The sequence below is a fragment of the Rattus rattus genome, chromosome 3, assembly GCF_011064425.1.
Source record: "Rattus rattus isolate New Zealand chromosome 3, Rrattus_CSIRO_v1, whole genome shotgun sequence".
Taxonomy (NCBI): domain Eukaryota; kingdom Metazoa; phylum Chordata; class Mammalia; order Rodentia; family Muridae; genus Rattus; species Rattus rattus.
Window position 1 is genome coordinate 133,808,803 of NC_046156.1, and position 144,179 is coordinate 133,952,981.

Consider the following 144,179-nt stretch of genomic DNA (forward strand, 5'->3'; position numbering starts at 1 on the left):
TAATTAAACCATGATTAGACATGAAGATATTTTTTAAAGATGTATTTATTTATTTTATGTATATACACTGCTGCTGTCTTCAGACACACCAGAAGAGGGCTGTGAGACACCATGTGGTTGCTGAGAATTGAACTTAGGGGTCTCTGGAAGAATAATCAGTGCTCTTAACCACCGAGCCTTCTCTCTAGCCCTACATGAAGATATTTTTAAGCTTGGTTTAACTATAACTTAATATGGGTAGTTATATCTTTTTACATTTATTTATTGTGGGGACACACACCATGGCACACATGGGATATCAGAGGAGAACTTGTGGGAGTCGGTTCTCTGTTCCCAAGACCCAGTGTAAGTCATCAATCAGACTTAAGGCAAGCACCTTTATGTATGGAAACATTTCAGTGAATGCTATGCATTTCTAAATCTTTCTTTTGAAACGATCTAGAAGAAAATACTTCATTTTAATGTACAACATGGAATAAACACATCCTTTTGCAATTTTCAAAGTTATTCTATATCACAGCAAAAACAGTCATTCTTATAACACAAAATAATACATTATTTTACCTAAAATTTTAATATTGGAATTTATTTAATTATGTACATGACCACTGTAAAAATATTTGAAGATATTTTTAAAATGATAAAGTAATTTAAAAGTCTTATTCAGTGTCCCAGTGGGAAAAAAAGATCACATTAACATTTCAACCCATTTGCTTCTGAATATGTTGTGCTCAATACACAAATCATTATGCTGAGTCATAACATGCATAGAATTTTATTTTTTCATTCAGTATCATAATCTCAGTGGCTTCTTACTCTAATAATTTTTCTCCAAGATTGTAAGATTTGATTTTATTAACAAAAGCATACCTTTATGTATGGCTAATCACCATTTTGGAGCCCTTTATTTTGTTTTGTTTTCAGAATTGTAATTTCACTGAAATGAATGTTCAAATACATGGCAGATTTCTCATTCTCTAGCAAGTATAAATTATATAAAGAATATAGAGTTTAAGTATTACTCAGTGTTCTCTAAAATGCATAAAACAATTTATAATATTGTCAACATGAGAAGTTTATAAAATTCCATTAGAGAGGACTTTGCTGTGTGCATGCAGATCCAAGGGAGAGGATTTGGTTGAAGGACCTGCTGCAACATAATGTTCCTACCTGGTAACTATGTCATTCTTTAACCTAGATGTTTAAACTGTTCATGAGGTCTACTCACTCTAAATCCTTTAGAGAGGTTATGGCAGAATCTTCATCAATAGCCTCTTGTGTTCCTTCTCATTGCATAAAGAGTTACTTTCTGAATAGGTAGTTACATATGCCTCACACAATTTCTCTTGGATTATTTGAAATTTTGCTAATAAAATGCCTACAACTTACTAATTTCTTTTATCTTCACAAAGAATCACCTTCAGGTCATTAAAGAAAGAAATTGAAGACAATATCAGAAAATAGAAGGATCTCTTATGCTCATGGATCAGTTGAACTAATATAGTAAAAAAAAAAAAAATGTCTAACACGATTCTTCAGAGATCTTGAAAGAACAAATTCTTTTGATAAAGAAACCAGAAAAATACACCAGATAAAAGGCAAAATCGTCGTAATAGTCGTGGTCAAACTGAATAACTTAGTGTAGAGGAATTCAAACAGATTAATACTTATCACCCTGTACAAAACTCAACTACAAATGGATCCTCTTCTTAAACCCAGATACATTGAACCTGACTGAAGAAAAAGTGGGGAATAGCCTTGAACTCATTCGCACAGGAAAATTCTTTCTGATTACAACACTGTTAGCAGACGTACTAAAATCGACAACTAAAAATAGGACCTCAGGAAACTGAGAAACATAAACAGCAAAGGACAGGACCTTGCAGCATAGCACTGGAACTCTGAATGAGGTTACAGCATTTGGACAAAGTGGCAGCCTACCGATGGAAAAGATTTTTACCACCCTCACATGCAACAGGGTACTAATATCCAAAATATGTAAAAAATACTCAAAATAAAACTAGATGTCAAAAAAACCAAATACTCCATTTAAAAATGGAGTACAGATCTAAACAGAATCCTCAAAAGAGAAAATTCAGATGGCTGAGAAACTCTTAAAGAAATGTTCAAGAGAAACAACCATTAAAGTTATAACTAGAAATTATGTAAATATGAAACAGATATAGAGAAATATGCTAATTCTGAATGATAACAGTATTTTAGAGAATTATTCCCAGGTGCAGAATTTGTAACGAATGCCACTTTCCAGGGGAGGGGGCAAGTACGTGAAAAGTAGCACAAGGTCAGCTCCTAGAGTCAGATATCCAGGTCCAAATTCTAAATCCAACCTCTACAATTGAGTTAACACTGGACTAATTAATATGCAAACCTCCTTGTTGCACTTCTATTGGATAAGAACAGAACTGAGTGACTGGTTATTGTGAAGACTAGGTAATACAGTTCTGATAAACAGAGAATTCTTGCCTGTGCTCTGGAAGAATCTGACTCATGACAACCATGATTTTTTTCACACAATATTGGCTTGTAGCAGAAATTTGAGAGAAAATCCATCCACAGGTGGCTTTTGGGGGAACCTTGGCTCAAGAAAAACAAAACACACAGAAATCTGGATAGCACTGGTTCCTGGAATACACAGTCAATTCTTGAAGAATGTTTCCAGTCTTCTTCACTGTATTACTGCATTCTTATTCTTGATTGGAAAGTTCTTGGAAATTCCCAGATCTCCATTGGAATTTTAATGGTTGTCTCCTCTGAAATTTGAACTCAATAAAATAAAAAATGTTCACGGACCTTGCAGCATAGCGCTACAACTCTGAGTGAGGTTTCAGAGGGTCTACCAAACAAACAGATTGCAACTGCCTTCTGTCAGTAATTAATAAAATGTAATAGTGCCTTTTGTAGCCCAGAATTATATAGTATTTGCTAAATGGGATGAGGGAAGGAGTTCCTAAATTAATTTTCATGACATTTTGCTATCACACAGCTTAATAAATTCTACTCTTTGGGGGGGAAATTATAAGAAGAGATTGTATTATTTTCTGAGAAAGGTTTTTTTAAATAAAAAACATTACAGTACAGATTTGCCAATAGATTTAGTGAAAACTAGACCAGGAGTGGTAAAAAGCAACGGCTTATTATTTCAACTGAACTCTGACAGTCCAAAGATAACAGTGGGACAAGTCTCAGGCTTAAACCCTAGAGATAGTCCTAACAGTGTGATCAAAAGCCACGTTAAATTTGATGTTCTTCAAAAACTGAGAGGTAGGAAGGATCATACAATAAAACAGGGACCACCTGCTCATGTTTACTCTTTTGCATAAGCAGAAGAGGCAGTTGTGTAGGAAACAAAATTCACCCTCAAGCTGAGAGAATGGCCATCAGGTAAAGAAATGCCAGCAGCCCTATTGTATCAGAAGGGAGTCACAATCTGGCAGAAAAGCCAGGTGTGCTGATAGGTCTAAGATGCTCAACCAACTGCTGTCTCAGGTAATATTCGGCTGTATCTAGAAGCAAGTTTGTGACAACTTAAAGGTGAATATTACATGCAGGATATAGAAGCCAGGGGTACTGCTAGATATACAGCACACAGTTTTATCCTACACAACAGAAAAACATCTAGCTCATATCTTGGTAGTGCCAATGTTAATAGTCCTGGGGAAGAAAAGAAGAGGGAAGTTATTAAGAAGCCATGGGACTTACCTGCAATGCATGTGGGAGATAATGCACCAGTCTATTTTTATAACCTACAATGTGTCTTTTCTGCCTTTTTCCCATGTTTCCACTTACCATCTGCTTACATTGCATGTAAACTTCATCCAAATCACCTGTTCTATGGAAGAATTGTGTTACAAAGGGCAGTGTCACTTCTTGAGTAAATAAAAAGTTAATAAATCTATTATGCCCCTGCAAAAAGGTTATACATTGTGAAGTCAATGGTGAATGCTGGGAACAAAGACAGCTGGTAGCATGATCCCAGGCTAAATGATTTAAACCTCTGCTTCCCTGAAAGACAAACGGTGTGTGTGGTTCCCCCTGCGCACTAATTCTCAGAGAAGACACTAAGCCCAGAAATGAAATAGAAATCTGGGGGGCTGATAGCAGCTTCTCCGGGACATTTTATATCATTGTAACATTCCTCAGGATTCTGAGGAACAAAGTCAAAGGCATAGCTAAATATTTCCATAGAGGACTTGAGTAATTTCCAATGAAAAGGGCATTTAAAACAGGGTAATTTAAAAAACAATTCAGGGCTGATGAACTGGCCTGACAACCTAAACTGAATCCCTGGACCCCACATTCCACATTCTACAAAAAAGAAGCCCCAAGGTTGGGAACCCCCCCATGCAGGGGAATGTTGGGGGGGGTAAGGGAAGTGGATGGGGGGAACACCCATATGGGGGAGGAGGAAGGAATGGGGGATTATGGACAGGAAACTGGGAAAGGGAATAACATTTGAAATGTAAATAAAGAAATATATCTAATAAAATTTTTTTCAAAAAAAAGAAAAAAGGAAGCCAACTCCCACAGATTGTCCTTTGACCTCCATACAAAAAAAGAAACACACACACTTACATACTTACATATTTACAAACACATAGAGACAGAGTAAATTAAATAAATAAGTAAATGCAAAAGAATACAAAACCACACAAAGACAGAATTAAAACTATTGATCATAGGCAAAACCCTCAAAAGCCCCAGATAAAATGGGACAGGAGGCAGTGATACGAGAGGTAGGTTGAACTAATAAAATCCAGTAAGAATATCCACCATCCCCAAGATCCACGAGCTGGGAAAGACCATTCCCACACCACTCCGGTCGCAGAAGACGTGCAAACAGAACAGACCGTGTGCTAAACCTATCGATTAGAGACCTGCGGGCCATGAGAAGGTTGCTTACCCTCTCTGACTTTCAGTTCCCTTTCACCGATCTTCAGGAATGCCTCCATATCTTCCTACTTTGTGGTTTCAGCCTAGGCAGCATACAGTAAACAACAGTCAGAGCTCTGACCTTTTATCATCAGGCCTAAGCCACGATGGTTGAAGTGCAATATGCTTCGCAAACACACAACTTTGTGTGACAAACTGAAGCCTATATGGTGGCCTAACCCAGCACTCAGTACACAGTGACACTCCCTCGCCCTGCTCAACTCACACACACACCTTTAACCGTTTGTCCTACCTGTTTTTGTTTGTTTGTTTGTTTGTTTGTTTTTTCCTCCATCTTCATTAACTTGGGTATTTCTTATTTACATTTTGATTGTTATTCCCTTTCCCGGTTTCCCGGCCAACATCCACCTAACCCCACCCCCTCCCCTTCTCTATCGGTGTTCCCCTCCCCATCCTCCCCCCATTACCGCCCTCCCCCCAACAATCCCGTTCACTGGGGGTTCAGTCTTGGCAGGACCAAGGGCTTCCCCTTCCACTGGTGCTCTTACTAGGCTACTCATTGTTACCTATGCAGTTGGAGCCCAGAGTCAGTTCATGTATAGTCTTTGGGTAGTGGCTTAATCCCTGGAAGCTCTGGTTGGTTGGCATGGTTGTTCATATGGGGTAGTGAGCGTCTGTGATTTTGGGGGGCCAAGAATAGAAATTGATCATAGAGGCTTTGTTAAACATATTGAAAAGTGGCAGGGTACTACCTGGACTGTATATACTCAGAAATGTAATTCAGCATTTTCTAACTAAATTTTAAGGCTAATCAATTTATATATTTTAAAAATAAGTTGACATTTGCCAAATCCACCCTAATGACAAATGAACCAGGACTTTCTACACTGTGAGAAACAATAAAGCGTCGAATGATTATCCAATGAAATGAATGAGTCAGGTGTGTTAGAGATGCTTTCTGTTCCATTAAAGCTAAGACAGTCTGCACAGTCTACAGTCCCTTTTATAGCCCACAACCCTGGTGCTTCAAGTCTCTGAAGGACTAAGTGCATCCTCTTCCACTGGGGTCAGACAAGACTGCCCTCCTACATATGTGCTGGTGGTGGGGAGTGTCGCTTGGACCAGCCCATGTGTGCTCTTTGGTTAGTGTCTCAGTCTCTAGGTGCTTCCAGGTGTCCATGTTTGTTGACACTATTGGTCTTCCTGAAAGGTTGCCATCTCCTTGAGAATCTTCAATTCCCCCCCTAACTCTTCCATAGGGGTCCCCAACCTCTGTTCAAAGTTTGTCTGTAGGTATCTGCATCTGTCTCAGTCAGCTGCTGGGTAGAGCCTCTCAGAGGACTGCTATGCTAGGCTCCTGCCTGCAAGCACAGCATAACAGCATTAACCATGTGAGGGATTGGTGGATGCCCATAGAATGGGTGTCAAAATGAGGTGGTCACTGGTCAGCCATTCTTTCAGTCTCTTCCATCTGTGTCCTTGCATTTCTTTTAGACAGGACCAATTCTGTAGGTAGTTGGTGTCTCCATCCCTCTACTGGTTCATCAGAATTTAAAACATACACACACACACACACACACACACACACACACACACACACACACACACAGAGAGAGAGAGAGAGAGAGAGATTGCCCCCCTGGTATACATTTACTGTGGCTCCCCAAAACGTTTTTTGACTGGAAGGTAGTGAAACAAGGTTTCTCTAGCCCAAGCTAGACTCGAACTCATAATATTCTCTTGCTTTAGATTCTCAAGTCCTAGGATAAGTGTCAGGAGCCACCTTGGCCCACTCCAATGATTTCTTAAAGATTAGTTGATTGGCTAGCTTAAATGAGAAAAGTAGAAGTTATAAGTGATATGATTGTTAATCATATGTAAATATTATAATTTATTAAGTTAGCCAGAATTTATGACAGCTTTAGGCATTTCTTTAGACAAACACTGACACATTTATTAAATGTTCCTGGCCCAACTGACCAGAAAAGAACTTCTGTAATTCTATCAAAAGAAAAAGTATTCTATGTCTCAGCTTAGTAACTTAAGAATAAGGCCTATGCATCCAAAGTCAGGAAGTCCAGGCTATTAACCAACTAAAGGGTAAGTTGCTGATTTATTATCTAACCATCAATGTTGCCACTTCATTTTCAAGGAAATGTAGTAATTATCCTTTCTATTGTATCTTAAGACATATTTTGTTTGAGGGGTCAGTCTTCCCTTTTCTATTAATAATGCACTCACAAATTGTCTCATGTCAGAAAAATGATGTTTTGTGGAGCAATGGTTTTTTAATGTATTCTCAAAGGCAAATCATGTAACATTTTCTTTTTTCTTTTCATTTATTCTTTTCTGACTGCATTCTGACTACAATTACCTTTACCTTTACCTGCCCCAAGTTTCTCACCACCACTCCCCTTTCCCCTGGATTTACTACCCCTTTACCTCCCAGCAGAAAAGAGCAGTCCTTCCAGGATCATAACCAAATATGGCATAACAAACTACAATAAGATGAGGTACATATTCTTACATCAAGGCTGGACTAGGTAACCCAGTTTGAAAAAAAGGATTCCTGAAGGCAAGCAAAAGAGTCAGATACTGCCCCACTTTCACTGTTAGAAAGCCAATAAGAACACCAAGCCACTCAATCACAACATATAAGCAGAGGATAGAAGTCAAACCCATACAGATTCTCTGATTTCTGTGAGCACACTTGAGTATTTGTTGGTTGATTCTGTGGACCAAGCTCTTGTGTCCTTGATCCCTCTGGTTTTAATCTTTCCTCCTTCTCCTCTGTAGTATTCCCAGATCTCTGCCTAATATTTGGCTGTGGGACTCTGCACCTGCTTCCATTAGTTGCTGGATGAAGTCTTTCTGGTCTTGATTATGCTAGGCTCGGTCCCATCACATCCTGTAGGCATAATGAACTGTAGATTGATTTTATGACCAAGTTGGTGTGCTGGCTGGTTTTGTGTGTCAACTTGACACAAGTTGGAGTTATCACAGAGAAAGTATCCTCCCTTGAGGAAATGCCTCCATGAGATTCAGCTCTAAGGCATTTTCTCAATTAGTAATCAAGGGTGGGAGAGCCTGTTGTGGGTGGTATCATCCCTGAGCTGTTGGTTCTGGGTTCTACAGTTCTGGCGCCCTGCCCTCCATTACTAGGAGTCTTCACTAGTGTCACCCTCATAGATTCCGTGGGTTAGAGTTACTATTTCAAGACCCAGCCATAAGATTGGGATCACCATAAGCAAAGATTGGGATCACCACACAGAACTATTTCTAAACAGGTCCACATCCCCTTTGCTCTATTAACCGTTACTTTTGACTTCTGGTAGATGGTGAACTAGAAGGGAGGTTAAAGTGTTAAAGAACCCTTATTAAAGTAGGCTTTAAAAATCTAAGCCTACAGGTATCCTACGTGCAAATAGACTATTAGGGCAAAGATGGCATAGAGTTTGTGGGAGTAACCAACCAATATGTGACTTGACTTAAGGCCAACTCCATGAGATGGAACCCATACCTCATACTGTGTGGGTGACCAAGAGCCAGAGACTAGATAACTCAGGAACTTTAGAGTAAAACCAAATACTATTGGTCTTTAAATCAAACAAAACATAGTAATAAAAATGACTCCTAATGACATGCTACTACGCTGAAAGATCAGTGCCTTGCATGTCATCATCAGAGAAGCTTCTTCTACGGGATATGAGAGCAAATACGGTGAACCACAGCTGGACATTATGCACAGGATGAGGGAAACTGGAACACTCAGTCCTACATGGGATGTCTCCTTCAAAACCCTCTCCTAAGAACCCTGTGGAGGAGGAGGAAGAAAGAATGTAAGAATCCAAAGAGATGGAGGACACCATGAAAACAAGAACCTGTAAAGCAACATGAATAAAGCTCATAGGAACTCACGGAGACTGAGGCAGCATAAACAGACCCTGCAAAGGTCTACATCAGGTCCTCTGTGTATACATCATGGTCTTCAGTTTAGTGTTTTTATGGAATTCCTGAGGGCAGGAATTGGTGGGGCTCTGATTCCTGGGACTTTTCTGGGACTCTTTTCCTTCTGCTAGTTTGTCTTATCCAACTCTGATGTGATTCGTTTTGTTCTGTCTTATATTTTAATTTGTTATTTTTTGTTATTATCCCTTAGAAGCATATTTGTTTAATAATGAAAGACATAAAGGGAATGGAACTGTGATGCAAGACAGATGAGATAAATTAGGAAACATTGAAGGAAAAGAAACTGGAATGAAAATATATTACATGAGGAAAAATATCTATTTTCAATAAGGTGGGGAAAATGTGATAGGAAATATATCACATTGTAACATACAAACTGAAGAGATTATTAGTTAGAGAGGAGTTATTTTTTATTAAATTGCTATTGAACTACTATATAATATATTTCGAAATATGGGTAAATAATGGCTTTATGACTATTTTTCATGTATAGACATTCTATGCACTAAGATGTATTTACAGTTTTAGTTTATGATTGGATAGAAATTTCCATTTGGCTATAATAATACATTTTTATCCATGTTATAATCATTTTAAACACTGTTCCCTGAAAAATAAATTTCTCTGTCCTTGATCCTAATGAAGCTTGTTTGTGTTTTCCAGAATAGAATCTACCTCCTCTCTCAGAGAGTAAATTGTGAACTGTATCCATATGGACCCATTGCATTGCATACGTAAACTTGGCAGCTCTGATAAGTTCATGTCTAAACTTCAGTAGAATGGATGCCAAGGCAGAATCCAGGGGTTTTGAGCAGATTTGCACCTTCAGTGCATTAAGGTTCATCGCACTGTTCTCTAAGAATAAGCCAAAAATTATCTTTTAACTGCTGTCTAGTACAAACCAAATATTTTTTCACTGTGGGTTTGGGGTTTGTTGTTTTGTGACCATGACTTTAAAAATATTTAATGGAAATCATTGTATTTCTACTCAGCTTCCTACTTGGTTTTTCCAAGAAAGACTTGGCACCCACAGCAACAGAGGCAAATCATAGAAGTTCCACAATGAGAAAATGTTGAAAAGAGCTATTTTAATAATAAATCCTCCAGCTGGACATTCTTCCTGATAGTGGGAGCAAAAGTCTGATGTGGACCTTAAAACTGAGTAGCAACAGCAGATAAATATTATCTCAGAAATTATGCCAACTCTTAGGAAAGACGCAAAAACTAATAAGAAAAATATATTTGGGGTATTTGTAGTTTGCATTAACATTTATACTCTCCCATAAAGGTCACTGTTGTGAAGTTATGCATCCTTTTTATGTGACCAGTGTTCTTTGCGTCTCTGTCTCCAGTCACATAAGGGTCAAATAACCCACTGAGAGCTTAGGGAGAGAAGCCAAAAAGTTTCGGAACTAATACAAATGATGTCGCACACAGATGGCTAGATAATGATATAGTATATGTATCTAGGAGGCAGCAGTTGAACCACATTAATCAAGACACTTTCTAAGAAGAGAGACACTGTTGGTGTGGATAGAATTTTAAAAATTAAACTTATGATTGATAGTTGAAGAAGATGATTATATGCATGTATTAATTGAGGGTTTTCCAATGTGAAACCCTATGTGGAGGGTCAGAAGAATAATCTGTTTTCCAGGGAGGTATGGGGCTCATTGTAAGGTCAGCCTTAAGAGTATTTTCCTCATATGTTGAATGTGTTGTGTTGCTATAAATGTGTGTTTCAAAATGAAATAACAAGCCGGAGTTTGGAGCAAGGTACTAACCTTCCATTTTTCAAAGAAGATGTAATGCTTTTATCCATTTATTGATCACTTAGATGTATAGCGATCTACATGATGGGAAACTTCTGGACTTTCTAACTATGGCATAATTCAAGATGTTTCCAGAAAATGAGCCAAAATTTCTCTCTTTGGGCTTGCATGCACAGTACCTAATTCTAATTGTGTTTCTCTAAACCTCTGAATGACAAGATCAATTAATTTTGATACATCAGATGTTTTGGTAAATATTTTTAAAAGGGTAACCTTTTTCCCTCCAACGCTGGTGCTGGCACCTTTGGGCCACATGGCACTGTGGGGTACTTTTATCTCAGCAGCTCCATGCTGCCCCAAGTACTCTCAGACCCAGGCAGTCCACAAGCCATTCCAGCGTGGCACCTTGCCATGCTAGTCCCTAGAGTTAGTTCTGGCACTGAACAGCCATATGGAACTAATCATAATTTATCTCTGGTTAGAATCTCTCCCAGTGGCTCTCTACTAGCTGTCAACTCTCTGGTTCCAGCTACCCAATAAAATTCCAGGTCTAGAAGTCCAGCATGTGTTGGTCTATTGTGGCTCCCTGCCATGGACTCTGCCCATATCCCAGCAACCGCCCCATGGTAGTTAAGATTAAAAACTCCCAACTATCGGGTGAAATCATGCCTCAATAAACTGTAACGTAACAATCAGATTTATATGTTAAATTCTCAATCTATAATACATCCACACAATAAACTCATAACCAAATGATAAATATATAAACCACTCACCTAGATAAGATAAATTGACCTATATAAATCCATCCCTTAAGAAATATTCATAACAACCTGTATCTATGTAGAGATGGATGGTGATGGATCATTTATGTCTGCCTCCATGTTGCCTCTCCCTTTTGTCTGCTTCCCCTTCTCCTTCTCCAAAACTTTGTTCCCTGCTACGACAGGCCTCATTTTATCTTGTGTCTGACGTCACCTGCATAATGACATTAAACTACAATCAGCTACTTCTAATGGTTACCTACACAAAACTTCAGCTACTATATTTTCCCATACAAAATAATGAAGTAAACATGTCTCAATTATTGCTGAGTTAGGAATTATTCAAGTGACTTAATGAACTGCAAAGCCTGTTATGAGAAACCTGGCTCCCTTACTATGGGCAAATTACTTAAAAGGAAATGTGTCATGATTATGCCTATGTTATTGCCTGTCCTGATTAATAAATTACTTGGGAGAATGGAGGAATTGTGAGGACATTCAAGAACTTTGATGTTTAATTTTTTTTCTTACTTTAACCAACTTGGTTCACAAGAGGAAAAAGATTTTTTATTCCCTTTACAAAATATTTCCTTAAAGTATGAGAAAGGCAAGTATATGACCATGTAGCAATATTTTTGATAACACCCATCTCAATCAAACTGAAAAAAATCTATTTCAGTGTCACCACCATATTATTTCAGTTCCTCTGTTACATGTATGTTGCCAACAAGAACTTTTACCAGATCAAAATGATCGAAGAATTGGGCTCTAAAGGACTTTATCTTAAATAAGGAAAATGAAATGACTTTCAGGCTAAGATTTTATTAATGTTGGCTACACAACAGGAGCCTGAAATTGTCTCACGGTTAGTTAATATGTGGCTTATACTATGTGACCAGAAGTCGGAGGCACGTGACTTAGATTGTTTGGCAGGATTTACTGTTTATCTGGGTTAGAGAGTAGGGTGTGGTCAGTGTGTGAGCCATGCAACAGGACAACAATAAAACTGCTTGGGCAGAGAGAAAGAAAGATGAAGAAAGGGGACATTGTTGCTCTGTTTGATACTCACTCTTTATAGGGACTGGTAACCTAGAAGGTTTGAAGTCTCCTATTGACTCCATTTTCTATTTCTGTCCAAAAGATCATTAAGTCTATTATTATAATAAAGCTCTCTGACCACAGGTAACTTAAGAAAGGACACATCAATCTGCAGATAGATAGATAGATAGATAGATAGATAGATAGATAGATAGATAGATAGATAGAGATAGAGATAGAGATATGCAGAAAGGAGAGAGCAAACTGAGAGATAAGTGAGATAAGGCTACAAATTCAAACCCACTCACTGTGGTTTATGTCCCCCGTCAAGGCTCCACATCCTAAACTAATGCCATCAACTAGTGAGTAGGTATTCAAATACATGAGCCTATGGATGACATTTCTTATTTAAGTTATTACATGTATAAAATTATTCCTCAATATTACTAACAATTAGCATTTCCAGTAAATTAATTATGTCAAATAGTAGTACTCTTCAAATACATTTTTGAATGATTATGTAACATGTAATGGCTCATTCCAGGTCTGCTTAGACCTTGGCCACCAAGTGCTGCAACTGGAGAAGACCTGACACATAAATGGAAAGACTTGTCAATCCAATAAGCAATGACATATTTTCTAATTGTTGTCCTACCTGGACACTGGGAAAGAAATTGGCATAAGTATTAAAATTTGTTCTTGCATACTGTACAAAAGAATGGGACAGCAACATTAAGAGAAAAGTGATAGCATCTCACAGAAGATTTGAACACCGGTAAGAAATTGACCCTGGATAGCTACCCACAAGAATTTAAACACAATGTTTTGTTCTGTGAGATGAAATCAAAATTTAAGAGTCATTGGGTCAGATTAGTGCTGGGATGGTCAAAGTCATTTGCACTTTATTGCCAAATAAAAGAGATTCTCTAGATAGTATGTATTCAAAGAAACCCATGAAGTATTTTCTTCCTTCCCCCATGGAAGCTAAGGGGATTCCATTTTCTTGGCTACTTGAGCTCTAGTTCCCTCCTTAGCACTCAAAAATCTCTAAGAGTATTCTCTAAGTTATTATTCCTTTCTGTAATGAAACTTCTCTCTCCCTAAAATAAAGACAGCCAATACCATTTATGAAGAAGTGTGATGTCACTGGAACACCAATACCAAGAATCAGAGTCATTAGTTTAGTTAGTCAACAGTTTAGAGTTTGGAACAGTATTCTGAACCTATTTAATCTCAGAGAAAATAGGAGGCTCGGGTTTGCATAGATAAAAATAAGGCTATTTGAGTTCACAGCCTGAGGCCTTTGTCCCTGGTGACCAAGAGCATAATTACTGATAATATTCGTGTCACAGACCTCTTTGCTATCTGTAAATACTGAGAACTCAAAATATTTTTAAGAAAAAACTATTTTAACATGATCCTTATCTTGAAGGGAAAACTATTTAGACATCATTTTTAGAGACATTACTTCAGCTTCATGATACATTACCCTATGCAAAACTGCTACATGCAAAATAAAATGAAATAAAATCATGTTTGGTTTAACAATCATAAACAAAAAAACCAAAAATTTTCTAATCAAAGTATGCAAGAATGTTTGTGTTGTTGATAGTTCTTTCCTGCTAAAAATATTGAGAGGAAAATAACTCACTAGATAAGATAAGAGTGTAATGAACATGTCACTAATAAAGGATCTGTTTTGTTTTGGTTTTTTTTTTTACTTTTTTATTGGATTTTTTTATTTATATTGCAAATGATATTCCCTATCCCAGTTTCCCGTCCATAAGCCCCATATCCCCTCCCCAGCCCCTTCTTCTATAAGGGTATTCCCCTCCCCATCCACGCCACTTCTACTCCCCCGCAACATTCATTTACTCTGGGGGGATCCATCCTTGGCAGGACCAAGGGCTTCTCCTTCCATGAGTGCCCAACAAGGCCATCCTCTGCTACATATCCAGCTGGAGCCATGGGTCAGTCCATGTATAGTCTTTGTTTAGTGGTGTAGTCTCTGGAATCTCTGGTTGGTTTGCATTTTTCTTATGTGGTTGCAAGACCCTTCATCTCTTTCAACCCTTTCTCTAATTCCTACAATGGGGGTCTCCTTCTCAGTTCAATGGTTTGTTGCTAGCATTCGCCTCTGTATTTGTCACTCTCTGGCTGAGCCTCTCAGGAGACAGCTATATCAGGCTCCTGTCAGCATGTACTTCTTAGCTTCATCAATATTATCTAGTTTTGGTCACTGTATATATATGGGCTGTATACCCATATGGGGCAGGCTCTGAATGGCCATTACTGCAGTCTCTGCTCCTAATTATGTCTCCATATCTCCTCCTATGAATATTTTTGTTCCCCCTTTTAAGAAAGACTGAAAAATCCACAGTTTGCTCATCTTTCTTCTGTGATGGGTTACCTTACTCAGGATGATATTGCTATGAAAATAGTGCCTATGATATTCATGAAGTCATTGTTTTCCATAGCTGAGTAGTACTCCATTATGTAGATGTGCCACATATTCTGTATCCATTCCTCTATTGGATCTGGGTACTTTCCAGCTTCTGGATGTTGTAAGTAATTCTATGAAGAGAGTGGAACATGTGTCTTTGTCCTATGTTGGAGCTTCTTTTGGGTATATGCCGAGGAGGGGTATAGCTGGGTTCTCAGATAGTGGAATGTTCAATTTTCTGAGGAACCTCCAGACTGGTTTCCAGAGTGGTTTTATCAGTTTGCAACCCCACCAAAAATGAAGGAGTCTTCCTCTTTCTCCACATCCTAACCATCTGTTGTCACCTAAGTTTTTAATTTAGCCATGCTGACTGGTATGAGGTGGAATCTCAGGATTGTTTTGATTTGCATTTCCCTGATGACTAAGGATGCTGAGCATTTCTTTAGGTGCTTCTCAGCCATTCAATATTCCTCAGCTGAGAATTCTTTGTTTAGCTCTGTACCCCATTTTAATAGGGTTATTTGTCTCCCTGCTGTCTAACTTCTTGAGTTCTTTGTATATTTTGGATATTAGCTCTCTATCAGATGTAGGATTGGTAAAAATCTTTTCCCAATCTGTTGTTGCATTTTGTCCTAATGACAGTCTCCTTTGCCTTACAGAAGCTTTGCAATTTTATGAGATCCCATTTGCCAATTCTTGATCTTAAAGCATAAGCCACTGGTGTTTTGTTCAGGAAATTTTCCCCAGTACCCATGTGTTTGAGACCCTTCCCCACTTTTTCTTCTATTAGTTTGAGTGTATCTGGTTTAATGTGGAGGTCCTTGATCCATTTGGACTTAGGCTTTGCACAGGGTGATAAAAATGGGCCCATTTGCATTCTTCTACATGCTGACCTCCAGTTGAAGCAGCACCATTTGTTGAAAATGCTATCTTTTTTCCATTGGATGGTTTCAGCTCCTTTGTCAAAGATAAAGTTCATTTCTGGGTCTTCAATTCTATTTCACTGATCTAATTGCCTGTCTCTGTACCAATAACATACAGTTTTTATCACTATTGCTCTGTAATATTACTTGAGATCAGGGATGGTAATTCCCCCAGAAGTTTTTATTTTTTTGTTGAGGATGGTTTTTGCTATCTCAGGTTTTTTTTATATTCCAATTGAATTTGCAAATTGCTCTTTCTATCTCTATGAAGAATTGTGTTGGAATTTTAATGGGGATTGCATTGAATCTGTAGATTGCTTTTGCCAAAATGGCCATTTTTACTATATTAATCCTGCCAATCCATGAGCATGGGAGGTCTTTCCATCTTCTGAGATCTTCTTCAATTCTTTCTTCAGAGACTTGAAGTTCTTGTCATACAGATCTTTCATTTGCTTGGTTAGTCACATTTGGGACTATTGCCAATGTTATCATTTCCCTAATTTCTTTCTCAGCCTATTTATCCTTTGAGTAGAATAAAGCTACTGATTTGTTTGAGTTAATTTTATACCCAGCCACTTTGCTAAAGTTGTTTATCAGGCTTAGTAGTTCTTTGGTGGAACTTTTGTGGTGACATAAGTCATATCATTTGCAAATAGTGATGTTTTGACTTCTTCCTTTCCAATCTGTATCCCTTTGACCTCCTTTTGTTGTCTGATTGCTCTGGCTAGGACTTCGAGTACTATACTGAATAAATAGGGAGAGAGTGGGCAGCCTTGTCTAGTCCCTGATTTTAATGGGGTTGCTTCAAGTTTCTTTCCATTTAGTTTAATATTAGCTACTGGTTTGCTGTGTGTTGCTTTTACTATGTTGAGGTATGAGCCTTGAACTCCTGATCTTTCCAGGACTTTTATCATGAAGGTATATGGAATTTTGTCAAATGTTTCTCAGCATCTAATGAAATGATCATGTTTTTTTTCTTTAGAGTTTATTTATATAGTGGATTACATTGACGTATTTCCATATATTGAATCATCCCTGCATCCTTCAGATAAAGCCTACTTGATCATGATGCATGATCATTTTGATGTCTTCTTGGATTCTGTTTTCAAGAATTTTAGTGAATATTTTCACATCAATATTCATAAGGGAAATTGGTCTGAAGTACTCTTTCTTTGTTGGGCCTTCATGTGGTTTAGATATAAGTGTATTTGTGGCTTCATGGAAGAAATTGGGTAGTGCTCCTTCTGTTTCTGTTTTGTGGAATAGTTTGAACAGAATTGGTATGAGGTCTTCTATAAAGGGCTGGCAGAATTCTGTAGTAAACCCACCTTTTCTTTGAATCTTTTTGGTTGGGAGACTTTTAATAACGTCTTCTATTTCTTTAGGAGTTATGGGGTTGTTTAGATAGTTTATCTGTTCTTGATTTAATTTTGGTACCTGGTATTTGTCTAGAAAATTGTCCATTTCCTCCAGATTTTCCAGTTTTGTTGAATATAGGCTTTTGTAGTAGGATCTGATGATTTTTTTAATTTTCTCAGATTCTGTTGTTAGGTCTCCCTCTTCATTTCTGATTTTGTTAATTTGAATACATTCTTTGTGTCTTCTGGTTAGTCTGGCTAAGGGTTTATCTATCTTGTTGATTTTCTCAAAGAACCAGATCCTGGTTTTGTTGATTTTTATATAGTCCTTTTTGTTTCTACTTGGTAGATTTCAGCTCTGAGTTTGATTATTTCCTGCCTTCTATTCCTCTTAGGTGTAGTTTCTTCTTTTTGTTCTAGAGGTTTTGGTTGTGCTGTCAAGGTGCTGGTGTATGCTCTCTCCCGTTTCTTTCTGCAGACACTAAGAGCTGAGAGTTTTCCTCTTAGCAGAGCTTTCATTCTGTTCTATAAGTTTGGGTATGTTGTATCTTCATTTTCATTAAATTCTAAAAAGTCTTTAATTTCTTTCTTTATTTCTTCCTTGACCAAGTTGTCATTGAGTAGAGCGTTCTTCAACTTCCATGTATATGTGGGCTTTCTGTCTTTTTTGTTGTTATTGAAGTCCAGCCTTAGTCCACGGTGATCTGATGGGATTCATGGAATTATTTCTATCTTCTTTCATCTGTTGAGGCCTGTTCTGTGGCTGATTTTATGGTCAGTTTTGGAAAAGGTATAATGAGGTGCTGAGAAAAAGGTATATTCTTCTCTTTAAGAATGAAATGTTCTATAAATATCTAAGTTCATTTGGTTCAAAACTTCTGTTAGTTTCTCTATGTCTGTGTTTAATTTATGTTTCCATGATCTGTCCATTGATGAGCGTGGAGTGTTGAAATCTCCTACTATTATTGTGTGAGGTACAATATGTGCTTTGAGATATAGTAAGGTGTCTTTTATGAATGTAGGTGCCCTTGCATTTGGAGCATAGATATTTAGGATTGAGAGTTTATCTTGTGAATTTTTCCTTTGATGAATATGATGTGTCCTTCCTTTTCTCTTCTGATAACTTTTGGTTGAAAGTCAATTTTATTCTATATTAGAATGGTTACTCCAGCTTGCTTCTTGAGACCATTTGCTTGGAAAGGTTTTTTCCAGCCTTTTACTCTGAGGTAGTGTCTGTCCTTGTCACTGAGGTGTGTTTCCTGTATGCAGTAAAATGCTGAGTCCTCTTTATGTATCCAGTATATTAGTTTATATCTTTTTATTGGGGGAATTGAGTCTATTGGTGTTAAGAGATATTAAGGAATAGTGATTGCTGCTTACTGATATTTTTGTTGTTAGATGTGGAAACATGTTTGCATGCCTCTCTTCTTTTGGTTTCATTACAAGGCTACTTTCTTACTTTTTCTCCCTCCTTATGTTGGAGTTTTCCATGTATTATCCTGTGAAAGGCTGGATTTGTAGAAAGATGTTGTGTAAATTTGGTTTTGTCAATGGAATATCTTGCTTTCTCCATCTATGTTAATTGAGAGTTTTGCTGGATATAGTAGCCTGGGTTGGCATTTGTGTTTGTTTAGGGTCTGTATGACATCTGCCCAAGTCTTGGGCTTTCATAGTGTCTTGTGAGAATTGTGTAATTCTGATAGGTCTGCCTTTATACGTTACTTGATTTTTTTTTCCCTTATTGGTTTTAATATTCTTTCTTCGATTTGTGCATTTGGTGTTTTGACTATTATGTGACTGGAAATTCACATAAGAAATTCTTTTCTTTTCTGGTCCAATCTATTTGGAGTTCTTTAGACTTCTTGTATTTTTATGGGCATCTCTTTCTTCGGGTTATAGAAGTTTTCTTCTATAATTTTGTTGAAGATATTTACTGGTCCTTTGAGTTGAGAGTCCTCACTCTCTTCTATACCTATTAATTAGCCTTAGGTTTGATCTTCTCATTGTGTCCTAGAATTCCTGGATGTTTTGGGCTAGGAGCTTTTTATGTTTTACATTCTCTTTGATGGTTGTGTCAATGTTTTCTATGGTATCTTCTGACCCCGAGGTTCTCTCTTCTATCTTTCGTATTGTTGGTGATGCTTACATCTATGACTCCTGATCTCTTCCCTAGGCTTTCTATCTCCAGAGTTGTCTCCCTTTGTGTTTTCTTTATTGTTTCTATCTCTATTTTTATATCCTGGATAGTATTGTTCAATTACTTCACCAGTTTGGTTATGTTTTCCTGTAATTATTTAAGGGACTTTTGTGTTTCCTCTTTAAGGGCTTCTAGTTTTTTACTTGTGTTTTCTTGCATTTCCTTAAGGGAGTTATTTATGCCTTTCTTAAAATACTCCATCATCATCATAAAATGTAATTTTAAATCCAAATCTTGGTTTTCGGGTTTGTTTAGGTGTCCAGTATTTGCTTTGGTGGGAGAACTGGGAGCTGATGTTGCCAAGCAGTCTTGGTTTCTGTTGCTTAAGTGCCTGTGCTTGCCTCTCACCCTCAAGTTGTCTCTGGTGGTAGCTTGTCTTGCTGTCTCTGACAGTGGCTTGACCCTCCTGTAGGCCTGTGTGTCAACACTCCTGTAGACCCATTTTCTTTCAGCCGGATCTGGGAATGGAGAGCTGCTCCTAGGTTTGTGTGACCTGAAGCCTTCAGTCAGGTTTCTTGGTGCAGAAGAGTTGGTCTTACCTATGCTTTCTGGTATAGAGGCACTCCTGGCAACTGACTTTCAGCTCTCAGTGCATGCAGAAACCCAAACTGTCCTGCCCCTGACTGCTCCTAGGTCCCCATGCCCAGTGGGCACAGATGGCATTAGGCGATTTTTCATTGGGTGAGGAATGTGGGCAGAAAGTAGTTGTCTCCTCCACGTTCTCAGGATTGTCCATACTTCTGGGAATTCAGCTCTCTCTCTCCCAAGGGATTTTTGTTCAGGAAGCTGTTTGACAGGTTCAGTTCAGTTCCAGGTGCAGGCAGAAACCAGTAGGTTTCTGCTGCTGACTGCTCCTATATTCTGGTATCCAGAGGCCACTACATAGGTTCCTCTTTTGCCAGGAATGTGAGCAGAAGTGGGCAAAAGTGGTGGTCTTCCCTGAGGTCTCAGGATTGTCCACACTTTCTGGGAGTTCCTGAAGGATCTATTTTTAAGAATCAGTATTTTTCTCTATATTGTTGCCATTTGATTTAAATTAAGACATAACATTTGGCATTCAATCTTTTCCCCAAAGCAATATGCATTTATCTGTGCACCAGCTACTTTGTATGCAGTAAAGAACTGAGGAAAAGAAAATGAATGTCAGAGAAAAGTATAGCACTCAGCATGTGGTTGAATTAATCTCTCTCTCTCTCTATCCCTCTCTCTCGTTTTCTCTCTCTCTCTCTCTCTCTCACTCTCTCTCTCTCTCTCTCTCAGCATGCCCATTCTCTCTTTCTCCCCCCAACTCATAGTGACTTCTCTGACCTTGGTCCTTGGGGCCACTGAACTTGCCTAAAAGCAGCTTACCCTAAACCTGCATTTAATATAATATAATCTGGCTTGAATTGGCTCATTTCCCCAGCAGAGAAATAATTTATTAATACTCTCCAAGATAGATTTTGTAAGGCTCTGAAAATTGCTCAGATAGTATGCAAAGAAAAAGTGTGTTTATTCTGTAAGGACAACATAAACCCCATTTGTCTCCATTCAAAACCTGTTTTGGAAAGGCGGTGTAAGGCACCAGCTCCAGGAACAGACCCTAAATCCCAAAAACTGGGTCATAAGACACCAGTTCCATGGACAGACCATAAAATCCAGAACAAGATCATAAAATCTCCTCCCAAAGAACAGTCTAGGGATAACCACAAAAATGGGGAAACATCTCATCTCAGAATGGAACATGTGCTCTGGCAGCCCAATCTCATCCTATGGTTAAACGTTCATGGCATAGGAATGCAGACCACTGACTGCCTGTGACCCCTAGCATCCACCAATGAAATTTTCGATTACCTAATCCTTCTAGAGAGCTCCCCCAATTCCAAGCTCCCTATAAGAAGGCCTGTGTGCCTTTGTCTGGGGTTACTTTTTTACAGAATGGTTCATTCCCACCCCCAACCCCATCCCCATCCTCACATGCTGGATGTTTCTGCAGAATAAGCAATGCTCTTTGCTTTTGCATACTATCCAAGTCTGGAGTCTTCTTTCAGTGATTTTCCAGCCCTCACAATTCTGCAGAAGCATCTAGCAAGCAGGGATCAACCATTCTTCAGAATGCTCCACTCAGGCTGAAATCCTAAACTATGTATAAAAGGAAGAGAGCTGGGAGAACAACCAGTCCTTCATTGCTCTCTTAATCCTGACTCCAAACACAGTGTGCTCAACTACTTCAAGCTTCTGCTGCTTTGACGTTGCATCCTGAGACACTGGACTTTTAGCTGTGAGTCAGAATAAACCCTTTCTTACTTAGTCTGTTTCATCAGGTAATTTTGTCACCTCTACAGAATAATAATACAATAGTTTAAAAAGAATTCTAAAGAAATAGAAAATCAAGAGTTTCTCAAATTAATGAATTTGAGACAGAACAGGGAAAATTATGAGTCTTACTGAAATAACTCATTAGTTGAGAAGCCAAAATTCCAGTGTTATAAATATTTGCCATATAGTGACATACAGTTAATATTTTATTATATATAGATATTTTCTTGAGAGAAACAATGAAGCAGGCTCAAAGCCTGAGTGTGTTTGACCTAGGATAGGGTCTCATTCTTTCCCTATGCAGTGCCTGCCAATCTCAAACAAGACTGGTAACTGTGCATACATGAAAGCTCCTGCCTCCTTGTATCTCCGTATTCTTTACCTTACCAACTATAGTCCTGTAAGTACCCAATGATCTCATTTCAAATCTCTAGCTGCCTGTTGTAATTGGAATATAGTAACATGAAAATCCAGTAAAACATTATATAGAAGTCATATCCACACTTGTAGATGTCTTTTAACATTCTTTTTTTTTCCATTTTTATTAAATTGGGTATTTCTTCTTTACATTTCAAATGTTATTCCCTTTCCCAGTTTCTATGCAAAGATCCCCCTAACCCTTCCCCTTCCCATTTTATATGGGTGTTTCCCTCTCAATCCTCCCCCCATTACCACCCTCCCCACAAGAATTCCGTTCACTGGGGGTCCAGCCTTGGCAGGACCAAGGGCTTCCCCTTCCACTGGTGCCCTTACTAGGCTATTTATTGCTATCTATGCAGTTGGTACCCAGGGTCAGTCCATGTATAGTCTTTGGGTAGTGGCTCAGTCCCTGGAAGCTCTGGTTGGTTGGTATTGTTGTTCATATGGGGGTCTCAAGCCCCTTCAAGCTCTTTCAGTCCTTTCTCTGAATCCTTCAATGGGAGTCCCATTCTCACTTCTGTGGTTTGCTGCTGGCATTCGCCTATGTATTTGCCATATTCTGGCTGTGTCTCTCAGGAGAGATTTACATCTGGTTCCTGTCAGCCTGCACTTCTTTGCTTCATCCATCTTATCTAGTTTGGTGGCTGTATATGTATGGGCCACATGTGGGGGCAGGCTCTGAATGGGCGTTCCTTCAGCCTCTGTGCTAAACTTTGCCTCCCTATTCCCTCCCAAGGGTATTCTTGTTCCCCTTTTAAAGAAGGAGTGAAGCATTCGCATTTTGGTCATCCTTCTTGAGTTTCACGTGTTCTGTGCATCTAGGGTAATTCAAGCATTTGGGCTAATAGCCACTTATCAGTGAGTGCATACCATGTGTGTTTTTCTGTCATTGGGTTACCTCACTCAGGATGATATTTTCCAGTTCCAACCATTTGCCGACGAATTTCATAAAGTCATTGTTTTTGATAGTGGAGTAGTAGTCCATTGTGTAGATGTACCACATTTTCTGTATCCATTCCTCTGTTGAAGGGCATCTGGGTTCTTTCCAGCTTCTGGCTATTATAAATAAGGCTACTATGAACATAGTGGAGCATGTGCCTTTGTTATATGTTGGGGCATCTTTTGGGTATATGCCCAAGAGAGGTACAGCTGGGTCCTCAGGTAGAACAATGTCCAATTTTCTGAGGAACCTCCAGACTGATTTCCAGAATGGTTGTACCAGTCTGCAATCCCACCAAAAATAAAGGAGTGTTCCTCTTTCTCCACATCCTCGCCAGCATCTGCTGTTGCTGGGGTTTTTGATCTTAGCCATTCTGACTGGTGTGATGTGGAAACTCAGGGTTGTTTTGATTTGCATTTCCCTTATGACTAATGATGTTGAACATTTCTTTAGGTGCTTCTCAGCCATTCAGAATTCCTCAACTGTGAATTCTTTGTTTAGCTCTGAACCTCATTTTTAATAGGGTTATTTGTCTCCCTGCACGCTAACTTTGTGAGTTGTATATTTTGGATATATGCCCTCTATTAGTTGTAGGATTGGTAAAGATCTTTTCCCAATCTGTTGGTTGCCGTTTTGTCCTAACGACAGTGTCCTTTGCCTTACAGAAGCTTTGTAGTTTTATGAGATCCCATTTGTCTTTTAACATTCTTAATCCTCATGTTTTTGTAAAAACATTTCTATTAAATCCCAACTCTGCTTCATTAACTGATTAGTCCTGAAATTTTTTCTATGCTGAGTCCATAAAAATAGATTGACCTTGTAAGTGAAGCTCACTGAAACTACTAAACCAGACTGTTCAATAGAGAAAAAGACAGTTTATTGAGGAAACAAACTGCTAAGCTCTGGCCCAGGTTGGAGAACATCACCCAGCCTTGGGGAACAAGTAAGTCTTATAGTGTTTCTGAACACTTAAGGGCCATCCCTTCCACTGGGGAGATTTCTTTTTTACTATCTTAGATAGAACAAGGTCCCCAGGTTGTGCCCATCAGAAGTGGGTGTGTACCTGCTATCTGGCTATTTGTGTTCTCTTGCCTATAGGAGAAGACCCTTTAGGAAGGAATGAGGAAACTGAAGATAAAACAATGTTTCTCAGTTATGGAGTTTCTGTTTCCTCATAGTCACCTGCCCTGTCTAAGTTCAGGAAGCCACTCTAGGGTATTAGTAAATGTTCCACCATCTCATGTACATTCTTTGTGACGTAACAGCCCTAAGTTGAGACCCCTAAAAGTCCAGGTTCCTCTAGAAACTCCTTAGGCTGCTGAGGGTGACAGTGGGGACCTAGTCTCTTATTCATGTCCCATAAAATTCTAACAGTGAGATTAAATTCCAAATGAGGAAATGGAATTCATTAAATGTTAAATATTTAATAAGTCACATGTAACAACTTCAATTAGAATTTCATGAAAAGCCATCTGAATTAATTTTATAAAAATAATAACAAACTCTGCAACCTAAGTAGGACACTATCTGGAAAACAAAAGTATAATAAGAATGTAAACTGGGAAAAAACACTTCCTCTTATACTATCTAGCCAATAAAGAAACAAGAACAATTTTAATTACTTCAGTTTGCCAAGACAGATTTTGTGTTGTTTCGATAGTCACAATTTATTATGAGAAAAGGTCAACTGAGAAATAAACACTTATAAAAGTCACACCTGAATCCTCACTCATTTTTCTTTGTTTGTTTATTTGTTTCTTTTTTATTTCTTTGTTTGTTTTGAAAATCACACATTCAAGCTTGAACGGGGCTCCCTGACAGTTTGTTTACAAGTACATAAAACTCAGTGTCTGAGTCAAGTCTTAGCCTCCTTTTCAGATACCTGACCATTAGTATTCTGAGGTTATTGTTGATGCTGGTGGTGGTGGTGATGGTTTGTTCTTTTGTAAGGCTTAGTTTCCTCAAATTTAATACAAGTAAATTCATAAATTTTGAAAACCAAGTTAATTACCACATGCTGATACTACTAAACCTGACACAGAGTGAATTCTGAAAAAATAATAAGTTGGTGGTCTGTTGCTGATCCAGCCAACTGACTGGATAATGTCTCTAACTATAAGGCTTGACATGGTGGTTCACACCTTAATCCCAGCAAGAGTCAGAGGCAGACCCATCTGGGTGTACTCTAGGCCAGCCTGGTTTATATATTGTATTCCAGGCCAATCAAAGCTACACGGTGAGAACTTGCTTCAAAATAAATAATTAATTATTAATAAAAATGAGTAAATATAAAAATAAAAAATATAAAGAAGAAAATAGAATTGAACTTTAAATGATATGGAATGTTTATTTTGAACCCTAATTTTGTTCTTCCGATATTTGGTATAGTATGTGCCAAGATTCCTTCACTCACTAGGCTGGTAAACACACGATTTTAGCACCAAGGGTAAGCAGGCTTATAAAATGTTTAGACTATGATGTGCCATAAAGAAAGAAATCACATCCATCTGGTTAACTGACCCCAACATTTCTATTACAGAGAATAAATTAAACTTATGTGATTTCTTTGTTTTGAAACCCACAGAACTTTTGTTTAGCTAAGAGGATCCAAAGATAAGTATTATAAATAAAGTCATATAAATAGTGATCTTCCAAACAAAGAAAGTGGTTAAAAAGTTTCTCCATCCCGTTCAAAAATATCTATAAAGAGTTGTGTTATAATAATCTCTTACTAGCATCTCTCTTCTTGTTTTGTTTTTTAATTTATTGCTCATCAATCATAGAATTGGACTAAAAACAAAATGAGTTTCATTTAGTTCCTTTTCAGTCTGGACCTTTGCTAATCCTTCTAAGTGCACTTCAGTGATGTTTAGTTCTTAACCAGGGTCTTACTGCACTATTTACTCCACACAGAAGCATTTAGTTGGGCAAGCCAAGTCCTCCACCTAGCCAGCATTAGCTAAGAGAAAACAGGAGGTTCCGTAGGTCCTGATTCCATACTGGTCTAGAAAAGTGGCAGAACATGTGCATGTCTGGGGTGGAGCTCTGCTCCCTGTGCTCAAGGAGCTCCCCGGTGAGGTGCCATTACCAGCCATCTAGATAAAAAGTGAGTAGTAATAGCTCTCAGTGAGGATAGCAGACCTGTCTTGGGCATTTTTTAAAATGTGGCAGTTTGTTTTGTATTTTGAAATGGGATCTCGCCACATAACAGGCTAACCTGAAGCTCTTTATATACTTGAAGAACTCACAAAAAACTTTGTCTCCCAAGAGCTGAGATTAAAGGCATGTGACAGGTTTAATAAGCTAGTTGTGTGTGCATGTGTGTAAATGAGTATCTTTCAAGAGCCAAGTGTGGTGGCGTATGCATTTGATCCCAGCACTTGGGAGGCAGAGGCAGTCAGATCTCCCAAGTTCAAGGACAGCCTGATCTACAGAGAATTACAGGACAACCAGAGTTATACAGGGAAATCAAGTCTCAAAAATAACAATAAAAACAAACATTGTTTCAAGATCGTAGTGTTCATCAGTGCAACTATTCAAGTGTACAAAGTAACAGGATTATTCCTAGCTTTTTTTGATAGAGGCCTAGCTGCCTCTGGTTGACAGACATTGACATCATGAAGGAGACACTACTTTTTATATGTGTGCTATAAAAAGTTTTGTAATACTTTTTTTGAAATTATGATTTTTTTCATTTATTGAATAATGTCATATTTGATATATTTTACAGTCTATGCATTTTAAGTTAAGCTGCCTGAAGTGTGGTTTGAGACATGTTTCTACTGTAAGCAATGGAAGATACTAGGTTTTGTCACCTGCTGCTGTATTTGGAAACAAAGACCAATGTTGCTTGAAGAAGTAATTATAATTAGAAGTAGGCTATTGATGTGATAATTGATTATTTTTAAGGTAAACTTGTTTGCTTTTGTGTGTAATACCTGAAAATTTTTTTAAGAAATGTATTTTCATGATTTAAAAAAAAGAAAAATGGCAGAAATAGATTCTTTTCTAAGGTCCATAACCTCGCTAGTCCTGGGAAGCTAGCACGTTTTCTAATACCATCGTGATTTTCCCCCTGTTAGGTGTCTCTTAAGTCCACCTAGCTGTTGGTGGTCAGCAACACGTGAGTGCCACTAATTAACCCTTTATATATGTTTTGTGATGCTGTGATTGCTGTGGTTCATCAGTGCTGCAGATAGTTTAGCTGCTTCCTTCCCTTGGAAGCAATCATTGTATTTTCTAGAACCATAGACACTAGACTTCAGAAAAGAGTGTTTTAAGTCATATCTAGCATAAATAATCTAAGTACTATATTCTAAGAATGTGCTGTCTTTCTCAAGAGAAGAGCACTCTCAGCACCTGAGAGGCAATCGCGGGCTCCACCAATAGTCTATAGTGTTCTGGGAGTCACTTGTACTACCCTAGCCAGACTTCTCCTCACACAACTTCTTTCTTGGACCAGGTACTAACAGTAAAATATCAATCAATCAATCAATCAATCAATCAATCAATAAATAAATAAATAAATAAATTTATGGACATAAGATATATTTTTATAAAGGTTAAAGGTAAAAAGAATTTTTTTAAATGCAAAACAATTTTTATGGGTTTTGATATAGGATTGTTCCAAAGTGAGAAATAGAGATTAAATCAAACCATATGTTAAAATATGTCACTGTGGTAGTTTCAATAAAAAATGAGAAATGTCCGCATAGTCTTGAGTATTTGAGTACATTACCCAATTGGTTATACTGGTTGAGGAGGTTTAGGATATAGTCTTGTGGGAGGAACGATGTCACTGGAGGTGGGTTTTGAAAGTTAAATGACTCGTGCCATTTCCAGTTTCCTTTCACTGCTTTGTACTTGATATGCGAACTCTCAAGTTTCTGCTCCAACTGCTATGCCTGTCTGATGCCTCTTCTCTGCCACTATAGACTCTAACCTTCTGGAACCATAATTCAAACCAAAATCTTTCTTTTATAAGTTTCCTTGGTCATAGTGTATTCTCACAAGAACAAAAAAGTGACTAAGATACTCTCAAAAAACGTGCTTGAAGAAAAAAAGTTTTACATTTCATCAGGACAATAAACAGTCAGGCTACTAATGAGCAAACAGAGTCTAAAGAACATGAAGTTTAATTTAAAACTGTTGTATAACAGTTATGTTTTTACTAATAAGTCATAAATATACTTCAAAATCGTTCTTAGGGCTTTACAGCTATAGAAATCGCCCAGTGGTTAAGTAGGTACTTGTTGCTCTTCCAGGGACCCTAATTCTAGATTTTAAAATCCATCCTGGAGGAGAGTCTATGCTTTCTTTTGGCCTCCATAAATACCCACACTTACATAATCAATATACACACATACACACAGTAGATACACACATATCACAAATACATACACACATGCACATACACACATACATGCACACACACACAAATAAAAATAAGTCTTGAGAAAAACAAATCTGTGATATACATACATAGAATTAAAGTATTTATTAAAATGAAAGATTTGTATACTAATGAAATGGATGTGCATATTTTTACATGACAATTTGATAATGAGGGTCATTAAACATCTTCCACATTTTTCCAAGTTGATTTGTATTTTGATTTATAATGATCAGTACTGAAAACCCTGCTTCATACACAATATAAAATTTTAGAAGAATGTTTAGGACCATATTAGAAATTTGGAAGGATTATACCTTAATCACAATCCAAAATTCATTCAATTTTTTTCATTTTTTAAATCATTTTCCACAAATTAACCTATAATTTGAGTTTTAATACTAATATAACTGATCTTCTGAGTTTTCAATAGCTGTATTCAGGGGTCAAAGTCACTGGGGATATAATGGCTAGCAAGATTGTCAGTTTGGTTCTTGCCAAGTCATGAGGAACCAAAAAACAAGATACCTCTAAAATGGTCCTATAGCTCTAGTGCATTCCTGTCCTCTTGATCAGAAAGGACACATAGAGACTCTAGAGGTTGAACTCTGACAAGTATACATTCCAAAAGGGGGGCGGGGTTCAACACTGGGAATAATGGCTTCAGCGTTTCAAATGGAAGCTGAAAGGTCAGAAAGATCTTGACCCATCACAGCAGATGGTTCAACAAGTAGAAGAAAAGTAAGGGAACCATGGAGCTCTACCTAGTTCTTAAAATCAGTCCCTTCAGAGCCTCAAGCCAACCTCAAAAGTAAGAAAAGAAAATGATTTATTTGGGCCAAATGTATAGCAGGAAGGAAAGTATATCTAAAGAATAAATGACTGGTAATAATTCAAAGCAAAACACAAACAAGACTTTTAAAAGGAACAGACCCATTTAAGGCTTATGGGTCTTACCTGGAGTAAGAGTTGCTAACAAGCTAGGTTACAATCTGGGAACAGTTTAAAGGTGAGTTCCAACTTGCTTTCGTTTGAGTCATTGTTTTTGTTTTTTTAGTTTTTGAGTTTTGTTGTTTTCTTGTTGGCTTTTTTTTTAACTATTAGTCATTGGTTATAACTTCATACTATTTTCCCTTTAGTTTACTAGACTAAACTAGACTCCTTTAAAAATTTCTTGTTTAATTTTGCTGTATTTTCAATATATAATTATCAATATAATTTTTAACAGTGAGAGTAATCCCACCTCCAAGAACAAGATATCCAAGAAGGGCTTTCCTGGTTACCATCCTTTCTGGGGTTATTGGTTGGCATCATCATGAATTTGTATTTTAAATTGATGAAATTTGTGTTTTTTTTAGGATATTTGACAATATCAAATTCAACTCCTTATAATACAGGATCTTAAGTTAGGAAATGCAATAAATAAAATAAGAAGAAAGTTTTGTGGTATGTACAAAGCTAAGCAGTGTGCCCATCATCAACATGAAAATGGTTATAAAATTTAGTTCATTAGCATGGAAAGATGGCTCAGCCAGTCAAGAAAAATGTTTATTACACAAGTTCATCTTCAAAACCCACTAAAAGGAGGAAAAGACATTCAACTCTACAGAGTTGTCTTTTATTGTCTCTGTGTTAGTTATGCCTACATATACGCCGGATATAATATTAATGATAACGATAATAATGATAAATACTTTTTGAAAAATTGATTGACCAAGGACCTATGACAGAAGAAACAAGCCAGTTGACAGAAAACACTTACATCCTTATCCATCTGAACTACGTGAAACAAATAGAGCATGCACAAGAGAAGTTCCTGATATACAGACAGGAGAAGCATGTGTCATGTTAATGAAAAAGTCTCATGGCCTATGTGTTCTTTTAAGCATGTTATTTTTCTGAGTGCACTAACCTACCCCAATTCTTAGCAGGGCTTTTCTTTCTTCATAACTGCCTTTTCTGTTAGTAATAATTTCTATTTCTATTTCTTTGTTGTATGACACTGGTACAATTCTTTGTTGTGGGATACAAGAATCTAGAAGCTTTAATGATGATTGCTGAACTCAAATTCATTCCTGTAACACTACCAATGGGCATAAGACACCAACAACAAGCCTATTTATAGATTAGTCATGATGCCCAAGGCATTTCCAATGGGTATGGAGATCAACCCCTATAATCTAAACGTCCATATGCAGAGATAGCCTAGGAAAGCAAAAACCTTTGTTACCACTAGCCATCAAGAGCTATTTATATGGATAGTCTCCCATAAACTGTGGGATGATTCCACTCACATACCTGATCTTTTGTGTCACAGGACTTGCATTGTCAGATTGATTTTTCCCAGCACCAACCAAATGCAGAAAATGCTAAAATGACAAAGCCCCTAAAGACCTGGGATCTCACCTTCGAAGTGATATGGAAGAAGAGAACTTTGTGTCTCGGCTTTCTAGTCTATTACAATCACCTGTCTGATAGAACAGTTAGTAAAAAACAGAGAAAATTTGACTGGTCACAAAGTCAGGTTCTCAGGGGAAATGGCTAGCCCTGGAACTATATAACAAGTTGGTACCCTTCAACAAGAGTCAGAGTTGAACCTAATTCTCACAGTTCAATACTAAAGTCACTAACGTCACATATTCTGGTCCCAATACAATGATCCTCCATAACCTCTTTCCTTTATATTTTACCTTGACCTCCACATTCAAGCTTTTCCTAAAATACCCTTTCTCTGTAAGAAAAAGTGAGACTTAAAGACACTCATTTTTAAAATGCTTAAGGAATAAACATACATTCTCAAGAACTCTAGGGGCTAGAGAATATGCGTCAGGCTGGTAGAATGCTTGCCTAGCAGACATAAAGTCTAGGGTTTGAGTCCCAGCACCACATAAACTAGACATAGTGGCACAGGCCTATAATTCTCACACGTGTGAAGAAGGAAGAGAATCCAAAATTAAGGGTCTTTCTAAGCTATATAGAAATCTCAGGGACAACCCTGCCTCAAAAAATGAAGAGACAGATAGACAGAGAGACAAAGAGACAGAGAGTAAAGAAGAAAAGAAGAGACGAATGGATGAAAGAAAGGGAAGGAAGGAGGGTAAAAAATTCTGTAACTCAGAAATTAGCAAAATTATGCTGATTCAAGAATTTTATTTTCCTTAAAAATATTTACATTAAAATAAAATTTAAAAAAAAGAAAAACATTACCACCAGCACACATTTCTTTTCTTTTCTTTTCTCTAAACTAATATTATTAGGCAGACAACAGAACAAAATATGCTAAGTTCACTGAACAAATATAAAGACTAGCAAAACAAGCAAAAACATTTAACTGGATCCTAGAGAGAGAAGAGCTAATAGATAGACCACTCATCTTTACTACACTCTGGGGGATAAAGTCTCGTAGGCAAAACAGGAAGGAAACTGATAGAAGTACACAGTTGGTAATTTTCTTGCCCCCACTTGTCATCCCTTGAAGAAGGGGAAATTGAGCCCTGGGGAGCTGAGGAATAATAACAAAGCACTGGCCACATTAACTGTGCTCCCAGTTCCAAGCCCAACTGTGCTGCTCAGGCAACTCCCTTATCCTGAAACACTGTCAACACTTGCCGATGTTCACAGGAACTGAGTACCAGGGGACTTAAAACAGTAAAGTTACCTACATCCAGGAAAATTCAAAGATGTCTGCCTTCTTTGTGGGCAAAACAACAAAAAACTTTCACTTTCCACATGGTGGCATGTCAGCTTGCTTCCTCTGGCCCTGTGCAGGACTTCAATGGCCCTGAGTGAAGTTTTGTTCCTCTATATGTCACTGACCATCATTCTTTCAAGGCCACAAACCTCTATGCTTGAAGGCATCATCTTCATGCTGTCTTTCAAGGAGCTCATTATCTCTAAGGTTGTATTGTCATTTAATGCTTTCAGGGGTTCTTCAGGATGGTGATGGAACCATTCAAAAATCCAAGGACAATGTCTATGGACACTGTACATAAGTGTCTGGGCATATTTAGTCCTAGGGAAATATTTTTAATGTCTGAAGATGCCATTGGATATTACAGTTTGAGGTGAGAAGATTCATTGTAAGGTAAGAGGGACTGTTTACCATTATCAGTGACAAAGTATAAACCCAGGAAGAAATAGCTAGCCCAAATTATCAGCTGTGCTAATTTTAGAAACCCTAAAACAGTTTAACAAAGTGCTGAAGTGTCTAACTTTGCTGTTATAATCTCATTTCTCTCTTTTCATATACTCTTAGTATAAGGTTACAGTTCTTGACATCAAATTTCTAACAGTAAGAAAACTTAAGTATGAGCTTCCATGGATACATTCAGGCCACATAGTTCGCCAGTATAAGATGCATGCCAAAAAATGGTCGGAACTGGAAAATATCATCCTGAGTGAGGTAACCCAATCACAGAAAAACACACATGGTATGCACTCATTGATAAGTAGATATTAGCCCCAATGCTTGAATTACCCTAGATGCCTAGAACAAATGAAACTCAAGACGGATGATCAAAATGTGAATGCTTCACTCCTTCTTTAAAAGGGGAACAAGAATGCCCTTGACAGGGAAGAGAGAGGCAAAGATTAAAACAGACACAGAAGGAACACCCATTCAGAGCCTGCCCCACATGTGGCCCATGCATATACAGCCATCCAATTAGACAAGATGGATGAAGCAAAGAAGTGCAGGCCGACAGGAGCTGGATGTAGATCTGTCCTGAGAGACACAGCCAGAATACAGCAAACACAGAGCCGAATGCCAGCAGCAAACCACTGATTTGAGAATAGGACCCCCGTTGAAGGAATCAGAGAAAGAACTGGAAGAGCTTGAAGGGGCTAGAGACCCCATATGTACAACAATGCCAAGCAACCAGAGCTTCCAGGGACTAAGCCACTACCTAAAGACTATACATGGACTGACCCTGGACTCTGACCACATAGGTAGCAATGAATATCCAGTAAGAGCACCAGTGGAAGGGGAAGCCCTGGGTCCTGCTAAGACTGAACCCCAGTGAACTAGATTGTTGGGGGAGGGCGGCAAGGGGGAAGGATGGGGAGGGGAACACCCATAAAGAAGGGGGGGGGAGGGGATGTTTGCCGGAAACCGGGAAAGGGAATAACACTCAAATGTAAATAAGAAATACTCAAGTAATAAAAAAAAAAATAAAAGATGCATGCCAAAATATTGTTGATTCATTTTACATTCATATCTCCCTGATGCATGTAAGTTATTAATATACCCATAATATTAGCAATTTAGTTTGCAAGAATAAGAAACAGAAAAGTTCTGGCAGTTTCTCATTAATTCTACTAGTGGTGTGTCTGAGCCATTTCTCACACCACTTAAAACTTTAAAGTGTTACATAGATCAGTAGATCTTTGCCATAAATTTGGTTTATATGGGTAAAACAGGCAGTGTATTTTAGATCTTGCTGGTAACATTTTTTTATGTTCCCATACTGCAGTAAACATTTTGTAGAATATTTTTATTTGTGACCATTTGTTAGACAAAGTAAAGCACTAAGAGGAAATATTTGTAAACAATTTATATTCTAAGGGATATAATATTGAAACAAAGTAATGGAAAAAAGACAGAAGACTGGAAAAAGACAGGTATACATTTTTATTAATATCTGTGCCGAAAAAGTAAATGGTTGGGCTATGCCTTTTAGCTTGCCTCTGAAGCTCTACCACTATCTAATGTTTGTGACTTAGTCTTGTATTTATTTTTAAAAAAAACTACCACTTTGTAAGTTAAATTTTCCATCAAACAAAAATTTATAAATTGTAATCTTTATGTAACTGGACCTAAAATAACTATTCTTCCCAACATGTTATACTCTGAAATATGTGAAAATTCCCTCTTACTGATTTAGTGAGAGTCTTATATAAACAATGTAGTGAAAATTTTCAACTCTCTGCTGAAAGAGTTCCCTAATTTATTCTAAATGTTTACAGAAACATAGACCACTGTCTCACAATGCCACCAAAGATTCCTGAACTCAATAACGGAAAACAAACTGCCCCCATAAGAGAGCATCAAAATGTATCCCCATGTGTGTACACTCAGTTTACATTAACTTGTTCAACAAAAATACATCTATTGCCCCTCAAAGAATAGTGACTTTATAATATAGATTGTGAGAGAAGACTGAGAAAAATTCTTTCTCTGTCTATCTTTATTTGATGTGAGAAAAAGTTTAACAACATTTTAGTTATACAGGGAAATCTAGTTTGAATGCTTTGCTGTATATCATAGAGACAATAAGTGGATAAATCCAAATCACCATATCATGCACCTGAATATTGTTAAAAGACTATGTACTAAAAGTGTTCCTATTCTAGGAATGGGGCTGAGATTGTAGGACACACACTGAGGTGCTCAAGTTCTTGTGTCCCAGGACAATCAATTGCACCATGGACACAGTGTTAGAAATAGGAATAGTTTACTCAGAGTTGTGACACCCATTCCCAATGGATACCTCTACAAAACATTCCCACATCCAATGCTCACAGAACATTGCAGAAGAGAGAGCAGGAAGACGATAAGATGAGGAAGTGTGTCCCTTAGGAATGCTAATGTCTCAGTATGATTCATAATTGTGAGCAGAAGGACACCAATAGATGTGTCAAAATGAATGTGGCAAAGTCCATGAGGATTCAGCCTTACACCCAGAATTACAAGCAAGTAAGAAAAGGTGAGAGTGGGAGAAATCATCTTCTCCATGGAAAAGCACACCAACTGGTTGTCCAGTACCAAGTGGAAAACATACATACGAATAACATTATATGACTAAGCAGGTTATATTTAGGAATATGTACATATATACATATATGCATTTAACAACTAATAAAAAAGAGGCCATGAATTTGAAAGAGAGCAAGAAGCAATATATGGGAGGTTCAAAAAGAGAAAAATTAAGAAAGAAATAATGTAATTATATTTTAAACTCAAAAATATAAGATAAACTTTTAAAAAGAAAGGGGAATAAAAGCTCTTTTGAGAACAGGAGTTGGCTAGGAAAAGGAATATCTGCTTCCAACATGCTGGCCTGTGAGGATGAACCCCTTTAGTAATCTTGGTATAGCTGTCTCTATGACCTATATCACTGCCAAAGAAAATGTTCCATAAAAATATTCAAATGTTATATGGCACTTAGCCATCCCATAATGTTCATCTATCAATAACACAATATTACATATTATATATCTATATATGTATATATATGCACATATATAAATTATTATTTATTATTACAAAATGTTACAGATGTAAATAGGGATGATGATAAAAAGATGGGATGAGGGAAAGAATGGGAAGGGGATGAATTAACTAAAATCAATGGTATATAAAATATCCATAGGAGGGGATATGGAAACAAAGTTTAGAGAAGCAACTCAAGGAATGGCCATTCAGAGCCTGACCACATGTGGCCCATATATATATATATATATATAGCCACCAAAGCTTGATAAGATTGATGAAGCTAAAAAAAAATGCATGCTGAAAGGGACCAGATATAAATCTCTCCTGAGAGACACATCCAGAGCATGTCCAATACAGAGGTCAATGCTAGCAGCAAACCACTGAACTGAGAATAGGATCCCCTTGGGGGGAATTAGAGCAAGTATTGAAAGAGATGAAGGAGCTTGCAACCCCATAAAAAACAACAGTGCCAACCAACCAGAGCTTCCAAGGACTAAACCACTACCCAAAAACTATACATGGACTGACCCAGGGCTCCAACTGCATATATAGCAGAGAATAGCCTTGTTGGGGCACCAGTGGAAGGGGAAGCACTTGGTCCTTCCAAGGTTGGACCCCCGGTGCAGAGGAATATGGGAGGGGTGCAATAAGGGGAATGTATAGGTAGAATATCCGTATGGGGGAGGGGGAGGAGAGGGAATGGGAGCTTATGGACAGGAAACTGGGAAGGGGAATAAACTTTGAAATGTAAGAAAAGAAATTTATCTAATAAAAAAAATTTTAAATGACCTTTTGGAAATCTACTGGCTTATAAGCTAATTTTAAAAGTATTTAATTTGAAAAAGAGGACTTTGAATAAAGGTAATGTGCATGAATAGACAATGCTGTTCCCAGAATATATGGATAATCAAAGAAAATATTTCTACTAAGCGTTATACTTTCCCATGAGTCAAGGAAGCCTTATGCACCCTGACAACTATGCAGGTTATTGTCATTGATTTTGATTGTCCACCTTAACAAGACAGTAATATCCTACTTTTGAAGATAGCACATAATTTGATTTCAGAAAGGAATCAACTTTGACTCATAAGGAAATGTTCAATGACTAGTTTTCATAGTGTCCTCAGGTGCTGCAAGCTGTTAAGGAAGAAGATTTATCAACAGTGTTATCCAGTGCTACACCCTGAATGCTAAAATGTACATACAGGTGCAATAGCAGCCTGACTGTTATGGCAGTTACACCTCTTTTTCTGATTGGATTTGAGGCCTGCTCTGTAGGAGGGGAATTGGTAACTGATACTGTAAATATGTTCAAAATCCCATGGCTGGGGAAACCAGGAGGAGACATAATATAGTTGTGTTGCAAAATGGCCATGTTGTCAAACTACTTCTAAATACTTGTTTATACCCATATTCCTGTGCCTCTATCAATCTGAGAATCAACTCTTTGTCCTAAGATGCAATACAATGAAGAGACTTCCAACAGATCAAAGTGCTTAGAGTAAGTAGTAGTGAGTACTTAGCCCTTATGGGACATCTATATCATCCCCCACCTCAAATATCAGATAAAAGTATGGAAGATGGACCTAGAAAGAATGGAAGTCTGTAACAAGAAAACTTCAACTGGATGACTAGTTTTCATAATGTGGCAATTATAGTTACCTATACAAAACCAGCACAATCACTAACTAGTCAGAATTCCAGCACATGTTGGGGAGGTATTCTCAAGGCCTCATACTAGTTGAAACAGGTTTTGGCAATTGATGGCTGTTTAGTAAAGTAGAATCATTTCCTTTGGCAATGTCACCATTTAAACATTTAATTGGGGCTGGTTTAGTTTCAGAGGCTCAGTCAATTATCATCATGGCGGGAAGCATGGCAGCATCCAGGCAGACATAGTGATAGGGAAGGAGCTGAGAGTTCTGCATCTTGATCTGAAGGCAGCCAAGAGAAAATTGTCTCTTCCACATGCGACACAGCTTGAGCACTAGGAGCCCTCAAAGCCCACCCACACAGTGGCACAGTTCCTTCAATAAAGACACACCTACTTCAACATTGGCATACCTTCTAATAGTGTCACTCCCTGGACCAAGCATATTTAAACCACCACAGTTCCCTTAGTAATCAAGGAAGCATGGAAACCTGACAGGACAATTGATCTTAAAAAATACTCTTGTGTGCCCTTTATAACGCCCAAACATCATTGGCAACTACAACTGTATTGATCCTGACAATTGCCACTATAGTCAGTTTCTGATAAAGGTATAGAAAAAGTCTGATTGCTATGATTAAAATTGTCACAGCCTCAATTGTGCTGTGGCCCCTCCAACAATTTAACTTGTTGTGGCCATATCACGTGACCTAGGCCCTGTAAGTAAGCATAGGCATTTACAAGCTTCTCTGATGATGGCTGAACAAGACACTGATCTATGAGGATAACAAAATATCATTAGGAGACATTTTATCACTTTTTTTCCTTTATTTAGACTAATATTGCTTGGTTTTACCATAGGTCCCTGGGCTGTTGATCACCAAAGCACTATTATGTATGGGTTCCATCTCTTGAATAGGCCTTAAGTCAAACCAGTTACTGGCTGGTTATTCCCACAAGCTTTGTGTTACCATTGTCCTAACCTATCTTATTTACAGGACACCATGTTAAATCAAAGGATTTGTGGCTGACTTGGTGTTTACATTTCTCCTTTAGTACATTCTCATATAAAAGATGCTAGAATATAGCTCGATGTAGAGCTTGACTTCTCCATGTCCAGTGAGCTGTGGAGGTGTTATCTTCAACAATAGGATCCTGCTGTCAGTTTTTTCGAAAGCACAGCCTGGATTGTTGGCAATTCCGATAGAACATTTTTTGTCCAGCAGCTCAATTAGATGTAATCCAGTTCCCATACTGGAAGCTTCATTTGGTGAAGAGATAGCCTTCTGGTAGTCTGCCTTTTGCATTATTTGATAATTTCACTTAGATCTCCTTCATATATGTATATAGTTTAGGAAGTTTCTACTGTTAGGTTTCCACATTATGCCTCAAATACCCCTTAATTTTAACTGTCTCTCCCAGGATTCCCTTCCTCAATATTCTCTCCACCCCCTCTTCATCTTTTTTTTCCTTAGGAACTGCCTATCCTGGTATCCCATAGTTATGCTGTTGTCCAAACTTCCAGTCTTTCCAACACCTTCCTTCTACTCATGGGTTCATTGAAACAGACCTCATTATTGACATTTTAAAAGTGAGAAAAGATCCTCAGAGAGATGACTTTATGAAGGTCACTCAGTCAGTGGTCCATGTCTAGATTCACTTTCCATCTGTAAAACAAAGCTATTTCACCTCTCAGAAATACATTGAAGAATCCAGATAAAATTGAATGTCATAAAAATTGCAGGAAGAAGTCCAATCTTCACTTAGCTAATTGAAGGTTAACTAGAGGCTTCTTTTTGCCTTAACCTTAAAGACTGAAACTTTTTTTTTTATTAACTTGAATATTTCTTATATACATTTTTGAGTGTTATTCCCTTTTTCGGGCAAACATCCCTTCCCCCCCTTCCTTATGGGTGTTCCCCTCCCCACCCTCCCCTTGCCGCCCTCCCCCAACAGTCTAGTTCACTGGGGGTTTCCAGGCTTCCCCTTCCACTGGTGCTCTTACTAGGATATTCATTTCTATGAGGTCAGAGTCCAGGTCAGTCCATGTATAGTCTTTTAAATCCCTGGAAGCTCTTTTGGCAACTAGGTCTCGAGCCCCTTCTCTTCCAGTTCTTTCTCTGATTCCTTCCTGGGGTCCTATTCTCAGTTCATATTCTGGCTGTGTCTCCATCTACCTTCCTTCTTTGCTTCATCCATCTTGTTAATTACCCCTCTTCATCTTGATATTCCCATTCAGTGCCCACTTTGACCCATAATTGTCTGTTCTATTATACTTTATTAGGGACATTTATCTGCCCATTTCTAGTCCCTCATTCTATATCTAACATCTGTGAGTCTACAAATTGAAGCTTTGTTATCACTGACTTAACAGTTAATATCAAAATATACTAAATACATACATATTTGTCTTCCTGAGTCTAGGATACCTCACTCAGGATTTCTTCTTAGAGTACCTTCTTATACAACAGATGCTAGAATGTAGGGGTGAAGGCTCTATGAAGAGCTCAACTTTTCCATGTACCAGCAAGTTGTGTCATGTCAATTTTGAATTGTTGAGTAATATTCCATGGGTAAACATTTTCTTTATGTCTTCTTTCATTGAGTGACATCTATGTTATTTTCAATTTCTGTCTATTATTAATAGAGCACCAATGAACATGGTTGAATGAATGTCTCAGTGGTAAAATTAAAGGTCCCTTTGGTATATTTCTGAGAGTAGTATAGCTGGATCTTGACAAGATTGATTCTAATCTTTCCAAGAAACCACCATACTGAATCTTAGACATTCTGACAGGTGTAAGATAAAATCTCAAAATAGTTTTGATTTGCATTTCCCTTATGGCTAAGGATATTGTACATTCTTTAAGTGCTTCTCGGTTATTTGAGTTTCATTTATTGAAAATTCTGTTTAGATCTATACCCAACACTTAAGAGCATTATTTGTCATCTTGATATCTAGTTTCGTTATATATTTTGAATATTAGTGTTGTATCAAACATGGAGTTGGTGAAAATTTTATCCCATTCTGTAAACTGGCACATTGCCAAATGATAGTTTCCTTTGCGATGCAGAAGTTTCTCAGTTTTATGAGGTCACATTTATTAATTGTTGATCTGCATGCCTATGCTAATACTTTTCTGTTCAAAGACTATTCTGAACCAATGAGTTCAAAGCTATTCTTCACTTTCTCTTCTATTAAATTCAGTGTTTCTGATTTTATGTGGAGTGATAAATACGAGTCTGTTAGATATTAAAATAACTACACAAGCTTTATCCTTAGGTTCATTTGCTTGGAATATGCTTTTCTAACTCTTTACCCTGAGGTGATAGCTATCCCTCATGTTAAGGTGTGTTTCTTGGATGCAGCAGAAAAACTGGATCCTATTCTCACATCCATCTTTAATTGAGGAACTGAAACCATTAATAGTTGAAAAATATCAATGACCTATGATTGTTGATTTTATTACTTTTCTTGTTGTTGATGGTGGTGGTGGTGTGTGTGTGGGTCTGCATATAAATTTCTTTTGAGGTGGTTAAGAAAACACGTCTTTCTGGCAAGGGGTTTATTTATTCTGTTTTATCTTGGTTGTAGTGAACCTATGGGTTGAAGTTTCCTTCTAGCACCTTGTGTAGGCCTGGATTTACAGAGATATTGCTTATGTTTGGTTCTATCATGGAATGTCTTTTTTTCTCCATCCAGGTTGATTGTAAGTTTTGGTCGATATAATAGTCTGGGCTGTCCTCTGTGGTCTCTTTGAGTCTCTAACACTTCTGTCCAGGCTGTTCTTGCTGTTAGAGTTTCCACTGAGAAGGTATAATCCTAACAGGTCTGTCTTTATATGTTACTTGGTCTTCTTCCCTTGTAGATTATAATATTCATTCTTTGTTATGTACATTTACTGTTTTGATTCTTGTGTGATGAGGGAACTTCGTTTTCTGGTCCAGTCAATTTAATATTCTATATGCATCTTGCACTTTGATATGTATTTTTTTCTTTGGATCACAAAATGTTCTTCTATGACACCACTAAAAATGTTTTCTGTGCCTTTGACATGTATTTCTTCTCCTTCCTTTATTCCCATTATTTTCAGGTTTCTTTTCCAAAGGTTTCCAGATTCCCTGAATATTTTGCTCCAAGAGTTTTTAGACTTAACCCTTTCTTTGACCAATGTATTCATTTTTATGGTGTCCTCAATACCTAAGGTTCTCTTTTTCATCTCTGTATTCTGTTGATGAAGGTTTCTGTTTGAGTTTGTAAATTTTTCATTTCCAGATATACCTCAGTTTGGATCTTCTTTATTGATTTATTTCCACTTTTAGGTCTTAAATGGCATTATTCATATCCTTACACTGTTTGTGTTTTCACATATTTTAAGGGGTTTATTCATGTCCTCTTTAACCTTTCTCATATCCATAAGAGCTATTTAAAGGTCCTTTTCTTGTGCCTCATCTATACTGGAATACTCAGGGCCCGCTTTGGTATGGTTGCTGGGCTCTATTGGAAATATAGTGTCCTGGATGTTATTGATTGTGTTTTCATTGCAGAGTTTAGGAATCTAGGACTGATAAGATTGTTATTCTAGATGCTAATATGTTGTCTTTGTTGGATAAGTGTTCTGTTTATTGGTTTCTGTTTCCTTTCTGGTTCTTAGGAGAGTATGATAGTTATATTGTATCCTCATAGGAAATTCTATTGGGATTCTGATAGATATGGCTCCTGAGGGTTCCAGAAAAAAAATCTGTTTCTGATTACTGGATCTGACAATTAGGAATGAGGATGGGCTAAGGGCACAGTGAGAGTTTATAGAAGAAAGAATTGCCTAGGTAGTATCTTGGAAATGAGAGTGGAGAATGGGTAGAGGCTATAGCAAAAGGTCTTCTATAGAGCTGGGGATGAGATTGGATGGTTGGAAGTGGAGAAATGGAGGAAGAGGTGAAGATCTTCAGTTATCCTAATGTTTTCCTGGTCAGCGTAGCCTGTGAGTTCCCAGAGAGTGGCTGCTGGAGTTGCAGATAAACCATGGGGAGGGGGGAAGATATTTGGAAGGAGAAATCTGTGTAATCTACTGAAGATCGGTGTAGACGGGGGAGGGAGTCTATAACAGGTGTTCTGCTACAGAGCTGGGGCTAGGAAGGAGAGCTCATATGATTTGGAGGAGCAGACGGAGAGGTGAAGATCGGCAGTTAGCCTAACTTCTTCTCTGGACAGAGTGGTCTTTGTGTTCCCAGAAAGTGCCTGCTGGAGTTGTGGGTTGGGATAAAGCCAATAGTGGAGGGACAGAGGTTAAAAGGGGACCATCTGTGTGGTCCACTGAAGATTATGGAAAGGAAGAGGGGAAGTCCCAGATGGTGTTCTGCTACAGAAACTGGAAATGAAACTGGTGCATTGGACTTAAAGGAATGAAAAAGAAAGGTCAAGATTTGCAGTTAGACTACTATCTGAGTTCCTGGATAGAGTGGCATGTGATTTCTCAGAAAGTGCCTTTTGGAGTCAGTGGCTTCGGTACAGTTATGAATAGGCGAAGGGAGGTTATGAGTGTGCACTGAAGGTGAAGGACTGGTGTGCCTGCAGCAGGTGTTCTCGTGTGATATTCCGTGAATAGTGGTGAATGCAGATTCTTGGCTGCAAGTGACAGTAAGAATGAGTGGCAGGTGAGTGCGCTCAAAGCTGAGCAATATATTTATAACATCCCCTTTAAGGCTTGGAGGAGGAAGTAGAGAGAACATAAGAGCCTGGCAATAGGAAGAAGAGATAGTAAATGCCCCCTTTTTAGAAAGACACAATTGTGACCTTAAAGCAGCTGTGGTTGCCTACTGGCTCTACACAAGAATGCACCATCAATGGTAAGAAGTGGATGGAGGAATGCTCAAGAGCCCCTGTCACTGCGGATAGGTTCAGGGAGATATTTTACTAATAGATTCAAGACAAGTGGGTTGTGTGCCTGCTGATAACCCCACAAGGTTCCAAAGAGCTAATTTTAATTTAAGGGTCACACAGATGGCCCTGGTTAAAGTAAATCTCCAGAAACCAAAACCCAAAACGAAGAATCTGAGCAAAGATCTGGAAGGGATGAATGAGGATTGATAGGAGAGGTGGTAGATAAAAAGAGAAGAGGGGTAAAGAGTAACCAAACATACAGTGTACATGTGTAAAAGTTGTTGAATAAAATTTTAATTAAAAAAAAAAACAGAAACCAATAGGGTCAAGCTTTAAGGTAGGCATGAACCCAGTTCAGATATTCCCAAATTGTGTCCAAAGCACTGCTTTTGAAGAAACTGATCCATAACCAGATGCATGCAGATGGAAGATTGGGTTTTTAACTTCTTACTTTAGACCGACTCAGCCAGCCCCAGCCCCAGCTGGGAGATGTGTTCCGGAAATGTTGCATGCCAGACCACTCTTAGTGATTTACAGCACATACTAAAAGTCCTGAGAAGTCACTTGAAAAGGAGCTTGTTTGTTTTAGATTCAAGAAAACATATTTGACCTCAGAAACTCTTTGTACTTAATATTATGGGACAAGTTTATGGAAAGATGTTTTTCCAAATATGTAAAGATCGTATAGGATGAGTTATAACATCAGAGAGCAATTTACAGATACTCCAAAATCTCACACAATTACACAAAACATGGACAGATACAAAGGTGCTTCCTGCTTTCATAATCACCCAAATGTACATACAAAAGGTTATACTCCCTGACATTGGATTACTCTGTTCACTTGAGTCATTTCTGAACTCTTCACTCCATTCTGTTGGTCTATAGGTCTAGTTTTATTTTTTTTCTCCCTCGATTAACTGACCTAGAACTAAGCAAAATGGTTTCTCTAACTTTCTCTCCCAATTTCTTCCCAGAACTATTATAGGTACTTTGAAAGTCTATATATTTTTTTAAAAATCTTGTCCATTGCTTACCAAAAATTATTTAGGGATTTGATTTGTTTAGGAGAGCTAATGGTGTCAGAGTATTGAACCCTCTAGTCCATGAACATAGTGTCTTTTCTTACTCTTTCACATCTTTTAAAAAAAATGTGTTTCTGACCTAGAGAGCTGACTCTGCCTCTTGCTGGTGGAAGCATTGGGTAGCCCAGCTAGAGTAGTGCTGAAAAGCCCACCCTGGTGATGTGATGCAGGAGAGCCAGAAGGCTGAGCAGCAATGCTAGCTACTACCCAGGACCACCCCAAAATCTACAACATTTGTGAACTGTTGGAGAACATAAAAGGACCAGCCCTCCTGATCCAAACCTACAGGATCTCCATGACACAGAGCAACAGCAGGGTAATAGGAAGGAGTCCCAGTGAGGATCCAATATTAATGGTGTGACAGAAGCCTCAAACCAGACCAGTGGCTCTACATTATCACTTGCAAGTGAAGATGTGTGGACAAAAGGATATACTGTGGGACACATTGTGACATACTACAGGCGACACAATGAGATGTTTCCTATGCTTTGGTTTTGTGTGTGTGTGTGTGTGTGTGTGTGTGTGTGTGTGTGTGTGTGTGCATGCGTGTGTTTAATTTTATTTTGAGGGGCAGGTTGCAGGAGCAAAGGACAGATATGATGGAGAGATTGAGTGGGATTTGGGTGCATGATATGAAACTCACAAAGATTCAGTAAAAAGTGATTTTTTTAAATGTAGGGAGAAAGGGGTAATTTAAAATATAAACATGAGACAGGAAACAGAAATGTCAATATCTATGAATATTATGGAACCTGATTTCCTCTATTTAAATTTATAAATCACTAATTTGAGATAAAATCTCAAGTATTTCCCCAGTTCAAAACACAAGTCAGTTGTAGAAAATCATGTTCTTACTAAAAGAATGTGTTTTATTCTCAGCCATCTGGATTTGTGATCATTATCTGAACTTAGAGAATTCTCTGGTTAAATTAACATAGGAAACATGAAATACTCTAGCAAAGTTAGAAGTAGAATTTATTTTTATTTATTTACATCCCAAATGCTGCCCCTATTCTAGGTCACCTTCTCACAGAGTCCCTCTCCCCATCCCCCATCTTCTTCTCTGAGAGGGTGTCCCCCAAAATAACCCCCCTCAGTACATCAAGTCTCTGCAGGATTAGGAGCATCATTTCCCACTGAAAGGAGTCAAAGCAGCTCTGTTAGGGAAGGATTAAAAAGTGGGGAATGGAGATAAACAGAATTCTCAACAGAGGAATCTTGAATGGCCAAGAAGCACCTAAAGAAATGTTCAACATCCTTAATCATCAGGGAAATGCAAATAGAAACAACCCTGAGATTCCCTGAGAGCCACCACGAATCAGAGTGGCTAAGACCAAAAACTCAAGCAACAGTACATGCTGGTGAAGATGTGGAGAAAGGGGAAGACTCCACAATTGCTGGTAAGATTGCAAACTTGTAAAATCACTCTGGAAATCAATATGGTGGTTTCTCAGAAAATTGGAAATAGTTCTACCTGAAGACTTAGCTATACCACTCCTGGGCAGAACCTAAAGATGTTCCACCATGCCACAAGGACATGGGTTTCCCTATGTTCATAGAAGTAAATTTTTAATGTTCCCAGTCTTCCTTGTAGTAAAATTATGAGTTTAACTTTCACATGGAAATCAGAAACAGTGGGAAACAGAAAGAACTCTCAAGATCTGAACAGAAATAGGCAAAACCAAAATCTGGAAAATACTGCAGTAGCATAAAATGCAAGTGCATGCCAGGTTAGATTAGGATAATTCGGTATAAATCCATGAATAGTGAATAAATCATACCATTTACCATTTATGTAGAAAGCAGAGTACAGGGTATGATATGAGTGTAATAATCACAAAGGTAGCTAGCATTGTGAACCTAGTGTTGGCATGAGGGGGTAAGACAGGAGGATTGCTGTGAGTGAGCCTGAGGCCAGTATGGATGCACAGTTGATCATCTCTGAAAAAGAAGAAATAGAGGGAGGGATGTGGAAAGGAAGGGGGAAGGGGGTTGGATTCTAAGAAGAATCTCTCAATGGAAACTGACAACCCTAAGAATGTAGACATCTTAGGAACAGAATTATGATTCGAGATAAGTTTCTAATTTTTCTTTCATGTAACTTTTTATATAGTCATAAAAGGGGGGAATTCTAGAAGGGATCATTGCTTTCAATTAAAGAGAAGAACATTTGCCCTTCCTGTAAAAGGACTACCTGTCTTAGTAATCTCCCTATAATAGTTTATTGAACAGTACCAACACAATTGGGATTTTTATGATATGTCAGACTGCTGTTTCTTTTTACTTCTACTCATCAAAGAGCTCTGTACTTACTACAGTATAAATTAAAATGAACAAAATCTGGAGCCTGAGACCCACATACTAGAGGAAAAGAATCAACTCCCTTAACTTGTCTTTCGACATCTACAGACAACCCATGTATCCTGGCTAGTTTCATGTCAACTTGACACAAGTTAAAGTCATCTGAAATGAGGGAACCTCATTTGAGAAAATCCCTTCATAAGATCAGACTACAGGCAAGCCCGAGGGCATTGCCTTAGTGTTGATGATGGAGAGTCCAGCCCATTGTGAGTTCTATAAGAAAGCAGGCGCAACAAGCCGTGGGAAGCAAGACAGTAAGCAGCACCCCTCCATGTTCTCTATAGCAGCTCCTGCCTCCAGGTTCCTGTCCTATGCGTGCTCCAGTCCTAGCTTCGATCAATGATAAACCCTTCCCACCCTAAGTTGCTTTCATCCTGAGGTTTTATCAGAGCAATAATAATCATAAGACACTGAGGCATGTACATGAGTGCACACGCTCACGCACGCACACACACACACACACTATATATATATATATACATAAATGTAATTTAAAATAAAGTCACCAAAAACTGAACAAGATATATTTAATAAGATGCATTTTAATCTGCCTGGGACCCTGCAATCCTAGTAAGATGAAAACATTTAGAAATATTCAACCAGGTTTGCATAGATAAAAGCAAAACATTAGAAGGTAGTGTAAAGAAGGGAATATCTCAAGAGAAAGCAGGTTTTCAAAATCAAAGCAGCCTAAAATTTAGTTTTGTCTGTAAAGTATAGATCTACATATTCAGGATGCTGTGCAGTTGAAATGTGTTTCTAGTTTTTTAATGAAATCATGACAAATATGGAGGCAAATCAAACAAAAGTAAACTGATTTGAACTCTTTTAAAATGTCGATGAAATTAAAGATAGATGGCAACATTCTAGTCTAGGTTAAAGAAGACTAAAAAGCAAAACAACACTCAAATGTTACCCTTTGTTGGACCCCAACTCATTTGTACAGAGAGTGCTTCGACTATCTTGGCCCTAGAAGACAATAAAGTCAGTTCCTACACACTGGCCAAGGATATAGAAAGTGATCTAGATTTCCTTCTGACAGAGTGTAATAGAGTTTGATGTACCCAAGATCTACTAGATCTTTTATCCAGAATGAAAGTAAAGGGAAGCAAAGTCTGAAGCTTGAGAAAACTGCCCAGTTTTAAAAGGAAAAATTTGCACCCTTTGAGTCTAATACTTTGGGGAGGCAGCCCTGAGGTCAGGGTTATAAACTAGCTTCATTACATCACTTAGAGTCATATCAACATTAGGGCTAATTTGCACCATGTTGGACAGACTGAATGGATTTAGTACCAGTTTTCATCAGGTTAATCGGTGCTTAACCAAGTGGCATATCAATGGGAAGGGGAAGGTTTGTTAAAGAAGATAAAGAATGCTTTAATGTCATTGAGAGCCAACTTGATGTGAGTCATTCTTTCCCCATTTCTAGAACAGCTTTATTCTGCTTTGTCCCTGTATTTTGAACAGCAGAAGATAGAGATGTTGTCCTCTATTTTGCCTTTCTTCTACACAAAGGAAAGGGCTATTTGATAACCAAGATAAAATAGACTATTGCATTAGCCACATGAGATGGTTTTCTAAACTCAGTATGCTTTTAATGTGATACAAGCCTGTGTACAAAGTATCTAATGAAGCAGATCCACTCAATTTCATCCCACCAGGAAGTAATACTGATACAAATGTAACTCTCGGGTTTCAGGAGCAATGAACTCCTTTGCTTCTGACTTGAGTTTCATGTCCTCTACCAACTGGTTTGGGACTAGCCAGGGTAAAGTGCTATCTTGTGGATAGAAATAAACAAAAACAAAGGTCTTGACAAAAACTGAACTACTGCCCCCCAAGCATCTCTTTTATGAGATAAATGACCCATTAAATGACTTAACTTAGCCTCAAACTTGTTTGTAAGATAGGTAAAAATCCCAGTGAAAGTAAGATTTTTCATGAAAAATGAAATTAAAATATATGTAAATGGAAAGTTCTTATCAAACTAAAACAATATTATAGAAGAAGAAAGTTGCAGGACTAGGTTGTCTGATCTTAAGGCATACTTTAAAAAAATAGTATCAAGAACCTTATGTGAATGTCTCACATTAGACTAATGGGCACATGGAACATAATAGGAAGTACAGAAATGGCCTCATACACACATAGTGAGAACATTTTAACAAAGAACCCATAGTAATTGATCAAGGAGAGAAAACTGCATCAACTGGATATCCAAATATTTTAAAATTAGATAGCCCATACAATAAAACAAAATAAACAAAACAAAAAAGCCTTAAATGGCAAAACTTCTACAAGAAAGCAGGTCTTTGAAACTCTGGGATAGACAACAATTTCTTGCAGACAAAAATGTGTACAGACTCAATTATAAAAATTGAAACAATGAAAGTGTAAAAAACAACAACATTTTAATTCATCTAAAGAAGACATTCAGGAAATGAAAATTCAAACTTTGTACTGGAAAAAAATTACATCATAAATGTATAACAGCAAACATGTAATCAGTGCCCATCAGTAGCTCAGAAGACAGAAGTTACTATAGCCTAGTACCTGGCTGTCATCCTTCGGAACCCACAGAGGAAGAAGAAGAGAGATTCCTGGAAGTTGTCTTCTGACCCCATGTGCACTGTGGCATGTGCACGCCATTGCACTCACATACATGTGCACACACATGGCTAAATTTTTCAAGAACATGTATTCAAGCTATGTAAAGAAGCAAGCCATAAAGACATGCACATGCACACAAATAGGTAAGTAGAAAATTTTGAAGTCCTACAAAAAAATGAAGAGAAGACGCAAACAATAAATTTCTTTTAAAAATAGTTCAGGAGATACTGCACAACACTAGATTTACACTAGATTGCCATTAAACATATGAAAAGGCATTGACCCTCTTCAAGTTTGGGAAGACTACAGTCATTTTGAAGTCATTTTACAGTTCCTAGAATTAGCAAAGTGAAAAAGAATGACAAACGTAGAGAATTCAGAGCAACTAGTTAAAGCTTAAAGTCATGTAAACACTGTGGGACATGCTTGGCCGGGTCATGGTAACCTGCACTTAAATTACTATTTATCAGTTCTACCCAGATAGCTATATGCTATGGAAGCATATGCCAACAAAAAGATTTGCGTAAAATGTTTATTGAAGTATTATTTATAGTAACCCAAAGTCACAAATGAAACAAGTATTCACTAACAAGGGAACAGAAAAACTGGAGAATTCTCATACAGTGAAATGGTACTCGTGAGTAGAAAGATATGAATATTATAAACAAAAAATAATCTCAAAGACATAACAGAAGTCATTATACAAAGGAATGTATATGATAAATATAATCTCATTTATATGAAGTTTGAATGGACAAAATTAGTATAAAGATTAAAAACTTCAATAGTAGTTGCTTGAAGAAAGTTTAAATATCTTTGAGGAAAGGTGCCAATGGAACTTAGCTAGGAAATGCCTTCTGCCTTTGCAGGGATGTTAATTATCTGGGGTTTACATTTGCCAACACTCATTAAGCATACTTAAATCTATCCTGCTCACTGTATGTCGATCTCAAATCAAAATGGAAATAAAAAGATTACAACATAGATTTTATTTAACACCCACGCACACTAATGATTCTAGGTTAAATGTGAACGTGAGATCATTTGTTCTTTCTACAGGTGCTCAAAAGATAACTTCTTAGACTTTAAACATCTACCAAAATAACTGTGCCAGGAAAATTATTAATCAAGATCTGATAGTGCCCATTTTTTTCAGTCTGGACAAGAACAGAAAGAACACTCTAGACTATAAAAGCAGGAAGGACCCAGGTTGCCCAGTAGTTCAGGCAGGCACCATGTTGCTGCTACTGGCCCTGGTGAGTGTGGCCTTGGCTCATGCTTCCGAGGAGCACTTTGATGGGTAGGTCCAAAATTATTTTCAAAGTCGGTTTTGACAGCTTTTTGACACATTGCTGAAATTTAAGTTTCTATTCATTCTTTCTACCATTTAGCAACAGGGTGTACCGTGTCAGTGTACATGGTGAAGATCACGTCAACTTGATTCAGGAGCTAGCCAACACCAAAGAGGTAAAGTAGCAGTTCTCTGCTTTCCACTAACTTCAAAGGCCGATTTACTCTGATTCTATCGAAAGCAATGACATGAAATATTCCCTGAAGGATTTTTAAAAGCAAGAAATAAAACTTGGAAACTACTTAATGCCACAGTACTTTCCTTTGCTGCTTAAATTAGCTGGTGTCAAGCCATATCGTGTTATAAATCCACACAACCTTTTAGAAGAGCTGATAGTGACAGCTAAATAAGTTGGCTCTGTCTTGAAGGCCGTAGATCATCTAACACGCAAGTCACTTCCTTCCAAGAAAAAGGGGAAAATGATCAATTTGGAAATGACTGAACAACTGGGCTTTTTTCCAATTTCAAATCCATGTGTCATTTTTTTCCCCTTTGATTTTTCTTTCATTCTTAATCATACAGCTTGAGTTTTCCTGGGCTTGATTCTGGTTGTTTTAATGGTATGACTTGAGAGAGAGAGAGAGAGAGAGACAGAGACAGAGACAGAGACAGAGACAGAGACAGAGACAGAGACAGAGAGACAGAGAGAGTAGAATGCAAAACCAAATTCCATATTATTCTTTTGCTTTAAAAAAAAGTGAAATTATGCTGCCCCAAAAAATATCTATAGGGTTAGAATATACAAATTTAATTATATGTATAGTGAGGCAAAAATCTACTCCTGAGTATAAATAGCGTCACTTTGGTCAATGCTGTTTATTCTTGAGTATATAAACTAAAACAATCCCTTAGCTCCTAGGGGTCAGTTTACCCATCTACCCCCTCACCCAATCCAATTCATCCATCTATCCATCCATCCATCCACCCACCCACCCATGTATCTCTCCATCCATCCATTCATCTACCTATTTATATACTTATCATCTGTGTGTCTTTCTGTTTTTGCTTTTAAGGCATAGGTAGTGAATTAAAGTAAAAGGTAGAAGGTGTCATAATCATAAATGTGAAGTGTTGAATTGAAAGAGAACATGAAGTCACCTACTCTAACCTGTCTTTCAAATCTGGAATTTCCCCCTCCAGACTAGCATTTCTGCCTGCCAGCCTTCATCGTAACTTGTTAAATTGCTGCCAGGGTCGTGGGAACACTTTACACCCTAACCATTGGTTTTCTTTAATACATCAATATGGAAGGTATCTTCCTTCTAATATTGACTCATTAGAACCAAATGAGTCAGATATCAGTTAACTCCAAACATTAACTTTTCTATGCCTTTCTATTGATTCTCCTAGTCCTTAGCTCACAAAATCTGGAGCATCCTGGTAAAAACTAGAGACAGTTTAATCTTTCTATTTCTTTTTGAAAATGCATCTTTCAGAATGTGCAGTGGGTTGGGTACATGCCATGGGTAATTACACGCTTTCATTTGTATAAAAGACATTTATTACCGGGGCTATCACATGTTTTCACACCTTCAGGATCCTAGAACACACTCTATTTTTACAAAACTAGGGTCTAATATAAACCATGTTTTATTTTCACACAAATCATCCTCAAACAAGTTATCCCCTCTTTTCTGTGTTTACCTATTTTTAATATATCCAGAATTTTAGGCTTGTTTTTGCTAAATTTTATCTTTACATCTTTTTTTTTTTCAAGACACTGAAATCCTTTGAGCAGGATCAAATTCTCCAGGATTGGAGTTACAGGTAGTTGTGAACCACCACATGGGTGTTAAGAATCAGAGCCAGTCTTCTGGATCTGCATCCAGTGCTCCTAACCTCTGAGCCACCTCAGCTCCCCATCCCATCCCACCCCACTAAGCCTTCTTAATGTATTTTTCATGGGTGAAGAGAATGTAGAGTAAGTAAGGAGTCCATACAAAGACCTTCATTACAGTTCACTTCGTCAATATGTATTTATCATCAGTCCCAATATACCATATTGGGTATTTAATAATAAAAATGATTCATCAGTTTGCTCTCGTGAGGATACGCATGCTCAGCTACCTAATGTAAGTGGGGTGTTATCCAGATACAAGACTGTGTGGTTGTCTGGCTTATGAAAAGGTGCACTAGTGCAGATATTTTTTTTCTCCATCTTTATTAAATTGGGTATTTTTCCATCTTTATTAACTTGAGTATTTCTTATTTATATTTCGATTGTTATTCCCCTTCCCGGTTTGCGGGCCAACATCCCCCTAACCCCTCCATCTCCCCTTCTGTATGGGTGTTCCCCTCCCCATCCTCCCCCGATTACCGCCTTCCCCCAACAATCACATTCACTGGGGGTTCAGTCTTAGCAGGACCCAGGGCTTTCCCTCCCACTGGTGCTCTTACTAGGATATTCATTGCTACCTATGAGGTCAGAGTCCAGGGTCAGTCCATGTATAGTCTTTGGGTAGTGGCTTAGTCCCTGGAAGCTCTGGTTGCTTGGCATTGTTGTACATATGGGGTCTCGAGCCCCTTCAAACTCTTTTCAGTTCTTTTTCTCTGATTCCTTCAACGGGGTCCTGTTCTCAGTTCAGTGGTTTGCTGCTGGCATTCGCCTCTGTATTTGCTGTATTCTGGTTGTGTCTCTCAGGAGAGATCTACATCCGGTTCCTGTCAGCCTGCACTTCTTTGCTTCATCCATCTTATCAAGTTTGGTGGCTGTATATGTATGGGCCACATGTGGGGCAGGCTCTGAATGGCCGTTCCTTCTGCCTCTGTTCTAAACTTTGCCTCCCTATCCCCTCCCAAGTGTATTCTTGTTTTACTTTTAAAGAAGGAGTGAAGTATCCGCATTTTGTCATCCTTCTTGAGTTTCATGTATTCTGTGCATTTAGGGTAATTTGAGCATTTGGGCTAATGCAGATAGTTTATTAAATGTTTTCCTGAAAACAAGATTCTACCATGATAGTAGTGGGAGCTTTTAATTCCCAGATGAAGTTAACTGAGCCTCATTTACTCTTGCTTTAACTCACACTCTCTCCAAGAGATCACCCTTCCTTTCCTGAGCTTTCATGCTCCATCTGCTTCCAGTTGGCTCTGAAGCTTTTTGAAATCAACAACAGGTCCCAGGGCTGCCACTTCTGCTTCATTAATTTCCAAAAGAAAAAGAAAAAAAATGCCTTCATTCCCCTATGAGCCTCTAGAAACTTTGTGCTCTTTTTAACACACTGAAATCCTTTGAACAAGATCAACTCCTCTTTGGACTTGAGTTGCAGGTGATTGGATCCTCTGGAATCAGTACTTTGATGCTGTCTGATACATCGTTTGTCACCTAGATTCTCCCATTTATTGTGGTCAAGCACAGACAGGGGTTATTCTCAGCTTCATGGGGCTTAGGTTCGGGCTATATCAATTGAAGATAGCCTGGTCCTCCTCTCTGCACCTCACCTTTCTCATTAGTAATGGTGGTAATACTATCTTCCTCAGAGGATTGTTGTAAGAATTTAAATTAGAATATAAGTAGGCCACTTACATTAGGTAGCTGAGCATGCGTATCCTAAAGAGAGCATGCTAATCCTAAAGAGCCATGTAACTGCTTAATGGCCGCTGTCATTGGATAGAACTTTTAGTACAGTTTCCGCGACAGTATAATCACTTCTATCCTCATCTACCTTGAACCTCAGTGTTCTCTTTGGAAGCTGGGAAACCTTAGAAAAAGTGGAAGCCAATGGAGAGCTAAACAAGCCAGCTTTCCTACAGCTGCAGCAGAGCACTCTAATTCAATGTCAGAAGGTACATGTTTCTTCTTATATTTTTCTTTCTTTCCAACATAAATTTTCAAAAGATTAAAATCATCTGTAGTGATGATGTGGGTGCAGTGTATTCTGGGACGTAGCCTTCCTGATAAGATCATCAAAGGGCATCTCATCTTTTGTTTATCCTTGGCCAGAGTGTCCTTCCTCCCAGCTTTTGAAGGTATCCTTTTAAGACCTCAGTATGTTGAAAGGATCAGAGTTAGACTGCACTTTAGTGCTTCCTCTCTTCCTTTGTAATTTCAGTGTGAGGGTTTTATTTTACTCCTTGCACTCACATTATATTGGTCCTCTCAATCAAATATTTGTAAATGTAAATAAAACATACTCTCTCTCTCCCCCTGGGTATGCTTAAATTCCCTGTTTCTATAGTTTTAAGTTTATTTTCCTCTGTCTAAAGTAGCCTTATTACTATCTTCTTTATTGTTGACATAGAAGAAAGTTTCTTCCTGCTCTGTGAATTAGGCCTACAGTAGAAATTGCTTTACTTACACACAAGAAAACAAAATTCTCAAGATACATGAGAGAACTACGAGGTGTTTGACTCCCAATTACACACAGTGTGAAACAAATTTTGTGCTTATTTCTGAAACCCCAAATGTCCCCAGCACTAATACTTTTGATTTTATCACAGAACTTACCCTCCAAAGACTTTAAAGGGGGAGATGGGGACTCATGTATCTCAGATTGGCCTTGTTCATGATATGTAACAGAAAATAGCTTTGAACTCCTCTTCCTGGTTTCACCTTCCATGTCCCAAGATTACATGAATTTGCAATCATGTATAGTTTTATGCAGTGCTGGAGAAAAGATCCAGAACTGTGTGTTCAGGCAACCCCTGTACCAAATAAGCAACATACCCAGACTGAATTTTACATTAATACCTTAGTTTAACTTGTCTTTGTGCTGGTGCAGTGCCTTATTTTAGTAAGAATTCAAGTTAACTGTCATTTGGCTGACCAGGCTGATACTCTCATAAGACTACGATTTAAGGATAGCCCTTTATTCCCCAGCCAATGTTTCATGTGAATCTCTGTCCCTTGGTGCTCTGTAATACAATTTTTAAACTTCAGTTTTCTAGCAATGGCAAGTATAGCTCAATTTCTCACATTTTGCGTCATGCATTTTGCCTCACTTCACTCTATCTCTTTCTCAAGTCACTATAATTCCTGAAATTCACACTCTCTGTTTATGTTCTTACTTGAGTTTCTCATTTGTAACCACATGGTGATTGGTAAGTGCCGTGGGGTTGTGGTGCTGCTCCTGGTTCTGTTTCTTAGGGAGCAATGAGTCTATCTCCAGGACTGCAGGTCTGTGTCCCACTTACAGTGCTCCACATGGGTGGATGCTGACAGATGTGCTGCTCTCATCAATCTTTTCTACATCAAAGGGTGTCTTTTGCTTTAGTCTTGTCTTGTCATGTCCTGTCATGTCTTGTCTTCTCTTGTCTTGATTTATTTTGCAGGGCTAGGGAAGCCCAGAGCTTCTCCTATGTGTGGTAAGCACTCTAATACTAAGTTATGTTCAGCCTTTCAAACTGAAAATGTTGAGCAGCCTCAAATTAGGGCTGCACGTTTTGTCAAACATTATAATAACCCCTCTTTAAAATCCATTATTCTTACACTAGACGTTCAAGAAAAGGTTACATAGACACTATAGTGTTCTAATATTTGACCAGGTCATCACCAAACAAATCATATAGGCATTTGTTGCTCTGAGTAGGAAGTTAACATCTTGATAAATACTCCAGGACAGGCTTGATCGAGATTTAAAAAAAAATAGCTCACTTGAAAAGTGCAGTAAGCACTGAGTAAACATGGGGAAGGGGAAATAGAGAGAAGGGGACACCATCAACACAGCATTACTGAGCCACCGTCACAGAGGATAACTGGAGCTTAACCCACAGGGAACCTTCAGGAAATGTTACAAACCACACAGTTCAAAATTATACCACCTGTGGAGTTAATGAGTTGTAAACCTAGACAGTTATCTGCCAGGGTCATGTGTTCAGTTTGTGTCCTGAGTTATTTCTGCAGCGCCTCCTGTCAGCCTGGAGATATATTTGGCTCTTCAAATTGGAGTTCTGAGCACACTAAAAGGTCCCAGTAATTATGAATGAGAAGGGCTCCATCAGCATTATCTACAGACACTTTGAGGACTCCAGTGCTAACCCCTATGTCTACAATTAAGGTGACATTGGAAGGGCAGGAACACAAATGAAAAGTCAATGTTCAAAAATGAACTTTCTAAGCCTGGTGTGGTGGTATACACCTTTAATCCCAGCACTTTGGAGGCAGAGATGGGCAGATCTGTGCAACTTTGAGTCTAACCTGGTCTACAAAGTCATCAGCTATGGCTGATGCACAAAGAAAAAGAATCCCTGTCTCGGAAAAAAAAGACTTTCTTTTCTATAACCATTACTTTTCTCTTCTATTGTCATTGCTTCTCTCCCTGTCACTTGACCTCGGCTTCCTCTGTGCTTGTTTTAGTCTACCTTTACACTGTCATCAGTCTTATTTTAGCTCCAATCCTCCCTACTTCAACTACCCTCTTTAGCCAATCCTTTGCTACCTACTGATATAGTATGCTTTCAACCATCCCTTATAGCCATACTCTTCACTCTTCTTATGGAATCCCTCTCGTTGGAATCATATGTCCCTGTCTTCTGTCTTCCCTATGTCCTGGCCTCCTGCATAGCCCCCTAGGTGGCTCATCATCCATTGGACTACTACAGTGGTTTCAAATTCAGGACGGGCTATAGTTAACTGGATTCCATTCAATCATTCAAGTGCATCAGAAACTTGGTCACCTTAAAATCTTCCTTCCCCAGCTGTACAATCTTTAAATCTTCCCAGTTTTTCTTACAAGTTTCATGGAAATGGTCCCAATCATTTGACCCAGCTCTGCCACAGTGTGAAGAACTCACATTTGCACCCTGAGCCTAGTTTATAAACATCTAAGCAAATGAGGCACAATAGGAAATCAAGACCCAAGGTCAGATTTATCTCAGACTTCCAGGCCTCTGCTCAATGCAAAGAAGAAATAGAAAACCATACATACAAAACACAGTAGAATCTAGCTGACATTTTGCCATGAAAATGGATATTTGTGGTGATGTATACATAAATAAAAGCATTAAAATAATCAAATGTGTCATTTACACAACTATTTCCTATTTTCCCAAAAGTCTTCCTTAGGAAGACAAATACTGTATGCATTTTCCCCACTCTTGTGTCATTAACCTAAAGTCCATTATGTAATAAACTCCAATAACAGTTATGAATAAGATAGAAATCTCAGTGTACTGCTGGATCCTCAAGAGTATTTTGTTTTCAGTCACAGTAGAAAACACAGCAGGGAGATGCTCTTGGGCTTATGTCACTGTGACTTTCACAGAAGTTCAAAGTTTATGAAAATAAGTCTAAAAGTAAAGGAAAGCTCAGTTTCTCTCCACTACCTTTTTGGACTGTAGTGTATTTATTACTGCTTGGCAGTTTTATCCATTACCATAGAGACTGTTGTCATAATAAGCAAGTGTTGCATAAAATCAAAAACCAGAAGAGGGTAGCCAGAGAATACTGCAATTAAGTGGAATTATGAGAAATAATCATGTTCTTCATGCTCTTGCCAGTTTTAGTTTTGCATATATGTCTGCATGCATTTGTGTGTAAGTGGGTATGTGTGTTTGTGATAATGCAATGTGTACTAGTACATATACCTATCTATGTACAAAAAGGCCAGAGGGGAATGCTGCTCTACCTTACTCCCTTGAAACAGGATCTTTCACTCAATGTGGAGTGAGCCTGGTGGCTTGTGGTCAGCAAACCCCAATAATCCTCCTGACTCTCCCCGCCATCCACTAAACATGGGTTACAGGCACATACAACCACACTCAGCTTGTCTTTGTATAATGTATTCTCAGTATTTGAATTCAGGTCCTCATGTTTATGCAATAAGCATTTTTACCCACCAAACCACATCTCAAGCATTGGAGACATTATTATTGACATCTAACTGGTTGGTCCTTATTAATTCAATGGAGATATTTATAAGAACACACCTGAATTGGTTAAGTCTTAAGATAATTATATGGAGTAGAACATTCATGTGCTCTCGAATCCTAACTTGACATTGAGCTATAGATGTTTATTACATATACTTTTTTATTCAGATTGATTTCTGGAAACCAGATTCTGCTACACAAGTGAAGCCTCTCACTACAGTTGACTTTCATGTTAAAGCAGAAGATGTTGCTGATGTGGAGAACTTTCTGGAGGAGAATGAAGTTCACTATGAGTAAGTTTATGCTTTATAGGAATTAGAATTCTCTCCTCTTCTCCATTAGCCCATGAATAACCTGGTGAAGGTAAAATGAGGATAAGACTATATTTTTTTCACACAAAAAGGTAATGGCAGAGCTGGTACCATAGATTAAGACTTAGAAACTTTTCTGTTTAGCTATTACACTAGTGAAAATGTTCTACATTCTTGATCCAGCCAAATATGTGACCTAATTTTGTTTTTAAAATGATATAGAGAGGAAAGGTCAAACTATGGACACTTTTATCATGTTGGCACCATTTTATCCTCAAATTTTCGCTCTGGGTGACCAACTACATCTCTTCTGGGCAGTTAGGGCCTCTCACATTCCTTTATTTTAAGAATAAATTTAAAGATAATATATTCCTTTTAAAGACCCTATCATTAGTATCAGGAAACATGAAAATGGCCAAAAGGCAGAAACATGAACTCTGAATAACAAGAGTAGAGTTGCCTAAACTGATTAGACTGCCTCTCCCAAAATATTACATTGTTAGGTCATCTTTCAAGTGAGAATGCCCTTCAAAGAAGAGAAAGTTGTCTATTGGCTGATATCCCAAAATAGATATTTAGTGCCCAGGTGCTTTAGATATACAAAAGCGTGGCTAGGACTTTACATATATTAGAAGAAAATAAACTTCAAGTGAAGAAGTGCAGTGGTGTATGCTAGAAAGAGCAGAGCACCATAGAATAAGCAGAATCAATAAAACTTTTGGCTCATGGAGAGAAGACCTGTAAAATGAGGCTTCAGTTGAGAACTGAAGGGTACACAGGCAGAGAGCAGAGAATGTGTGGCAGCTTGAAGTTAAAGAGACCGTGCTGATCCGGTAGCAATTGCAGGACAACACAGAATATTTCATCCAGGCATAGACCAAGAATAAAGAAAAAGAACTCCTAGAGCTCCAATCCAGGATGTTTGAATGCTTATCCAGCAATCCTTGGCCATCCATACATGCAAATTTTCATTATGTTTTGAGAAAATATCTACAGAATTTTAGCATCAGAAACACTTTGTTGGGATGTTTGCATGTTAAAAATGGAGAAAATAGTATCCATGTTCAAGGAACAGGTCGGCAGTCAACTATATAATGTGATCCACCATGAGAAGTGGCATAGAGAACAAGAAAATATTTTTCAGAGGAACTAAACAAGAGGCTATCATTGCAACTCCCTGGCATGAGACCTTGAGAACATCTTAAGCTTCCCAAGCCTTAGTTTCCTAGCCCACAGGATGAGGATATAATGAGGAAAGATGACACTGATAAAACAACAGCATACTATTATTTACAGATAATAATATTACTATTATTGTGAGTTCTACTCTGTTGACAAAGAGGAAACATCTACTTGCCTTTTTATTTACTTATTATTTGAAAATTATGTATATAGGTATCTATATGAATGTGGGTTTTTATATATGAGTACAGTACTCACAGAGGCCGGAGAGGCTGTCAAGTCCTCTGGAAATGGAGCTACTGGCTGTTTTGGACCTCTTGATGTGGGTGCAGGGAGCCAAACTCAGGTCTTCAAGAAGAGAAGTGCCTGCTCTTGACTGCTGAGACATCTCTCCAGCCCAATATGGTGATTTTAAAGATACCACAAAACTGCTGCTTCACTCGATTATCATGCTTTATCTGACTTATTCTCTGATCCTTACTGACGAAAATATCAAAATGCAACACTAAACAGACTATCTCTTTAAAGCAAAATATAACCTTGTAAATTGCAAATAGTGATTAAGAGGCATGTCTGATATTTTATTCTCATTTTCTAGTCAGGATTACTAAAATCCCAACTTAATATGCCTTAATAACCTGCTTAAAAATGAGTTTCTGTAGAATTCTTCCAAGAAAACAAAGAAAAAGCAGTGGCCATGAGCTTTATTTCGAGAGACTGAAAGGATGTCTTGATTCTGTTCATATTTTACATCAGTGAAATGATTCCGAACCCCCATCAGTCCTCATTAACAGCATCAAGTAAAAGATTCTCTTCCATTTTCTAGTTACAGACTTCATTCAGTTATGGGTGCATGCTGTCTCCTGCAGTATAGAGTGTACCTTGGGCTTAGATCTTGTGAATGTTTGCATTTTTTTCTGAGAATACTGCAGCATATAATTTTCTGAATAATGAATAAGTCCCCAGGAATCTTGGAAGATCACTCCAGCAATAACTATACTAGTCACAGTCACTATATACCCTATTATTAGTCCATATGGTAATTAGTTTGTATCAGCTAGTTTCTCACTGGCAAGAACTTGCAGTTAGACGTTCTTGTGTATACAGAGACGATGAACTTCGTAAGTCCCATGAAAATATGATTTACATCTGTTCAATGGTTCACACACTCTTCACCATAGATCGTGTCATTCAACAATTTCAGACAGACCTTGAGTTATCATGGGCCAAATTTCAAAATGTGTACAGAAAGAAAGATAAACTGTAGTTCCATGTAGCAAGATGTATTCCTTGAATACAGAAAGACTGAGAATTGGATAGTACACTGACAGAATCCTTGATAAGCAGTAAAAGACATTTTACTCTTTTGTATTCTATAAAATTGCTTCCTAAGAATTCCAAAAAGATTTTCTCTCCCCTTATTCAAATCAGAGTGAGACTGTATATTGCTAACTGCCTGTACCATCATTTTTTTCTACACATTGAAGAACTTTGTAGGACTGGAGAGATGGCTCAGCAGTTATAAAAATTGACCGCTCTTGCAGAGGACCCAGGACTCAATTCCTAGTACTCAGATGGTGTTTCACGACCATATGCAATGCTAGTTCCAAGTAATCTAATGCTTTCTTCTAGCCTTCCTGGGCACTACATGCACATGGTGCATAGACATACATGTAGACAAAATACTCGTGCACATTAATTTTTTAAAGAAATACTCTTAGTAAAAAGAATTAAGCATGTTAAGTCTCTTTGATAAATTATACCATGTTTCCATTTCCTTTCCAGCCATGATGTTCTGTGTTTTATTGAAAGTCACAATGATCTAATTTGCTCACTTGTTTTTAAAAATTAAAAAGAAATTGGATGGCACTAACATAAAAAGAATATGAAAGTATATCATGTATGTCTGTGAATTTTACAACCCCAATGATGTCCTTAAGAGGCATTGTTTTAAGCATTTACAATAGTAGCTAATTGCTATAATAATATTTTGTAATAGAGCTTTATTGTAAATCTAATAAAGCCAACTAACAGAAGACTGCAAAGGATCATTCGAGGTGAGCCCCAGCCTCCAAGAAGGTAGCAGTGCACTTGAACCTGATCGACAACATCCAGTTCCCAGTATCTCTGTATTTAACTATACAGTCTTGAATGTAAAACTACAATTTACATTTCTTTGTGCACAGATTTTTTAATTTCTCCAGGATAATTCATGATCTGACTAAAATTTCAAAATGATACAAGTCTTCTGATGCCCTTTCCCAAGGCGCAAAGGCTATCTATGCTATTACTTACTATTATTTATATTATTAATTTAAACTCATTTTTATACCTTGTCATGTTTAAAATATTGGCTATCACAGTAAGAACTTTAAAAGAATGTCTCTTCCTACAACAAAGCACAACCAGTTAGTTTCATAGTTACTAAGCCTCCTCTAAGTCATGTGAGCTTGAGGTGAGCTGTGTTAAAAAAGATCTATATGATCTGTGAGCTTTGCTGTTGCCTCCTCCCAACACTGACTGCTGAGTATCAGCAATGGCCATGAATATAGCTTTAAATAAAAGCTGGCTACAAAAAGACTTATTTTTCCCGGACACCTAGTAAGAACCCATGTACATTACATATTGTGTAACACATCAGATTGTATTTAAAAAAAAAAAACTAGAGATACAGATCGACTCTATGTTCACCTGTACATGCAAGGCCCTGGGCTCAGGCCCCAGCACTGGGAAAATAAAAAGTTAAAGTATACATCACCTGCCATTTCCACTGGATCCTTCTTCCATTCAGAGAATTCCCCCTGTGTTTGACAGGATTTGTCCTTTCCATTGGATCATGTTGAAATAGAATTGTTTTCACCAATTGGTTGTGTTTTGTATTTAGATTTTTGTTTTGCTTGTTTTGTTCTTGTTTGATTATGTTTTATTACTAATTTTCCTTGAAGGTCATTTTCTGAATCTCTCCCTAATCCATGGCTCAGTATCTATGTTTTATTAGTTTATAAAGGTTGTAAATGAGTTTTTTTCTATTTCAAAGGCATCTATGTAAGTGACCAAGATCAATTTCATCTCAGAATTTAAAAGGTCATTGAGTATTCTCTAATCAAAAGCCCTATCCTAAAAACATGAATTTAAAGCCAAGAAGTGCATGATTTTTTCTGAAGTCAATACATAAATTTAGCCAAACCATTACCTTGACCTTTTAATTCCCAATTCACGATTCCTTTTAACTCCCCTTCAAATTTTTCCACATTGATATCTTTCTTGCAGCCCAATGAGACCTGTATAGGACTCCAGAACCATACATTGGTAGACCTACATTTGGGATGAATTGCAAAAGACTAAGTCACTACGTTTTGATAACTGTTTCCAAGAAAATTTTCTTCGCTCAGATAAGCACTAAGATTTGCTCCTTTTCATTTTTTAAATATTAAGAGAGTTAATTTATAAGAAAGAATTTGCTAAGAACTCCAATAAGTCATTTAGTATTAATTTATTGCATTTTCCACAAACAGATATAAGCTCATACCCAAATTTACCAAAGAAAGGAGGAGCACATGAGAGGTTCAGCCCCTGATAGGTGCCCTGGAGTCTAAGAGAGGAAAAGAAGACTTCATGTGTGCCTGCAATTCTTTCATGTCAGAGAAAACCAGGGAAAAGCTTAACTGTGAATGACAGAAGATTTTACAAACTGACTTGTTCTAGAATATTCAGTGATCACAGATATTGGTGATCAGATTTTTTTTCTCCCTTCTAAGCATACTTTCCACTCAAAATAGTAATAAGAAATAAAGATAAATACACAAACACACACACACACACACACACACACACACACACACACACACACACCAGGTACAGGAATTTTCAACTGAATTAATATGAATAGGCAGGTCTCTAGGGTTGTCTCTTCAGTTTTAATATTGCATTTCTTATAGCTCTATTAGATTATCAAGTCAGCCAAATAGCACAGACACTTGTTGTTTAAACTCAATGTCATTTACCCAATAAATATTTAGTGCTGTTAATATTTCTGAACTTCCAACCAGCAAATTGTTTTACTAAAATCCTAAAGACTGGCCCTCAGTGGCCAATTCTTACATTACTTTTGTTATAACGAGTAGGATTCCAGGACATGGGGCATTTAGTGGTAAAATCAGGAAAATGCCTGAGGTTTAAGAAATAAAATAAGGCTGGAGAGATGGCACACAGGTTAAGAGCACTGACTGCCCTCCCAGAGGTCCTGAATTCAATTCCCAGCAACCACACAGTGTCTCACAAGCATCAGTAGTGGGATCTGATGCCCTTTTCTGGTATGTTTGAAGACAATGACAGTGTACTCAGGTACATAAAATAAATAAAGTTTTAAAAAAGAATATAAAACAAATATGTGTCAAATATGCATTGTTGTGTGGATATCCAAGGCCCTGAGGCAAATGTCTGGGTATCAAAGAAAATGTTTCTGTGTTTAGGGTCACTAAGGTATGTGACCTATGGACCCTGGAAGACTCCATCTTACTCCTGCCTCTAGGTGTCCTCAATGGTTCATATATTGTAATTGCTACCAGAATCTCCAATGGTAGTTCAGCCTGAAGACCTCAATAAAAGTCAAAAGGCAACATATAAGTCAGTGGGAGGTACTATAGCATCTTCTAAAGCTGTGCTTCATGTGTGTTCCCTGGGAAAGAATATATTCATACTCAAAACACCCATTTTGACTCATCCAGGGTTCTGATAAGCAACGTGAGAAATGCTCTGAAAGCCCAGTTTGATAGCCACACCCGTGCAAGTGGACACAGCTACACCAAGTACAACAACTGGGAAACGGTATGGGAAATGCCTGATTCTGCTGCTTTTTTGAGGACTTGGGAGTTTAACCAACTATGTCGCATTAATCCAAGAATGATTCTTTCGTAGATTGAGGCGTGGATTCAACAAGTTGCCACTGATAATCCAGACCTTGTCACTCAGAGCGTCATTGGAACCACATTTGAAAGACGTAACATGTATGTCCTCAAGGTAACAATTTTTAAAGATGACATAAGGGGTTTAAAATCAATGAATTCTGATTCACTAGCATTTCTTTCACAGACATGCTTATCAACAAAGGGAAAAAAATGCCCTACAGCTCAGATTCCTTGGATTCTTTTATTTACATGCATTTTTACATAGTTACTTTTGATTTATCCAAAAGTAAAATCCAATAAAACAAGAGAATTCTTGTAAAATTTACCACAGCCCTGTAAGCAGTCTAAGCAATGGTCAACTGTGATGACATTCTTCTCTCCCAGGTGTGGTTTCCAAGTCCACTTGCAAGTTGCAAACTTTTTTGGCAAGCTATCTGTCATGCTTTCCTCATTTATCAGGTCACATTACAATGAGCAACAACATTGGTCTCCATCACCCTGAATGCCACTTTTATCATGAAATTCCAGTGACAAAATGAACAGACAAGAAACAAGTGGGGAGAAGAGAAATTTTCATAAACTTAGCAGCAATTATAATTGCTTATGATTAGTCATCAACTGTCATAGTCACGTCACCTAATAACAGTAGCTGGGCAAGCAGTGTAACCAAGCCTTTTGTGGCAATGTAGGCTTAATAAGCCTAATAGTAATTCGAGCTTTCAGCTTAAACACAGGGACCCTTCAGAGACAAGAAGAGTTTGAGTGTTGGGCACCACCAGATGCTGTCAGGATTCACCTATAGATTCCAACAAAAGTGGATGTTAACCCCTGAGTGCCATGTGGTAAATAATACTTCTCCTTTACCTTTTTCTCACAATAGATTGGCAAAACTAGACCGAATAAGCCTGCCATCTTCATCGATTGTGGTTTCCATGCAAGAGAGTGGATTTCTCCTGCATTCTGTCAGTGGTTTGTGAGAGAGGTGGGTTGACAGAATAATTTTTGATGGAAGAAATAGAAAGTATTAACTTCAATTCATTCCTTTATAAACTAAAATAAGAAAAATGACATATGCACACATGCATACATACATACACATGCACATATGAAAGAACACACATACACAGACATACACACATAGACACACACAATACACAATTCCAAGTTTCTATTGGGCTAAATTAGTTTTAACACGTGTCAACAGATCTTTGTACAACATGCATTTTTTTAAGTTAGAAAATTTGGTTTATTTCAATCTCCCTAAGTTACACTTTCTCACCTGCCTTAGGTGGACTAGTTGACAGCTAAACTAACAATTCATCCCTTAAAAATTGATCAATATGGATAAATCAGCAGCTACCTATTAAATTATGATAAACTGAAATGTTCAAGTTTTAAAATGTACATGCATTCATATTGATACAAATATATTTCATAAATAAAATAAGAGAAAATAACTATTTTTATAGGGTAATTACAAACATTATGTCCCCAAATAAAGACCAAAATCGCCTTTAGAATATCATGGTAATAATGATTTCAGCAAATCTATTAAAGGTGCAAAACTTAGTGTATAAAACTTTAAGAAGATACAAGACATTTTCAGAGCCACAAAGTATGTTCCATATAACACATATTAATTACAAAGTGAAAGCTTACAATGGAAAATATTTTTTAAAAATTGTTTTAGCTAAGCTCTTAAGAATAATATCACCAGGGCTGGAGAGATGGCTCAGTGGTTAAGAGCACTGACTGCTCTTCCAGAGGTCCTGAGTTCAATTCCCAGCAACCACATGGTGGCTCACAACCATCTGTAATGAGATGTGATATCCTCTTCTGGTGTGTCTGACAACAGCTACAATGTACTTACATATAATAAATAAATCTTTAAAAACAAAAGAATAATATCACCAGTGTTAAGTAAAATTGTAATATCATGTAAGACAGGTCACCTTTATATCCCTTTCTAAATATATGATCTCCCTACAATTGCCAATCAACCTAACCCATGCTTTTCCACAATGTGAAAGTTATAAAAGTTGAGAAAATATTGAAAATCATCATACATCAGTGCAGAAGGAGGAAATGTGACAGCTGTCTATTCTGGTACAGGCCTATAATCCCAGTGCTTGGAAAATAAAGGCAGGATGATAAGAAATTCAAAAACAAGCTCATCTACAGAGTAAGTTTAAGTCAGTCTGGGCAACATGAGACCCAAGAAAGAAAGAGACAGAGGAGGAACAAAGTGAGCCCTGTAACCAGAAGGGAGCATTGATTAAGAAAAACTGTGGGGCTGGGGATTTAGCTCAGTGGTAGAGCGCTTACCTAGGAAGCGAAAGGCCCTGGGTTCGGTCCCCAGCTCCGAAAAAAAAGAACCAAAAAAAAAAAAAAGAAAAACTGTGAAGAAGACCTAAAGTTCAGTTTATAATATTGTGCCCATGCTAATTCCTTTACATTGATACCTATACCTATACTTTATTGCAAAAAAAAAAATGGTAGCATTAGGGAAAGCCAGATAAAAATTGTATGAGAATTCCTTGAATTATTTTTTTTATTAACTTGAGTATTTCTTATTTACATTTCTTTCCCGGTTTCCGGGCCAAAATCCCCCTAACCCCTCCCCCTCCCCTTCTTTATGGGTGTTCCCCTCCCCACCCTCCCCCCATTGCTGCCCTCCCCCCAACAGTCTAGTTCACTGGGGGTTCAGTCTTAGCAGGACCCAGGGTTTCCCCTTCCATTGGTGCTCTTACTAGGATATTCATTGCTACCTATGAGGTCGGAGCCCAGGGTCAGTCCATGTATAGTCTTTAGGTAGTGGCTTAGTCCCTGGAAGCTCTGGTTGCTTGGCATTGTTGTTCATATGGGGTCTCGAGCCCCTTCAAGCTTTCCAGTTCTTTCTCTGATTCCTTCAACGGGGGTCCTGTTCTCAGTTCAGTGGTTTGCTGCTGGCATTCGCCTCTGTATTTGCTGTATTCTGGCTGTGTCTCTCGGGAGAGACCTACACCCGGCTCCTGTCTGCCTGCACTTCTTTGCTTCATCCATCTTGTCTAATTTTGAATTATTTTTATAGCTCTTTTCTAAATGTAAGTTTTTACATTGATATGCTCTTAAAATATAAGAATTTATTATAAGAAACCTAATTTCCTTTGCTCAAAGGACTTCTGAATTAATTTGCAATGCTTCATCCAAGAAAGCTCCAGAAAATTTTGGATTTAAATGCAGGCTGGCCATGAGTCAGAGAATCCTGCTTCTATTACTAAAGTCAACTGCACCCAGGCCATGTAAATTTTGACAGCATCATCCATTCCATGGTTGCATGAAATTCCACATTGTTATTCACATCCAGGCTGTCCGCACCTATAATCAAGAGATCCACATGAAACGGCTTCTGGATGAACTGGACTTCTATGTTCTGCCTGTGGTCAACATTGATGGCTATGTCTACACCTGGACTAAGGTATGTGAACTCAGAGGGACTTGTAACATTCACACTGTTACTTCCTGTAGGTTTTGATCTAACTGTTTAATCTACTTTCAGAACAGAATGTGGAGAAAAACTCGCTCTACTACTACTGGAAGTTCCTGCTTGGGTGTAGACCCCAACAGGAATTTTAATGCTGGCTGGTGTGGTGAGTATATGTCTAGTTAACTATTTTTTTTTTTACTTTTTTTTTTCAGAGCTGGGGACCAAACCCAGAGCCTTGTGCTTGCTAGGCAAGCGCTCTACCACTGAGCTAAATCCCCAACCCCAACTATTTTTTATACAACATTAAAAGCATAAAATATAAAGAAGCATGAGAGAACATTAGGTCAATATTCATAACAAGAGAAACCACAAAGTTTTATGTTTTACAAATCTAACTTTCTCAAAACACAGTAAGTAGTTTATTTGTTTCATTTGATTAAAAAATGTAGTGCAAAGTTCTATGTTGTGTTCCTAGATATGTTAATTTCTGTAACTGCACAACTGACATACCTGATGCAATCCATCAATGTGTGTGATATATTTACAGAGTCAAATCAAATGATAATTTATACACAATAATAAACAGTCATTTAAAATTGAGATGCAATTCAGTGGTTATAGTTAAAGGATTTTTCCCTAGACAGGAATAATAAGTATTCCATTTAATGATTGACCCCACTGTCTTGATCTCACTGTATATAGATGTATACATTGCAGACTGAAGCACAGGGAGCACAAGGATACTATCTGTCTTCATAAATATTGATGTTTTTAAAGGTCTATAATGTAATGATGTTAGTGATTTCATATGTAATTTCTTTTTTTTTTTTTTTTCGGAGCTGGGGACTGAACCCAGGGCCTTGTGCTTGCTAGGCAAGCGATCTACCTCTGAGCTAAATCCCCAACCATATGTAATTTCTTATTATATAAGTTTTAAAACATGCTATCCTAATATATGCATAGATAGACAATGATAGATGATAGATAGATGATAGATAGGTAGATAGATAGATGATAGATAGATAGATAGATAGATAGATAGATAGATAGATAGATAGATAGATAGACAGACAGATGGCAAATAGATGAAAACTCATGAAGAATAGTTGGAGAGAGTGCTAAGAAAACAACATATTATTTAGCTTCCTACCTGAAGATATGAAATACCTAACATCTCCTATGAGAACTTCAGTAAGTGGCCATTAACCACTAACAGAAATACACTTTTTTTTTTTGGCAGAAGTGGGAGCTTCTCGGAGTCCCTGCTCTGAAACTTACTGTGGACCAGCCCCAGAGTCTGAAAAAGAGACAAAGGCCCTGGCAGATTTCATCCGCAACAACCTCTCCTCCATCAAGGCCTACCTGACCATCCACTCATACTCACAGATGATGCTCTACCCTTACTCCTATGACTACAAGCTGCCTGAGAACAATGAGGAATTGGTGAGTGGGAGCAATGAGAGGGAGACCACTCCAGTGCTGAAAATGCTTTTCATTCTAATTCTGACAAAAATTGTCAGAACAAATCCTTATTAGTTTCTGGAGTAGAAAGTGTGTGTGTGTGTGTGTGTGTGTGTGTGTGTGTGTGTGTGTGTGTGTGTGTGTGTGTGATGTATGTATGTATGTATGTATGTATATACACATATTATACACTAAGGAATTAAATTTTCTGGACAAACTGGATGGGACTAATGGAATTTTGATACAAGGAGCAATCTCACTTGAGTAGGAATTATTTACTAATGTGCAAAATGGCAGTAGTTCCATTTAGCTATATCACAATAATGATTGTATTAGTTACTGTTCTATTTCTGTGATAAAGTATCCTGACAAAAAGTGAGTTTAAAAAAAAGGATTTATTTTGGCTAACAGTTCCAGAGAAGACAAAGTCCACCATGTCAGAGAAGGCGGGACAAAAGAATAAGGCTGGTCTGGCAGTCAAGAAGCAGAGAAAGAAAACAGGAAGTGGGGCCAGGCTACACAACCATGACTGGCTGCATTCACCAGTTATGACAAATAGCACAATCTTAGGTTGACAGTACAGACTAGTTAACAACAATAATAAGTAATAATACTCTGCTTCAAAATGTATTTTGGAAGAATATCAGCTGAATACCTTGTCCCCCCTCACACACTTAGCCAGAATTAAACAGAGTGAACCCAGAACTGCCAATCCAGGACACAAGGACCTTTCTGCATTAAAACTATAAAATAGTCTTAGAAATTCTCTGGTCTGTCTCTCATTTTTCCCACCTGGACATGAAGGCTTAGACAAGCTGACAGAAATGATAGAGTAACCCTGAGCCTCAGAGGTGGTGGCCATCGGGAAATTTCCTAGCTTGCAACAACTTCCAAAGACACGCTTTAATTTTTTTTCTTTTATTGAAAATAGATTTTTTTCTCATATAATATGTATTTATTATGTTTTACCTCCCTCTGCTCCTCCCAATTCTTCCCCACTTCCTCTCTCAACCAGATCACTTCCTTTCTGCCTCTCATTAGAAAACAAACAAGCTTCCTGTTTGTTTTAAGGGATAATTGGAATACAACAAAATAAGTTGTAAATTATAAAACTATTGTATATGAGCTAGACAAGGCAAATCTATACAAGGAAAGATCCCAAGAGTCAGAGACCTACTTATTTGCATACTCAAGAAGTTCCATAAAAAAATACTAAACTGGAAGCCATAGTATACACAAAGGACCTGCTGCAGACCATGCAGGTCCTGCGAATGCTGCTTCACTCTGTGAGTTAATAGAGCTTTGATCATACTGATTTAGAGGGACTTATTTCTTGATGCCGTCTATCCCCTCTGACTCTTACACTTTTTTAAAAAACAATTTATTTATTTTATTTATATGAGTAGAGTGTAGCTGTTTTCAGATGCCAGAAGAGGGCATCAGATCCCATTACAGATGGTTGTGAGTCACCATGTGGTTGCTGGGAATTGAACACAGGATCTCTGGAAGTGGAGTCAGTGCTCTTAAACACTAAGCCATCTCTCCAGCCCCACTTTTTCTATATACCCTTCCTCAGTGTTCCCTGAGCTCTGAGCTAAGGGATTTGAAGTAGGCTTCCCATGTAGGGCTGCAAAATTAAAGGTCTTTCACTCTCTGTATAACATCTGTTTTTGGGTCTCTGTATTTGGCTGATTTTGCTTCGGGAGGAAGTTTTTCTGATGATGGTTGAGAAAGGCAATGATCTATGAGTATAACAGAATATCATTATGAATGATTTTATTGCTAATGATGTCTAGTCCTTGGTTCATAATCATCAAAACAGTACTGGGAGTCGGTTCTATTTGTGGAGTGAGCCTAATTGAAATTAGATATTACTTGATTACTCCCACAAGTTTTGTACCACAATTGTCCTAGCATATCTTGCAGTCAGTGTACCATTTTAGATCAATATATTTGTGACTGGCTTGGTGTTTACAGTTCTTTTTTGTAGTGCGTAGAGTGCCTTTTTTCACAAAAGATGCTAGAACATAAAGATGAAAGCTCTAAGTAGGCACCAGTCTGAGTTCTTTGTGTTCAGTGAGTTGTGTACATGTTGTCTTTAGCAAAGGGGACCTGCTGTCAGTTTGTAAAGAACAACCTATTGGCTTGGAAACATCCTGGCTGACTTGGGAATTCCAATGCATCTTACAACACTTAAAACTCCAAAGTCCAACCCCACTGGCACTCTTCTTCCCACAAGGCCATACCTACTCCAGGAAGAACACACCTTCTGATTGTCATATCAATAGTTCTACTTCCTATGAGACTATGGGGGCCATTTTCATTCAAACCACCATACCATGGGACCTGACAACCCTATACTAGTACTAGAAGCTTCATTTTATGACAAGAATGCATATACACATACACATGCACATGCACATACACATAAATTTCTCTAGTGCATTAGGTTTCCACATTACCCCTCAATGGTCTGTAATTTTAGATGTCCTTTCCCATATTCCCTTGATTGTCTCCCTTTCTACTCCTTTTTCCAACTTGATGCTCTCATTCCAGTCTCTCCCCAATCCAACCACAACTATCTATTCTATTTCCCTTTCCTAGGAAGATCTATCTGCCCTCTAAGCCCTTACTCTTATACCTAACTTTGGTGGTTCTGTAGATTGAACCTTAGTTATTATTGACTTAATAGCTAAAACCTCCAAATAGTTGGATTCACACCATTTGTGGGTCTGGAATACTCCACTCAGGATAATTTTTTTTTCCACTTCCATCCATTCACCTTGAGTTTCATGGTGCCAGGTTTTTTTGATGGCTGAGTTATACTTCATCGTGTGAGTATATTATATTTCCTTTATCCCTTCTTCTGTCTAGGGACATCTAGGTTTTTTCGAATTTCTGGCTATTATGAATAGAGCATCAATAAACATGGTTGATCAAATGTTCCTTTCGTAGGATGAAACATCATTTATGTATATGCCAGAAGAGGTATAGCTGGTTCTTGAGGAAGACTGATTCCCATCTTCCACACTGATTGGCCTAGTGTCTTTACAAGTTTGCACTCTAGACAATAATTGATGAGTGTTCCTCTTACTCCACATCCTCCACAGCATGAACTGTCACTTGTTTTATCGATCTTATCCATTCTGACAGCTATAAGATGAAATCTCAAAGAAGTTTTGATTTGGATTTTCATGATGGCTAAGAATGCTAAACGTGTCTTTAAGTGCTTCTTAATCATTTCTGTTTCCTCTACTGAGAATTCTCTCTTTAGATCTAAATCCCTTTTTAAATTGAGTTGTTTCCTTGATATTTAGATTCTTGAGTTCTTTATATATTTGGTATATTAGTTCTTCATCAGATTTGTAATTGGCAGAAATCTTTTCCCATTCTGTAGGCTGCCATTTTGTCCTATTAATATTGTCCTTTGACATGCAGAAGCTTCTCAGTTTCATGAGGTCACAATTATTAATTGTTCATTCTAGTGCTTATCCTAACAGTGTTCTGTTCAGAGTCTTTTCCTGTGGCAATGAGTTCAAGGCTATTCTCCACTTTATATTCTACCAGGTTCAATGTATCTGGCTTTATGTTGCGGTCTTGATCCATGTGGAGTTGAGTTTGGAGTTGAGTTTTGTACAGGGTGATAAATATGGATCTACTTGGACTTTTCTACATGCAGTCATCCTGCTTGACCAGCACCATTTGTTAAAGATGCTATCCTTTCTTCCATTGTCTATTTCTGGCTTCTTTATAAAGAAAAAACCAGATGTTCATAGGTATGTGGATTTAGGTCTAGAGGTTCAATTTTATTACACTGACCAATATACAATCCACTTTTTTTGCGCATTCTACAATGGTGCCACAATTTTTTGAGGAAATTCATAAGAGAAGTCTTGCATCCAACCTGTAATTATCTCTGCCCCTTGATATTACAAAAGATTTACTTATATTACCTGATAGCACTGACTTCTAAGGGTACAATCTTGGATCCTGGACCATTCTTTTGATAAGTATTTATCCATTATCCAAAAGGAGAAAGATAACCATAAAAAAATAACAATCCTCTGAAGAACTATTAACAGTGATGACAGATTTAAAACACCTTCCAATTCAGCAGCCTGTCATTCACTGCCTCTTCATTAAAATTTTAGTTAATGAGTTATAAAAATTGAACCCTGTAAAGCTAAATGTAGTAGCACACACCTTTAATCCCAACACTGAGGAAGCAGAAGCAGAAAGATCTTTATGAGTTAAAGGTCAATCTGGTCTACATAGTAAGCTCCAAGACAACCAGGGTTACATGAGACTCTGTCACAAAAATAAACTAATTAATTAATTAAAAACATAAATAAATAACACAAAAAGTAAATAAAACATAGAAAGGAAGGAAGAAGTAAAGAAAGAAGAAAGAGAGAAAGAAAGAAAGGAAGGAAGGAAGGAAGGAAGGAAGGAAGGGAAAAGGAAAAACTCCTGTCACCTCACTCAAGCATTGAGTATAATGCAAGATCACAGAAGTAAACACTCAAAGGAAAGGAATACTGATTAGAAGGTAGCCACTACAACATATGCACAAACTCATGACAGCAGTCACCATGTCCCTTGCTAATGACTAGTCTAATAAGGCCACAGACTCACAGTCAGGAGATTACGAGAAACTAATGTGTATGGATCTTGAGGCATAAAATGTATATTTAAGGTATTTTCTCAGAATTTCTCATTTCAAAATTTATAAATTCCCAAGAAGGTTTAAATGAAACAAAAAAGATGTGTTTTAGAAAAGAAGCTTGTTGCCAATGTACCTTAGAAAGTTCAGGGTATATCTTGGCTTGATAAAATTCTCCTCCTGGGCCTACATAGTTGTGCTTAACTGAACTTGACTTAAGACCAATTTCATTGAAAGCATACTATGTTTCTATAAATTATAGCTCATGCCAATTGAGAAATTATGGTCTGGCTAAAATTCAGAGGAAGGAAACAATAATGTACAAAACTGGGAGTTTAATTGTGCACAGTTGTAGTGATTCATGAAACAGAACTGGCGACATGTGTAACATTCAATAAGAAAGTAGATGTAGCAATGGCATAAAACTTTAATTCCCCACTAAGGAGGTGGAGGCACACAGATCTCTGTGAGTTCAAGGCAAACCTGATTTATATGGTGAGTACTAGAACCACCAAAGCTAAGTAGAGAGACACTATCTCAAAGAAAGGAAGAAAGAAAGAAAGAAAGAAAGAAAGAAAGAAAGAAAGAAAGAAAGAAAGGAAGGAAGGAAGGAAGGAAGAAGGAAGGAAGGAAGGAAGGAAGGAAGGAAGGAAGGAAGGAAGGAAGGAAGGAAGGAAGGAAAAAGAAGGAAGAGAGAGGGAGGAGAGGGAAGAAAAGAAGGAAGAAAGGAGTGAGGGAAGGAGGGAATGAAAAAGAAGAAAAAACAAAAGAAGAAGAGAGGGAAGGAGAGAGGAGGGTAAGATAAGTCAAAAAAGAAAGGAGATGTAACGTGTTCTGAGAGTTGAAGAATGGACATGATTCAAATGGGGCAATGAACCACAGAGTGAAGTCAATAAAAGTCAGACTAAAAAACAGGGTTAAGGGGTGTTCTTGATAGAAAATATGGATGGTGAAGTCCAATCAATAAGAAGAAAGAAGCAGAAAGAAGACTGAATATATTAATATGGTAAATAGTAGCCAGGTCTGTTATATGACTCCTCACTTTCATTTAATTTAATTTCCATAAAACAACACTTTTTACTATAACCATGTCTCCAATTCATCATGAGATAGAATCATACTGGAGCAACGTCTTAAGTTTATGTGAAATTTACATTTAACTGGGAATCTAACATTTTTGTTAAAAACCTGCTGGCAGGATGATATTTTGGGAAGCCAAGGTGCTAAAAACATATCTGTAAAGTCGTCAATTGAAGACACCTTTGAAACCTGTCTTCTTTTCTAACTTTTCTCCCAAACGCTTATTAGCCATAACCATATGTTTTTCCTCACTCTGAACTAATTTTGCTACCTACTTCTACCCAGAGAAGGCATTTGGTAATGTCTGTTAGATGTTTTTTATTTGTTATTTTTATTGCATTTTTATTTATTTACATTTCTAATGTTATCCCTCTTCCAGGTTTCCCGTCCATAAACCCCCTATCCCATCTCCCCTCCCCCTTCTTCTATGAGGGTGTTCCCCCACCCATCCAAACACCCCTTCCCACCTCTCTGCCCTGATATTACCCTATACTGGGTGGGTCCAGCCTTGGCAGGATCAAGGGTTTCTCCTCTCATTGGTGCCCAACAGAGCCACCATCTGCTACCTATGCAGCTGGAGCCATGGGTCTGTCCATGTGTACTCTTTGGGTGGTAGTTTAGTCCCTGGGAGCTCTGGTTGGTTGGCATTATTGCAAGCCCCTTCAGCCCCTTCAATCCTTTCTCTAATTCCTCCTATGGGGGTTCTGTTCTCAGTTCAATGGTTAGCACCTCTGTATTTGTCATGCTCTGCAGAGCCTCTCAGGAGACAGCTATATCAGGCCTCTCAGCATGCCAACCTCTTGGCATCCCCCATTGACTCAGTTTGATGGCTGCATGTATTGTGCTGGATCCCAGGTAGAGCAGTTTCTGAAATGGCTGTTCCTTCAGTCTCTCTCTCAGTATCTCCTCCTTTGAATATTTTTGTTCCCCCTTTTACGAAGGACTGAAGCATCTGCACTTTGTCCATCTTCTTGAGGTTCATGTGGTCTGTGGATTGTATCTTGGGTAATCCGAATTTTTGAGCTAATATCCACTTATCAGTGAGTGCATACCATGTGTGGTATTTTAGTGATTAGGTTACCTCTCTCAGGATGATATTTTGGGCTGGAGAGATGGCTCAGCCATTAAAGGCTAGGCTCACAATCAAAAATATGAGATGTTTTGATTGACATACTGTGGGAGTTTAGTGACATCTCGTGGTAGAGGCCAGAGAATGCTGATAAACATCATACAGGATACCAGGAAACCTGCTCCCACTCCAACAGAGAGAGAGAGAGAGAGAGAGAGAGAGAGAGAGAGAGAGAGAGAGAGAGAGACAGAGAGAGACAGAGAGAGAGAGAGAGAGAGACAGAGAGAGAGAGAGAGAGAGAGAGAGAGAGAGAGACAGAGAGAGAGAGAGAATGATTCAGGAAAAGCTGGAAGAGCCTATATTGAGAAACTGCTTTAAACAAAGATAAGAGCAGAGTCACATTCCTGGCTAAGTCATCTTGACTTTTACAGGCTCTTATATCTTCCTCAAAATAATATACAGTGTTCTGCAAATCTCAGCTGCTAAACACCGTCTGTACCTATGTTATACGGTGTTTATTTTTTAAATGTATTTGGGAGAAATATCATTTCTATAAAAAGAAAATCTCTCTGGACTGCAAATACAACTGCCTCACACTTGCTGTTTTCCTTGAATGTTGGGGGGAGGGGAATACACTTGCAGGTGGACTGGAAGAACAAGTCGCTTCATGTCAATGACAGCATTCCTCTCTCCAACATTGCTCCTGGGCTCTGGGGGTAACACCAGGCCGAGCTGCCTTAAATCAGTTGTTTCCCTGACTTCTTTTGTCACTGTAATCAGGATCCTCCTTTTCTTTAAAGTCACATTGATGTTTTTCCTTCTGAATTCTTTTCTCCTTGGTGCCTGCCTGAAGCTTAGACCTCCTTAGCACTACAATTATAAAGTAACATTTTCTACTGTTTTTCCTTGGTATAAGTTAGCTGTCCATCAGGAGGAGAAAGAAACTATTATTAGAAGATAACCCAGGGCTCCATTGTCACATGTCTTAACCCCCAGTGGGCAGAACTTTGGTCTGATTTAAATTCTTAGAATTTTGTTTTCATACTTCAGATTTGATGGGGGTTTGGTTGAGGACTCTATTTTTTCATGCTGTAATAATGTCAATTAACCCACTGTGCCTACTCTGGCAGTGTGCAAGAGACCTAAGTAAGGGTCATGTGCACTGCAGTGAAGCAGGGACATTTTTTTATCCTGTATTACCTGGGTATGCGAGTCTTTGGAACAGAAGAGTTCCCTCTACTTATGAGGCCCCAGCAGCCCAGGACCCCGTAAATAGTGTACTACTTTTCTTTTGTCTCTCATGCTTTGAGTTCTGTGTGACATTTTAGACTCTGTCTTTTGGTATAGGTCCTCTTAAGTTAAGAAAACAAAGGTGACCCTCCATAAGATATGGTAGGAAATTCCTAGTAAGGATTGATACAGGCCATGTTGTCGCTTGATAAACAGCAAAGCTTTATCTAGGCTGATGAATATTTAACTTCCTTCCATTCCTGAAAATCAGTAAACCAGTTCCAACAACATTTCTTTTGGAGTATTTGAAGACTAGGGAAAGTGGAAAAGAAGGCTAGATGGATGGTGTCATAGCTTAAGCTAACCACACCCGATGCATGCTCTTGGGCATGTCCTTTCAGTATCTCTGCATTTTGTTTCAAGCTCCTAGAAAATCTCTTTGTAAGGTGTAAGGTGTGAGCACATTAGTCATTTTTTGGCCCCTCTTCCACAAGTGGCAGGCTCCAATCAAAGTGTCAAATGAGTTTTCAGTTGTGGATTCTTCTCTTTTGTGTTGTTCCTTGGATCTTCTGGCATATATAAATACACTGGTGAATGCTAGAGTCACACTTCTATCCACAGTTCTCAACAGTCGTTCAGCTTATTTGGAACATTCCATTGAGTGGGCTGTTCCACATGGCATTACATTCCACTAGAAAATTCTGTGGTGGTGAATGTGGATGGGTGATATGGGGAAGATAAATGAGTAATATTGGTAAAATTATTTGAACTTTCCAAAAGAAAAGATTACAAGAAGTACTATTAAGTACTATAATTGAAATTTTATACATGACATTTTGGCTGATGTTTATTTGCCTTATTTTTCTGAAATCAGAGAGTGGCCCATAGATTTCTTCCTTTGTAGTTAATGTTAGCATCTGAATATGACAGACATCAACCATAAATACACAGTATAAGTGTCCACTCCATACAGTTGGCCTTCTCTACTCAGAAGGTAGCAGTCCAACTTTTGAAAAGTTCAGTATTATGAAACCCGGCCAGAAATGATCCTGAACCCCAGAAAATGACTCAGTCAACCACCTATACTGAGTTATCTGCTGAAGATACAATCAAGAGCCTGACTGGGGGCTATGAGGGTCTTAAGTTCAAGATCAACCTGAACTAAATAGAAAGAGAATAAAAGACAAAATTAAAAAAAGAAAAGAAGGGTTGGGGATTTAGCTCAGTGGTAGAGCGCTTGCCTAGCAAATGCAAGGCCCTGGGTTCAATCCCCAGCTCCGGGAAAAAAAAAAAAAAGAAAAGAAAAGAATAGCCACAAATCCAACAGGGAACTAATATACAATAATATGTGTCAAAAAACTGACTTCAATAGAGGGAAGGAACTCTGAAAAAACGAAAGCTGCTGCAAAAGAGAGGTAGTGTAAAAGTCAACCTGAGAGGAAAGAAAATTCTCTGTTTAAGTGAAGAGAGGGAAGGCCATCCCAATTAGGGAAGAAGAATATCCAAATACAGTGGTAATGAGAGGAAGGAAGTTCTACCTCAGAATGGATGTGAGATGAAAGTTAAGACAGACCTTGAGGTTCACAATGAGAGGAAGTGGGAGATATTGAAGTTACATGACAAGGTAACCTTAAAAACGGTGCGCACAATGAAATAACTATCCAGATAGGAGAGCAACTAACGACAAGGACAACAGACACTGAGGCACAAACTAAAGTTCCTTTAATGTACAATAGCAATAAGATAACAGCCTTTCAAAGCTGATGTGAGTCACAGAGCAATTTTGTCCAAAAGACATGTCTATGCAATCATGTGTGCTCCTCTGCTAATGCTCCAGCCATAATTCTCACCATCCTGCAATGACGCAACTGGCTCTTGTCCAACCACATTGTCAAGTTATGGTTGTTTTGTTTGCCTTTCAGGTATGTTTTGTTTTTGTGCATTGACATCAATAACCTCTGTGCATAGCATAAGGACTTCCTGGGGCTTGCTTTGCTCTTAACCCTGCAGCAGTGAAATGAAAGAACTTCAGCATGAGTGCTTGTGGAGGGCATTGGGGAAGACATTCTTTCACAAGATTTACTTATCAATATGACTCAGGTGAAAAAACTGAAACAGACATTGAAAAGGCATAAAATATGAATCCAAATGTGCCGTAAAGGTCTTTGGTTTTTGACACAAGTGTGCAGGGTATGTGTTTGTTTGGCATTGTGGCTTTTGTTTGTTCACTTGCCGATGGTTCTTCTACAGAATGCCCTGGTGAAAGGTGCGGCAAAGGAGCTTGCCACTCTGCATGGCACCAAGTACACATATGGCCCAGGAGCTACAACAATCTGTGAGTTGTGGGTTCAGAACTATGCAAAGAAACCGCATGTCTAGAAAGGAACTATGCTTCCTACTGTCTTTCTTTTCTCGTCATTTAAAGCACTTGTGCCTCATAGCAATTTTTAAATGTAGTATATATTTTTCTATGCAATAGGTAGAAATAAATAGCCTTTCCAAACGACAGTGACTTCTGCTACTGTATGCAGCCTTTGTGGATTTACTCTGTGCCAAGCTTTCGGTAGGTGCTAAAAGAAAAAGAAAAGAGGGATGCAGAGGAGAGATGCAGGGAGGAAAAACTGGAGTAAGCAGACCAAGGCAGTCCTTGAAGAAGTGACCAAGGGGATTTTGGTACTAGGAGATAGAGCATTAGGTTACAAAGTAAGAACATACCCAAATCAAGTGTCCTTTGTTTGGATCTTATCCCTAGGGTGATGACTTGGATGTATCACTGAAGGATCATTGCAGGATGAGAGCACAGGAGGGAGTCGTTTCTTGATAAAAAGGCCATGGGTAGGGAAAGAATTGAGGAAATGACTCACCCTTCGGAGGAGCCCAATTCCTCTTCCTGAGCAAACCAGTAGAAGAAACACACAGCAAGACAGATACAGTGGAATTTTCTTAGCCATAAAGAAAACTAAAATCACCCATTTGAAGAAAAAGTGGTGGAACTGGAAAATATTCCATGGAATAGAGTAACCTAGACTAGAAAGACAAAGGCCATGTGCTCTGTCTCATAGGCAAATCTTGGCTTTCCATATACAGGTATTTGCATAATTCACATATTCCAGACCCAGTGTCTGTGCATTTCAGGAAAGTGAGAAAAGTCCAGGAGAGAAGGGTAGAGAGTGGGTCAGAAGGAAAGGAGGGGACTAGAACACATATGATAAAAGAATGAAACTGCTCTTACAGAGAGCCTGGGTTCGGTCCCCAGCATTCACATGATTGAGTCACAATTATCTGCAGCTCCAGCTCCAAGGGACTTAACACCAGCTTCTGCACACATGCAGCACTCATAAAGCGAAAGCAGGAAGAGCTAGGCGAGCTAGACCCCAGCATCGCAGTCACTACAGAGTTTGAAGTTCTCTTAAAAAGCACATTCTGCAGGACAAATTTTCTATTTCTATCTCCACTTTCTTCTGCCTCCCACTGATTTCTTTTTGACCAAGTTCTGAAAAGGTTGGAAATAGACACAAGGCAAAAGACCCAGTCCTGTCACCAAGGGGCTATTGATGACTGCCACTGAGAAGGCTCCAGCCTTAGCTGTTGCATTTGCTAAAGCTCAAAAGCATGTGAAGTTTGTTAAAGAGGAACACTTTCTGTGACCTTGTTGTAAGGTGTCCTCTTAAGATGGTTCTGACAGAGATGACTTGCTTGTTCACCTTTTTCAAACCATGGGTTTATGCACTCAAGTTTAATTAGGCTTATTTTGCCATTGTCTGTAGGTCAATAAGGGACAAGGAAAATGTCTTTCCTTTGTCCCAGCATCTCTAAAGATGAGCACACGACTTGTAGCTCAGTAGTGGATGTTGAGCTCTTGATTAAATAGATGAACAAAAAAGATAAATTAGTGACAGCAAAATTATAATTGAATGTTTAACTAAATGAATAACTACGTCAGGCACCAAAGATAAAAAGTGAATACTTAGGAACCAAAGGTGGTGTGGCTGAGTGGATAGCCCTTGCCTAACATAAGCAAGGCTCCAAGTTCAATCTGTAGCAGTGAAAAAGAAGAAGATGGTCACCCTTGCCCTCAAACTGTCAAGCTTCATGATGCTGAAGTTTCTACAAGCTTGAGGTGCTGTCCTCTTACCACTCAGTTTTCTTTGCTATCCTGGGAGAAAGTCATTCTTTAGTGAGATGCCCACACACTCCCCCACTACATATAAGTGCACTGAGAATTTCATATTACTAAAAGCATACTTCCTGGGATCATTTATTCAAAAATAATTCTAGAGTGACGTAGAATTGATTTCTTGATATACTTTGCTTTTCTGTTGACTAGGCAGCCTGTTCGTAATATTTTTCATAGTGAAAAACTCGTACTTAGAAAGAGAAGCTGGTGATTTCTTTTACCCTCCTTGCTAGACTTAAAGGTTTTACTTTTGCTGTTTTCTCATTTCAGATCCTGCTGCTGGGGGATCTGACGACTGGTCTTATGATCAGGGAATCAAATATTCCTTTACCTTTGAACTCCGGGATACAGGCTTCTATGGCTTTCTCCTTCCTGAGTCTCAGATCCGCCAGACCTGTGAGGAGACAATGCTTGCAGTCAAGTACATTGCCAATTATGTCCGAGAACATCTATATTAGTGAAGAATCTGGACCACCTTATTCCAAAATGCTTACTGCTCATTTCTTGTTTCTCTTTCTCTTAATTTCTTGGGTGTGTTGACAAATTGGACCTCTAAAAATATCTTAATAAAATCATATCATTGTTGGAAAACATAGCAGATGGCCTGCTTTGGGAGGGAGAGGGAACAATGAGCGAGTCAGCTGTGTGCACGTATTGGTATTATCAGTTATGGAGAAACTACTCCTTCTGGAGTTGACCAATACTGACAGAGAACCCTGTTTATAATGGAAAACTTATGAATAGGAAAAAATATAGTGGAAAGTGAAGATTATAAAACATAATAGAGTTGAAAAATTGGCATCCTGGCTTAGGTTTTATCTCAGCTCATTCAAGTGACATAATGAAATAGCTATAGAATACCAAAAATTTTAGTAAGCGACTGAAGACAAAACAATGAAAGAGAAAGATTGCACATTTTCCTGTTTATGTGTGTCTGTGTGTTTTGTGTGTGTGTGTGTGTGTGTGTGTGTGTGTGTGTGTGATAAAACAGAAACTGGATAAGTAATCAATAAAAATAATAAATAAAATAATATGTAAATATTTAATACTAAAATAATATGCAGTAGAACAAACATGTTATAAATAAATAATATATAATAAAATAGTAAAATTAATAAAGAAAATTAGTTATTTGCTTTATACTAAATAAATGAGTTCTAGATTGCTCAAAAAGAACATGTAAGAAGTAAACTTCCTGGTGTGGGGAGAAGGCTTTTGATACTTGTTATAATATAGGTAAATGAGTCACAATACACTGCACAAAGTGACATCCAGAACTTCCTGTGGTTGTTCAAATGAAAATGAAAAAGTCAGTGAAGAAGGAATTGGGAGAGCTGGAGAGGGCACAGGTAGGCTTGGGGAGGGAGAGAAGGGCCACGTCAGGCATAGCCTAGATGCCATGTTTACAACTTAATGCATTGATCTTAGAACCATGGCAAACCATGGAAGATGGTGAGTGTTGAATGACTTTACCAGAATCTTCTTGGAACAGCAGATTGTGGCAAGCAGACTGGAAGTAAGACAAGAGATGCTAGTAGGGCCAGCTGGACCAATAAAAGAATCAAAAGCCACTCTATTATTTCCACATCACACATGAACTGATATTTTATGGAATTAGAAGAAAGTCAGCTAATATATGACACCATTTCAATATTTTAAAACAGAATAATATATACCTAATTTATAACTTTGGAGCATCTTGTAGAAAAAGTGTGGCGCCAAAAAAATTAAATCATATTAATATAATATGATCGTAATATATATTAAAATATAACAATGTTCTAATATAAAATTCATTTGAAATCACAGTCATTTGGGACTTGAAGTGAAGCTGTCAAGCCAAAAACTGACTAATGCCCTGATTTCCCACAAGATGGCAGCATTGAAACCACAGCTTACCAATGCTCTTCAAAGTATTTTTTCCTATTCATAAGTTTCCCATTATAAACAGGGTTCTCTGCCAGTATTGGTCTACAAATCCTCAACACGTGTATTGAGGGAGATTCTTAAGTGCAAAAAGTAAATTACCATGAATTAATTAATTGTGTGCATAGATACATTTGCAAATATGTGTGTATGTGTGTATTCTAGTTAACTTCCTTAGCTCTCCTCCATCCTTTTCATGTATAATCTGCCAACCAACATATGCAAATCATGAAAATAAGTCAAATAAGAATGCTCCAAAGTCCCAAACTGAATACTTTTTTAAATGTAAAGAAATGCATGTGGACTTCTCTAAGAATTGAAGAGATAATTTAAGAATAGTAAGGAATAGGGAAGTGATGTAAATATTATCAGGAGTCTAAGATTGGAGACTTTTAGCACTTGGGAGATTTTTTTCTATAAATTCCATCTAGTAAAAACGAGCATGCTAAGAGCTCTGTGCATTTAAAATATATCAAGAAAAACAGAAAAAGCCAGAGTCTGATTCATTCCTTCCCAGTACATCCTTCTGACCTCTTCTTGTCCATGCAAGAGCACCCACCCTCAGCTCTTGAGAAAGCTTCTTTCTCCGTTAGCCTCTTACACTTGGTGAGTCCATGACCACCTTGGAGCCTTTTGTTCAGCTCCAAGCACTCGAAACAACCATTATAGATTGTGCTGTATATTTGTCTCTTATGGTTTAGTTTCAAAAGAAAAAGAAAAAAAAGCAGGATATTTTCTGGTGTCACTTATGTAATCTCCATATATCTAATACCCAGTGCTTTATAGTTCTGTTTTTGTAAATGAGCTATATGGATTGATCAAAGATAGATTTTTCTGTAGAATAACATGAAAAATCAACAAGTTAATTTGGGGCTCGCATGGAATTTTGATGAGCTGTCTCCTTGGAGAAGACTATCATTCCCCATCTCCCTATACCACACACTCACATATTTGTTCAGATAAACGAAGACAAATTTCTTTACAGCACTTACTAAGTACTTTGATTTAGTTTTAAGAACTCAACCAATTCTGGACCATTCAGATATTTTAGCAGGTAAGAACACCTGCTACAAAGCCTTGGAAACGACATGGTAGAATGGGGGGATCAACTCCACAAAGTTATGCTCTGTCCTCTACAACACACACACACAAACACACACACACACACACACACACACAATCAATCAATAAATAAATAAATGAATATAATTTTTAAGTTATGGGATCTATTACCTTTGTTTAACCCCAAACATGATGGGAAAAATTAATAAATCCATTAATAAATCTGCAACTAAATACAGAATTTTTTTTCTCTTTCAGCATACCCTTAGAGAGATATCTAAAGATATTCTAACTGTTCGTTGGGTAGAATTTTTGAAAGGAGAATCATTAGAAAGATCCTACTAACAAAATCTTTTCACTTCCATTTTCTGTGACAATTCTTTGATGGTAATAATGTTAGAGAGCAGAAAAGCAGAGTGGAAAAATAAAGCAATATCTTAACACATGCTTAGATTAGCATGGTCATAGACGTCCTAGGATTCTGGAACTCCAAAAGATAGAAATGTATTGCTGTGGGAAGTGTTAAACTTTTAATTTGAGGTGACTCACTTAAACTGAAATACAACAGCTTGATATAGTCTATTCTGAAATGGCATTATTCTCACAGCTATTTGTCCTGCTTTACACACAGGCTGAGCCCTTTCATAAACTTTGATATGGTGATAGGAAGCTATGCTGAACTCTGTATGACAAGAAATAACCCACATTCTGAATAAAAGTTCATGAATATATCTGAACTCTATTGTCTTTGCCCCAAACAGTAAGTGGACAGTTGGGGAGAGTGGCCCTGAATATGTGCCTGAATGAGTGTCAGCTCAAGATTTTATTCAGGAACACTGACTTATCAACATGCACAAGTCAAAAGATGTACTTTATCATCAGAATTCAATCATGAGGTTCCCACTTGCCTCAACTTATCTAGATCCCTAGGAAAATCAAGCCTCTTCTTTATGTAAAGTGGTATAAGGTTGTCTCAGGACTACCAAGGTGAGTTGGTTCTCTCCTTCTACTATGTAAGTCCCACAGATCCAGCTCTGATCATCAGGCTTGGTGTCAGAGGTTTATGACCAAAAGGAAAAAAAATACCTTAGACTACCAGAATTAAAATTTTCTTTTTTTCTATTTTCTTATATAACTGGCAAAACTATTTTCAGTAGTGAATTAGAGGTTTGAAAAGTCTGAGGATGAAGTGCCTAGAAACATTTCTGTTTGAACAATCCTTTACTTGAATCTATCACATGATACATGTTGATACTGATCAGTTCTCCAGCCTAACAGTGTCCAACTGTGAGTTTCTGTTTGTCGAACCTGAAGGAGAGCTCATACTTTAGGGTCATTTACCAGATGCTAATTCCTTTACATATACTATCTCGGTTAATCTTGTCATTCATGAACATCTTTGTAGTATCTTTTCAGATAAGGAACTAAGGAAAGACACTGCTCACATGGGTACAGCTTTAAGACCCGTTTTACCCTTGTATCTGTCTAAATCTAAAATCAAGCTTTCCTTTTCAGTTTGCTCTTGTCAAACACATGTTCAAGCAAAAGCAACAGATCAAGCCTTTGTTCTGAGAGTTTCTAGTGTTGCCAACATTGACCAATGAAGACATACAGAATTTTATAAAAATTTTTACTTTCTTATCTTCAGAGTTTAGACAAGATTCTTGAGAATATACATCAAACTCTTGAATGGAGTATCTATTGTTTCTCAGATAATAAGGACATCCTTCAATAATAATATTTTGATAAGTACATGTAGCCAAGTTGACATTATAACACACACTTATAATACCAGAACCAGTAAGGCTGAGGCATGAAATTTCTAAGTTCAAGGCCAACCTTTAACTCCAAAACCCAACTCAAACATAGCAATATCTTGCCTACCCAAATTTCCAAAGAAAGAAAGAGAGAAGGAAGAGGAAGCAAAGGAGGAAGGGGAGGGGGAGAAGGACGAGGAGAAGGAGGAGGAGGAAGACAAGGAGGAAAAGGAGGAGGAGGAAGAGGAGAAGGAGGAGGAAAAGGAGAAAGACAAGGGGGGAAAGGAGAAGGAGGAAGAGAAGAAGGACAAGGAGAAGGAGAGGAAAACAAGGGGGAAAGGAGGAAGAGGAAGAGAAGAAGGACAAGGAGAAGGAGGAGGAGGAAGAGGAGGAAGAGGAGAAGGGGGAAGAGGAGGAGGAGGAGAAGAAAAAGGAGGAGGAGGAGGAGAAGGAGAAGGAGAAGGAGAAAGGATAATTTGCATAAGACTATGCACCAAAGTGTTGTGGCAGTTACTCAAATTCATTTGAGGTTATAAATGTAACTTTTAAAACATAGGATAGAGGCCAGTGCAGAGAGTCAGTGAGTAAAGGCACTTGCCACCAAGATCCATGACATGAGTCCAATCCCCAAAGACCCACATGGTAGAAGGATAGAATATGTTTTCTATGTAAGTTATCCTCTTTCTCCACACATACGTCACAGCGTGCACAAACTCCACTTCAAACACATACTAGCAAAAAATTAAGTACATTTATTTTTTCTACTTAAAATCTATGAATAGGTTTCATCTGCTGTTTAATTCAAGCTTACTAGGAGGTTAGTATTTTAGAACAAACAGAGTTAAGTTACTGTCTTACCTCTCTGAATAGGCTCATCCTATCACCTTGGCACTACTTGCTAAAGGGATTTTCTTCCTAATCTTTTTCAGAGAAGTGTATATTTCCTATTATTAAGAAAGGAGAAAGAAACCTGGATATTCACATGCCTACCCCCCTCCCAACTGTAAAAATATGAGAGAGAAGGACTGTTCATGCCCGGAAACCCCAGAGGAAATCAGTTGCTCCTTGAGATAAAAGCCAAGGTATAAAACCCGTAAAGGGGTCAGATCAAGCAAAGAAAAACCATGAGGTCCTTCTTGCTTATGGGGGTCATCTATTCCACACTTGCAATTGCTCCTGTTCAGTTTGACAGGTAAATTTCCCTTCCTATGGTTGTCTCTGGGTGAAAAGAAGAATTAAGGAATATGTCTTTAAAAGTCACTGAGCTTTTGTTTCTTTGGTTTCTGTCTTTTATCTACATAAAGGGAGAAGGTATTCCGTGTGAAACTCCAGGATGAAAAGCAAGCAAGTATCTTGAAGGACTTGACCCAAACCATTGAGGTAAAACACTCAGAGGGGTCTTACATCTTTCTTTTCTATTCTCTAAGAGATAATCCTTTGATTTTGTCTTCAATGCCCATGGGCTATGAAAGGTTGACAAACAGCGAGAAATGACAGGAACCATTGGTAGAACTCAGCCAGGAGCCAGCACCTCCCTTAGTTTTGTTTCAATGGTTCACTGATTTTCCTTCTGGCTTTATAAGCAACAGCTCCTAAGCAAATCTGTAAAACAAGGGGCATTCTGGGTGCCTTTCTCATTGTCTTCTTTCACTCCTGTGAATCCCCCCACCCCCAACATCCACTCCAGTTTCTTCTGGTGACTTCTGTTCAAGTATAATCTGATGAGAGTAAAGTACTGGCTTGCCAATAGTGAGTACACTTTCAAAAGAAATCCTTAAGTGTAAAGCAGTATCTTAAAATCCAACAGAAAAGAGAGCATTTTTTTCTATCATGGGTTCAGCCACTCCTTTTACACAAGTCACCTTGTCCCAGTCACCTTACTCTTATGCCATGTTCACCATCAGACTTACAATGTAACACTCTTAAAACAGAGAACCTGACCTAGGAAGATAATAACTGAAACCACTCACATTACACCTCGGATTTAAACCCAGAGCCAAGCCTGGCTTTCATTCCAATCACTCTCTTCAGTCAAACCAGTCAAAAGTTCTGCATATTCTAATTCCTAAATATTCTTCACATCCACACGATCAACACCCCTGTGCTGCTCTGGCCTGTCTCAGACTGGAACAATTCCGGTGTCTCTTCACTAGAACACCAGTGTCCAGCATTTTTGTTCTGCCTCCCACAAAGCCACGTGTTCACTGCGATCTTTAAACTTGACAACTGTGCTTCCTCATTTGAAAATGTCCACAAGGGCAGCATGTTCTTCAAAGCCAGGTGTAAGGGTTCAAATCCTAGTTCTATAGTGGCTTTGTGGCCCTTAGAAGTTACAGAAGCCACTGCCTGTAACATGTAGCTGATCATCGCCTGCTCTCCAGTCATAGGAGCATCACTAAGTAGGCACAGTAACAAATATCACAAGGGACTTCTGTGAACAAAAGCTATGAAAGCCTTTGGGGGTGATTAGTGTGGCCAGAGACCTCCATGATTTGCCATATGGATACTCTTTTTAGTCCCCAGCTCCTCTTCTCTGTTTCCTGCCCCTGGAGATCCACAGACATCACAACTTCACCCACCTTATATCCCTTTTTTTCACAAAGAATGTTATTTCTAATTCTTTATCTGGCTAAGTCTTCCTGTTTCTACAAGACAGATCAGTCCATTGCTCCAACAGGAAACTGCCTTGTTCTTTTTGTAAGGCTACCCTGCTCGTTCCTCTGCTACTAGCTAACATGGTGGAAATATTTGTGTGCAGCTTTGTCAGGTACACACAACCTCCTCTTATAACTTCCCTATGGGGCTCTTCTGTGACACACCTATATGCTTGCTACTTAGTATTCACAACAGTCCTTAGAGCATGAAATCCTTCCTCCACACTTTCTTGCTATAGCACAGATACTGTTATTATGGTATCTAGCCTATAAACTAACTCCTGATATGTACAACTTGTTCTACGATGTTTCAAAGTAAACAGATGTGTTGATTGGTTCTTAAAAAAACTCATGTTGTCCCATAGTGGACTGCCCAAAACCTGAAATGTGTTGTAACTAAGAGACATCCACAGTGACTTGGACCACACCTCAATCTCAGTGTAATGGCAGAAACTGAGCAGCTCCCTCACATCTCCCAGGTGGGGTGTGATGGCAGAGACTGGACATCATCGTCACATCTCCCAGACTGGGAATTTGTACTTCACTGGGTTTCAAAATTGACTATGATTTTAAAGAAACTCAAGAGCTGGAACCTTCTCGAACTATTTTAACATAAATGCTGTTCTTGTGGGCTCATGCGTTAAATTTGCTGAAATTTCCAGGTATGGGAATAAAGCAACCAGGACATCAGCACTCACGATATCTCAGGACATATGTCCACCTCACTACATCTATAGCACCCACCAAGGAAGCCGGGTGACCACATTTTTAAAATTAAAGCACACTGAAAAATAATGTTTCAGTGTTTTGACCAAGGACATATTACTAAAATAGAAAAAATTAAAAACAAGATTAATAAATTGTACCTTCTTGTCAGCTATAAACTTTACCAGAATTCTAAAATTCACAGGGAAATTCATGGGACAAGCCAAAATATCATAAAAGCTAAATTACTGTCAAGTGTGGCCAAATCAATTATTAAATAATCATGTTGATACCCAGTAAAACATGATTAATCAAGGGTTGTCTCTTTTATTTGCTCTGATAAATGCATTATTCCAAAATGTTAGTTAGTACGAATGATTTCTTTCCTACTACTTTATAGTCAACAGCTCTTAAATACATTTGTTTTTAAAAAAAGATTCTCATTAGCTTATTAGTTACACAGAACCCTACACCCCTTTATGCTGCACAATGCACGGCCAGTGTAGGTCTAATACCTATATGTACTATAGAGCGCTTCCTCTCCTGTGTGGGGGAGCCTATAGATACCCATATAAAAGCAGAGGCCAAAGAAATTAACAAATGCCTTTATCACTCTAGCTTATTCCTTTGAGAATGTATTTCTTACTGAACCCAGCAACCAGCAAGCCCCAAAACAGAATCCTCGTGTTTTTATACCCCAGATTTCTAAAGGTACAGGTATACAGCTACACTCAGCATCTTAAAATTCATACGTGTTTGGCAAACAAACAAGCACAGTTATCAATGGTCTTGTCTTGTAGCTTGACTTCTGGTATCCAGATGCTATCCATGATATTGCTGTTAATATGACTGTGGATTTCCGAGTTACTGAGAAGGAATCTCAGACTATCCAGTCTACCTTGGAACAACATAAAATGGACTATGAGTAAGTCCTGTGCAAATATCCATCTATATTTCATAGAGTTTGGGTAACCTTAAAATCTTTAGGATTTTTTTAAAAAGTCCTTGAGGTATCAGGGGTTGGATTTTATACATGAGCGCACTAAGTTTTCATCATTTCCAAACCTCTCTCCATCCTCCAACTCTTCCTGTGTCCTTCCATTTACACCCTCTGGAATTCATGACTTCATCTTCTATAATCATTATTGATACACACACAAGCATACCCTTACTGAGTCTACTTAGTGTTCCTTGTATGTATGTATGTTTAGGGATGACCACATGGGACTATATAAGCTGAAGAAAACTGATAATCCCTTCTTCAGCAGTTATCAGCTTCTTGTAGATCTTCATCTAGTGGTGGGTCTTGTGATATTTGTCCCATCCACGTTAACATGTTGACTTGTATGGTTATGATGAAGATATTGTATAGGCAGCTATATTGTTGGGACTTCATGAATTTTGTGGCAAACCCGTTGTGTCTAGAAGTCACTGTCTCACATTGGGAGTCTGGGTCCTCTGATTCTTACAGTCCTTCTCTCTCTTCTAAGATGTTCCCCAAGCCTTAGGTAAAACTAGATGGTCAAACTGAGGCAAAGAGGCCCACAGTCACCTATTCTCTTCAATGGTGACCTGTCCAGCCATGAACCTTTCTAAGTTTCCATCTCTTGCAAAATGAAGCTTCTTTGGTGAGAGGTGAAAGGTAAATCTATCTATCGGTGTATGGATAGCATATGGGTTTAGCCTATAGTAAGAAGCTATATTGATTTAGGAAATTGGCAGTAATGGGTTGTTCTCTAGGTCAGTGGTTCTCAACCTACTATGGCTTCTTTAGCAAACCTGAATTTCCAAAAATATTTACACTACAATTCATAACAGTAACAAGGTTATAGTTATGAAGAAGCGACAAGAATAATTTTATGGTGGGGGTCACCATAACATGAGGAAATGTATTAAAGGATCATAGCATTAGGAAGATTGGGAATGTCTACTCTAAGGTTTATGACCTCTCCAACCATGGGTCTACAGTACCAGGCATGAATTCCCTCCTACTGAATGGGCTTAAAGTCCAACTAAACAGCTATTGTTCACTCTTAAAATAAAAGTGCAATTGGCTGGACAAGGTGGCACATACCTTTAATCCCAGCTCTATGGAGGTATAAGCAGGAAGATCTCTTTGAGTTCAAGGACAATCTGGTCTACATAGAAAATTCCAGGACAGCCATGACTACATAAGAGACAGAGTAGGTACTGTCACAAACCCCACCAAAAAAAGAAAGCAAGGAAGGAAGGAAGGAAGAAAAAAGAAGAAAGAAAGGAAAGGAAAGGAAAGGAGTGGAGAGGAGAGGAGAGGAGAGGAGAGGAGAGGAGAGGAGAGGAAAGGAAAGGAAAGGAAAGGAAAGGAAAGGAAAGGAAAGGAAAGGAAAGGAAAGGAAAGGAAAGGAAGATAGAATGTGGCTAAGATAATCGTCACTATTGTGCCACTGGGGATATCTTGCCTTACCAGATGGTCATTGTTAAGGGTGAATAGGTTTACAACCAGGTAGACTTGTTGAATATCTCTCTCCTGTAGCAGCCTGCAATACACCCCCTGATATTGTAAAAGGATCACCTCAGGAAAAATGTTTCCACATCAGTTTCACCTCAATGATACTAAGTCCTGTGTCTGAAATGTATAGTGTCTTCAGTAACATGCTCTTACCTTCAAGTTCTGGGAAGCAACCAAGGGAAATGGTAATAGCCTATATTGTTTTTGGGCAGGTGGGGGGTGCCTTGGACCCCTTGACCAACAGCACTGGGGTTTTGTGGATCTGCGGCTCCTTGCAGGGGACCATTATCACTTCATGTGGCAGAATTCCACTATTATCTCTGTGGGTGTGTTTAAGTAAGTTTATAAAACAATGTTTTTTCCCTATGGCTTTTTCTTTATTTTTTTTTTTTTATTAACTTGAGTATTTCTTATATACATTTTGAGTGTTATTCCTTTCGGTTTCAGGCAAACATCCCCCCCCCTCCCCCTTCTTTATGGGTATTCCCCTCCCCATCCTCCCCCCTTCCCCCCCCAACAATCTAGTTCACTGGGGTTCAGTCTTAGCAGGACCCAGGGCTTCCCCTTCCACTGGTGCTCTTACTAGGATATTCATTGCTACCTATGAGGTCAGAGTCCAGGGTCAGTCCATGTATAGTCTTCCTTAGTCCCTGGAAGCTCTGGTTGCTTGGCATTGTTGTACATATGGGGTCTCGAGCCCCTTCAAGCTCTTCCAGTTCTTTCTCTGATTCCTTCAACGGGGGTCCTATTCTCAAATCAGTGGTTTGCTGCTGGCATACGCCTATGGCTTTTTCAAATACTCTTGGTGTTCTTTATCTGTCCTTTCTCCTTCTATCCTCCTTGGGTAAGCACGTTTCCCTATTTATTCCCTTCTCCCTTTCTACTTTACTGACTTCTGCAATTATTCTAGGTTATGTACTCACATCTAAAGAGTTGGAACTCGGTATCACAAATAGAAGAGAGCATATGGCATTTGGCATTTATCCTCCTGGGTCAGGGTTACCTCATTCAGTAAAATACTTTCCTGTTCCATCCATACAATGGAACTAGTTTTAAATTGGGCCTGCTAAATACTGAAGTGCTATCTATACAAGATAAAATTCACAGTTTCTTTCAGACTACTGGAGTATGTTTGTAGAGGCGATAGGGTTATTGACAGTTCACACTCTATTTTACATGTGCTCTAATCTGCTCCATAAGCAGAGAGTTCAGACGTGAACTAGCAGTAGCCTGAGCAAGGGCACAACACTATCACTGATTAGAAGTCAGCCCAGGGTACATAAGCTATGTGAGCTATGGATAGTGGCCAGCACTCTGTGTAAGTGTGTGTGTGTGTGTGTGTGTGTGTGTGTGTGTGTGTGTGTCCATTCACACATATCAAATAGAAAGAGAATATAATTAATCAACCAATCATAGTCTAGGAGAGAAAACTGACCTCATCAAAATAAAAATGAAGCACTAGAACAAGATTTAAACTGCAGAAGAGACACTTTTAAAATAACTGAAGTTACAAAATAACTCATTCTGCTCCACAGAATAGTAAAAGGGACTTACAATTGACTGAACAACAACCATGAGCCATATATCAGTCTGAGTCTCGGGGCCATGGACACACACACACAAAGACCCTTATGGTGAATATCATAAACCAATTCACAGTTTAGAAAATAAACTTGAAACACTCTGATGGCACTGGGGGACACCGTTATAACCTCAACTTTCTGTTGTCATGTTAAACACCAGTAAACACTACCTCTTTCTTTTTGAACTTCCTATATCATATTTCACTGTAGACCTTAATGATTTAACTCAAAAGGGCTTTTTCGTCCTGCTGAGGTAAAAATTATTAATGTCTATGATGTATTGCATAGTGAGGTGAATTGTGACTCACTATAGCTTAAATAGATTTATGATAATGTATAGTATCATAAACACATTATTGCTTGAAATGATAAGGAAATGCATTCATTAAAAAAGTATGAAGACATTTGTATTCCTAGTTTTTAAAATAAAAATATTATTGTAATAATTATAGATCACCATTTTTGGTTTTGTTGCTTCAAGAAGATTATCATAGTAATAAGGAAATGTAAGCATTTAAGCTTACAATTAACATGCTTGTATATGCTCTTCTACATTTTAATAAATGGGACTATAAAAATCGAACAAGTACTTTGCAGAATTCTCAGATTTCAGTACCAAGGTTAGAGGAAACCCCTAGGACATTCTGGCTTCCATTATTACACTACATTCAGCTGGCAGCTTGATCTTTTCATCTGAAAGAATTGGCTCCTCCCCTCTAAATAATGCTGGTCACTGGGTCTCTAGACTTGTGGGGGTCCCTATAAACACTATGGCTGGCAGAGAAATGATGCTTATGAGGCAAGAAGGAAAGAAATCCAGTCCAACGAGACTTAGCAGGTCTGGGTTCAAACTTCTGGAGTCTGACCCTGAGCTGTTTATTTTCGATATATTTAAGCATAGTACAACGTTGGAAAATAGTTTCCTTGTGACAATTATTATAATAACGTTTAAGGCATGACTGCATCAAAATTCCTTTGCAAATTACCTGTGATGTCTTCCATAAAAATAGGTTCTATTGGCTGACAAACAATGCTCAGATTAAGGGTCTAGGAAATAAGGGTCTGGGATAAGCATAATAGTAAATTATTTTGCAGAGTACATGGGACTTCTCTCATAAGAATTGGTTTAATTGACTGAGAACCAACCCTCAACCGTCTGGGGGATTTGAATGAGGCTGGGTTCTACAGTAGCAAAGGATCACTGGATTATAAACTACATCCAGCTTTCTGGACAGAAAACAAGTGTAAATGCTTTCTGTTACATAAAAAATCACGTGTGAGTTAAACATTACTGGTTTCTCTAGTGCTATCTGTGAGAACAAAACCTCATGCCCTCTACATAGATTCACTGCATAACAGGCTTCTCACTTGTGATTTGTGCTCCAGTGGCTACCCTTCAATTTACCTAATTAATAGAGACCTGATATCAATCCCTAGTATTAATTAATTTTCACACAAAGTACCCAGCCCAAACTGAATTCTAGCCCAGCCGAATTCTATAAAATCTAGCTTGAACAGCAGGATCGAAAAACAACAAACAAACAAAAAAAGACTTCCATTTTCCAAAAATGAAGACTTCCATTTTCCTTATTACCATTCTAATGGAGATGAATAGCGCAATGCTTAACATGACCTTAGACAGCCAAGTGAATCAGTGGAAGACTGAGGCAAGGGGCCAACACCACAAATTTAATCAGATGCCTGTCTTTCTCCTCTCGGGTCCTCCAGGCCTCTCTCATCTGAAATAGTCCTGACTCTATAGAGGTGTGAATGAGATCCTCACAAATGTCACTTCATCCCAGATAGTTTCTTGCTTCCTGCATCAAGAAGCAAAATGTGACACTATTTATAGACTTATCTATCTATGACTGGGTTTCTAGAAAGTGTCTCAATTTAGCTATAGACATGGGAAAGTCATGTGATTAAATACCTTCCTCACAAAGGTAAATATAGAAGGTGATCTGTAAAGACAAAAACCATTTAAAACTCTACATTCAAGGACATAATTTATTTGCATGTGAATTATGTGCATTTCTTGGTGTTAGTCACAGAAGAGAGTTCTAGAACAAAAAATGTCAATTTTTGTTCAAGACACCAGGCCAACAAGACCATAGAAGCTAGCTTGATAAGATAATTCACTTAAGCACTCTTTGTTAAACAGTGCACACACAAACCATTATTCAGTTTAAAGGATCAATACCTAATAGCTATTAATTTTCAGAAAATTCAGCTACTAAAGTAGACTTGATTTTAAAGTACCATACATGCTTAGTTCCTTGTTATTTATACTTTTACACAATTATAAAAAGCAAAATCTAAAACACAAATAATGAGTATATACTAACAATCCCAAAGAGACCGGCACATGGGTATTGGAAGGAAAATGCACATACTGGACGGGGTATCAGGGGTATACACACCATTTCAACTCAACTCTTAAAACTCTGAGTGATTTTATGACTTTTTCATATTGAGATTGCCTTTTCTTTGATCAAAAGTTAAAGTTGGAAAATAAAGTTATTCATAAAAATTAATTTAGAAACCAGCTGTTAATACAATAAAACTCAAATGGTACAATAGAATAAAATGCTAGTAAGAACTACCCAAGATTACATGGAAATGCAAGTTAAAATGTACAAACTCCCACAGTAACATTCAACACTCTAGGTCAACGGTTGATTACCTAATAATGCTCATACACATACAATTCACGCTCTGCATCCACCCTGTTGAATGATTGTTTCAATCAGTTAAAGCTAACGATTTACTCTGTATACTAGTTCATTCATTTCTCTTCCTGCTCTGCAGACACTTCTACACATTATCTGCTCAAGCATATAACAAGCTTGTGAGCTTGACTGCAAGAACTAAAGATGTATTGATCATGGGAAAAACTAAACTAAACTAAACTAAAACAAACAAAAACAGAAGAGTGTGGTAGGTGTGAAGGGGGAACGATTCTGAATCAAAGCTGCTTGCATTCAGGCTCACCCCAATCAGGTGTTTGGCACTATTTAAAGTAGGGTTAATAAAGGGAGCTGCTTCACATGGTTTCCATGAGGAGAAACTGGTTCTGTATGGCTGGTTCCTTTTATTAGCTCAGGAGGAAAGGCCATTTATATGTATGAGTATATGAGCCCCCCCACACACACACACACACACATTCAGTGCAACAGAGAACTGAAGGCTTCTATCAGATATTCTTCCTCCCTCTAGAGAACAAGTCTAATGCCATAATGTTTATTTTCAATATATGATATGCCACAGACATTAAGGAATCTATGTCAGCAAATCCAGAGTGTAATACCCATGGTAACCCAATTAGGAGATTGCCAAATTCAATTGTGAAGAAACCTAAAGGGGCTGGGGATTTAGCTCAGTGGTAGAGCGCTTACCTAGGGGCGCAAGGCCCTGGGTTCGGTCCCCAGCCCCGGAGGGAAAAAAAAAAAAAAAAAAAGAAACCTAAAAACATATTTTTAAAATAGGTCTGCTATAACATGAGCTCCAAGAGTCCAGACCAATTGTACAAAACACCCAACAATGATGTCATCTCTCTCACATACACATGCACACAGACACACATGCATACACATATACATAGGAACACACAGATGCATACATGCCTACTCATGCTCATAGCAGTGAAACACTTGCCCATACTTCTCTAATATTTCTTTTTTTAAAGATTTATTCATTTATTATATATAAGTACACTGTAGCTGTCTTCAGATACACCAGAAGAGGGCATCGGATCTCTTTACAGATGGTTATGAGCCACCATGTGGTTGCCAGGAATTGAACTCAGGACCTCTGGAAGAGCAGTCGGGTGCTCCCAACCGCTGAGCCATCTCTCCAGCCCTCTAATCTTTCTTTGATACTCTCTAAAAGTAGCCTTAAAATTGAAGTCCATCTGGCCCCTTCTCAGAACCAAGTGGAGGCTCACTGACTTTGAAAAACAAAACTTCCAAGGGAAAGGGAGGACTGGAAAACCTTACCAAAATTTCTAAAAGCAATGAAGACTATGACCTAATGGCCTTGCACAAAGCTCTCATCCTAAAAACTAAGGCACTATTATGCAATGGTTCTGACTATGTCAACAGAGTCACACATCATAGGTTCAAATTTTCAACTCAAGTGCTTTAGGTTATGGCAGTTTTGAAACAGATTTAAGGTCCTCCAGAACCCTATATATAAGAAGTAATAATAGTGCACAACCACTGTTGCTGATAACATTGACAAGATATAAGCACGGTATCTGATACAAAATAAAGACTTGATAAACATCACCTGTGTATATTATTAAATCCACAGTAATACATCATTATCATTTTTCTTCATTTAGAATTAGAATACTTTTCAAACAGAGTAGATGAATCTAGGAAATAATATTTGAGAGAAGTAACTTGATTCCCTCTGCTAAACCTGGCTTCAAGCTAGTAGAAGGGCTCAAAAAAAATTACATCTGCCACTAGGTCATAATTCCCAGTATAAGGCTTAACTTGTAGTCCATATCACCAATCGTCTGGTATTGTCATGCATTTGTGTAAAGACTGATTTGTCACTTACATAGTTTTAATTTTTGCTGTTGCTATCATGAAAGCCAAATCAACCAGTGTTAAGTCTAAAAATTCTCTTTGATATAAGGTTCAACTTCTCATAAGAAATCATGTGTAAGAGGTATAGATCACTGAGTCACATGACTACAGATAATAAAATTTAGTTAAAGTGTATTAACTCTGTTCAGTGGTTATCAACTATGAAATTCACCTTCACTGCTCTAGGTTCACTGGATAACTAAGGAATGTTGAGGATGTCTCACCACCTATTCACAGATCTTCAAAATCTTGGGTGATATATTTAGTCCCATTACAAAAGGGAGAAAAATGAGGGTCAGAAAAGTACTTAAACTGCTCAAGGTCACATTTACCATCAAGCAGAAAACTAGGGTTCAGAATCAAAAGCATTTGAACATAAGCTGGTGTTATTTTATTAGATCACTAAGTAAATGATTGCAGATGGTTATTAAATGATTACACAGCACATTTTAAAAAAACATATAGCACCTTCCCGAATTCAGGTAAATGGAAAATGTCATCTCATCAGCAAAAGCAGAACACTGTCTTTTAATAGATTTAACAAGAAGTAACATAATCCAGACATGAAGATCATTTCCAAAAGTTTTCAATTTGTTCTTTTAAATATTGTTTGAAATGTTTCTATCCTAATGAGCCACTCCCTGTGTCTTAGAATAGAATATATTGATTAGTTCATTAAGAAAACATTGTCATTTTAATCATGATTTTCATAATGTGTTGTTAGAGAGTGAAGTCCTCATAGACTACAGTAACTACCAAGATGTATTGGACCATGTGAACCAACATGTAGGACAATGTGCTCACTATGTCCTGTTGTCAAATAGATTGACCCAATATGGTTTGTTTTTAAGCAAGTCATTTCCCAGTAATTCATTCTATCTATTCCTTTTATGTTAACCATGGATTTTAAGACTATGTAAAAGAAGCAAAATGAAACACTTCTAAAGCTTCTATAGCTGTAATATAGTATTTAATACACTCAGGAATCAGTAATAGACATCAGTAAAGGCCATCTAAGTAGACTCAATTAAATCAATCCCAAGTGTCATTCATGTTTGCTAATGAGAAATAGGTTTTTCTATCAAGAGGAGAAATTTTTAAAAAAGAAGAATGCCCTCTTCTAGTTCTATTATTTGCTATGTTTTGATAACTTAATCAACACAATAAAGCAATGAAATAGTAATAGAAATAGTAATAGTAAATAGTAAGTTTAAAAAAGAAGATGCAGTTACTCAAAGAGAAAGTAAGTGCATTTGGATATATATCTGAATATATAATTAATATTTAAAAGTAAAATGTCAATAAAAGTTTAAAGCCATTAAGATAAATGTAACCAAAACAAATATATTCCATATGAATAATAACCAATGTAAAAGTTTACTAGAGACAATGCTACTTATAAGACTAGTTTAAAATACATGAAATGATAATCAAAATATATAAAATTCTGCTGAAGTATCAAAACAAGTTAGTCTGATTTTAGCAAAACTCTTCTCAAACTTATCCATAGTTTAATATCGAAATTTCTATCAAGAAACCACTTTTCTGATGATTTTATTTTCTTAAATTATTCTAACAAAAATTTTTTTTGAAAATAAGAACAGGGGTTGGGGATTTAGCTCAGTGGTAGAGCGCTTGCCTAAAGGCCCTGGGTTCGGTCCCCAGCTCCAAAAAAAAAGAAAAGGAAAAAAAAAAAGAAAAGAAGAACAGGAAGGTGGTATACCCCCATCATTGAAATTTATCATATGTAAGGACAGTTTCTACCCAGGAATTTAAGAACAAGTTCATGAACCTGGGTAGTAATTGACAAATAAGCAAAAATGCATTCAAATATCTGTGCATATTAAACTGCACATTTGAAACAAAGCTGAAGCATCCTGGGTTCTAATCCCCAACTCCAAATACAAAGACATTTTAACTACAGGACTACATTGTGGGTGGGTGGGTGGGTGGGTGGGTGAAGGAGTTCACTGATGAGTCTGACTATCTGAGTTTGGTCCCAGAAAACCAAATGGGAGAAGAGAACTGACCCTGGTAAGTTGCCCTTGACCTGAGCACTCACACAAAATAAACAAACAAATAAATAAATGTTAAAAAGTTACAAGTTATAAATATATAATCTTTCTGGGTGATAATTTCCTCAGTGATTAAGTGGTAATAATATTGGCAGGATTAAAAATGTATATGAAGTAGAATCTGGCCCATATTAACCAAATTTAGGACAGAGTAGAAGAAAAAACTGAAGGGTAGGAAGTTTGATGTGTTTGGGAGAAGTCTAGGATAGGGATCAGAGCTGAAAATTAAACACAGGCAGACCTCAGGTAGCCAGTTATTCTCCCGTCTGTGAGATCTTGAAATGGTGAAATGGGTTGACTCAAGAAGAGGTGAAGATTGAAAGTGGAGGTGTAAACTTTTGACACCAGCAGTGTCACCCTCCTCATAACTTTTCTTGACTCTTCACCCTCTCTAAAGCACCCTAGCCATATTCTACCTCTATCATTAGACAAGGTGTTTGAACACAATGTAGGTCAAGTTTAATCAATATAATGAAGTTTAAAACATCTCTTATGAAGAAAAAGTAACTTGATGTACTTAAAAGCTTAGGGAAATACTTGGTTTATGCTAAGTTCTAAGTCACTGGTTGTTTTACAATCATTGTTATTCAAGCTTCATCCCAAGCATCATACGCTAAAGTCATGCAATTCCATTCTGTAGATATGTGCACTGCTGCTTGTGATATGGGTATTCACATGTTTGCTTTGGGAAAGTATAAGAACATTATAGTGATAAACTATGGATCAGGTTATGATTTCAAACATGCTGCTATTGTACTGTAAAGGAAAAAGGCCATGAATATCATCAATTTTATTTAACTAAATGTTAAATGCTATTATTTAATCATATAACCAATATAAGATTTATTGGTGAAATATTTTACATACAGACTCTTCAAATTTTCATGCATAAGGTACATTTACCACAATCTCTACTTCAGGAAAAAGCTGTTTGAAGTTCTGGGTAGCAACATGAGTCCAAAGCCGTCATGAAGTTCAGCATAGCTCAAATAGATGGGGTGGCAGAAGTCATCCAATGGAGATGCCAAGGGCAGAGAATTGAGGAAGTGGACTTTATTTCAGATAAAGGAAAGGAAAGGGCATTTTCCTGCAAATGAAAGATAAAATGCCCTCTTTCTTATGATAAAATTTTCCTGTGATAAGTGTATTTTATCATTCTTCTGTCAAACAGAATTCTGATACATGACCTACAAGAAGAGATAGACAAACAGTTTGATGTGAAAGAGGAAATCGCAGGCAGGCACAGTTATGCAAAATACAATGACTGGAACAAGGTAGGCTATACAATGTCTATTATCATGTTCGTAAATTACTCCCTTCCTTGTTTGTTATGCAATTTTCCTTTATTTTAATTCTTCAAATTTGATTTTGTTCTTAAGATTGTTTCTTGGACTGAAAAAATGGTAGAAAAACATCCTGAAATGATTTCAAGGATTAAAATTGGATCAACTGTTGAAGATAATCCATTATATGTTCTCAAGGTAAAAATCATTGAAGATCCAGTAATTCGCTTGTTATTTCAAAACATGAACAAGAAAGTCATTTTGTGGCAGCTAAGCTTAATTTGGAATTTAAAAACACATTATTTTTGGAATATTTAAATTCTGAATATCAATTTAAGAACAAAGTATTAAAAAATAAACAAGTACCTGCTGGAGGTTGCAAGCTGAGCAAACCTATTTCACGGGATAGCTGTGTCATAACTCAGTTTGCAGTGTAGCTGTGTATGCACTCCTTTCAAGTCCATTGAAATGGAATGAATCTGGTGAATCAAGTCCCGAAGAGTTAACTGTCGTACATGCGTTAGTCACACCAGAGCAGCAGTTTATGTGCCAGAGCTCAGAGTTAATGCATTGTCAGGTTCTGTACACCCCGAGATCCTGCTCCCTGAGCACCTCATTAATAATTGGGAAGGCATTCACATCTTATGCCTCTATTCACTTAGTGAATATTCACTGGTGGTTTTCAACCACCCAGACAAAATCTGAACTCCATTTAAAACAAAAGCCTTTCAAACAACAGTCTACATACCACACCAAGCCTCAGTCCAGGTTAAATATTTCCAGTGTACAAACTAGCTTTATAATTCATATCTCAACACAGAACATTAATGTTGGAGTAAAAAGACAATAAAGTTTATTGCTATTTTATTTTTGAGGGAAATTGGATATTTTTTGATGCAGACTTTAGTTTGCTACAAGCTGACCTAAAATTCAGGAGTTCTGGGATTCACGTGGCCTCCTGTCCAAGAACAGGTGGTGGGTTTTAAATTTTTTATTGTTTTTATTTAAGTGTGTGTGTGTGTGTGTGTGTGTGTGTGTGTGTGTGTGTGCAGTTACATGCATGGCATGACACATACGAATTTCTAAGAACAACTTAAATTGTCTGTTCTCTCCTTTTTATCATGTGGGTCCTAAAGTCTGAATTCAATCAACAAGTGCCATTATCAAATGAGCCTTCTCACTGGAACTAGATTATGTTTTGTGAAGATGTATTTTATTTATAAAGGATGTATTTGTATGTATGTGTGCATGTATATATGTATATATGTATGTATGTATGCATGCATGCATGCATATGGATGTATACATGTGAGTGAGTACCTAAGAAGGCAAAAGGAGGAAATTGGTTGCCTTGAAGCTGGAGTTCCGAGCAGTTGTGAGCCATTAGATATGGGCACTGTGATCAGAACTCGGGCCCTCTGCAAGAGCAGCAAGTACTTTAACGGCTGAGCTATCTCTCCAGCCCCAGACAGTGTTGTTTTCTGTTTTGTTTGTAGTTTTGTTTGTTTGTTTTTTAAAAACCCTAAAAGCAGCTCTGAACCTTGGAGATTTTCCTGAAAACATATCCTGTAACAGCAGATGCATCATGAGTAGACAGGATAGCTGCCATCGTCTTCCCTGAGGTAGTCTGCACTAGCACTGCTCAGGTTCGACAAGAGACAGGAAAACAATTGCTTGAGAAAATGAACTATTGATTGACGATGGACTAATATTTGAGCTAGTACAATGTAATCTCTTATTTTAATAGATTGGGAGAAAAGATGGAGAAAGAAAGGCTATCTTTATGGACTGTGGCATCCATGCTCGTGAATGGGTTTCCCCAGCTTTCTGTCAGTGGTTTGTCTATCAGGTAAGTGAACCAATCACAACCAACATCTCTCTGACCAGTCTCCAATGCCTGACTGACTGACAACACCCCTTCCCAACTGTGAAGCGCTCCACCTAGTTAGAGAAGCCTACATTTACCTCTGGCAGCTATACAAGACCTGAGTTTTATTCATTCTTGCAGTTTTTATAGAAATTATATCTTCCTTCAAACTCTGTAAACTCCACCCGAGAGTTTACATGAAAGCAACTGACTATTATCCTGTAGTTAAATAGGTAAAACTTGAATCCCCTTTCATATTGCAAACTACAAATTAAATTTCATTTGACTAACTCAGAAATAAACATTTAATTTTGCTTGACATTTAATTGGTCATACATGAATTTAAGATTTTCCTACTAATTTCCTTTCCCTCTCCCTCCCTGTCACCCTCCCTCCCTCCCTCTTGTCTCCCTCCCCCCTTTCTCTCTCTGACACATACATAAACATATACATTTATACACTCTCAAATCACTCACACACACACACACACACACACACACACACACACACACATTTTGTTTATAATACAGGTGTTTCTAAGAGGAATTTTCCAAGAATGGGAAGGGGTTTTGTTTTGTTTTGCTTTGCTTTGCTTTTGAGAATTTTGATAGCCACAGAAATCTCAGATAATTAGAGGAATTTATGCCAGAAAATAGAAGAACTGACAGGTCAATCTCTAAATGTGTGACATTTAAATTTTTATCTTATGATTGCTAAAAACTGAACCAAGAGAGTTGTGATTGCTCAGAGACCTATACCACTACCAAGGGTTTTATTAATTTTCTGAGGTGGGAGAGATGGCTGAGTCAGTAAAGTGCTAAGGACACAAGCATTAGGACCTGAATTCAGCCCTCAGCATCTATGCAAAAATTCTGGGCAGAGCACATGCCTGTAATCCTAGCAGAGGCAAGGGACTGGCAAATGGCAAAGATCCCTGAGGCCTGCTGGCAGCTACTCTAGCCAGATGTCAAGCTCTGGGGTCAGTGGGAATAAAGAGAAATTAAGGGAGTCATCTAAGCTTGTCACCTCTAACCTCACACACACGTGCACACGGGCACACCTGCACACAGGAACACATATGGTTCCTTTGGTTGAAATCATGGCCCAGCAGTAAAGAACATGTTTAGTATGCACAAGAATTTAGGGTGAATGCACAGAACTATAAAGGCGCTCCTCTTCAGTCATTTGTATAACTATTCATGAACTTCTCCAATGCTCCTATCTCCCTGTGCTCAGGGATAATGTATATATCTCTCTGGGCATGAGAGAATGAACTCAAGTACTTGGTGCTATTAATTTCCACTTGGCTCTGTTTCTTCTGTGGATCTGGTTAAACAGGTTACGTCTGGCAGCTTTACGTCTTGATAGTTCAGTGAACCTTTAAATAATGTCTACTTCAGTTCAAGTTCCTGTGTTTAATATGTGGGTTTTTCCTGAAATCTACATGGGTCATTTATTTTAAATCATTTAACCTTGGAAACAACTTAAACAGTGGTAGCTATGGTTCATAGGATCTAGCTTTCTCCATAATAGCCCAACTTTCTATCCCCTCCAGGCAGCCAAGAGTTATGGAAAAAATAAAATCATGACCAAACTTTTGGACCGGATGAATTTTTATGTTCTGCCCGTATTCAATGTAGATGGATACATTTGGTCATGGACAAAGGTATGCTCTACATACAGTTGTTGCACTTAAGTAATATATTAGCCAGTGGCTTTAAAGCACATTTATTGTTGCTTATTAGGTTTAATGTTTGGGTAACTACTTGATTCCCAATTCAGAAAAATTTTTCTATTTTTTTAAAATAAACTTTATTTAATCTCTTATAATTTTATACAGTATATTTTGATCTTAATCGTTCCCCTTTCCCAAAGTCCCATATCCACCCCCACCTTCCTACTTACACAACTTCACGTTTTCTCTGTCTTTAAAAAAAAAAAAAAAAAAAAAAAAAGATTCCTGCTTTTGTTAGCTAACTATTGTTGAGCATGGGGCTTGCCCAGAGTGCTTGAAATACTGCATCATTCTCTAAAGAAAACTTATTCTTCCTCTCCCAGCAGCAACAAAATGTCAGTAGCTCCTCAGTTAGGCATGGACTTCATGCCCACCTCCCTACCCGATGCTGAAATTTTTGTCTGGCTTGAGCTTGTGCAGATTTGGTGTATGATATCATATTACTGTGACTTCACATGTGTATCTGCCCTGTTTTGTCTAAAAAACACTATTATCTGGAACTCACCTACCACCTCTGACTCTTCACAATCTTCCCTATCTCTTTTCCCCATAGATCCCTCAGCCTTGAGGGAAAGATACAATTACAAACATCCCACTTAGGGCTGAGCCCTACTCAGGATGAGCATGCCCATGTTTCTTATGTTCCATTCATTGATCAATTGTGATGTTCTGATTGCACAAGTGTCATTAAAATAATATAAATATTTTCCTGCTTTTTAATGCATGTAATGGTCATTTTCGAACACAAAAAACTTTTTATTGATTATTTTATTTATTTACATTTCAAATCTTAGCTCCCTTCCCAGTTTTCCTTCCACCACCCCACAAACCCCCTATACTCTCCCCCATCCCCCTGCTTCTATGAGGGTGTTCACTCACCCATCCACCCACCTGCTCCTGCCTCAGCGCTCTAGCTGGGTCATTGAGTCTCCTAATCAACCATTTTTAAACTTATTGAAAATGTTCACCCATGATAAAAACATTAAGATTAAAACTATGTATCTGAAAACATTACAAATTGTAGAAAAACAACTTTCCTCGATAATAAAGGAGCTCCAGTTAGCTACAGAGATTTCTTTTTTTTTTTTTTTTTTTTTTTTTTTCTTTTTTTTTTTTCGGAGCTGGGGACTGAACCCAGGGCCTTGTGCTTTCTAGGCAAGCGCCCTACCACTGAGCTAAATCCCCAACCCCCCCCTTTTTTTATGGGTGTTCCCTCCCCATCCTCCCCCTTGCCGCCCTCCCCCCAAAAATCTAGTTCACTGGGGGTTCAGTCTTAGCAGGACCCAGGGCTTCCCCTTCCACTGGTGCTCTTACTAGGATATTCACTGCTACCTATGAGGTCAGAGTCCAGGGTCAGTCCATGTATAGTCTTTAGGTAGTGGCTTAGTCCCTGGAAGCTCTGGTTGCTTGGCATTGTTGTACATATGGGGTCTCGAGCCCCTTCAAGTTCTTCCAGTTCTTTCTCTGATTCCTTCAACGGGGGTCCTATTCTCAGTTCAGTGGTTTGCTGCTGGCATACGCCTCTGTGTTTGCTGTATTCTGGCTGTGTCTCTCGGGAGAGATCTACATCCGGCTCCTGTCGGCCTGCACTTCTTTGCTTCATCCATCTTGTCTAATAGGATGGCTGTATATGAATGGGCCACATGTGGGGCAGGCTCTGAATGGGTGTTCCTTCTGTGTCGCTACAGAGATTTCAAATAAACTTGTAGACGAGTACAGAGGGAATCTGAGGCAGTAACGATGGAAAATGGCAACTGACCGTGTGTACTCACTCTGTTGTCCCTTCTGGCAGGATCGAATGTGGAGAAAAAACCGTTCCAAGAACCCAAATTCCACCTGCATTGGCACTGACCTCAACAGGAACTTCGATGTCTCATGGGACTGTGAGTTGCAGATTTGGTGTCAAGGAATTGGCTTTACATTAGGCTTTGAGTTTAAATAAACCACATACTTATTTCAGCAAAAATAGAGATCTCCTGAGTGCAGACTTCCTTATCTGCTAAATAGAACATAATTATCAATAGCCTAGGAAGGTGTTGAAGGTTTTCTGTGGGAAAGAGTGGGGAGATGTTATGTGTCTATCAAGCTACCACTTACAGAACATTAAAAATGTACAAAAGTCAGGTAACCTGAGCGATCGTGGGTCCTTCCTCTTTCTAATCTGATAGAAGTTGAGAAATAGCAGTGGTTACAACCAATTATTTGTATATGTAGTAATTCTGCAGATGCTTAACAAAGAAACATTTGGGACAGCAGGCAGTGAAAACGTTTAATACAATAACTATTGTCTATCTGCTACTTCCATTTCTACACAAACACAACTTTACATTACACACTTTTGGGGAGACCTCACCTCTTCCCCAACTTGTGCATTTCTTCTTTGTCCAATTTGGGTTTTAAAAGGACACCACATCTTTTAACTCTATTCTACCATAAGAAATGTTGAAATAGCAGCAGCTAAAACTGACTCTCCTGAAAGAAAGTGAAGAAATTCAGTCTCAAGACAGGTGATTTATACCAGTTCTCCAAGAGTCCAGCCTGGAGCTGAATGGGAAATGGTGTGGATCTGGCTCTAAAGCATGAGATGATTGTGGTCTGTTTTTCTTTCTTATTTTTTAATATTTATGTATTTATTATGTATACAATGTTCTACCTGCATGTATGCTTGCATGACAGAAGAGGGCACCAGATCTCATTAGTGATGATTATGAGCCACCATGTGGTTGCTGGGAATTGAACTCAGGACCTGCTGGAAGAGCAGTCTGTGCTCTCAACCTCTCAGCCATCTCTTTAGCCCCCGTGATGTGTTTTTCTATGACCTAGAAAAGGAGGGCAAATTAGGCTAAGAATTCTCCCTCAGACAGTCTGTGTACATATGCGCACAGAGCCTCTAGTGACTGTAACAGGAGACACCTGATGTTTTAAGCGTCAAGTGAAACCACATCAGAAGAGGCAGAAGAGGAGCTGGTAGACAGCACAATCTGATGCCATCCACATTTCTTCTGTAGCTTCCCCAAACACCGACAACCCATGCCTCAGTGTCTACAGGGGACCTGCACCAGAGTCCGAGAAAGAGACGAAAGCTGTCACTAACTTCATTCGAAGCCATCTGAACTCAATCAAGGCTTATATCACCTTCCATTCCTACTCTCAGATGCTGTTATTTCCTTATGGCTACACAATCAAACTGCCACCCAACCACCAGGACCTGGTATGTAACAAAAAAAAAAATCTGTGGTGTGTACATTGACACCATCATTGACTCTCTCTCTCTCTCTCTCTCTCTCTCTCTCTCTCTCTCTCTCATCATCCTATATATATATATCACCTTTGAAGTATGCTGAACTGGCTTCAGTTTGTTTCTTTGCTTCTTTTTTTTTTTCACCTTTATTAACTTGAGTATTTCTTATTTACATTTCGATTGTTATTCCCCTTCCCGGTTTCTGGGCCAACATCCCCCTAACCCCTCCCCCTCCCCTTCTTTATGGGTGTTCCCCTCCCCATCCTCCCTCCATTGCCACCCTCCTCTCAACAATCACGTTCACTGGGGGTTCAGTCTTAGCAGGACCCAGGGCTTCCCCTTCCACTGGTGATCTTACTAGGCTATTCATTGATACCTATGAGGTCAGAGTCCAGGGTCAGTCCATGTATAGTCTTTAGGTAGTGGCTTAGTCCCTGGAAGCTCTGGTTGCTTGGCATTGTTGTTCATATGGGGTCTCGAGCCCCTTCAAGTTCTTCCAGTTCTTTCTCTGATTCCTTCAACGGGGGTCCCGTTCTCAGTTCAGTGGTTTAATGATGGCATTCATCTATGTATTTGCTGTATTCTGGCTGTGTCTCTCAGGAGAGATCTACATCCGGTTCCTGTCGGCCTGCACTTCTTTGCTTCATCCATCTTATCAAGTTTGGTGGCTGTATATGTATGGGCCACATGTGGGGCAGGCTCTGAATGGGTGAGGGTCTTACTGTGTAGTTCAGGGTAGCCTTGAACTCACTATGTGACCCAGCCTCACCTCACACTCACCATCCATCTGTCTCAGCTTCCCAAGTCTAGAATCCAAAAGAAAGGACATACCGTGCTGGAAAGATGATTTTGCTATGTAGAGCACTTGTTCTTGCTGATAACTGGTGTTTTATTCCCACGTGGTGTCTCACAGCCATCTGTAATTTCAGTTCCAGGAAGTCTGTTACCCTCTTATGACCACCATGGGCACCAGGCACCCATGTGGTGCTAGTGCATCCAGGTAGGCAAGAAATTCAAACATTCAAATACATAAAATAAATCCCCAACCTTTTTGAAATAGAAAGGGTACAGAGAGAGAGAACACAATATTATTCCATGTAACTGATCTATTGCACTTTGACAATGTTTTTGCCTAGCCATTTCTCTTACTTTGATCTTCAAGTACTAAATAACCTGTAAAATTGATTTTTAACTCATAGTAAGTATATTTTATTCATACAGCATTCTGTAATCCCTTCTTACTTTCCTCTCCAGCTGAAGGTCTCGAGGATTGCCACTGATGTTCTCTCAAGTAGATATGAAACCCGTTATATCTACGGCCCAATAGCATCCACAATTTGTAAGTCTTTCTGTCATTTACTGTGACTATTTCTGTAAATCTTAGTTGAATACTAAGGAAAAGTATCAAATTTGTAGTTTATAAATTCCAACTTTTACAAGGGATTCTGCATTAAATGTGAACTGAAAGGATAGAGTGTGCCTATCTCCTGAGATAGAGCTGGTGTTTGAAACCAATTACAATGAACTTTTATAAGGCTATAAAATTAAGGCAAATTGTTAAATCAATAGAAGTTTATACCTTAATTCATCTACCTCCCTGTTCTCCAACATCAGTATTTCATATTCAACAGACTTAACAAGAATTCGCTGGGATAGAGGCAATATCTGGTTTCATCAATTCGACTGGAGTTAAATCTTTCTCTTCTTTGGTTATGTCTCAATTCTGGTAGTACCATGTAACTAATCTCTGTGGGTTGTGTATTGCAGTCATTTAGGCATGGACTCATTCTCTTGTCTTTCTGATCTGTTCTTCCTGGTATAGGCAACTGAATCTGTGTGTTAGTGTAGGAAAGCAGATGATAAGATGTGAGTTCTCTTCTTTTGTTTATATTCTCAGCACCATTTCCAATTCTTCAGTATTTTATAGACCTTTATGATTATTGATGTTTTACTTAGATTTCACTTTGTTTGGCTTTTTTATCTCTTATTCTTTATACATTGAATCAGAAAAGTTTTTACAAGGTCAGTTATTTGTTTAGACTTTAAAGCCAGAAGGCTCTCTGACTACTCAACTAGGGCATTATAACTCAAAAGAAGCCACAGATGAAAAGCTAAAATGAGCATAAATATGTTCATATAAACCTTCAATCACAAAAACAGGAGGATATAATTTGCCAAGTCTCAGGCTGTGTTCTGAACACTATCTGTAGTTGTTCATTGACTCACAAGTTGGTCACTGGGCTCAGCACTTGATTCTCATGGTCTAAATTACTCATCACAAAAACACCCCAAAAGATGGACAAGTATAACCTGCCAGTTTCACAGAATGGCAAAGGAATGGCAAAGTCGATGTTATACTAAAACCAAAGTCCTCCCTGCTGTGTATTTGCTTTCCTTATTGAGTTTTTGTGACTCCCCAAGATTTTCTATTGTCAAGAAATTAACAATAACAAAAACATAGTTGTATTTTTGCCAAAGACAAGACTCTGTGAATGAAGATCATTTCTTCTCTTATATTGCTATAAGAGTTATAGTTATAGCTAGCAGGATGTCTCCATCAAACCCCTCCCCTCAGGGCTCAGGGAACACTGTGGAAAAGGAGGCAGAAACAGTGTAAAAGCCTGAATGCATGGAGGGCAGTAAGGAAACAGGTTCTCTAACTCAATAAAAGCAAAGTTCACATGAACTCACAGAGACTGAGACACCTGAATGAATTTGCCCCTAGTCCTCTGTGTATATACCATGGCTCCCAGTTTAGTATTTTTATAGACTTACTGAGTGTGTGAACTCTGAGTCTTGTGCCTTCTCTTGCGTTTTTTTCCTGTGTTTTTCTTCTCCAACTCCAATGTGTTTGTTTCTGTTTTATTTTATCTTGTTTTGTTTTGTTTATTATTATTATCCCTTAGAAGCCTTTTTTTTCTAACTAGAGACAGAACGGGAGTGGATCCAAATGGAAGAGGAGGTGAATAGAAACTTGGAAAAGTAGAAGGAAAGAAAAATGTAATCAGGATATATTATGTGAGGAAAAAATCTATTTTTCAATAAAAGGAAAAAATTAAAGAGTTATAGTTCTAAGTTACCATATGTATAAGTCAGCCTCTCAGAGCCCCTAGCACCACAATGCAGAAAATGGAACAAGAATAGAATTAATCCCTATAAACTTGTGTCCTAACCTATCCAAAGGCATTTGTTTGACTATTTTCCTTTTGAAATAATGGTGATTTTTAAAAATGTAATCTCAGATGCTGAAATAAAAGAATTATCAAGCTTAGACTCTAAACATATGTAAAGAGGGAAACAGACACAGCAAACAGAGAACCTAGTACCTATAGGTCTTCCTTTAAATTATTGCTTAAGGAATCTTTCCAAATACAAAGAAAATAATAGAAAAAACAGTTGGGAAATGCAGAAAGGAAGAATAGCAGACTAAGAGTAGAGGGAAGATAGGTAGACTGGTAAATATTAGAAACATATGCATACATTCATACATAATATAATAATTATGATGAATGGTAAATCAAAAAATTTTATTCCATCAGACATTCAATGTATATGAAGACTTGAGATATCTCACTGCTATTTATCAATGTACAATCTATATGAAACATTTCTAATCTAACTCCACAGGCAGGTTGAAATAAAAAGGGTAAAAACTAATCAAAACGAAGGAGGAAGTTCTGTTAAATATCAGATAAAATAAATATACATTTGTGTTTGAAGAGGCCAGAGGACAACTTCTTACACTATTGTTCTATACCCTTTTTATTTCCTTTTTTTTTTTTTTTTTTTTGAGACAAGGTCACTTTTGGGACCTGAAACTCACCATCTGGCTAGACAGGATGACCAACAAGCTCTGGGGGATCCTCCAAACACTGACATTGCAGACATGAGCCACTATGTCTGACTTTTTTCTGTGTGCACAGGACTACGTTTGCACTGCATGCACTTTACCCACTGAGTCAGATCCCAGTCTTCTACACCAGAAATTCTCATGTCTTGCTTTTTTGTTTTAATAAGAGAAATTTATTTTGAATTCAACTTTCCTGATTCCAGTTCCCTATTCCAATTTGTTGTGTTGATGTGTTTAAGATGGTGTTGCTGTGGGCAGGTGAAGTAGGTCAACAAACTGTCCAACTACCTGCAGCGTTGTACAGGACATGTGTGAATGGAATGAAAAATATCCGTTCCCTAAAAATGCTTAAAAGTCAATTGTATTAATAGAACCCTGAAAAGACAATCAATTCATTGTCACTTGAACCTTGAAAGCAAACCAAAATTAAAAAAGGCCACTGCAACTGTGTCCCATGGAGAACTAAAAGAATTCATCTCTGGCCCTGTGGGATGCAGTGTGGTCAGCTCCTAAAAGGTGTGTCTTAGGTGATAGCTGCTCTCTCACAACCGCAGAACTTATCTATTATGATACTAACTGGCTGCCTAGATGGCAGTGGACAAGGTAAAGCAAACTTTAGCTGTAGACTCCCATACCCTCTTCCCCTGCTTCTATGAGGATGTTCCCACTCCTACCCACCCACTCCAACTTCAATGCCCTAGCATTTCCCTACACTGGGAAAATGAGCCTTCACAGGACCAGGGGTTTTTCCTTCTATTGATGCTGGACAATGGCATCCTCTGCTACATATGCGGCTGGAGTCATGGGTCCCTCCATGTGTACTCATTGCTTGGTGGTTTAGTCTCTGGTGGGGTTTGGTTGGTTGATAGTGTTGTACTTCATATGGTGTTGCAAACCCCTTCAGCTCCTTCAGTCTTTTCTCTAACTCCTCCATTGGAGTCCCCTTGTTCAGTCCAATGGTTAGCTGCAACCATCGTCATCTGTATTAGTAGGGCTCTGGCAGAGCCTCTCAGGAGACACCCATGTTTTGAAAACAAAAAAAGCCTTAGTACTCTCCTCTAATAAAACATTTATTGATTCTGTTTTGCAGACAAGACATCAGGTTCTTCTTTAGACTGGGCTTATGACCTGGGCATCAAACACACATTTGCCTTTGAGCTTCGTGATAAAGGAAAATCTGGTTTCCTTCTTCCAGAATCTCGGATAAAGCCAACATGTAAAGAAACCATGCTTTCTGTCAAATTTATTGCCAAGTATATCCTCAAGCATACTTCCTAATAAATTGCCCTTGGTTTGAAATGTGCTAATTAATCCTTGGGTGGAGCCTTTCCCTGGAAAGACAACCTTCTGCATCACCTGGATCCATCCTTCTCTTATTCATGAAGTCCTGCATTATTTTCTACTTGTTCTTATTTACTCCCAATAGCCCCACAACAATAAAGCTTTAAGTAAATCCAATTACTCTTGTTTGTAAGTAAAATTTTAGCCTTGCAGACGTATGTTTTGAATACTCTGAAATGATATGTAGTAAGCCTGGGAATGAAAACATTATTCCTCTGGAATCTGATTGACTTCCTTCATGCCACATGATAACAAACTGAAAAATAAATAAGTTGCATTCTGATGCTTTACAAAGGTATCATCTGTTTTGAACAAACTATGCTCTCAACATTTCTCAATTAGCCTTCATAGTCTACATCAATGGTTCTTCAATCGGATGATAGGAAACAGTGTCCTCAACTTTCAAATACGTAATTAGCCTTTCAAACACGCATTTTCTGAGAGGTGTGAACATTGTTTGTATCTTCAAAATAACAAAGAACAATGGAGTAAATAAAATAATTTGTGGAGAGATAAATTTCTGAGCTTTAAACGAGCAATCTGGTTTCCATCAGTACAATGTTCATTAAATGAAAAGTAGCTTAATCTAACCTGTAATATTCATGTCAAAATCATTTGACAATTATAAGCACAGCTGAGAAAGTTTGCTTCCAGATGCATACAAATAATGCCAGTCAATACAGTGAAAGTTGGTGACTAAAAGTCATGTTGACCAAAGGAAGGACTCAGATACAAAGGCAGGGTAGGGTGGGGCAGAGACAGAGAAACACACAGAGAGAGGTATTCCATTATCTTGTTATAAAACCACAAGGCTAAATTCAAAAAAATTAACAAAGTTTATTCAGGAGCCAAATGTAAATGACTATGGACAAAAAACACAAATTCTGATTGTCCTAAATATAACCCTCCAATAATTTCATAATATTTTTCTAGAAACAGAACAATTAAAATCACAAATTTTGTTGCATTTTAAAATTGTAAGACTCAGGCAGGCAGGCTGGATCAAAGCATAAAAATCCTTTCTGTAGGTTTCATATAGTACCTCCAGTGGAAGCTCAAATTCATAGAGTTATGTCTAATAGTCACTAAGATGTTAGGTCAAACACAGAAGTGGGCAATAAACAGCAATTTGATGATTGAAAGTTGGGCTCTAGACCTGTAGCATATCAGCATCTCACAATCATAGATTTGGACTAGAAGTGGATCTCCCTGCTTTAAAATAGGTAAAATTCTCCCGCAGCATACTCTCCATTTGGGGGTTTTAGTTAATTCCATATGTAGTTAAGTTGACAACCAAAAATAGCTATTGCACATTCCCTGTATGCTTTAACCACTCAGAGTGAGAGACCTATCAACCTGCTGTGAGGTAAACTTACTTGCATCCCTTTGACTAATACTACAATATTCATCATCATGAACTTTTCATTTTTGAAGATTCAGTGCCATGATGGATTAAACTTTAAGGATATGTCTTTGTATTTTGGATTTAATAATATTGTTTTCATGAGAAAGACTACCAAACACTTGAGGATTAGCCCTGATCATAGGCAGAAAAGAAAGCATGGTCGTGTAATGTGAGGAGAAATCTGAAAACTTCAGGATAGATCTTAAATAAGCATAATAGAACATAGTGTGTCTTTATAATGATCTTAACCACAAATTGACGTGAATTGTAGACAGTGAAACAAATAAATTTGTTTAATTTGGATTCATGGTAGCCATGAAATCAGTGGCTACTCCTTGACTATTAACCACTTTGGTCCCTCTCAGTCTCTTTGTAGCTTTGAATATGACTTGGTCCTTCTCGATCTCCCTGTAGACCTGAATCTAGCTTGATAGTAACTGGAATGATGTTAGTCTGTCTTACCTGTGATGTCCTACTTGTTCCCTCCTTGCATTGTTCAGTGGAGTGTAGGCAGAAAACAGTAGTAGATAGGTAAGAGTGTGTTTCCACACCTGCTGTAAGGTCATGTGACACCCATGGAAGAGCCAAGCTGACCTCAACACTACATTCCAACTGCACTCATCTGTCTCCTTACATCTCCTCTACACACCTTCCTCGAGAACTGTGCACCTACTGTTCCCTCAGGTGAAATGCCATTCCCACCTCCCTTTGCAAAGCTTGCTGTCCCTTTTCATGAGGATCTAAGACTCAAATATCTCTTCCTGGCACAGGCTGGGTTCCTCAAATGGCTCTTAAATATGTGATTCTTTCTGTCAGTTTTTCCCTTTAAATCTGCTGCATCCCTTCAGAATATATATCATTACCTAACATGTTATTATAAACTTACTGTGGATTTTGTTAACAATAATCTGGAATTTCTCCAGAGATTCTGCATATGGGGGTACCCCAAGGCTGTTCAGTGCAAAAAAGCTACCAGGATATTCTGATAAACGTTCTGTTTAAGAAACTTGAGTTTGATGGACGTTACCACTTCTGGAGATCTGAATAAAAATTCAAACTTAATGGGTTTGGGAAGGTAGGGCTTGAGGTCTGGTGAGTAACATAATATGAGCACCGTCCTCAGGATCACAGTGAAGAAAATAGAAAGTGATGGATTTGAGGCTGCCTCCAAAACAGGGAAGTGCTAATATTCATTCACCAGTGTCCCATTTTTTAAACAGGAAATACATTTTTTATATTTGGAGGAAAATATATTTAAATTTGAATGAATTCAATGTTTAATTAGGACTTCAATCTTTCTTAATCAGATTTGTCAGATCTGTTGCTCTCTATAAACTCAAATTGTACTTCTATCCTTATTCCAAAAAGGAACCAAGTTGGCCATTACTTATAACCAATCTAGATAATCTCACATTCTGAAATTCCAAACCTGCTCACAGTGATTCTACTTACTGTTGTTGATACCCTCTGTGTACTATGGCTAACCTTTTAGCGGAATAGGGATATAAGAGAGGAAGAAAGGAAAGAGAAAGAGAAAGGGAAGGAGAGGTGATATGAACACAAATGTACATACACACACACACACACACACACACACAAACACACACACACACACACGTGTCTATTCACCCAGATAAGGAACACATGGCAGACTAAATAAATGCACTGACATCCAAGTTAGTGAACCAATGAGATTTGATTGGGAGTATTGGTGAGAAGCTATGTATAGAAACAAGAATGACTCAAAAGTAGGTGACCCAACACAGAGGACAACTCACAAAAGCTTCATCCTGGGAGCTCTCTGCACAACCTAAACATACTCAACATAAGAATTCTCTCCTGAGTTTGACTGGTCAGTTCCTCCCTCAGAAGATTCCTTTTATGAATCTAAGAAGGAACCTTCCAGAATCTTCCAAGTTTCATATTTACCAGACACTTGACATTTTGTTGACCTCCTAAGTCCATCAGCTTTCCCCACCCTTCTGGAGAGAACGTTTTAATTATAAGGAAAATTCATAGAATACTTTCTTCTTTAGTAAGAGCACCTCTTTCTTTCCATCTTTCTGGGCTTGTCTTTTCTTTACATATTTTATTCAGTAAGGGTTGTCTCCCAACCTGCATAGTCTCTCATGGTGTTCAGAGCATTAGTTGAATTTATTCCAAAGCAAAAGAGATCCTGCACTGGCCATATTACACAGATCCACAAGGACCCAGTACAGGATCTGAGACAGGCCTGGATATCTCTAAATACTTATGCCCTACTATGAAAGGTTCTATGCTTTCAATGTCCACCAATTAATCCTAGTTCACGAAGCCCATGTGTTTGCTTGGGGTCCCAAGTAACCCACTGGGACCACCACACCTCTAGACTTTCTCATACTACTGCATCATTTGCACAACTCCAGGGTGGTTTTTTTTTTTTTCTGCCATGATTGATCAGTCTTGGGGCGTGGCATTCAATAAACAATCCCTATTTGACTGAAATCAGTATCTGAGTAGTTTGTGAGGCAATTGCTAAAAGCTAACAACAATCAAACAAGCAAAGAATTAATTTAAAAAAAATTGGTTCTTTGAGAAAGTCAATCAGACTGGCAAATCTTTATCCAAATGAACTAAGAGATAGGAGGAGAAGATATAAGTTAAAAGGGGTAACATAACAACAGATACCAAGTAAATCAAGGTGTTAGCAGTGGAAACTTGGGTGACCTCTCTTTCAACTTTATCAACTAACCTGTTCCATCAGGCTATATCTGACATCCCAGGGCACTCTGATGCCCAGGGCAATGAATTATGGCCACTTTGAGAGGAAACCATGATGCCTCCAATAAAACACGCATTACTTCCTTGTTTTTGATGTTTTTTCCTTCAGCAGTCAATAACCGCATCAGCTGTCAGGGTAAATGTTAGCTATGGCTCCTTTTGCCAGTTTCCAAGCCTGGGTTAGAGCCTTTAGTTCAGCTTTCTGGGCTAAAGTTCCCAGCAGCAAAGCAGTTGCTCAAATAACAGAGCCCAAGTCCATTACCACAGCCCCTGCATACCGGATTCCATTCTGTGAAGTAGATGCATTCCACATCTGGCCAAAGTATGTCTGTCAAGTCTGACCTGATGTTCTGGATGTGCACCAGTACTATGGAGCAATCATGCTGCATGTCTGAGGATGGGTCTGGTAGCAGGGTGGCTGGGTTTAGGTCAGATGATGGGTTATATCTTACTCAAGGGGGATTCAAAAGTAGAGCCTGAAAGTGCACCATTCTGGCATTGGACAGCCACTGGCTGCATGGATCCTTGAGGGCCCCTCAATAGCACAGGGTGGGGGCTGGGGGAGTGATAACAAGTTCCTGCTTCATGGTTATTTTGTCAGCACCCTTACTAGCAGGGCAGTGGCAGATATGATCCAGAGGTCATCCTTGGGCCACTAGCTCCAACTTCTTAGACAAATAATCCACGGATCTTTTCTAAGGTTCCAAAGTTTGGGTGAGCACCCCCTTTGCTAGCCCCTTTCTCTGTTCCACATACAGGTGGAAAGCTTTGACAATGTCTAGTAAGGCCATGGCCAGTGCCCCCAATTAGGCAGATAGTTGCTCCTAGTGGATATGCTTGTAGACATTCTCTGTTATAAACTTCTTATTCAATTTATGGCCTGAATTGATCTGCAAACTCATAGTGAACTTTTTACCATGTGAACATATACTCCTAGTGTATGAGAACAAAAAGCAGAGCCAGGCTTTCCTCTCCTTCTCTTCCAGAGACTTAGAGAAGCACAATTCGCTGCCCAAATAGAACAAAAGCTACTTTACTTGTTCTCATTCTGTTTTACTGTGAGGTGCTAAACTGGAGACTGCAGCTTCTCCCCTCAGAGCAACACAGACTTCCCTATCAAAAAAAACACTCCGCTATTTAGTGTGCTTTGCAATTTCATGAGGTCCCATTTGTCAATTCTTGATCTTAGAGCAAAGCCATTGGTGTTCTGTTCAGGAAAGTTTCCACTGTGCCTATGTGTTTGAGACTCTTCCCCACTTTCTCTTCTATTAGCTTCACAGTATCTGATTTTATGTGGCTGTCTCTGATCCACTTGAACTTGAGCTTTGCACAAGGAGATAAAATGGATCAATTTGCATTCTTCTACATGCTGACTTACAGTTGAACCAGCCCATTTGTTTAAAATGCATTTTTATTTTCATTGGATAGTTTTAGCTCTTTTGTCAAATATCAAGTGGCTACCTGCATCCAGAGATGACCCTGGGACAAAGCTCTCTGCTCATATCCTGTGGGTAGAAAGCTGGATTCTCAGAAGCATGGACAATACTGAGAGGATCAACACTTCTGCTCCCATGCCTGGCCCAAGAGGAACCTGTCTGGAGCCCTCTGGAGACAGGAACCAAGGATCAGTTTGGGAGAGGACACTTCGGGTTTCCACCTGTGCCCAGAGCTGATCCTGTAACACAGCTCTCTGTACCCAGATCCTGCTGAGGAAAACCGATCTCTAGGAGTGCTAACACACAGGCTTATAGGAAAGTCAATCCACTGTCAGAAACAGCAAGACAAGTTAACACCAGAGATAAGATGGTGAGAGGCAAGGGCAAGAACCTAAGCAACAGAAACCAAGGCCACTTGGCATCATCAGAATCCAGTTCCCTCCTACAGGATAACAAAAAAATGCTCTACTCAATGATAACTTGGTCAGGGAAGAAGTAAAGAAAGAAATTAAAGACTTCTTAGAATTTAATGAAAATGAAGGCACAACATATCCAACTTATGGGACACAATGAAAGTAGTGCTAAAAGGAAAACTCATAGCTCTGAGTGCCTCCAAAAATAAACTGGAGAGAGCATACACTAGCAGCTTGACAGCACACCTAAAAACTACAGAACAAAAAGAACCAATACACCCAAGAGGAGTAGATGACAGGAAATAATCAAACTCAGAGCTGAATCAACCAAGTAGAAACAAAGAAAACTATACAAAGAATTTAAAAAAACAAAAAACCAGGAGCTTTGATTCTTTGAGAAAATCAACAAGATAGATAAGATAGATAAACCCTTAGCCAGACTAACTAGAGGGCACAGAGAGTATTTCCAAAGTAATAAAATCAGAAATGAAAAGGGAGACATAACAACAGAATCTGAGGAAATTAAAAAATCATCAGATTCTACTACAAAAGATTATATTCAACAAAACTGGAAAATATGGATTAAATAGACAATTTTCTAGACAAATACAAGGTACCAAAGTTAAATCAGGATCAAATAAAAAAAATCTAAAAAGTCCCATAACTCCTAAAGAAATTGAAGCAGTTATTAAAAGTCTCCCAACCAAAAAAAAGAGTCCAGGACCAAATGGGTTTAGTGCAGAATTCTATCAGACCTTCATAGAATATCTTATATCAATACTGTACAAACTATTCCACAAAATAGAAACAGAAGGAACATTAGCCAATTCCTTCTATGATGTCACAATTACTCTTATACCTAAACCACACAAAGACCCAAAAAAGAAAGAGAACTTCAGACCAACTTCCCTCATGAATGTTGATGCAAAAATATTCAATAAAATTCTCAAAAACTGAATCCAAAAATACATCAAAAGGATCTTCCATCATGATCAAGTAGGCTTTATCCCAGGCACGCAGGAATGGTTCAATATATGGAAATGCATCAACATAATCCACTATGTAAACAAACTCAAAGGGGGAGGGGGCGATGATCATCTCATTAGATGCTGAGAAAGGATTTGACAAAATTCAACACCCCTTCATGTTAAAAGTCCTGGAAAGATCAGGGATTCAAGGCCCATAACTAAACATAGTAAAAGCAATATACAGCAAACCAGCAGCCAACATTAAATGGAGAGAAACTCGAAGCAATCCCACTAAAATAAGGGACTAGACAAAGCTGACCACTTTCTCCCTACTTATTCAAGTCCTAGCCAGAGCAATCAGACAACAAAAGGATGTCAAAGGGATACAAATTGGAAAGGAAGAAGTCAAAATATCATGATTTGCAGATATGATAGTATACTTCAGTGGCCCCATAAAGTTCCTTCAGAGAACTACTAAGCCTGATAAACAACTTCAGCAAAGTGGCTGGGTATAAAATTACCTCAAACAAATCAGTAGCCTTCCTCTATTCAAAGGATAAACAGTCTGAGAAAGAAATTAGAGAAATGACACCCTTCACAATAGTCCCAAATAACATAAAATACTTCAGTGTGACTCTAACCAAGCAAGAGAAAGATCTGTATGATAAGAACTTCAAGTCTCTGAAGAAAGAAATTGAAGAAGATCTCAGAAGATGGAAAGACTTACCATGCTCATGGCTTGGCAGGATTAATATAGTAAAATTGGCCATTTTGCCAAAAGCAATCTACAGATTCAATGCAATCCTGATCAAAATTCCAACTCAATTCTTCATAGAGTTAGAAAAAGCAATTTGCAGGGGTTGGGGATTTAGCTCAGTGGTAGAGCGCTTGCCTAGCAAGGGCAAGGCCCTGGGTTCGGTCCCAAGCTCCGGAAAAAAAAAAAAGAAAAAAAAAGCAATTTGCAAATTCATTTGGAATAACAAAAACCCAGAATAGGTAACAGTATCCTCAACAATAAAAAGAACTCTTGGGAAAATCACCATCTCTGACCTCAAGCAGCATCCCAGAGCAATAGTGATAAAAAAAAAAAAACCAAAAAACAAAAAACTGTATGGTAGAGACAGGCAGGTAGATCAGTGGAATAGAATTGAAGACCCAGAAATGAACCCACACACCTATGGTCACTTGATCTTTGACATAGAAGTGAGTAGAAGTCGTGGTCTCACCTGTGTTCTCAGGGTTGTCAGAACTTCTGAGAATCCAGCTCTCTACCCACAGGATCTGAGTACAGAAAGCAGTATTCCAGGGTCAGGTCCAGGAGCGGGGGAAAACTGGAAGGATCCTGTCCCAGACTGCTCCTTGGTTCCTGTGTCCTGAAGGTCCCTAGGAGCAGAAGTGGTGGTCTTACCTGTGCTCTCAGGTGTGTCAGCACTCCTGAAAACCGGCTTTCTCCCAGCAGGATCTGGGTACAGAGAGCTATGGCACCGACCTTGATTTCTTTGTTCTCAAAAAATTCAATTCAAGATTAATTTCGAAATTCTTCACGGACCTCTTCACCTATACATGTGGTAGGTTCCTGAATAACTGCTTTGATTCCTGTGTCCATAATTCCCTCCTTACTCTACTTGTTGAGTCAGTTTACCTGGACTTCTGCTCAGTATGTTCCAGACTCACATAGACAATGTCCTCCTAACTCAAAAATCCACAGACAGCTTCTGACGCAGAGATCAACATCTGACTACCTGCTTGGGATGAAGAAGCTCCATCCTAATCTTACTACTTTCCAGTCCACTTTGGGGAACCCAGAGGCTCGAATCCAGCTCCCACCATCCCCTGTCTCTTCCTCTACTCCCTTCTTATTTTCTGTAGTTGTACCTTTCTGGTTTTCATTGGTTTGTTATTTGAGACAGGGTTTCTCTGTGTGTCGCCCTGGTCTACCTGTGCTGGAATTCACTCTCAAACCCACAGAGATCTATCTACCTCTGCTTCCCAAGTGCAAGAGTTAGACGTGTGTCACCACCACCCAACTCTCAACTTCTCTTTCTTCATTTCTTTCTTTGTAATATAAAAAAACAGCAACAAACTTGGAATGTTAGCTCATAGTCCCTTTACCTGCCCTGCCCAGAAATCAGGTCATGTTTCCTACAGCTCTCCCAGTCTTTCAACACAGTTAAGATGCCCTCTTGTGTTGCAACCTTGTAACTCCCCATCCCCCAACCCCACACAATAGCAAGATATATGTATTATCTTATCTACTATCTAGTTCTGTATATGCCAGAAGTCATATATAGTAACTCACAAAGTGTGGCATTTCCCACTAGCCCCTAAAAAGCTATAAAAGTCAAGTATCTCCTTTATTCCCAAGACTTTTCTCCTTCAGGTCCCCCATCATGGGGTCCATAGTGGCTATTTCTCTTACTGCCCATCTTCTAGCTACCTCTCCTAATGAAGATCCTGTCTAGGCATTGTTCCTCCCAATGCCCTCCCACCTCAAGGCCATGTCATGGCTCCCCATGATTGTTAGCCTCTCTCTTGAGAAAGTTCATTCTCAAGGGTAATTTTATATGATTTCCTTTCTGGAAACTGTCACTCTTTATTTCATTATTATAAGAATGGGAAGACTCCATGGGAGACCTTTGATGATTCTGGAGCAAAGATCCAAAGCATCATTTGATATATGTAAAGATCTCCTTGTCACTGAGGATCCCCTCACAGGGGGTAATCAGATCTTGGGGGCCAGCATTGAGCATCTGAATACACAGCCATACAAGACCAACTCACTGCAATGTAGATCTTTGGAATGAATCATTGAAGACTTTTTTTCTGTGTTAACTCTCTGGTTTGTAGAATATATGGAGTTTATGTTTCAACATCTGGGTCTTCACAGCCTCTTTGAGAAAGACAAGAGCTGACTGATTTATCTCCTGAGCTTAACTGGAAGCAAGAGCCACCAAAGTGTTTATTCTTTTAAGTCATACATTTTTTGCTATGTTCATCCTTCAAGTTTGGTTTTAAGTACTCTGAAGGTCATGTGCACTTGTCTGAAAGAAAAGCATAGGTACACAAAGCCCACTTGATTTCTTTTTACCTTTGATAAAAACAGATCCAGCTGGAGGATAATATTGAAGCACAAATTGCCAGCTATTGCCCATTTAAAAAAAAACAAACAAACAAACAATTGACTTCAATTGCCAATGGTATTATACAAGGCCAAGGTAATCTCATTTATTAAGGCTTTGGTAATTAATTTGTTCCAATTATAGAGAATACACCAATATGTATTTCTGACTAGAACAACACACCATGACCAAAAGGCAAGTTGGGAATGAAAAGGTTTATTCAGTTAACTTCCACATTGCAGTTCATCACCAAAGGAAGTCAGGACAAGAATTCAAGCAGTCCAAATACTGGTCTAAAGAACAAACAAAATATGTAGTGATAAAGTGATTCCAGATGATATTCTGCTATACTCATAGATCAGGACCTTGTTCAGTCATCATCAGAGAAGTAATTTTGATTATCCATAATCCTTTCAGTCTGTGTCAATGGTTTTTCTTCTTTTGTTGAATATTTTTATTTACATTTCAAATGTTATTCCCTTTCCTGGTTTCCTGGACATAAGCCCCCTATCCCATCCCCTCCTCTTCTTCTATAAGGGTGTCCCTCCCCTCCATCCATCCTCCTTACCACCCCCTCCCTGACATTCCTCTACACTGGGAGTCCAACCTTGGCTGGACCAAGGGCTTCTCCTTTCACTGGTGCCCAACAAGGCCATCCTCTGCTACATATGCAGCTGGAGCCATGGGTCAGTCCATGTATAGTCTTTAGGTAGTGGTTTAGTCCCTGGGAGCTCTGATTGGTTGGCATTGTTGTTCTTATGGGGTTGCAAGCCCCTTCATCTCTTTCAATCCTTTCTCTAACTCCTCCAACAGAGACCCCGTTCTCAGTTCAATGGTTTGCTCCTAGAATTCACCTCTGTATTTGACATGCTCTGGCTGTGCCTCTCGGGAGACCCTATATCCAGCTCCTGTCAGCATGCACTTCTTAGCTTCATCAATCTTATCTAGTTTTGGTCTCTCTATATATATATATGGGCCACATGTGGGTCAGGCTCTGAATGGCCATTCCTTCAGTCTCTGCTCCAAACTTTGCCTCCATATCCCTGCCTATGAATATTTTTGTTCCCCTCTTAAGAAGGAGTGAAGTATCTGCACTTTGGTCATCCTTCTTCTTGAGCTTCATGTGGTCTGTGGATTGTATCTTGGATAATTCTAGCTTTGGGGCTAATGTCCACTTATCAGTGAATGCATACCATGTGTGTTTTTCTGTGATTGGGTTACCTCATTCAGGATGATATTTTCTAGTTCAATCCATTTGCCTATGAATTTCATGAAGTCATTATTTTTTATAGTTGAATAGTATTCCATTGTGTAGATGTACCACATTTTCTGTATCCATTCCTCTGTTGAAGGGCATCTGGGTTCTTTCCAGCTTCTGGCTATTAGTGTCAGTATTAACATGAAGAAAAAAACTAACCTTCAATCATCAAGCATCTATCATCTTTAACCCACTGAAGTAATGTGTGAAATTTGATTTGATTCTATGAAGGGGCAAAAGACAGAGAGAAGGCTTGTACTTTGGGCAAACAATAGGAATTTGGGGTAAAAGTTCCACTGCAGAGGTGGTGTAGCTGGAAACTATTTGCACAGCATTACACTTTGTGAGGAAGATTCTGTTACGTTTGACTAGGAGTTCTACCTTGCCTCTGTGGGTAATCATGTAGTAGCAGAAAAAGTTAGGAGAAGATGGAAAGGGGAGAATGGAGGCAGTGGAGGAAGGACAAAGGGAAGAAGAAGGAGCAGGGGAGGGGACTCTCTGAGAAGAATACTACTTCTATCAGATTAGGGTCTCACTCTCATGACCACATTGCATCTTTAGAGATCTCATCCCCAAACTCAGCGAATCACTCAGTCACTCGTGGATGGGAATAGCTTCGAACAATGGCAGTTCTGAACCACAAGGTGGCGCTGCTACTCAACTCCTGTACCTTGTCCGGCCAGTTTTTTGTTTTTTGGTTTTTTGTTTTGTTTTGTTTTGTTTTGTTTTGTTTTGTTTTGTTTTGTTTTTTTCCCCAAACCTTCAAATTTTGAGAGAAGCTGAAAAGCTGGATGATTCTTTCTTGAGTTACCATCTCTCCCCCAATGAAAAAGATAGGCAAAACTAAAGACGTGAACCATGTGGTACAACAAAGACTTTAATCTGCATAAGAGACATGATCTTTCACGAAGAAAGTACATTTGTTTCTGAATTTATCTGTGACACCCACTTCATAATGGAATCACCCGAAACCCCAAAATGACCTGTATAATATGCTCAAGGTTGAAAGACTGTCATCAACCTGTCTTGTAAGTATACACTTTGCAGTTACATAATATGAAGGCTGAGTTTTCTCTGGTCTGTTAAGACAGATGAGGAAGATAGTAAGACCACGCTTACATGCCTAAACATACCTGTAATGTATACAGTGTAGAGGCATAGTTATGAGCTGACTTCTCCAGATAACTAGCCTCCATGGTGACTTACATTTTCTTAACGTCTAGGTTAAAGGAAAGCAAGGATGAACTCCATCCAGCCTGGATCTCTAGTCCACTGGTCTGCAAGGAAACCCATGGAGTAGATCTCTGCACCTTCTTCACTTGGCCAGAGATTCCTTGGGCTTGGACACCTCCACAAGCGTGGAATGATTATTGTTAGGAAGCCTGTGGAGAAAGATAATGAGATCCAGAAACCCAGATAACTTTTCCTCCATTTATGTTATGGTTAAACATCTAATCACCTTTCTTCCTACACTGGCCCCCATTTCTCTCTCCCCCAGCAGTAGGAGGCTTTGTTATCCCACCCCGTTGTTTCCTCACAGCTTCAGCCTTGACTAGGATTTCCAAGCAAAAGTTGATGGCCTATTCCTTCTGCCCATTCATAATTCCCCTTGTCATATGACTCATGTGAGGGGCTTTGGGCGTTTCCATGGAGCCGGTGGACTTTAGATAAGCAACTCCAAGCATGAGCCCTTCTCTATCAGTTAAAATCAGTTCTACCTGGGTGGTGGCATTTGCTTGGTTTTGATCACCTCCCTTCCACTCTGTCACCTCCCAAGATTTGTCTCTGCCTAATATTCCTAAATTGCACTTTTCTTGTTTGAGTTACTCTCATGGCTCCTCGAACCAGAAAAAGCTAAGTTGAAATTTCAGATCTGCCAACTTGTGTCAACTGTATGAGGAATTAATTTATGCCCTCTATGCCAGCACAACAGCTTTTAAACACTAGCTGAGTGTGGGACAATGAAAAGCGTTCTTATCTTAAAAGAAGAATGATCTCCTCATTCAGGTTCCTCATGGCTCACCAGATTTCTTTCGTGGGTAGACATCGGCAACCTAGAACACTGTAGTGACGGCAGACCAGAAATTAACTGAGCTACTGTTTCTAAAACACACTCAGGGTTGCCTGGGCAATGTTTGTCTTCATATTGTCTCCCGTGGCCTGGTTCCTTAAGGTCAAGCCCTCCTTCCAGCAAATCCAAACATGGTACTGTCTTCTGCCCTGTACCAATTATCCCTCCTCTCTCTCATCCTCTTCTCTTAATCAAATCAAAATCACTAATCTCAGGGACCTATCTTATATTCCTTCTGGATTGTAACAGTTTTCTGGTACAAGTGTAAATGAAAATCTGTGACACATGCTGAACAGCCAGGTGATCTCAGTGACTGAGCTCTGATCCCTTACCTGAGATGTATGAGATGTGGACACTGTGCCCTCTGACCTGAGGAATCTACAGACACTCATGGTAACTACAATCATAGCGTGCATCTGCATGCTGGCAAAAGAGGTGTTTTGCTCTATTTTATGTTTAACTCTCTTGATCCATCTGACATCTATTTGGGAGGCCACACAATATTTGAACACATTCGAGTCAGACACAGTGGCACAACCTGCAGTCCAAACAGTGGGGATGATAAGGAGAGACCGCTTTCCTATCAATTCAAAACTAGCCTGGGAAACAAAACAATAACCCATCTTTTAAAAAAAAAAAGTCATTAAAAACATATGAGGGAACCAGGTCACCCTTGCAGTCTACAGAATTTTAAAAAAAAAAAAAAAAGTATTGGTTGCTGCACTGCTGCTTCTCTCCCAGTGAGACAAGAATGGGCAGGCCCAGCCGCAGTCGTGGCTGCAGCCAGATGCAAAAAGAGACGGAGAAAGAAGACCACGCTCCCAAGAAGAAGGAGAGTAAAGTCAGCATGAGCAAAAGCTCGTAGCTCCACTCCACCAGAGCCAAGGGGAAGCTGGCACACATCTCTTTAGACCCTCTGCCAAACTGCAGCTCTGCTCCCGAAGGCGACAGCATCTAGGAGTGGAGATAGATGTTCTGTGGCCTCCAGGGTCTGTGTATGAACGTGGAGTATTCTTCCTCGACATCGCTATTACAACACACATCCCTTCAAGCCTCCAAAGAATACATTTCATACAAGAATTTATCACGGGAATATTAATAGCCCAGGAGTTATTTGCTTGGACATATTGAAAGACAACTGCCGCCCAGCACTAACCATCTCGAAAGTCCTCCTCCCTATCTGCTCACTCCTTACAAACAATAGATTCCTTTACTTATATTCTTTATACTGACCTGTTATAACAAATCCACAACATCTATTATGCAAGAATTGTTACAAATAAAAGTACTTATAGATTTTTGTGAAGATCATATATTTGCATACGTGCAGGCTCATGTATACAGGTACACATGTATGCATGGTGCATGGGTGCCTGTGCATGTAGTGGCCAAAGAAAAACTTTAGGTGTTATTCCTTAGGGAAAAGTTGTCCACACAGAGTTCTGAAGACAGAATCTCATTGGTCGTTGTCTAGAAGCTCACCGTGCAGGCTGAGTTGCAAGCCCCGGAGATCTGCCAACCCAACCTCTGCTTCACTGGAAAGTCCAGAGGCCACTGTGTCCTGCTTTCCTTATGCAAATCCTGCGAAAACTCAAACAGGTAATTTATCTCCCCAGCCCTGTGCAGATTCTGATGTCAAAAACAACTAGTGAGAAAAGAAAATGATTAGAATTCAATGACAGTGGTTAAATGCAAGTTCCTAAAATGAGAAGCTGGAAACAACCAAGATGTCCCTCAACAGAGGAATGGATACAGAAAATGGGGTTCATTTATACAATGGAGTACTACTGAGCCATTAAAAACAATGACTTCATGAAATTCGCAGGCAAATGGATGGAACTGGAAAATATCATCCTAAGTGAGGTAACCAGTCACAAAAGAAGACACATGGCATGTACTCAATGATAAGTTGATATTAGGAAAAAGCTCGAAATACCCATACAACTTACAGACCATATGAAGGTCAAGAAAAAGGAAGACTAAAGTGTGGATGGTTCAGTCCTGTTTAGAAAGCGGAGAAAAATAATCTTGGGAGGTAGAGGGTGGAAGGGACTTGGGAGGAAGAAAGGAGGGGAAGAGGAAAACAGGGGGTAGGATCAGTTATCGGAGGAGACAGGGGAGATGTACAGAAGGTCAGGAATTTGAACAGAGATGTGTAGCAATAGGGGATCTGAGGGAAGCCAACAGAAAATCCCAGACACCAGGAAAGCAAGAGCCTCCCAGGATCCAACGACAATGACATTACCTGAAATACCCAACAAAGGGGAGGGAGAATCTGCAGAGACCATATCCAGTGGTTAGTCATGGCCCCTGTTTGAGGGATGGTGCTACCCACCCTTCTCAAAATTTTAACCCAGAATTGCTCCTGTCTAAAGGAAATACAGGGACAAAGAGTGGAGCAGAGACTGGAGAAAAGGCCATCCAGGGACTGCCCTACCTGGAGATCCATCCCATATGTAGACACCAAACCCAGACACTATTGCTGATGCCAAGAAGTGCTTGCTGACTGGAACCTGATATAGCTGTCTCCTGAGAGGCTCTGCCAGAGCCTGACCCATACAGATATGGATGCTTGCAGCCAACCACCGGACTGAGCACAGGGAGCCCAATGGAGGAGTTAGGGGAAGGACTGAAGAAGCTGAAAGGATTTGCAACCTCATAGGAAGAAAAACAAACCAGACCCCACAGAGCTCCCAGGGACTAAACCAACAACAAAAGAGTACACATGGAGAGACCATGGCTCCAGCTGCATATGTAGCAGACAATGGCCTTATGTGGCATCAATGAAAGAGGAGGCTCTTGGTCCTGTGAAGGCTCTGTGACCCAGGGAAGTAGGGGAATGCCAGGACAGTGAGGCAGGAGTGGGTAAGTGGATGGGGGGAGAACCCTCATAGAAGCAGGGGGAGTGGAAGGGAGATAGGGGGTTTTCAGAGGGGAAACCAGGAAGGGAGATAACATTTGAAATGTAAATAAATAAAATAACCAATAAAAAAATTTTTGAAAAGAAAAAAAAACATTATAATTCAATGATATTGATTAAATGAAAGTTCCTAAAGTGTACATTGTATGTTGTCAGCTCATTAAATGCATCATCATTATGTAAATTACATGGGGGAGAGCAGACAGAGATTTTTCATAAATTATATTTTTCAGTTTACACACAGTTGTAATGCTTGACAGGACATATGGTGTCTGTGTTGAAAGGCATGAAACATTTGGTTTCAATTTTTCAAAAAACTGAGTGTTGTTTACTTTCAAAAGACTTGATAAAGAAAGACCCCAGGGACAAGGAGACAAAGAAGGCTGTTGGAGCTGCTAGCTAAGCTGAACCTATCTATACTTCTTGATCTTTCTACATAACATATTTTCAACTGTGCCAAACTGCCCAAAAATCCCTATTCTAATCTAATCAGGAAACAGTCCAAATTTAAATCCCTTACAAGTGCATTTTTTTTTCAGGAAACACATCTACTATGACCAACTTTTTTTAAAGAACACAGCTAAATATCTTTTGCTTCTCAGAAATATTATGAAATCATTAATTCTTCCAAGTCACATTTTTAGACTATTTAGACAAGGTTAAAGAGAAAGAGGTGCATGCTGTAACATTATATAGCTTCTATATTCCATTGTGGAGCTCTGCAAAGTAAGCTGAGCTCCTAATACTTAATATTTTGACTTTGAGCAAAAATAAGACAATGAATATACATCTGAAATTTGTTTAAAAGTTGGGTAATTTTTCAAAGAATGATTATTTTTCTCATTGCAAAGAAAATACAATTCATTCTTTACCTCTCTGTCAACATAAGCTTTCAGCTCTATGACCCTAGATACAATTCTTGAACATGAACCATGTCAGCACTGAGGGCTTAATATAAACTAATATATTGATTCTTTTTAACTGGACTGTTACATACATGAGCATTTAATGAAACATTTTTTATAACTTCCACCACAAGAATATGTCTTCCCATCAACTCTGTAAAGGAAAAAGAACATGATTAGAAAAAAAACAGCAACTATGAAGGTCTTGTGAGTACAATTGGGTTCTAGGGCACAGGCTAAGCCCACAATTTCTGTGGCAATGCAGTCTTCATTTAATTATTATAAGGTAACCAAACTGACAACTACCCTTTTCTAACCTTTTCAAATCCTCTTGACATGAAAGCACTGGCATTCTTCCTACAATGTTAAGATACAGACTTAACTATTATAAATATATTGTGTTTGTGAAACATAAACTTCACTAAGCTTTAGTAATCCATTTAAAAATTATGCTATGAAAAATTATCTCAAAGATACCATGTTAATTCTTCATTCCACTGTGCTTTGTTTTGCTACCTTTTATCACTCACGCGGTGTAAGTATGAGACATCTTATTAATATATTTTTCCAAAGCCTATCTTGAATTTTATATCAAGAAGAGTTGACTGTGGTCCTTTATTAAACTGTATTTGTTAATGTAATATAACGTGTTTTTGTTCCTGTTTCTTAGTGTGTGGTGACTACCAGTCTTACAGACTTAATAACTTTATATTTAGTCCTCTAAAATGTAATCGCTTTGAAAATTGCTTTCCTCAATTTAAAAACAAAGCTATGGACAACCATGCATTATGCCCATTTGGGGAGTAAACATATTTAACAGTCTGCTGGTTAAAGGGGAGCCCCTCCCCTTTCTGGGAATCTATAGCTAATTTATAGTTGCTGAGAAGGGAATAAATCGAAAAAGACAGTCTTCAGGGCAGGAGTCATTAACAAGGCACCCAAGCTTCTGTGAGATAATCTTTCATTCAAATTTCTATAAGCAACCCTAATGAAACTGAATGGAAACACACACATGCGTGCGTGCACACACACACACACACACACACAAGTACTTAGTTGGGAAGAGAAGAGGACAAATGGGTGTGGAAGAGGAAAAGATAATTGCAGGTAACTATGAACACGATTTTACATACACATATGAAAATGCCATAATTAACTCACTATTATACATAATTAACATATTCTAATAAAACATTTCAAAAGAATTCCTATTTTTTTTTTTTTTTTTTCCCCGGAGCTGGAGACCTAACAGGGCCTTGCGCTGCAGGCAAGCGCCTACCACTGAGCTAAATCCTCAACCCCCAGAATTTCTATTATCTTAAGAGTTACTTTGTAAGACTTCAAACAGCAGCATCAGGGGGTTGAATGCATTTGAAAATTTGAATGTTTAGCGGAGGTAGTGAGGCTGATGTGACTGAGGCTGATGTGACTGAGGCACCGATCATCCACCCTGGCATTGAGGAAGTTACACATGCGCCACAGCAGGAAGCTGCTCTCAGTGGACGTCAAAGCGCAGTCATTAGTTATCTGGGTTTTGGAGGAGCTGTGATGCCACAGCTGTTAGGCTAGCTCTATGGGCATCCCCATAATGGAGCACCAGTCTTCAGAATGTGTCCTCGTTCTCCTTGGATCTCACTAGAACAAAACGCTTAACGTCTCAACCTGGTTCAATTCAAATTAGTCTGAGAGTTTTGCCAGGTCTCCCCCAGCGTCCGTGCTCCACCGTCACCCAGAGCTGCAGACACTGCACTGTTCACATATTCGGGCTTTGCGTGTGATGTAATAAAATACCACCTGGAACTTTCTCTGCTTGTCATTCTCCATCCATCTAACCTGACTTCAATTAGAAAAGTAATGTATCCTTTACTTTTAAAAATGTTCTTAATGACGTTTTTCCTTATTCCCTCCCTCTCTCCCTCTCTTTCCCCCATTTCTATCCTCCGCTCTCAGCTTTTCAGCTGATGAAAGAATATTGACATGTATCCACCTCTGTGAACAGGTGGGATGGCTTACAGTGTTCTCCTTATAAAATATAGTGAACCCAATAACTATCTGACTTCCATGAATATGTCCAGGACCTGGCTTCTTCACAGCATGAGGCCCCATGTTCCCCACGTGAAGGAATAACAGTTTGCTCTTGGCTTTCTTGGTCCATTTCTAAATGAGGACAGCCATTGAAATCAGTGACTAGCTGTAATGGGAACTGTTTTAGACCCAGGACTCATATTTCCTGAGCCACAATGGTGGTGGTAGTAGGGTATGTGTGTGTGTGTGTGTGTGTGTGTGTATGTGTGTGTGTGTGTGTGTGTATGTGTGTGTGTGTGTGTGTGTGTGTGTGTGTGTAAAGTGTGTGTACCCTAAAGAAAAACAAGACAAGAGATGGCTTAAAGAGTAAGGGCACTTGTAGCCAAGTCTGATGAAACAAGTTCAAATTCCAGTCCTCAAAGGGTAGAAGGGAAGAGCTGGAGAACTGATTCCTGCTTCTAGTCCTCTGACCCACAGCTGTGCCATGACCCCCTCTTCACACTCACACACAAAACACACAAAATAAATATATGAAATTATAAAATTTTAAAACCAGAAGAGATTAACTAAGAGATTACCAATATTCCTTTGGTTGTGCCTATTAAAGACAATAGGAGAATTTGAGTGATAAGAAAGGAGAGAGTAAAATGAGACATTTAGCTAATTGGGAAAATATTCAGAGAAAGAAAATTAACAAAAACTGATGTGGTTTTTTAAAAAGCACTTTTTAATGAAAATGTCTACCTTTAAGTATTGGTGAAGCTCACCTTTAAAAGTGAAAACAAAATAACACATGAATAAAACTCCTCCATGGCCAGCTTCCTGTTGTCCTGTGTTACCGATGCTGTTCTCAGTACAAAGAGGCCCCAATGATGTCTCGCTGATTCCAAGCAGCTGGGAGTGACTTGCACTATATACAGAACTCTCTCCTGGCACGTAAAGAATGCAGAACTCTCCTGCTCCTTCAAGTTTCAGGAAGCAATTATCAAATGCTTTCATCTTTCTGGCGCAAGCTGTCTTTATGAAGTGTGGTGTAGATGGTTTGACCAAATATCAGACTTGGCCTTCAGAATGTGCATCTTTGAATTTGTCAGTTCATCCAGCTAAGTGCTGAACAGAAATTGGTTTTGTTTCTTGTAGCCAAAATTATACAGGGGCATAAATGTTTAATATTCTTGGCTCCCTTCCATGACCTTGCCTTCTCCTAGATGGCTCTGAATATCGCTGAAAGGCATGGTGGATAAATTCCCCAGATGCCAGGCCATTGACGAAAATACTCAAACGTGATAGGGTCCAGCAACTTCCTTCCTAGGGAAAAGCTGTGGGGCACTGGATACTCAACAGATGTTTGACTACAAAGTGCTCAGTCAACATTTCCCTCCATAGAGATGCTAAGCAGACCTATTAAAGGTCCATAGTTGGCTAGGCCTAGGTTTTCTGGCTTAAATAAAGTATTATTCCAAACAATGCTATAAAATTGAGTATAGAAAGTTACTTTTAAAAAATCATACAGTCCATATATCTGACCGATAGCCTCTATGATAAAGCCCTGTGATGGATTTTGTCACTGTCACAAGGAATATGACATAAAAAAAATAAGTGGAAGAAAGAGTTTGCATTCAGTGAACAATTTGCTCCATTTTTTCCATTCCTGTGGTCAGGCAAAACAGAGCTGAAGAAGGCCGTGGCAAGTTGGAAATATTCATTTCATGGCAACCAGGAGACAGAGAGACATAGAAACAACTCTAAATTGTTGAGCCTCTGCTTCCTATCTTTGCTTCATCAGTATAAGCAATATATTATAATGCAATATAAGAAAGTAGCAAGGTTGTAGATGACAAAGATGATATAGAAAAGACAGCTACTTTCTTATGCAACAGTGACGTACGAATAGAATTTGAAATAAAAAATATTCACATCCTTAAAATTAAATACTACGGGATCAAAAGAGATAGTTCACAGTTAAGAGCATACGTGCAGCTCTTCTGGAGGATACAATATCTGGCAGCTCACAAGCATTCATAAGTCCACATCCAGAGGATCCCATGCCTCTGCCTTTCATGGGTACCTATATTCATGTGTACACACTCACATGCAAACACACACACACACACACACACACATACACCCCTACACATACTTAAAAATGATACATATAATTACTTTAAAATATGAAGTACTTAGTTATTACACTAAAAACAAATTCAAGATTAATGCAAAGAAAGCTATAAACTCTAATGAAATGTATTTTAAAAATTAAAACTTAGAAATATTCCATGTTCACAGAGAGCATGTGTCAGTTCATTCAAACTGCTGTTATAATGCAATGTCATGGATTAGTATACAAGGCAAATTTATTTTCACAGTTCTAAAATCTGTTCTTACCAGAAAATTGAGATCAATAGAGATAGTATTTATAAGAGAACATTTCCTAGGTCACACATGCATGTTACAGTCTTGCTTATGTCCTCGAATGTCAAGGAATAACTGAGCTGATTTTCTTTTTCTTTTTCATTTTTTCTCCATCTTTATTAAATTGGGTATTTCTTACAATTACATTACAATTGTTATTCCCTTTCCCAGTTTCCAGGCCAACATCTCCCTAACCCCTCCCCCATTGGGCTGATTTTTATGAAGGTTCCATCCTCATGACCTAAACAGCTCCATCAAAGCCATACATCCTAATGCTATAACCTTGAGGACTAAGACTTTAATACACATTCTCGGAGACATAAGCATTCATACGTAACAGAAACACCCATGTCAAGGTTATTGTTTTACCCAAGTTCATCTGTAAATTCAGTGCAATGCCATCAAAATCCTGGCTATCAACATATTAATTCTAAAGATTATATTAAGAGTCAAAGGGTCATAGAAAACCTGCCTCAATATTGAAAAACAAGTCTAAAGGACTGAAAGGTACCTGACTTGAACACTTAGAATAAAGCTAGGAAGATTAAGAAGGTTTTTTTTTATTCACCCAAAAAAAATCAATTTCAAGAGTATAAAAGATCTCAATGTAAGACCTGAAGCTTTGAAACAAATAGTGTTGAAAGCCCATGAGTCAAAACCATGTCCTCCTTAGGTTTCCTTTTTTTAAATTAATTAATTAACTAATTAATTAATTAAATATCTCACCAAACATTACTTTTTAATATTCTCCAGGTCATTTTCTGTATCCATTCCTCTGTTGAAGGGCATCTGGGTATTTTCCAGCTTCTGGCTATTATAAATAAGGCTATATGAACATAATGTGGTACATCTACACAATGGAATATTACTCAGCTATCAAAAACAACGACTTTATGAAATTCGTAGGCAAATGGTTGGAACTGGAAAATATCATTCTGAGTGAGCTAACCCAATCACAGAAAGACATACATGGTATGCACTCACTGATAAGTGGCTATTAGCCCAAATGCTTGAATTACCCTAGTGGCCTAGAACAAATGAAACTCAAGACGGATGATCAAAATGTGAAGGCTTCACTCCTTCTTTAAAAGGGGAACAAGAATACCCTTGGCAGGGAAGAGAGAGGCAAAGATTAAAACAGAGACTGAAGGAACACCCATTCAGAGCCTGCCCCACATGTGGCCCATACATATAGAACCACCCAATTAGACAAGATGGATGAAGCAAAGAAGTGCAGACCGACAGGAGCCGGATGTAGATCGAACCTGAGAGACACAGCCAGAATACAGCAAATACAGAGGCGAATGCCAACAGCAAACCACTGAACTGAGAAGGGGACCCCGTTGAAGGAATCAGAGAATGAACTGGAAGAGCTTGAAGGGGCTTGAGACTATATGTACAACAATGCCAAGCAACCAGAGCCCAGGACTAAGCCACTACCTAAAGACTATACATGGACTGACCCTGGACTCTGACCTCATAGGTAGCAATGAATATCCTAGTAAGAGCACCAGTGGAAGGAGAAGCCCTGGGTCCTGAAGACTGAACCCCAGTGAACTAGACTGTCGGGGAGGGTGCAATGGGGGGAGGGTGGGAGGGAACACCCTATAGGGAAGGGGGGAGGAAGGGATGTTTGCCAAATGTACATAAGAAATACCAAGTTAATAAAAAAAAAAAATAAAAAAAAAAAAAAAAAAAAAAAAAAAAAAAAAAAAAAAAAAAAAAAAAAAAAAAAAAAATATTTCCAGGTCAGACTTAAACCCCAGACACTTCATCCCAGACTTATAGGACAAACATTTCAAGATATGACAATTGAAAGAAAATTTCAAAAAGAAATATGCTAACACAGGACATAATCCTAAGAAGTGATGTGAGATTATATGAAATTCAAAAGCTGCAAAGAAAGCCAAGCACAGAAAACTGTCACTGGACTGAAGAGACAGCTAACAGAATAGGGAAATCTTCACTTTTGAATATCACATATGCAATAAATATCTAGGATATATATGAAAACCTCAAACACCCAAACCCAGTTCATCCAATCAATGGCTTGATTTAATAAACAGATAACTGCCTGAAGAATACATAGGAAACTATCAGTACTTGACAAAGTGTACAACACTCTTGGTTATTGGGAAAATTCATATGGAAGGATGTGGAGACAGAAGGGCATTTATCCATTGCCTGTAGGGATATAAACTTGTGTAGACACTATAGAAATCAGTATGAAGTTTCCTCAGAAACAAATAAACAAATAACCTAAAAATGGAAAACCTATGACCAAGACGAGCTATCCCTGGCTAGCTACCCTAATGACTCTAAGTCGATACACATAGAATTGTACATCTGTGCTTATTGTTAGACTATCAACAATAGCCATGAAATAGGATGAACTTTGTTGCTCAATGACATGCAAATGAATAAAGGAAATGTGGTACACATACATAATGTAATTTTATCTGTTCACAAAGAAAAATAAAGCCATGACCATAGCAGGAAATTAACACTGGAAGTCATCATGTCAAGTGAAATGAGATGGAATCATAATAAAAATATACATTTTTAAATTACATGTTTGTGAAAATATGTATAATTGGTCTATTTGTATCTGTGTGTTTTGGTCATGAAACTGAAAAAAGGATCATAAAAAGGGGAGACAAGATCTTAAGGGAGATTGAAAATAGAGAAAGTGACAGAGTACATGCAAAAACGAAAGGTGAGACTGGCCAAGAGAAGAGGATCCTAGTGGAAGGGGATGAAAAGGGAAAGGAATGAATAAGTCCTGATGACCAGATTATGATGTCACAATGAAAGCCACATTTTCTATCTGTAAGAAGAAATCAAATTTGTAAAAAGTGAAGAAACTAAAGATTAGAGTGGAAAATATGATGTGACTTTGGTAGAGGAGGTATCATTGAAACTAGTCGGTACACTAAAGATAATCTACAAATAAACCACATGACTTAGACTGATGACAAGAGCATCCTACTTCCTTGCCTTGCTGCTTTGAAGCCATGGATCCCTTGCCAGGTGCTCTTGCACCTGCCGATCACAAAGACTGCAGGCTAAACGAACCTCTTCATTTATGAACTTCACAGTGTTTCCTGTATAAATTACATAGGTATCTTGCAGCAATACAAAATGGACTAATGCATCTCCCGTAAGTTAGCTATGAGCCCATTTCTGTGTATTTCCCAAAGTAGTTAACTTTTTACTAATTTTTTAAACTGACAGAATCACACAATAATTGTTCATTCTAATCCTGGGACTTTGATTCCAAACTCCTTGCAGCCAGCAAAAGTATTTTAAAGATCACAAAATTTCCAAAGAATCAAAACCTAATACATGTAGGACTATATAACAGATCTGCATCTCTATTTTAAAATCTACTGTCAAAAATGCCTGTGATGGTTCACATTTTTCATCAACTTGATTGAATTTGCAATCACTTTGGATACCCAGTAGGGTGTGTCTGGGGTGGTTTCCATAGAGGTTTAACAGGGAACAGGAGACCAACTGTGAACACAGGCTGTACTATCTGTAAGAGGTCAGTGGCTGAATTATTGTGAGTTGAGCACCAGCATCCAGCCCTTTCTGCTTCCTGACTGTGGATGCAAGGTGGCCAGCTGCTTCGCACTCCTGCCCCGTGCTTTTCACACCATGGTGGGCTATATGCTCCCAATTGTGAACTGAAACAAACCTTTCTTTTCTTAATTTGCTTTTATTAAAGCAAACTAAGCATTTGTGAGAGCAATGAAGAAAGTCTTAAAGGTGAGTAACACTGGATCCCAGGTGTGTAGACCATGAGTGTGTTAAAGAGTCCTTTACCCAGAACATAGACCATGAGAACTACTAGACTCAAGGACTCTAATCGTTGGACCAGTAGTTCTTAACCTGTGGGCTGTGACTCTCTTTGGGGTCAAATGACTTTCACGGGGGTCCCCTATGACCATCAGAAAATAAGATATTTACATTACAATTCATTACAGTAGCAAAATTACAGTTATGAAGTAGCAACAAAAGCTATTTTATGGTTGGGGTCACCACCCGTGAGAAACTAACTGTAGTAAACGGTCTCAGAATTGGTAAGGTTGAGAGCCACTGGAAAACTAGTGAGCTATTACACATAAGGCTCTATTCCTTACAAAAGTCTTCCCTGAGCTGAGAAATAAAATCATCTAAACACCTTTTCAAAATAAATGCTCTTTACTTAAAACCAATTTGTCTAAGAAGTGTTTGGGGCAAACGGCTGCATACCACTGAGCTACTGTCTTACAGTCTTCCCTCTGTGATTTTCCTATCTCATGGTCTCGTCCTTTTGTGGTGAGCCTGATTCTGGTATAATAGCCCAGAATTTTAAATAAGTAACACTTTAGGGCCAATGGACAGGAAGCTCAGTTTAACATCCTTTTAGTAAAATTCATTTGTTTCTAGAAAGGTCTGCATCTGCCTGGCACCAACAGAATTTGTGAAGAAGTTCGTATTTGGGCTTATGGGTGAGCCCAATGTGGTTAGATACTGTCAGTACTCCCAAGCTTTGGACTGTGACAGAAGCTAGGTACCTACCTATATGAGCAGGGGGACTGTGACCAAGCCCTTGGCCACAAAACCCTGGCAACAGAATGGTATGGCATCAAATTCTGGCGAGGTTTTGAGATCTATAGTAGTCAAAGATCGAGGATAAAAAGCCATGTTTATCTGATCCAGTCTGACAAAAATCTTCAGCCCAAGGTCAGTTCATGCAGTGTGGAGCCAACACACTCAATGATATAAGCCTTTACATTATTGATTGTAGATATGTTCCCAATGTATAGATATTAGCCAACTTTACTTCACAATAATTATAATAATAATATATAATAATAATCTAGATTAACAAATATGTCTTGCTGGACCTAGTAGCAAAGACTTGTAGCCTCAGCTACTTAGGACACTGAAGCAGGAGAATCACAGGCTCAAGATCTGACTGGGGTTCAGAGAGAGTTCAAGGGTAGCCTAGGCAATTTAGTGAGACCCTGTCTCAAACAGTAAAAGGGGACTGAGTTGTTATCATGCTAAAGCTGTCTAGAGTTGCAAGAATAGATTCCTTTTTTTCCTCCTAATAAAAAGCAGGAAAAGCAAGGTCTCAGCACACAGCCAGGAAAGCAGAAATGCACGCACACACACACACACACACACACACACACACAGGGAGAGAGAGAGAGAGAGAGAAAGAGAGAGAGAGAGAGAGAGAGAGAGAGAGAGAGAGAGAGAGAGAGAGAATAGGGGGGAATCAGTTAGATAGTACCTCCATAATGGAGAAGGGACTCAAAAAGACCTTGTCCAAGTTTGTCTCCTAGATTCAAAACTTTGTTTTAGGGATTGGGTAGTTCACTTCCTCAGAATGGGCTGGTTAAAGAAGGAGAAGCTGGTTAGTCAGAAAAAAAAATACAAAGAGGACACGAGGAGGAGAAAGAGGAAGAGGAAGAAGGAAACTAAAGGTTCACTTGGATAAAAAGTGAAAGCAACCAGGGGCATGTACTCTTAAGAGTCATGTAATGGGGGAAAGTGAGGAAATTGTTTTACAGTTCAAGCATGACATTGATCTAAATGGAGTTGTCCAGCCATTATTTTTATCTTTTAAAAAGTGCTGACAATATATCTGTGAGAATGAAGACTTAAATATCCCTTAACTGTCTTTAAGCACTAAGCCAGTATATTGTAAGCACTGCAGAGGCAGAGGCAAGTGGATCTCGGAGTTCAAACCCAGACTCAGCATGATGAAACATTGTCTCAAAAATCAAACACAAAGTAAAAAGTTTGAGCAACAGTTAATTTCTCCTTCAGTCCTCTTCAGTTTATGACCACAGGAGAAGTAAATATTAATTCATTTAATAATAATAATATATTACTATACTTTCCCAAACAGTGATGCATCAATGTAGCTTTTGAAGACGTTTCTTTATGAAGTTTTTGTTAGAATTGGATATGTAGGTAAATCGGTAAAATATTTTCCTAGCATGCCCTAGGTGGTTCAATCTGACCACCGCAGAAATCAAGCATGATAGGTTATGCCTGAAATCACAGTACTTGGGAGGTGGAGACAGGAGAATCGCATCTTCAAGGTCATCTTTGGCTCTATAGGATATTCAAGGCTATCCTGGGATACATCAGACCATGTCTCAAAAATCAATGTGTTTTAAAAGTCTCTAATAATCATTTAATGTAAAATTATATTCATCTGTGTATGACACAAATACCATGAATGCAATGTGCATCTACTGGCAACAAAGGGCATATTCACATTGGGAGTACACAGAATCTTATTGACACTAAAGCTAAAATCTCCTACACAGACCATTTGGTGTGACTTATCAAGGATATACATATAACGTCTGTCGCTCACTATAGCTGATACTAAATAGTTGTCAAAACAAGTTTCTCTTCTCCTTTAGCCAGAAGGAGAGTTCCGTGGCTGAGAAAGAACTCCCTAATTGTAGGTTGTCAGGGTCCTTGCAAGTGTTAAAGCCAGCAGGAAATGATTCTCATGGCGTGAAGAACAGAACATGGGTCAGCACCACTTCAGCAGGAGCTGGGCCAAAAGTTCTCAGAACCTGACCTTGCAGTTTATTTTTCTTATTCATTTAAACTCAGTAAAACTTGGGGTTGGAGGAGTCTTCACGTGACAATAACCACATCAAAGCTCAAGTGATAATTACATTAAAATTCCCTTACAAAGTAGCAGAGCGCCTTTGACCTTTACAGTAAGAATAAGTTTTATTAGCTGATAAACAGAGCTCAGGGAAGGGCCAGAGAGGAAGGATTTGTTATAAGCATGAGGATGGGTTCTATTGGTGGTGAATACAAAGCACATAGGACCTCTTTCAGGAGGACGGGTTCTAGACAATGAGAGGTAAAGCTTGGGATTGGAGCCTAAATAATGCTCAGGGTTTGGGGGGGATACAGGTAAAGGCTGTATCCACAGAAATCAAAAGATCACGAGGTTGTTAGACATTCACTCTAGCCTTCTGGGTGAGCAAGCATAGGTCATTTTCCTCCTGAGAAGGAAAAAAAATCCCAAGTGTTTAACAATTATGGGTTTTTTCTAATGCTTTTGTAAGCTTTGTTTCCTATGGTAGATGAAATATTTTGGTCCTTTGTAGAAGGAATTTTAGGTAAATGGAGGTATTTGGAGGCCTAAGACACGCTGTTGACTTTCACTCAGGTAACATCTCTCTAATACCAGAAGTAAGGGCAGATCTACTCCAGGAACAGCTTGGGAACTACTGTGAGGAAAGCAACGTGTTGTCTTCAAGATTGTCTTTTCAGGACCTAGAACCATGCTTTTATTGTTGGTTTCTTTGATTTGTTTGTTTGTTTGTTTGTTTGTTTCCCTTCTAGTCTATTTTTCTTTTATTCTCACCCACAGCCTGGAGCATCTCCAGTTCCCTGAGTCTCCCATTCATCTCCTACTATCTGCCCTGTGTTTTTCCCTCATCTAAGGGACCCTCTACAAACATGCAATCCTCCATTCATTGTCCCATTTCCTCCATTCATAGAGAAAAGCAGATGACAGGAGCTTACGTTATTGGCAACAAATAGGTTAGTAACATCCTATTACTACACAGTAACAAAACACAGTAATTCTGTGTGTTTTTCTGCATTTTACTTAATTTCAGCAAAGCATTGGAGGTTGAGAAGATCCTGACACCCGCCTCTCTAGTAAGATGATATTGAGCAATATTTTCATTCTCAGCTTCATCACCTTTAACAAAGACAGGCTGATTCTGAATGCACCAAAGCAAGCTCGCTTTACCCAGGAGGAAAGAAACACAATATGCTGTCTCTAAGCATGTTATTCACTAAGCACTCATCAATCTCATCTATACCCTAGGGGTTGAAGTTAGACATTGAACTTAGGTACAAACAGAATTCATGATTGGACCTGACATTCACTCGTTTCCATGTCACCAGTGGACTAAAGCCAGCATAGCTCCTAAAAGGCCAGGTCTAGTTTATATTATTACTTTAAACTTTAAAGCCACAAGGTGTAGCCAGCAAGAAAGCAAGGTTTTACAGTAATGTAAGTAGCAGCCAGCAGATTGTTAAGTGCAATGACCATTGGTTTGGCTCTTCTTCCACATCATTCTGCTCCAGGTATGTAGGGAAGTCATGCTTGGCAAACAGGCACTGCATGCTAGGGCTTTAAACAAATCAGTAAATAAATCAGTATCTAAAAGTCTTGTTTTTCTACCTCATTCTACTTCATTCTCTCCTCTGAACCTTCATAACACCATAGCTAGTCTGATATAACCCTTTCCTTCATCCCTCCCACCTTACTTCTTTTCTTCCTTCCTTTTTTCCTTTTATTCTTTCACATATTGGATCTTCCCTGTGACCTGAACAGTGGACCAGTT

General features: G+C 38.5%; 2 protein-coding genes and 1 pseudogene across 3 annotated transcripts; all 3 read left to right on the forward strand.

Moving 5' to 3' along the window:
- Nucleotides 1–50,444: 50,444 nt before the first annotated feature.
- Cpb1 (carboxypeptidase B1) lies at nt 50,445–82,520 on the forward strand. The gene is made up of 11 exons (XM_032896799.1): nt 50,445–50,526; nt 50,618–50,693; nt 58,552–58,676; nt 64,604–64,703; nt 64,794–64,895; nt 65,664–65,765; nt 68,130–68,240; nt 68,322–68,412; nt 69,490–69,692; nt 80,003–80,087; nt 82,200–82,520. The coding sequence occupies exons 1-11, from the start codon at nt 50,462–50,464 to the stop codon at nt 82,385–82,387; spliced, it is 1,248 nt and encodes a 415-aa protein (XP_032752690.1). The 5' UTR covers nt 50,445–50,461; the 3' UTR covers nt 82,388–82,520.
- A 5,277-nt stretch (nt 82,521–87,797) lies between these two features.
- On the forward strand, nt 87,798–114,208 carry Cpa3 (carboxypeptidase A3). Of its 2 annotated transcripts, none has more exons than XM_032896800.1 (11): nt 87,798–87,866; nt 87,979–88,054; nt 90,834–90,958; nt 101,946–102,048; nt 102,154–102,255; nt 103,805–103,906; nt 105,480–105,590; nt 107,452–107,542; nt 108,668–108,870; nt 110,155–110,239; nt 113,841–114,208. In XM_032896800.1, the coding sequence occupies exons 1-11, from the start codon at nt 87,799–87,801 to the stop codon at nt 114,026–114,028; spliced, it is 1,254 nt and encodes a 417-aa protein (XP_032752691.1). In that variant the 5' UTR covers nt 87,798; the 3' UTR covers nt 114,029–114,208. The 2 variants fall into 2 exon arrangements, with proteins under 2 accessions (XP_032752691.1, XP_032752692.1); XM_032896801.1 differs by having other exon boundaries at nt 87,799–87,866; nt 103,805–103,910; nt 105,484–105,590; nt 113,841–114,028.
- Nucleotides 114,209–128,174: 13,966 nt separating this feature from the next.
- LOC116895943 lies at nt 128,175–128,753 on the forward strand (annotated as a pseudogene).
- Nucleotides 128,754–144,179: the final 15,426 nt, after the last annotated feature.

Coding starts and splice junctions, on each gene's coding strand:
- Cpb1 (XM_032896799.1), top strand. CDS start 50,462: ATGTTGCTGCTACTGGCCCTGGTGAGTGTGGCCTTGGCTCATGCTTCC. Junction 64,704..64,793: donor AGTACAACAACTGGGAAACG/GTATGGGAAATG, acceptor ATTCTTTCGTAG/ATTGAGGCGTGGATTCAACA. Junction 80,088..82,199: donor CCCAGGAGCTACAACAATCT/GTGAGTTGTGGG, acceptor TTCTCATTTCAG/ATCCTGCTGCTGGGGGATCT.
- Cpa3 (XM_032896800.1), top strand. CDS start 87,799: ATGAGGTCCTTCTTGCTTATGGGGGTCATCTATTCCACACTTGCAATT. Junction 102,049..102,153: donor AATACAATGACTGGAACAAG/GTAGGCTATACA, acceptor TTTGTTCTTAAG/ATTGTTTCTTGGACTGAAAA. Junction 103,907..105,479: donor GTCAGTGGTTTGTCTATCAG/GTAAGTGAACCA, acceptor TATCCCCTCCAG/GCAGCCAAGAGTTATGGAAA.